The sequence below is a fragment of the Anarhichas minor genome, unplaced genomic scaffold (assembly GCF_050575085.1).
Source record: "Anarhichas minor isolate MPS153535 unplaced genomic scaffold, ASM5057508v1 ptg000027l, whole genome shotgun sequence".
In the NCBI taxonomy this organism is placed as follows: domain Eukaryota; kingdom Metazoa; phylum Chordata; class Actinopteri; order Perciformes; family Anarhichadidae; genus Anarhichas; species Anarhichas minor.
In genome coordinates this window covers 4,482,817-4,593,151 of record NW_027466473.1, presented here as the reverse complement: position 1 = coordinate 4,593,151, position 110,335 = coordinate 4,482,817, and the positions used below count along the sequence as shown (strand labels likewise).

Sequence of the window (110,335 nt, the reverse complement as noted above, 5' to 3'; positions counted from 1 at the left end):
CTAAATCAAACAGCAGGGAGATGCGACAAAATCAAGACACCAACAAGAAAAATTAAACAAAAATGCAGGAAGAACAGAAAACATTCACTTGATGAAGGTGGAGATGCATTAGTCTATGCTGAACTTTTTTTTCCAGGCAAACAGCCTTATTTTCCTCTTCCCTGGATCGTTTAGAGCACTAAATATGATATTTCCAATAAACATGAACGTTACCCCTTCCACCCCGGATGTTTTGCTTCATGACAACCGGAAGAATTGTTAAGAAATATCTCCAAGCCTTTGAATTTCTTTCATTAAAATACAACATAATTTATTATTGCTGATAAACGAGCGTTACATTAACACTTTTGTAGTGAGTGACTGTATTTTGAAAGGAAGGACCGGGAATTCCCTTTTCTCGTTCAAGCTAATTCAAATTTAACTTAAAAGGGGTTCAGCAGCCACAAAAAACAAACATGAACAATCTTAATTCTTGACATTTCTGATACAATTCTGGAGTTGAGTCCCGTCCTGCAGGATGCTTCGAGAGACGTATCCCTTCGCGGAGGACAGTTTCAGCCGCTTCCCGTCGCAGAGTAACATCTACGGACTGTGTCAGGCCGGGGAGCAGGAGCTGTTAGCGGCCACTCTCAAGGGGAAGGTGGTGTGTTTCAGGTACCAGGAGCTGCAGCACAAGATCCGACCTGTGGCTAAGGAGGTTCAGTTCACCTACATCCCAGGTGCCCGCCACTCGATCCTAGTTATTAATACTTCCTCTCCACATTTCACATGGACTTATTGTGCTTTTTACTGCGTTCATCTGACAGCCACAGCTACTTTGCTGTTTAGTATTTTACATACAGAACTTCTGATGAGCTTTTATACTTTTTTTGTTGCAGTATTATAGATTAAACTGCACAACAGTATGTTATATAGTTCAATACCCCCCCCCCCCCCCCCCTCAAGCCAACAGTAACATGTCAGTATTCAGTAATATAGTATATCATGGCATAACAGTGACAGGAGGCATTTCTCTAGATCGATTACTTTCATTTAAGATCATTTAAGTGCATGTTAAACTATTTTGGTCCATTTCATCATTTTCTATTTCTACGTTAACTTAAATAAAGGATCTGAATACTTCTTCCACCACTGCACATATATTGGCCTACATGGCAGACATACTTACTGTAACCATGTACAAATAAACACAAAAACTGGGTTAAAGAAAAAAGGTTATAGCCATTGTACTACTGTAACTAAAAGAAGCACAGCTAACTGATCAATTCAGCTGTTGTGTGATATAATATAATGATGATAAGAACCAGGTCTGACCTGTTTATTTTGTGTACAAAAATCAGGTTGTATCATCACAGAAGCTGTAAAGCAACGTAAAACTCCAGACCAGACCATCCATCAGACTGTTCATGTTCACTGTGCTTCCGCAGCAGTGGGGCTCCTTCCTCTGCTGCAGGAAGCACACATGATGTCATGTTTCCATGTCTTTTTCCAGATGTGCTGAACAGTGACATCTCTATTCCTCCTCTCGAGTCCTAAACTGTGTAAACAATTGTATTCCACATGACATGATGAAAAGTGAATGTAAAGCTCACAGATTCAAGGGTAGCCAATGTTTATTTTTTATAAAAAATAATCAAATGTTGGGCAAGACCTTAACGTTATGTTAGCTGTTTGCGTCTTCACAAATGCAGGATACCTTTATCCATTAGCTATTTTTTTCAACAGCGATTTGTATTCTTCAATACAGTATGAAACATAGCAAATTCAGATCAAATGTATTTTCTGCCTCAAACAACCTCAGTAAACCAACCGGCCATGGCCCCTCAGTAGTTGAAGATCAGATTTTCTTTTCGTGATGCAGTTTTTGTAACTAAGAATACTTTGATCCTGAAACTTGTGCTGCAGCTGAGTTGTCTTTGGTTCATGTTGGTTGGATGCTGTGTTCTTTATCTAGTTGATGCAGAGATTGTATCGATCGACACCTTCAACAAGTCTCCACCCAAAAGCGGCCTGGTGGTGGGCATCACATTCGTAAAGGTACGTTTTTTTTCTATATATCGATGTGTACGAGTCACAGCGTGTGCAGACTTTGCTATGAGGGTTGTCGATACTTTGCTACAATTCTAGAAGCATTGTTGATAACGACTGAACTCCTGCAGGACTCTGGTGACAAGGCCACGCCGTTCCTCAATATCTACTGCGACTACGAGCCCGGCTCAGAGTTCAACCTGGAGTCCATCGCACGTGAGTGAAGCAGTGTCCTGCATGGCATGCCATATGATTCAATGTTAGATAGTTAGATAGATGTGAATATGCCTGTGAAATAAAATAAAAAATATATAAATGTATTTATTTAGATATAAATAAGTAAATATTGTTCAATAAATACATTTTTTATTTTATTTATTTCAGTGGAATTTAGTTCCTAATGCCACATTTATTTGCCATCATTTTTTATTTGAAAAGCTTTTATTAGAATCATCATATACACACAGGTGCATACAGGACTATTTCATTCAACCCCTCCTAAACATTTATGAGCAGTGGGCTGCTGTGAAACACTACAACATGCGGATAGGAGGTGCCGGGGGTTCCAACCCGCTCTACTGCCGAGCTCTACTGCCCCCCCCCCCCCCCCTTTTTGTTGTTGTTGTTGTATTTTTACATTCAATATTCACATGAAAGGATTCAGACCAACGTAACTTGGCTGGGAGGAGGCCAACAGCAGCTACAGAGACGGCCATTCAGTTAGCGGAGGTGCGCTAGCTAGCTAATTGGTGTGCTGATGCGTTGGTCCGAAAGGTCAGAGAACCACCAGATGGAAATCCATGTGGCACTAGGTAATCAAAGTTCGCTGCACTAAATAGAATGTAGTTATTTAACCTCATTTAGTTATTTCAGGATTGATATCACAGCCATATGTATTAATTTCACAGGCACATGTATTTATGTATTTAGTCATTTGCTGCTGATTGAAATGGATTTCCCTAGTCCTGAAGTGTACAGTGCTTACTCTGCCAGATGTTTCACATGCTGACGTCAGTGCGTGTCTCTGAATAGAGAGCTGCCTGAATCTGGAGCTGCAGTTCACGCCGTTCCATCTCTACCACACAGAGTAAGTTCGCCGCTGCAGAGAGACGTACACTGTGAACCCCTAAATATGCAGAGTAATTTAACCGTTCAGCTCGGGGGGGGGGCTCATCCCGGCCTTTCAGTCTCACAAAGAGAGCTCCGGTTCACACCTCAGTTGGCATGGCAACTAACTACCACTGCAGGCCGAACCAGCAAGGAGCAGCTTTCCTTCACAACGGAGCAAAGCAGCTCACACACTTCGCTTTGCTCACACACTCTTCTACTGCAAGGATAGTAAATGTTCACAGTCCAATCAGTGTCCCACTGTGGTCAATAATGTGATTTAGTGTCACTGATAGATTTACAATTACATCTGTAGGAGGCGACTTTGTGAGTATAAAATGTTTTTGTAGACTCAATGATATGAATCAAAATAACTGTGTTTTCTTTCACACTTATTTCTACATCAGCAGCTCGTTGTGATTATTGATTATGCTCGATTTAAACAGGCCAACAACATTCCCATTAATATATGTATTCACACTCATATGAACATACGGCTTTTCATTTTTTATACATTATTAGTGCGTCAGTGAAACGGTGTACTTCTATTGCTACAGTGAATTGATTTCACAGCAGGAATCAATCATTTTACCGTGTCTCATTTAATATGCGGCTCCAAATCGGTTTTTATGGGTTTTAGTGTCGTCAAGGTCGTCACGTTGTCAGTCAGCAGCGTCTGTACGGACAGCGTCTGACAGAGTAACATGACGGGGTGCATCTGGATGGGGAATGTCAGCGGCCTTTTCTCTCTGACAGGGTGCAGTGTGACGAAGGAGGCCGAGAGACGGTGTTTCTGCTCAGTGGACACGACCAGAGGATCCACCTGTACAAGGAGGTCAGATCGTGTGTGTCTGTGTGTGTGTGGTGTGTGTGTGTGTAGGATAAGATTTTAATCAAAACATGAAAATGTAGATTAAATCTTTTCCTCTTATTTATGTAGAAATGTGTGTATGTAAATAATTGTGTGTTTATGTGAGTACACTGTGCACAATTATTAGGCAAGTTGTATTTTTGAGGATTCATTACAGTGCTCTCAGTCAATCCAAACTGTTTTCCTTCACCGTAAATCTCCCGTTTAAGAAGGGCCCACAAGTTCTCAGTAGGGTTTAGGTGAGGAAGGGGGCCATGTCAGTATCCTTTCATCTTTAAGGCCTTTGCTGGCCACGCAGTGGAGTACTTGGATGCATGCGATGGAGCATTGTCCTCATGGTCTTCTTTAATAAAGATGCAGACTTTTTCCTGGATCACTGCTTGAAGAAAGTGTCTTCTAAAAACTGCCAGTAGGTTTGGGAGTTGATTTTGAGTCCATCTTCAACCCGAAAAAGGTCCAACTAGCTGGTATTATTAAAGATGAGCTAGTTGGACCTTTTCAGGTTGAAGATGGACTCAAAATAAACTCCCAAAGCTAACTTGTGGGCCCTTCTTAAACGGGAGATTTACGGGGAAGGAAAACCGTCCACCTCTCTGAACAGTGTGTGGGAGGCTGTGGTTGATCGTCAACAGATCAAGAAAGTGACAGAATACATGAATGGAGGCTTATTACTGTTATTGAAAAGAAGGGGGGCTATGTTGGGCACTGATTTTATTTTTTGAAATATCAGAAATGTTTATTTGTAAATTTTGAGTTTTTTGTTTATTATTCTCACTTTAACGGATCAAAATAAACAAGTGAGATGGGAAAATGTTCAAGTTTTTCATTTAGTTGCATAATAATTGTGCACACATAGATATTCTCCTAAGAAAGCCAAAACCTCACTTTTACTTTCTTAAATATTCAGGTTTGAGGTTTATTAACAGTTTGGATTGACTGAGAGCACTGTAGTTGTAGTTGTGCACACAGTGTATATGTTCTCATGTGTGGGTATTATTACTTCTTATTTTTTGACACCTCTCTAAAGTAGATAATGTAGTTCATTTGTATAACTCGTTTTATTGTGTATATTTTTTTATCATTGCATTTTTTTTTGCCTTTTAATTAAATGTATTTGTCGAAGTATTTCTGAAAATTAAATTGTATTTGTCCTGTGGAGATGAGGAATGGAAATTGAAACAAAAAAATCGATAGAATATTATTATTTCGACATTTTGTTTCGTTATTTTTCAAGTAAATATACAAAAGACCACTACACGAGGGTTGTCTTCTCAATTAAAGTATAAAAGAGTAGAAAACACAAGAATCATTTGTCACAACATTCTGACTTAAACATGGAAGCCCTTCTGGTGCTTTCAGTCACATCACATGAACTCCTTCAATAGATGGATTCTGTAAATGTGGATGTTGAGTAGAAGTTGAGTTTCAAAGTTGGAAACAACATCAAGATTCATTGTTCTGTCAAAGAGACGACTCATGTTCTAAAAGGGATGAAAGCAACAGGAAGGCTGTTTTTCCTCAGCAAAAGAGATGAAACGAGATGGTAATGAGTTTTGCATATCTGTAGGAGACGTTTCACTTTGATTCATTGTGCCTGATTCTCCTATTCCCAACAGAACGCCTCCCTCCACCAGTTTGAAGAGCAGCCAGTGGAGAGACTCTTCCCTGAACTACAACAACTGCCCAGCAAGTTAGTCCCTCTGTGTCTGTAGATACCAGCAGCGACGCTGGTATTGTTTTCTGTCTGTGAGCCACCATGGCAAAATGGGGTCCTGGAGACACCGACTAGGCACAGGTATTTCTGTCTGTCTGATTGTGAGACCACAATAGCGTCACAACAACCGTGCAAGATGCAGGCACAAAACTATAGCAGTGTAGTGAAGATGACTCAAACACAGACAAGGTGAAAACAATACTAGCGTCGTTCTCACGGCTTGTGATAAAAGTATCAAAAGAGGACATCAGCAATATGACATTCAGCAGACAAAGAAAAGAGTAACGAGTTGAGATTATTCACAATGAGACAAAACACACAGAGAATGAAGACATCACCAGCATTTGTTCTGCATAAATATGTGAACACATTTGCTGAGCTAAATGTATGTGAGATCCATAACCGTGTGTGTGTGTATTGGTTGTGTCTCCCCTCCCTCCACACAGTGTGCTATGGTTGGACATGTTGAGTATCGCTGGTGGCCGGCGACTCTCAGCGTTTGGCTGTCAGAATGGCTGCGTTGGACTGGCTCTGGTCAACCAGACAGGACCAGGTGAGGGAGACCAGACACAGTATAATGGAGTTTCAGCTCTATCACATGACTTCTTTCCCTCTAAAGTGTGATTGAGGAATACAGTGAATCCCCCCCCCCCTTCCTTCCTTCGGGGGTGCTGAACACATCTGCACCTTTTGCATTATTGCATTATTCATGAGGCCAGTGTGGGTGCCGCTTAAAGGCACTGCGATCCCGCACAGGTGTTACTTATTGTGACTGATTAGACCTCTGTGGAGCTATGCTAGGAACTAAGTAGGGCCACTGGACTTCATCGCTTCGATGTGTCCCACCATAACAGGAGAGTTAGAGCGATGTCATTCAAGAGGAGGGCTGCTCCCACACTCATCTCATATCGCTCACACTGTCATTACAAGCAGCATAACTGGAAAAAATGTTCAGCCTCCTAGTTTTAATTCAATTAAGTTGGAGATATCAGGAGTTTCTGACAGCTACTATATCACCAACTTTGTGAAAAAGAACTAGAAAGGTGTCAACGAACCTGTGGCAAAATGGCTGCAAATCCTCCGTCGCTGTCAGTTACTAACTAAAACCCCAAATTAACACAGAACACACGTATGTGGTTTGACTTGTTGATGAACTGCTACAAATGCATTACGTAGCCAATTTATGCTATTTATACAATGCGACTACAAGGCTAGCAGTGGGGGCAACCATCTTGGACTAATGGGTGAACAGTCCAAAGTCGGAGTACCTCGCTCTACCTCGCACGCGCTACACCCTCAAACGGGCTTCGCTATTGGTTAACCCCATCGAGGCGGCCCCTTTCTTTCATTTGATTGGAGCCAGCGTCCTGCGGTGCCGCAGGGATGCCGACACAGGGGGCTCCGTCAAAACAACGCAGGGTCACGTGGCATGCTAGCATGCTTGCAATACCAGGACCCAGACAGCTATCAGAGTTCAGCCATCATTCATTTTATCATCAAAGTTATTATTGTAACCTGTGTCACAGTTGTACATTTTGTATCTGTGACATGTGATGCATTGCATTATAGGATTCCTAGCAGAAGCTAATGTACATGCTAAGAAAAGTGCATAGTAAATAGGGAATGATTTGTCACGGTAATTAAATGTGCCTGTGTTGTTGCATTGTGGGTGTGTAGGGACTTTTCAAATATGTAAATGCAAAGCAAAGATATATATTTTTTTGATTTAAGTGTGGAAACTGGTCCTAAATTCCTTTTTTGGGGGGATTTTCGACATATATACCTTTTTTTAAAATAAATTCCATCTTTGTTCTGTAATAAATGACTACGAGATGCAGTAATGCTGATAATACTGTAGGACTATTAGGTGTGTTTTAAGGATGTACAATCTTTTCTCTTTTTTTCCATCAGAGGTTTTGCAGAGCTGGCGCTTCCAGTTTGACAGTCCAATCTCTTCAGTGCTGCTGTTCCCTCTGAGCTGCCAAACTGAGCCCGACCAGCCCAGCGGAGAGAGAAGTATGTTACTGGTCTATTTTAGTTACACGTCTACAGCATCCCCGTCTGTCTCTTCTACAATTTGCTCCTTGGTCGTCACTGTGGATATTTAAGTCTGGTAGAAAATCAAGGACTTTGATGGTGTGTGTCTTTTGTTTTTTCCAGGTGTGGAAATGGAAAGCTACAATCTTCTGGTAACCAGTACCATAGAGATGGCAGTTGTCTACAGGTCAGAATACTTTCTAAAGATATCAGTGGAGCTATCGCTTGGTTTTGGGCATTTTCACTCAGACATTATTTTGGTTGAGAAAATGTCTCTGTCTTCAGATAAGTGTGTTATTTGTGTGTGTGTGTGTGTGTGTGTGTGTGTGTGTGTGTGTGTGTGTGTGTGTGTGTGTGTGTGTGTGTGTGTTTTCTCAGAGATGTCCAGGAGCGAGGCTTGTCTCACTCGGTGTGCCTCTCAGAGAGCGACCAGTGGGACGCAGTGATCTGCGCTCTGGTCATTGACCTGGATTTTGACGGGCAGAAGGAGGTGCTGTTGGGAACATATGGGCAGGTCAGAGCTCTTTTTTACTAATAGACTTTATTAATAGTACTTTAACAGAACTAACGGTGTGTACCTGAGGGGGAACTTCAGGGTGGGTGCTACGCCTCCATGACGACCATAAAGCTGGTCAAATTCCATATCTTTTTGTTGTCAATAAATCCCATGAAAAGATCAAAACCAACAAGGCCTTAGTCCTTCCCCTTGAACTTTCCAACTTCCCCAGCCTAACTGTGGCTCTCAGCTCCAACCACAGTAGGTGCAACTGAGGACATAAATCTTTTTAATAAAATAAATCTTTCAATCAATTTTTAGGAAGGCTCAGTAATTTCCTAAAACTGCTGGTCAATTACTCAAACGGGAGGAATCGGTGCATGTTGTCGGGGACTATTTCCAGCAGTGGATTAATACACATTTGGTGCTCTATTGAGTATTTGGGGCAGCAGGATGGTGTTTGTGGGATTGCGTTGAAATAAAACAGAGTGTGTGTGTTCATGCTGATGAAGTCAAATGTCACCCAGTGCTACAGTGTTTATCAGTGATGAGTTTTTAATAGTTTGTGGACAACAATGGAGCTGTATGGCACAGAGGAAGAATAACTATTAGGCTTTGGATACATACACAATATTTCTTTCAAAACATATATGATGTATATGTTATTTGACCAATATTGTAGGCGCATCATTAACGCCTTACCCTCCCCCAATAGGACAGCATTACATTGATTATAACAATGACTGTAAAATGACGTATTCAGCAATTGAATATAATGAAACATGAGATAATTTTGTTTGTCTTCACTTTCTCGGACATCTCATCAGTTTGACTGATTCATGTGACGAGATCTCGGTGATGACGATGTCGTCTGCCTTTTTTTGCCCGTGCAGGAACTTCTTTGTTACAAATTCCAGCCGGCAGAGAGAAGAAGTGACGGACAGTTTCAGCTGCAGTGGAGGCGGAGCTTCAAGAGTCCTCTGCTGTCCATCATCTACTTAGACTTGACCGGGGACGGTTTGAGAGAGCTGGCTGTCCTCACGCTGAAGGGGCTGCATATCTTACAGGTATGTAGAGTAAGCTGTGTTCCATCAGGGCCGGTGCCTCTCTGCTCTTCCCCCTGCTGTTGTTCTGCATATTACCCTAATAGATAGATCATCCGCTTACTAAGTCAAACACAGAAGCACGCTCTCGAACTGGAGAAAAGATGTTATTTCTAATGGCGAAGTGACTTGAAGCATCAAGTAGTTGCTGACCTCTACTGGCCACCAGAGGAAATTGCAGCAGGATTGATAGAACTGATTCGTTTTGTCTCCTCTGAGGAAGTAGTTGAACTGATGCAACACTAATGAAGACATGATGACCAAATACTCAAATAAAATGCTTTTTTTATTTGCTTTTGTCAATTAAAATGAGTGTTTTTCAGTGAAAGTGTGATGCAGCATTATTCTCCATCACTGAGCAGGTGAAGTTGGCATTAATAACGACCTAAACAATAAAAATCTCCAGCGTTTTCAGCTTAGTCACCCTCACACGTCAGCTCAACGCAGGCCCAGACGTTACTAAAGCAAAGCTTCAGCGGCGATATTCCTCCTGTGCAAATGAATTCAACAGACTTTCCTCAAATCTGTCTCGGAGTAATGTGTACCTCACTTCATGTTGTGTTGTTTCCTTCCCTCGTCTTTTCAGCACTCTCTCACCAGCACCGCCGATTTGGTCCTCAAGCGGCTCGCCCTCAGGGTGTCAGCACTCACGGCCGGCTCTGAGCCGGAGTCGGCCAAAGAGCAGGACGCCGAGGAGAAAGATGCTCCTGCTGAGAAAGAGGAGTGTACAGCTCAGACACCATCATCTTAAGAAAAACAGTGTGTTTTCAACATGTGAGTCCTGATGGATCAGACTGAAGTGTTTGCCACATTTACCGGTGGAACAGGAAGGATTTTCTCAGTATTCATCAACAGTTCTATTTACAGACGCTAACATCACATTAGCCACCCAAAAACAGTCACACTCTGCTCTGTGGTCAAAACAAGGATGTGCTGTAGAGTGTTTAGTCTTTTCCAGATAATAAATCACATTTGGGTCTGTACACTCTCACTGTTCTTGTTGTTTGTCGAGTATTTATTTACTGTGCACTTCCTTGAATGTTACTTTTTCACATGTCAGATGCCAATGGAGTGAGATTATTTCACTCCTTTCTAGTGCAAACTACCTTTTTTAGTTCATCTTTCTGAGACTCTGTGTCTCGGGACAGTGACAGAGAATTCCACTGAAAGAAGTGCAGCAATTCATTTTTATTTCTATATATAAAAATTGATTTGATGACAGATTTGAATTCTCGGTGCTCACATGATCATGAAGTTGTTAAATTTTGAGGTTCAGAAAAAGTAAAAAGACGAACCAACAAAAGCAATGCAAGAAACATTTACAACAGTGTTAAACTATGAAACAAACATTATTTTAGTGACGCAGTGGCTTCGGTCAATAGTTGCTCCACATCAGATGGGTGTTATTGGCCTCGTCTTTCGGCCGGTCAGTGGCACTGTGGTCCTCTCTGGAGCTCTCAAACTATATTCCTCCCCTCTTGCACTACAAAGGCAACAATAACAACAGCTGCACTTATCACACAGAGGACTCCACCGAGAAACATGACGCGGGGATGACTTAGAGAAAGCTTGTTCCACCACCTCGCCTCTGCGAAGCTGTTGCACTTGTTTTAATGGCCGGTCGCCCCTCGAGACTCTGTTTTTGTGCGTCTTTATTTTTCCAAGGCGCGGGGTTGTGTTTTGCGCGTCAACAATGAGGACCACGCTGACGGAGCGACGGTGAGCGCGTTAAACGAGCGCATTTTTACTCATTGGGATCTTTTATATTTAGACCGGTGAAGAGGGACGAGCGGGGCTGAAAGAGGAGACCACGATCCCGGTGTTGTCTGACATTTTGATCCCTTTGAGACCGCTCCGAGCACACCACCCCCCCAAAAAACTTGTCGTTCGTATCGCGATGCGCGTTTTGTGGTGGTGAGGGCGCCGTGTGTGTGAGGGGGGAGGAATAGCGCAAATTTATCTACAGCTCCGGTGGAGGAAACATAACAAAAAAGATGATGATGGCTGGTGGCAGCGGAGCGGCCGTGGACCACAACGGGATATACTCCAACCCTAACCTCCTCAGCCTGCAGCAGCCCCTTATGGAGGCTGATAACCCGGACTCCCGCAAACGACCCCTGGAAACTCCGGCGGAGGAGGCCGGCTGTACCAAGCGCACCAACACTGGAGGTAAGAGACTGCACAACAAGAAGCAGCTTATCCACATGGAGTCTGTTGTTGCAGGAGCCTTTGCATGCACTGCTGGAAGTGTGACAGTAAAACACAGCATGCATGCAGCACCAGCAGATTTTGGGGGGGCTCTTAACATGTAGCAACTGTGTTGCTGTTACTGGCTGTTACTTCGTACTCTGCATTATCTCAGCGCGGAGAGAACAGCAGGCAGCCCGACTGGCCGAGTGGACTCCTCGGGTCAGCTTTGAATGTGAACCCAATCACCTCGCTGCTGCTTCACATCTGGAGTTATGCTTCTATATGAAGTATTTCATTCAGCAGTGAAGTAATGTTTTAATGTTTGACGGTGTTTATTGTGTTTTTTGTGTGGTTGGGATCTAGTGTTTTTTTTTCTTGCGCAGGGGCCACAAGATAAATCTGCAATTGTTTCTCTAGGGGTGTAAAAACAGGTAGTTGTACTGGGGCACTTGGGTTGGGGAGGCCGCAGAGATGTGGTGGTGGTGGGGGGGGGGCCTCCAACATTGAAATTGGCAGAGAATGGACCCTTGAGTTTAGCTACTATGGAGCTATTAGTGGTATAAATCCTCGAAAAAGGCAAACCCACCTCCACCACTTCCATTTTTATTTCAATGGTAAACTCAGTAGCAATATACGACAAATGATACTATTATTCTCCATTAACTATAAAAGAAAATGATTCAATTAAATGAATACTTTCTTCTTATCTATGGTATTTTTGTTATGTACAGGTATGCAATAATGATTGGTAATATTAATGTTTTAGTCTCTATTTAGTCATGTGATGAAACAATAATTTAGTAGCTAGCGCTGATAGCTTTCTCTTTGGCCTCTCTACTTTCCCAACAAAATAGCCTCAGTAATTCCTTCCACTGTAAAATCCAACAAATTGTTTGTTGGTAAAATATTTATAATAATAATTTATAATAATAATAATAATAATAATAATAATTTAATAATAATATAATATAATAATAATATTATTAAATAATAATTTAATAATAATAATGATAATAATTTATAATAATATAATATAATTTGTTGGTGTGTGTGTGTGTGTGTGTGTGTGTGTGTGTGTATGCTCTTCATAGCCAGTAACTAGCGTGTACTGGGGCCCGTCTTAACTATACGCCACTGATTTGTCCTGAGCAACACTATGTGAGGAGGCCTTTTGTGACAGACAACAGGAGTAGAACATAAACGGCGTTGCAGTTCTAGTGCTGACAGAATCAGTAGTGAGGTCAAACCTCTTGCCTCGTGAGTACTGGATTCTATAGTTTGGGAACCACTCACCTATATGAGTCTTGGTAAAGTACAAATGCGTCACAATGCAACAGTATCGCTGAGCTTTATAATATCTTAAAAACCCTGGAGACAAGCTGACTGTTCAGCCTTAAAGGGAATGACCCTCTGATCCTGCACAGTCCAGTGTTGATTTGTGTGAACACCGACAAGATAAGGACAAGACGTAACAGAGCCGAAGTGTTCACTTGAGATGCACGATGGATTTTATAGATGTATTGTTTTATTGATTCTGCTTCAACATAACACTGTCAGGAGTGAAGTGTGCATTTTTTTAAGCACAAATGTTGCGAGCTAAGAAGGACAACCCGCCCAGTGAAAATCACACAACCGCGTAGAGATAGTAGGGTGCACTCATTACCACTTGTAGCCTAGATTCCTATCAAAGTCAGGTTATTTATAGGTCGTGGGGTGAGCCAAATCTCAGCATCTGTTTGGTATTTTTGTCTGAACTGTCATCACACTATTCAACGGTAAAATTACAATTCTGACACATATAAAGTCCCGCAACTAACGATTATTCCCATCGTCAAGCAATCTGTTTATTATTTTCTCGGTTAATTTGTCAGTTGTTTGTTCTATAGATGTCGGAAAGAAGGGAACATTTCAATCATCGTTTCTCTAAGCCCAAGACGGCATCCTCAATGTTCTAGTTTTGTTCAGTTTGCCGTCATAGAGGAGTAACATTCACATTTAAATAAGCTGGAATCAGAGAATTTAGACTTTTTTTTTTCTTAAAAAAAAATCCCTCTCAAATCGATTCATCGTTGCAGCGGGGAGTGGTGAGAATAGTGAGAGCTACTTGGTGGTTGTGGGAGTGTGTGTGTGTGTGTGTGTGGAGGGGGGGGGGGGGGGGGGGGGGCAGCAGAAAAACACTGCAGTGCCATTTTAACCATTGATCCTGATTTATTTTTCTGGAGGAGAAATGGTGGCGGCCAGTAAAGCATCAGCAAGAAGGGGAAGTGTGCACACACCTGCCTCATCAGTAAGATGTCGGAGCGCGGGAGTGAGGATGACGGCTGACTCAGTGTGCCAGCTACTGCGCATCTTATTTCAGGTTGTGATTGCTATGGTCTGCAGCTCGCAGGGACCGCTTATTCAAGAACTTTATGTTAATTAGACGTCCGCGGAGAACGGGCACCATATGTTACTGAAATTTGCTTTGTCTGTCTTTGTGTCCCATACACACCCCACCATGCGATGATAGCAGCATTATATATTTCTAACTAGCGCGTCTTTACTGCACCTCAGAAATGTCATTTCAGCAGGGCACATAAGGACCCTTTTGCCACTAGACAGTATTTTAAAGCACATTCAGCATCCCACATGTTCTCCATTTGCACCCCTAAAGCCACTCTAAGAACAGAGAAGTCACATGGTGTTCCTGCTTCTGGGAGAGTTGACACCATTAATTTGTAGCACGGAGACTCCACCGTGATCTTCCCCGTCCAATATCCAGGTGATGTGAACAGCTAAGCGGTGTGAAATTGCATTTGGCGGATCTTAATGAATACTAAAAATACATAATTCACTTGCTGCTGTGATTTCTGTAATGGTATCACACACCGTTTTACCGGCCTGACTATATTCATTCAAGGCGTCTCTGTGTCACAGCCCCGCCGGTGCTGCACTATTAATCGTGTCCTGATGATGGTCTGACTCTGAAAAGGCCGCCTTGTTTCCTCAGAGGCAACGGTGTTCCAGATGGCCCCCGAAACACGATCTTATCTGTGTAGAATAACCGATCACTTCGTCAAGGACGTCAACCAAACAATACCACTTGTGAGCATTCAATGTGTGACCGCCCTCAAAAGAGGTGGACACATGCAACGCATAATGTAGATTATAATGTGCTGTGCATTATACTTACTGTCACCACAACACCTTATGTTGATCATGTTAAAATAAGTGTTAACATTCAGGAACATTTACAAGTGTAACTGTTTTTTATGACCTTTAATAGCAGATTTATTGTAGCTGTTTAACATACATCTGATCATTTCTTACGGGAGATTTGAGTCCTAAAACCCAGATGTGAGTTAGCATTTTTGCACTTCCTGTTCCCTCGCTACAAAGACAATGTGTTTTTTGAATTTGGTTTTGTTTAGATACCTGAAATAAGGTCTGTCGTTAGCACAAGCTTAAGAGATATTAACGTTTTGTTCTATTATATAAAATACGTCAGTAAATACCCCTCTCCTGAATTCTCAAGCTTTTACATGTTTTAAGAAAGGTGGTTGCTAACAGGTGGCTAAATAAGACTACAAAACGCCATCACTACAACACTAGTACGCCTTTAGCTTAGCAGTGGTGACGCAAGGTCATGTGACCGTAGTGTAGCTCATTTATAGCTAACATTAGCTTTTTTCTTCTGATGGTTGTATCTCTGCTTTAAAAGTCATAAAAGTGATGTTCATTTGACGAAATGATCTCGCTGAACCAAACGCTGCAGCACCTAAATTCAATGGAAAACTTCCATTGGCTTTTTGTGGAGGGATCCAGCGCGATGGTAACTGAAAGTGTGGAAAAATTGATAAAACTGCAGCCTTACTTTCCCATAAAATCTCAGTTCAGTGATGGCAATACTAAAAAGCCTAACTGGATAAACTGATTTAAGATCAACTGGTCTATGTTCAGTAAAGATTCAGTCTACAGGCCCTTTTATCACTCTCCAGAATCCCTCTCAATGTATTTAAGATATTTGTAGTCCAAATAAATGACATTTAATGGTGCAAATTAGCGTAGCATTGTCTCTTAGGTGTTTGCATATGACGTAGCTCATAAAAATCTGATTTACAGGGGTGAAATGGCAGCCAATCTCCCGGTCATTCTGATAAGTATCTGATGCTAATTTGGTCCGCAGCAATGACCGAAGCTCTCTGTATATCTGCACATGAAATGCACATTTCGACCATTTGTGTTTTATTTGACGTGTTTCAGCATCGCCCCCCCATCTCATGTGATCTACATGTAACGTTGGAAACCCACGGCCTGTTTGACAATATTGGTAGACAGTCTGATAATCCTCAGCCGTCCCTGTAATCACCAGCCACTCGACTGCGTCTGATATTGATCATGCTTTTTTCCTACCGAACTGATCATTAACATGACTGGCAGTTGCAACAAAGAGAAGAAAGCCTGTGCGCTTTCAAAGCCGAGCCCCTTGTTGCGCTTTAAGAGCTGTGGACGCTGAATGGGGGAAATGACTCTCTCTTTTTATCAGCATTGCCCCTCTCTCCTCAGAATGAACATCTTTCATTCATTTCTGTCTCTAATTACCCATACTCTGAGCCCATGTTGCTGGCAAGCATGCGCCTCCCCAAAAGGTTGCGTGGCCAAGGGATTAGGTATGATCTCGTAATGTTACTAATGGAAAGGTTGGCACAGGAATGTGAGCTGGATTTAAAAAATTTTTTGGTGGGAAGGACACAGGTGCCCTTGCAGAGCGATGTGACGTGATTGGACTGTGAATTTGCCAGGTGGCAGTGAAAGAGAGAACGAGAGAGAGACAGAGAGAGCGATAGAAACGAAGACAGAGAAAAGGAGAGACAGATAGACGGTGAGAGGGAGTGGAGTCTACAGGGAGGCTGTGTCTATAGACCAGAGCATCTCTCAGTGAATGAGATTGGTAGAATATTCTGGAAGCCATTTCGGTCCAAAAAACCAAACGGGCCGCGGTGTTACGGGTTTGATTTGTGGATGAAACTAATCAGCAGCCAAGGAAAATAAATAAATAAAAGGAGTTCCCTTTTTTTTTACAGGTTCCCTAGAAAGCAGTATTAATTTAAGCTGAACCCCCCCCCCCCCCCCCAACCTCGTCCACACAGAGACACTCACACGCATGCACATTGCAGTTTTTACACACATTCAGTCACTTAAGATACCTCTCGGCATAAGATTTATAGGCGTAGTGATTGGTTTCATCACCCCCCTCCACCATTCTGCGGCACTGCCATTTGCAATGGTTGATGAGCCCCTCCGCCCTCCCAAACATGGCCGTCTAAGGGATTGGGGGTGGGGGAAAGGGAGGAAAGAAGGGTGGGTGGCGTAAGGCACGCTGCCTCAGATCACTCCTCCTCCACCCACCTCCTTCATCATCTGCTTGTGCTAGCCGTACACCTCTTCAGCCACTGTTGAAGGTCACTCCACATGCCTGCCCGCTTGCCGCCGAAGCCCGCTCCCCCAGCCACTTCACCTTTGTAACTTGCCACTAAAAAAAGTGAGTGAATGGACTGCCATACTTTATAGTGCTGCGTCAAAAGAGGCGGAGTGGAGAAGAAAATTAAATTTTTTGGGGACCGGCATCGGGGGGGGTGGGGACGTGACGTGCTGGAGGGAGGAGGCCACCCATTGGCCGAGAACGTTGTCAGTCCTGCGCGCTGCTGCAGACGGACAGGCCACTCGATGAATATGGATGAGAGCAGTGAAAAGGGTGATGCGGCAGGGAAGACCCCCCCCCCCTTCAAACCGATGCAGGCTTGAACAATGCGTGCCGTCTTTCACTGAAAACACTGAGAGCCTGCATTAGCATTTTCTCAGACAATTGAGGCTCTGGCCAGCTGCAGGCATGGCTTGGATGCTGCGGTGAAATCTCTTTTTCTGCGCCCACCGATAAATTAGAACGGCGGCGGAAAAGTCGACTGGCCGCATTCCTCAACACTACCATTGCACCTATGCCTAGGCTAACGTTCAGATCCTCTTCAGAGATTGTGCCCCGGCATTGATGGCGATCTGACAGAGGACTTGAGAAGCAGCAGATCTCAGAATGGGTAAGCCGCAAACTCGTTTTGTCTGACTTGTTGAATTTGTCCGTCGTGCTCGACTGCGTGCAATTTCATTCACCAAGGGCTCATTTGTCCATTATTGCTCGTTTTTTTTTTGTTCCGTCGCCCTTGCTGCCTGTCAGCAGCAGGTTATTCCATTGAAATGCAGAATGGGTACTTGGAGGGGTAGTGGGAAGGAGGGAGGACGGTCACAAGGCATTTCCTCCTGACCCACCCCCCTTGAGTGACTTAACTAAACACATTTGGCTCAGCGTCCGCGTCTCTCCTCCAAGCCATCCTTCCAGTATTGGAAGCAGGGGTTTGAACTAACACCCCACTGGCTCGGCTTCCCAAATGTGCCCCACTGCTCCCATTCCCTGGCGGATTGCAGCAACAGATTGCCATGTTTACTCTACCACATGACGCCATTAAAACCTGTTACTGTGATCTCAGTCACTAGGACAGAATTAATTATTGACTAATGACAGCAAATGTGGCTGCGAGGGCGACGGATGGAATCTCAGTGGCTTCCTCCCCTGCTGGGTTTACTCTGGTTGAAGATGAGTAGAAAGTTACGCAGTGGGTATTGCCTTGTCTGTCAACAACAGGTCTTTGGTTGTTTGCATCCTGCAATCAGCGCCACTCAAATTATATTCTTTGTGCGGCTACAGTATCAGATATCTCGGGATAGGATCGAGGGCTCAGAAGCTTTACGGAGACCGTGTCAGACATGCATGATCTTTATTTTCTCACCAAGGTCATTTTATTGTTATTCGTTGTGAGAAAAGCGAAGAGCTGACTGCAACATAGCAGGAAATGTCAGATCTCTGGCCATCTCAAAGATCAGATGGCCAGAGATGAACAAAGCTGCTTACGTGATGTCTATGTACAGGTTTATCTTTATTTCTTTTTTGAGGATGTTCTCAGAAAACTGACATACTGACCAGCACCTGATATATTTACTAGCTTCCGATGGTGGTGATGTCTGTGCTTTTAGGTAAATTTAGGATTTGTTCTGAGGTTGTCTCCACAACTGTGGCTAATTAATCTAAATCAAAAGTGAAATTCCATTAACAATCGTTTCACTGTCTGCATACTTGTCAGAGCCATTGATTATGTGCACAAAAACAAGCCTGTGTCTGAATGCAACATGAAGGGCATGTTAATGCAATAAGGAGAAGAGCTCCTTGTGGGCTGTGAAATGCCTTAATGTCACAGTGCCATGTTCATTCACATCTGAATCTAATGAGTGCATTACTGAGGCAACAGGTTGGTCTTAGTGCAAGGCGGTCCACCTCCTCCCCACCATGCCGGTCAAGCCCCCCTCCCCATTCCATACCCTCCACGAAAACACAAGATGCAGTGAAACGGTGACGAACCGTGTGGCTTCGGATCAAAAAATCCGTATCATGCTACACTCGAAAGCGTGTTCGAAATCTCATCCTGCAAAGATGGACAGTGCCTTTTTCACATCTCTGCCCGTTCGAGTGACGTCACCCTTGAGGCAACTGCAAAAAGGATCGAACATGACGTCATTGCATCGGAATCAGCATGCAGAGGAGATCATTTGTAACCAGTGCTGATAATGCACCTGTGCCAAGTGTTTACCATGATGTCATCAATGTGATATTCAGAATTCAGTGGGGAATCACGTCCGCTCCACACATCTCTAAATAAAACGGTTCTGATGTATTGTTAGCAGCTTCTTTAATCATATTGGGGTCCAAACTCAATATGTGGCTGATTGCTTTTTTCTAGATTAGCGCACTCAACGTGATCAGGGTTTTCTTGGAAGGGACGCTTTGCCCACTTTGGTGCTATTAGCATCGTAGGAGAGAGGAAGTTTCCCAAACTGAGTGGGAGAACCATGTTTGCCTCCAAATTCTGCACACTGACGGGCTGTCAGTCACCGACTGCTACAAACCACTGTAAGCCACAGAAGCCCCTTCCAAAATGGAGGAGATTTAGACCGTCCTGGCAGTATACCCTATGAACAAATCTGTGGGATTGGTTCCCATATGTTCTTCTCACGTCTGTTAATTACGAGGGATCACTCTGGATTGGCACCATTAGCAGCATTTGTAATGACTTCATGTGTTTGCATGTAGTCCTCTGTGTGTACCTGTATATTCTGTCTCAGAATACTGGCTACCTTTTGCAGACAGATTGGACTGTTAATTCTACACTCCTTCTGGTCACGCGTGGAGAACGATCCGTAACACTGGACCCTGGCTTTGTATTCAGTCAGAGGTTTTCTAAAACTCCTTGAAAACAGTTAAAATTAGACCTCTGCAAACTGGAAAGGAGGTCATCATTTACTCTACGAGGAAATCTGGGACAGGACACAGAACATGTCACCGTCTCTGATAAAATGTGAACGCACTGAAAGCTGCTCAAAGGGCTTCTTCCAGATACCTTCCCTATACCAGAGGAACACAGACACAAGATATATAATTGTCTTTCCCCATATAAGTCAAAGCTACGTGTTCCTATTGTGAAATATTTTTGCTTGTCCAGGGTATTGGGGGGGAGGGGGGCTGGGCACCACTATGTTTATATGATGATGTGCAGAGCTGCTTTACGAGACGTGACTCTTTCCCACTTTATGTGTGTCGTTCCCCCCCCCCGCCACAGAGGAGGGCGAGTACTTCCTGAAAGTGCTGATCCCCAGCTATGCAGCCGGCTCTATAATTGGCAAGGGCGGCCAGACCATCGTACAACTGCAGAAAGAGACGGGTGCCACCATTAAGCTGTCCAAATCCAAAGACTTCTACCCAGGTAAGAATGAATCCCTCAGTATTCAAAATCGATGAGCATATATTTATATATGTATATATTTATGAGAGGAGCGGTCTGACTCATTACACAGCTGAAGGAGTGACGCTTTGGTGCAAGAGAGCATTTGATATGTCCTCTTCATTTGGCAAGTAATTGCAATCCATTTTAATCATAGACCGTTCGTAAACACTTTGAACTTGAGTATCCTTATGTCCTTATGTCCTTGGGGGACCAAACATGTTAGAGCTGTCAGACGCAGCATTTAGGTGTGAAGGCCATTTTGAAGTTGCTTGGCTAGCATACCCGGTGGTAATCGGGCGGTGCCTCGGTGTAATGCAGATGTCTGCACAGACTCGATACGCAATGAAGGCCTCAAAGATTTCATGGACTCAAACCAAGACAATCAACTAGACTATACACGCTTTGCACACGCATCGCCAAGGCTAATATCTTTAACAATAGGAGCCACTTTAAATCTTGTGTTTGCCAGAGATGTTCTCGTAAGTTTCTTGGAAATAAGTCATTCAGCATGAAAAAAGCATAAGAAACGACTCGTCGACTAATGAAATCTCAGTCGACTGAGACTAAAACGGTCGATTAGTCAACTAAGAGGGGCAGTCCTACTTTTCCCCTTAAGCACAGCAGGTCACGGCAAAAATATTCCTTACCTTAAAAAAAATGGACCACAGAGGTCTGATGTCGAAGCAGAAAAAAAAGGCCTTACCAGAAACAACCGGGTGTTCAATGGCATTATAAGAGAGTGCATCACAACATTATTTTACTCTATTCATATTTGTGAATACTGCTGGACATAGTTTTTGTGACATTTTTCCAGAGACCAGCCAAAATGTAGCTGTTGAGGCTTTCAGGGAGTCTCAAGTGTCGCACACTGGATTGCGCCCTTCATTGCAGGTTTTGTTTATAGTATTCACGGTTTCATGTTGATGCATTCACTCTCTTTTCTGGGAAAATTGCACAGGGGTGCCATTCATTCCCCCCCAGAAAATGAGAACAAACTCTGTGACGCAGAGGACACGGCAGGCATCGAAGGCAAGAATTGTGCCGAGGAGAGTCTCGCTCAAAAAATGGCAACAGGGGAAGGGCGAAGCCGACCCATCTTATCCTCCGAACACAAACGCCTGAGCCGTACGGGAGTCTGGCCGTTTGTCCTTCATGCCTTAGAGGAGGCTCCGACCTGCTGAAAAATAACAGGTGCTGAGCGTCTCGCTGCATATTAGGTCCAGATGTTTTCTGTGACAACTGATGCAAGCAAATAATCCCTGTGTAGTGTTGTAGTTTTTACTGTAGTATAGACCTTATATATAATCACCTTGGAAAGGAAATAGTGAGCATTGCACATGACCTATGAAATATAAGTAGCACAACATATGTACAAGAGAAATAGTAATATAATATTTATAAATTATATTATACATTTTCTACTATAGGGTCTACAGTCAGTCCTCTTGCCTTAACCATTATACGTTTAAAACAGAAAGGTTGAACTGAATTTTCCATCATTATGGCTACCTTAATTATTGAATCTGTCCTGTGACCTCTGCAATTTTTGAGTCTTTGGATCATTTAGAGCGCAAAATATCACGCTACTTACAGGAAAAAATGCACAACATGGTTTGAATTTGACGTGTTCTGTAGGGAGTTACGTGTGATATATTGGACTGACAGAATCGTGGCAAAGAAGTAGCCGACGGAGCGCTGGGGGAGAGGAAAAGAAGGATGTGCGAGCAAATATTTCTCCTGTACTTCTCTCTTCAAACCATGTTTCTGCTAGCCACGTTGAAAGGCACAGAGGACACGGCCCTGAAATTCTCCACATACGAGGCCAGCTATGTTTGAGAAAAGGAAGCATGGCTACTCCATTGGTATGACAACAAATGAAAAGGAGCGATATGTATCCTTATTTCTCTCTTTTGGATTGTGGAGGTGTTCGTAGGCCACCACCTGCTCTGCCCATCCCCCTACTCATTATCGTGATGAGTGAGAAGAGGAGTTCAGGGAGAGGGTGCTGGCAACGATTTGATTGGGCGGTTGCTCGGGCCCACACAAGTAAAATGAAAGGAGTGCTACTGTACACTGCAAAATAGCTGGGAAGTCAGTAGAAGCTAAAGGTTTAAAAAACAACAACACTCTGGCTGTTTTAAGTACGGGCAACTTGGTAAAGTTTGAAACTGTAAGATATATAGAATTTTAGAGGCAAGCAATTCAGCATGTCAAAGTTCTCAGCTACATCCGTTGTATCTACCGTTCATTGGTGAATCAGCTGCAATGTGGGCTACTACAGCATGCTAATGCCATTACACACAGTTCACGCCCTCCACTCTCATCCTGCGGCAGTCTGAGCACACTCCAACCACAGCACAATCGCACACTAGAGAAATCAAGGGACAACAACCGATGCAGCCATTTTCCTCTGCAATCCTCTGTGACGGCTTGGTCTGAGACTCCCACCAAACTTGCGTCTTCCATCCGTTAGCGTAAACCGTGATGAGACCGTGAACACAAAGGTTCTTGATGGGGACTGTGCAACTGTGGCGGGCTGAGATGGACGAGCGGGGACGGTGAAGGGTTGTGTGGTTGAGCCATGATTGTGTGACAAGGGGGAGCAGGCCCAGAAATAGCCCGTTTCAATGTCTCTCTGTGGACATGACCCCTTCTCCCAGCTGTAGTCAAGCTGCTCCTCCTCCCTGCTCACTGTTCCTCTCACATTTTGGTTACTGGTAGTTGGGCGAGTTCAGGCCAGATAAGATGACATTATACTCCTCTTAAAATTCAGTTTGCATGCTCGCCTCCTGACGCATGGGCAGATACTGTTTTTGTTTTCACTATTTGGTTTGAACCCATCTCAACTGTTGCACGGCTGGATTTACTCAAGCCCCCATAAACGCAGCGCGCTATGCGTTCATCCACTTGTACCGCGCATTCAGCACACACACACCTACTCACACCTACTTACACACATCCGCATATTTAAGCAGCTGCAGAGAGAGCCGTGGGAGTTCACGATTCGCACACAAACTTAGAAACTAAACTTCAAGCCCTTCGCTTGGTTCAGCTGGCCTCCGGCCAAGTACGTGTATTGAGTAACGTTGAGCAGCACAAACAGATCAGGGTGTTGTGATGTCATAGAAACACTGGGTGTATGTTTTCCATTATGTGATCATTAAAATGATCACATAATATGTGACAATATGTGACCTCATACTGGCAAACACCACTGTTCCATTTTCCTTCCAAAAGTAGCTGACAGAGAAACTACAGCAAAGGCACAGTTTGCAGTTTTTCAGCTGTTTCTCCACGTTTTCTCTAACGCTCCCTATAGGACAGTATCACATCTGTCTGGGATGACATCATGGGCGGGGATTTCAAACTAATGGGAACTGCAGTCTTTCTCTCTCTGCAGATTCATGTCTGGCCTTTGGTGCACAACATTTCTTCCTGGTGGTCAACTTCCACCAGGAACAGTTGTTAGGCTGTAGTATTCTGAAGCACTGTTCTGCTTTATCCTGCTAATCTTCTCTGCAAGCACAATACCTGATCTTACACAAGGAGGTTAGTTTACTCATCACAAGGAGTAGTGCTCAGCCTGTGAATATAGATGATGATGCAATCAGGGTTATCTCTGCTTGGGGTCATACATGTTTAACTGTTTGCATGTTTTAAAATGTGGGCATTTAGCAGTCAAGAGAGCTCCACTGAAAGACACCCAGCAAACATTCCAACTATGAACAAAATGTTGAAACAACATCCTGCCTAGACCTAAACCTAACCTAGACGTCGTTAGAGGGTTGAAATATAACATGCAGTTTTCAACTTTTAAAAATGATTACATTTCTGTACGCTGGCATTTCTTTTCTTTTTCACCAAAATCCAGTGTAACCAAGCTTAGTTGCACTTCACTGTAACTGGCTGGTTCAAGCATCATGATGAGCTGGAGGCTTGACAGGTTACATATGAAAGTACTCTATAACACTGTTCGGGTATGAATTTATACTCAATAATATCTCAAATGTTTGTAAGTCAGCTTGTTCTGTGATTTAGGTGCAACATGCACGTCATTTTAACCAGTTTCACGCGATAGGTAGGATAGCACTTTGTAATCTCACTGCCGTTTACTTAGCTTGGCGTCGCCAGCTTTATCATTCTTTACTTGCCCAAAAACAGTTTCTAAGCTTTTAAAAAAGATGTCATCAAGTTTTTCAGGCGAGAAAATAACCAATTCGATTACCAATATGTGAGCATGTGTCGACAGCGTTTTTGTAATTACTCTCAATTCCAGAAGAGTAGACACAGTTCTGCAGTGGATGTTAACCATAGGGTATTAAAAAAGCTAGCCATCTTGCAGCTAGCAGAAGGACAGACAGACGGGTTGGTTTAATTCACTCTCTGTGCGGACCTTTGTCTACCCTTCTGGTAGTGAGAGTAATTACAAAAACACTGTTGACATGTTCATTTGTCTGCTGTCGGACCGGCAGGTGTACCGACATGTTTCGGTACTTTTGCAGATCCTCATAGCGGAGCTACTGTATATACATTAAGAGACACTACAAATTTACAAAAAATGTCCTCATATGTGAATTCAGGCCATTTTCATATGTCATCCTCCCTTTCGCTGACGGCTGATGGATGTGGTACTGTAAAACCATCTCATCTTACCCATACAGGGAAGCTACTGAATGTTCCCAAATATCATTAATTGTTTACAACGCTACTAGTTCTAAACCCAGGCGGATACTCCGGTTGTGCCAAGTGAAGCCGATGCGGAAGTGTCTTAAAACTTGTATTCTCTCTACTGACCAGCATGGGGCGACTCCTCCAGATTGCAAATAGAACTCTGGTTGTACAGAAGTCTATAAGAAAATGACCCTACTTCTCACTTGATTTATTACCTCAGTAAACATGGTAAACTTGAGTTTAAATCTTTGGAAAACTTTAGTCAATGTCAAATTTGTAAAGTTCACCGTTTGCGAGTAAAAACGTTTTTTATTTATTGTTTCTTTTTTTATTTGTTTCAAAAAAATACCCCAGAAGCCGTCACACCACCCTCCACAATTTGTATTAATTTTATTCGCTTTGTGTAGCTCCTCCTTTTACGTTGTACATCACGGTACATGGAGTCCACACTACAATCTAGCAATTTTAATCCACGAATGATTTCATTTGTTAGTTAGAATTAGCATGGGGTTAGACATGCTGAAAGGATTGCACAGTGACGGCAACAATTTGTTGTTGTTGACAAATCCTGTTTATAGACCCAAACCAACTGTGAGTGTATTCTACTAACAAGTATTGTGTGTGTGTATCAAAGCACCAATGAGCCACACTGTTGCACTGGGTGAGATGTTCGTTCATTACCATGAACACACACACCGCAGGTTATCCCGCAAACACCGACCTGCTGCCCCAGATACTCACTAGAGCACCAAATGTGTATTAATCCACCGCTGAAAATAGTCCCCAACAAATGCACATTTCCTGTTGTTTAACTTGTCGCTGCTAAAAACGACAGTGCCCAGCTGTTAAAGGAAATTACTGAGCTTTCGAAAAAAAAAAAAAGATACTATGTATTAGGGTATTAGACCAGTTTTTATAGATGTAGTAGAAGCCAACGGGCTTGGAGCTGAGAGCCACTGGCAGGCTGGGGAAAGTAGTGAGCAACAGACTAATGCGTTGTTGATATTGGTCTTTTCATGAGATTTGTTGACATATGTAGGATATTGCCAGTCTTACCCATTAAATTACCGTTTGACCAAAGATTATTTGTACCTTCAAACAATTGCAGTTTTTGAGCAAAGCATACCTTTAAGTCGTATCCTGCAAGACTGCACTTTGTGTCAGTATTTCCTCTAAAAGTAAAATCCCTGGTGTATTTTAATACGACACACACATCTGATCCTACTGCAGATTTCTGCATGCAGGTATCCTGTTTATCCCTACATTTGTAATTTATTGGTAAAAAGCATTGCTTGACTGTCCAGGTACCAGGTACGTGATAGTTTCTCTGCCCAGTAAAAAGTCTTTGATAAGCATGGTGTGTTTACTAGTCTTTTTCAAATACGGCAACAGTGATTGTTGGGAACTTCTTGTCAGACGGTTTCCGAGTTTGTTTCTGATTTAGTGGATATAAATAGCATGCTACAAAGGTTCCCCACATTCAAATCAGTGTTTACGTTTGAGAATAGCATGCCATATGGCAACAGCGTAACATGGATAGATACAGCACTCGGATATCCAGCAAAAACATTCCAGCTCAATTTGTAGTGTGAATAATTACTTTGAAAAATCTGCTGATGTGATGACAGTAATTACGGGTGATACTTTATGTGTGGCACACTAACAGTCTGAATAAATCCGACGAAAGATTTAAATGGGCTCAGGCAGAGGCAGGTTCTCATCGCAGGAAAGCTCAAGCGACAAGACAGAACTATTGAAACTTTCTTACTTGGGGATCGAGATAGAGTCATTGGTTTCTCGGGGGGAGAGCTGAAGGCTCTCGGGGGCGCTAACACCTTTTTCACTCCACTCCTGCAAAACAAGAGGATGAGCCAACTCCCAGCTTTTATTATGAAATCCGTAGCCCTTCAGGCAAAATAGGATGCAAGCAATTTAGGAAGTGAAAAGCGCTGAGAACAGATATGTAACATTCAGATTTAGTCTTCATGGTGTGTCAAGAGTTGTATTCATATATCATGGTCTCTGCCTTAGGATAAACTGACCTGGGATCAGCGCTGTCAATCCTTTCTATAGAAATGTTTAACTAGAGGTTGCCGTACCAAGCAAAGTAGAGGGACCTCCTCACCTAGCAACGAATGTTGGAAAAATTAAGAAAAAGCAATGATTGCTCAAAGCAATTTGTCTCCTTAGGATAAGTCTAAGGAAGAAAATCACCGTCTGAAAGCCCCACTTTTTATGTTCACCTCCAGCGTAGTTTTGCACACGTATTACTTCCAACCTCCTCATATTTTATATTTTGTATCCTGGCTGCATACACAAGAGCATTTCATAGACCATAAATAATGTCCATATACTATTACCTGCGGCATAGACACCAAAAATAGAAACAATATGGAATAACACTGTTTATCTTGTCTTTTTCATTGTCAAACAACTGACAGTGGATGTTGAACATGATCATACATGATCTTGTATGATGAATACATGTGCTGACACAAAAAAACAGGTCAAGGTTCAGTCTGTCAATAACTTGTTTGTCTTTCAGCAGGATTTATATTTTGGTTTAATTTGGTCACCCTTAATAAAAATAAGGGTGTAAAATGTGCAGGACACTGTATCTCCAACAGTTTTATTTCAATGTTCTTCGTGCATTGTGCAGTCCTTTATGTCTGTTCTCGAGAACGTAACCAATAAACTATGGCAGTATAGTTAATTGCAGGTCAGGTGCCTAATTCGAGATTCCTACTACTTTTCCTGATCTGCTTGAACTGACCCTATTGACTTTTTACATCCATTGTTAGAAATGTATATGGCATATAACCAATCAGGTTGGACTTTGACTAATTTCCCTAGATTCGTTTTGAGCATTTCCTGAGTTCTGATAAATGGCTAGGAGGGCCGATGACGATCTGTGTGTGTCACCCAATCTTGTAATTTTAGATTCAGTTGAATTAGAAATGGAAACGCCAACGATGAAGTAGAGCAGCGCCTCTCTGACGGCCTTATCAGCTGCTCTTCCCATTTGCAAATTTGACTCAATTATTGGAGACATTTTCTCAGTAAAATATATGCCTAATTGACATTTTACGCCGGGAGACATTTCCAATTGACTTCAACCGGAGAACAGTGAAACGCTAAAGAGGCAGGAAGGTTGATACAAAAGGGAGAGTGTTTTAAAAAAATCCTGCAAGCAAGCATAAAGGACTCGCTGTTGCATCACCTGTTTCCACGGCTCGGCCCCTTTACCATGGCAACGGAATGCCGGTTGGGTCGTCAATGTGGGTGTAGAAAGAAGCCTAGAGGAGGAACAAGTGTGTGTTTAGTCTATTAGAGCTTCAAGGCAAGGACGGACTCAGTAATACAGCCCTGAAAGAGTTACATCATTGAAGAGGAATCCTCCCCCCCCCTACCCCTTGTGGCACGCTAACCAAGCAGGGTTCTTTCTTTAAGCGGTTTCTCTGTTGATTGTGTAAATGAAGGAAGCGAGGAATAGCTTAGTAATTGCGTCTTTTTGTGAAATGTCAAGGAGCATTTGTCATTGCCATCACTTCTTCATATAAATGTAGATTTCCGTCCAACCCCTTGCAAATCCCTTAAATCTGCTCGCCAAGTACACACTCGGAGCACATTGCAGTAACTCATCGCTTGTGTTTGTCCTCTCCCTCCTTTTGTCATCTCAGGAACAACAGAACGCGTCTGTCTGATACAGGGTACAGTCGAGGCCCTCAATGGTGTCCACAACTTCATCGCGGAGAAAGTCCGCGAGATGCCCCAGAGCGCCCAGAAACCCGAGCCGGTCAGCATACTGCAGCCGCAGACCACCGTCAACCCAGACCGTGTCAAACAGGTGAGATACTGTACAGGCAGTGAGGATGTGTGGAAACTGTGTGGTGGGGACAGGTCACTTCCAGGACACCCTGTTTATTAGTCATCGGCCTTACTTGCTCTCGGGGCCATGACCCGCAGTCTGGTGGGGTCAGGAAAATGTGAGAGTATGTGGTTATTTTTACCTACAGTCTTTCATAGCAAGACAGAGCCATGTGGCAGCTACAGCCTAAACCCCTGGGATTAACAAATCGCTGAGTAAAGCAGGGGCTGGTACAGTACTCTGACTCAGTGAGAGACATCCCTCTTTCCGTCAACCATTTATGCTGTTAAACCTTTCCCCTGTTACCTTTTTATCGCTACTTCAATCTTTCTATTTCTCTACAGGCCAAATTGATCGTGCCCAATAGCACAGCTGGGCTGATCATTGGCAAGGGCGGAGCCACGGTCAAAGCGGTGATGGAGCAGTCAGGGGCCTGGGTGCAGCTCTCCCAGAAGCCAGAGGGCATCAACCTGCAGGAGCGGGTGGTGACCATCAGTGGGGAGCCTGAACAGAACCGCAAGGCCGTGGAGATTATAGTGCAGAAGATCCAGGAAGACCCTCAGAGCAGCAGCTGCCTCAACATCAGCTATTCCAACGTCTCGGGCCCAGTGGCCAACTCCAACCCCACCGGCTCCCCATACGCCAATACGGCCGAGGTGCTGCCCAATGCAGCCGCAGCAGCCGCCACCGCCTCCAGCCTTCTGGGCCAGGCCGGCTTGACAGGAATGGGCGCCTTCCCCGCCACCATGTCCAGCTTCTCTGGCAACGATCTGCTGGCCATCACCTCGGCCCTCAACACGCTGGCCAGCTACGGCTACAACACTAACACCCTAGGTCTGGGCCTCAACCCTGCAGCTGCCTCTGGGGTCCTCGCTGCAGTAGCAGCTAGTGCCAACCCGGCTGCTGCCGCCGCAGCCAACCTACTGGCCTCCTACGCTAGCGATGTCTCCGGAGGTGCTGGCCACCATGCTGCGAGCCTCGGGGGGTTCTCGCTGGGTTCTCTGGCAGCTGCTACAGGGGCTTCCAATGGTTACCTAAATGCTTCATCCCCACTGATGGCCTCCTCCCTATTGGCAACAGAGAAGCTGGGGGACGGGGCCAAGGACGTGGTTGAGATCGCTGTGCCCGAGAATCTGGTCGGTGCCATTTTGGGGAAAGGAGGGAAAACGCTGGTGGAGTACCAGGAGCTAACGGGAGCCCGCATCCAGATCTCCAAAAAGGGAGAGTTCATTCCTGGTACTCGGAACCGTAAAGTTACCATAACAGGGTCGCCAGCCGCTACGCAAGCAGCACAGTATCTGATCAGCCAACGGATCACTTACGAGCAAGGCGTGCGCGCTACCAACCCACAAAAGGTGGGCTAAAAGGAAAAAGAAGAGGAAAGAAGGAAAGGATGAAGACAGAGATAGAAGGGAATTGAGAGGGTCACGATGAATAGAAAAAAGAAACGTCCAAATATCTGTTCAATATTTCCGTATCAAATGAAAGAATCACAAAAGGAGGAGGTGGGGGAGACAACCAAGATAAGTGTGTGTGATATGTGAATGTGTTTTTAGGACTGACGTCCTGATGTTTTTTAAAAGTTTGTGTCGAGTCCTTTTGACGATGGTGATCAGAGTAAGCTGAACTGGTCCACTGCCAAGCTGCAGATTCAAGGGTGAGGCCGCAGGGTTTCACCCTCCTCCAAAACCTCATAGCTGTTTTATTTTGTTGTTTTGTTTGGGTTTTGCTGGTTTTAATTTCAGTTGCAAACCTCAGCTCCCGGTGAGTTGAGTGAGTTGGATGAAGCTCCAGCCAGCTGAAAGAGCTGTTTTACAAACCTTGCTCTTTGTGTACAATGCAGAAGGCGTTGTGAACAGGGGTGAGGTTTTATGACAAGCACCTGAGGTCATCTCCGTCTACGGGGAAGCAATCTGCGCATAATTTCTTTAAAGAAGTCATATCTATGTTGACGTCTGTCGAATTCTGGCTCATATCATAATTGAAGTTTCTAAATTTGGGTATTTTATATTTCCATCCTTTATTTATTGACATTGTCTCATTCAAACACAAATAGATAATTTAAACCTGTGAATGCAGGTTGATCTGAATGTAAAAACAATATTAGCCTATCGCTATTTTTTATTTACAGGGATCAAATATTGTGTTGCAGTGAAAGAAATGTATAACTTAAAAAAAAAAAAAACCCAGCCTGGACTTCACTGCTGCTGAGTATAGTTCAGGGGTTGAATAATCAATGTGAGAGGATAGAGGAGACACACAGGAATGTATGAATATATATTTTACACAAAACACATCCTCGATGATGCTCCCACAAAACACGGAAGTACATTTGCATATTCAGTCACAGCTACAAACATGGAAATATGTCGTTTAACCCTTTCTTGGTGCTATAGGATAGGTTTATATCTCCTTATACCATGAAATCAGAACCCCTCTGGCGGCTATTAAACTAAAAAAAACTGATGTGTCGTCCAGCTGTTAGCAGCCCATTGGATCTCACCCAGCCTCTCACCTAATAAAAAAGGATTGATTTCAGCCTGTCACAACGAAAAGCAATCCAGTCTTAATATCTCAAGTCCATCCTTGCTCCCAATGCAGGTTTTTTATTTTCTTAATCTTCTAAAAAATTGGCCATACTCTACATTTTCCCTGACAATACGTTTGCCTTAGCCACACATTTCCCAAGAATTAACTTAAAGCTCAGACTACCTTGAAGCAGTGTCTCACAGGTTCAGTCGGCACTACAAACGCGTTTTGATAAGAAAAGCTGTATGAACCAATATCTGTGAACAAAGAAACGAATGCCTTTACATTAAGGGTAACAAATAGTCATGACACACACACACACACACACTAATGAAAGGAAAGTAGAATGACAGTTGAAAAGAAGGGTTTGGCCTCACTTTTTTTTCTGGGAGCCATCCATCCCAATTTGCATCAAGAGAAAACAAAAAAAAGCTTCAGTTCATCCAGGCAGCCTGTTATTGTCCCCAAAAACACGTTAGCGCTCACTAACTGCGGGCGTATTCGAACGTTGCGCAGTGTTTGGGCATCGTTGTCTTTTTATGGGCAATTGTCGGTCTAATGCAGGGAGGGTAATTCTCCAGAGCATTTCCCCGAGCACTCGAAGATTACCTTGGCTTCCTTCTGTGCTGCTATTCATGGTGTTCATCCTGAGTACACTGGGTCTCTGAAGACTGCACTGTGAGACATTAAGAACACAATGTAAAGCGTGTCTGTCCCCCACTGGGACATGAGTATATTTCAATGTGCACATCTATGTCACGTAAACCAGACCCCACCAATACCCACAGACGGGATATATTATATTGTCCACAAGAGCATTTATACTCCAGCGTCTTGTGATGTTTCTGTTTACCAGTACCAATGCACTGCGCTTCAATTAGCGGGCCGTTGTGTTTTTTTCCCCGATCAGCGAATCACAAATTATTCCCACCGCACTTTCCTGTTACGTCCCCGCTCTAAAGACATCTTTCAATTGTCCCCATCAACCCAAGCTCTATGACCAGCTTCCTGAATTCACGGCTGTGAGGGTTAGTGCTGAGTAGTGTCCCAAGAAATTCAGAAGCTCTCTTGTTTGTGTTGTTTTTTTAGGGGGGAAATTTAACTCGTAGCCTTTTTCATTTTCATAATTCACGTTTGAAGGTAAATTGAACCTTTGTGTGCGAACATTGCAACAGTCAGCCTTTACCTACTACACTGAAACCTCTCCTTTCACCACGCGTCCTGGAAGACTTTCATAACTTTCATAACTACAATCTGGCCACTAGTGAAATCATAGCGTACGGATAACTTTTTACTGCCCAAGATATTTAGCATATAATAAGATACAAGCACAAAACAAGGGGATGTTTTATCAATGCAACTGGACTGCTTGACTGCAAGGGGGGCTCTCTGATCATGACATTGTGCCAAATGCTATTTCTCTTCGCCCTCACATTGACGTTCCTCTCTCTCTCGACATTCTTATTCCCCCCTGCATGTTGCTGTTTCTCGCCGATCCAAGACTCCGCCCACGTCCCGATCTGTCTGTGCTTCTTCCTACACTGTGCTTTCCCCCCCCCCAACGTCTTGTCTTCTCATGGGTGGCACGCTGGCGGTGGGAGTTATGCACTATAGGTCATAAGGGTATGAAAATATTTCCCCAAGCCGTAGAGTTCACAAGGCTAAAAATGCACAGAAAACACCTGCCTCCGAAACTGTGACGCCCACGAGACCAACCAGCAAACGTTAGCTCAAAGTATCAAATTCCCTCGATAGAAGAAGAACAAGCGTTTAGATCGTGAACTATGGCCTTTTAAGGGAAGAGAAAGTGTTGTTGTTTTTTCTCTTCCACAAGAAGGCAAATCTTGCTCAATTAGATATTCACACGTCGGCTGAACAAACTGACCTCCAGTTTCCAGCCTCTCTAAACAAAGCGCAGTAAGGAACGGAACGCATAAGATGGCGCGAGCAAGGCGGGAAACGCGTTTGTGACCTCAAGCCGAAAACAATGACATCCTTTATGCATATCCTCTTATCTGAAAAATGACTAGAATTCATTTCTGTGGAAATACAATATGTCATGTCATATGATCTATATGTACTTTATTGTAGCTATTCTAGTTTGTAGTCCAAATGCAGTCCAGCGTTGTCGATACAATGTGAACTATGTTATATTTGTGTGGATGATGAGAGTGCCAACTAAGCCTGATTAAGATTAGCTTTGCGATTTGTTTGTGCATTATGATGACTCATCATCAACCGGTGGTGTCCATATTTCTGTCATTGATGATTTAGTTTGACAGTAAGAAAATGTAAAGAATATTGGAAGCAATATAGTAGCATGTTGTCCTGTTTTGTGTTCTATGTCTGTTGTATGAACCTTTGAAATTACTAAGATTTTGAATGAATAGGTTTACATGTACTTTTTGTAAGTTATGAAAATGCTGCTATTTGATAAGTAAACTATACAAAAATATTTTAGTTGAAAAGATGTCTGGTCTGTTGATTAGAAACATGCTCTAAAAGGCTGGAGCATAAAACGAGGTGTATAGAATGCTATACAGTATTGGTAAGATAGTAAAAGTAATAATAGACTCCATAGTACAACCTGTGCCAAACTAGACCTCCGCAGCTTCTGAAAATTGTAGATGTGCGATCAAATGTTAGATATCAATAACTTGTTTAGAAGTGCTGATCAAGTGCCAATCAAACACCGTCTTTTAAGTTAAGAAAAAGATAATCAAATACATGACTTAAGAAAAACAAAGGACAAAGAACTTTTTTGTGCATTGTTTTATCCCATAGGTACATAGAGTAAGAGTTAAAGATTGTGATTTTTATGGATCCATGTTGTTTTACACTCCATGCATCCCTTGTGTGTTTGTTTGACCTGTGGCTTAAGTACTGCTGTCTCACAAAATGTCTCTATAGGCCAGCATGGACTAAAGCATAACATGTTATAAGCATTCATAACATACCATTAACAATCAAAAATGTGTTTGTGGAGTTAGGTGTTATCTTTTTGCACGTCTTCTATTGCATGGTATCAAAGTAAATTATGAGGAAAAAAAAAAAAGCTACAAAAATCTGCGAGGTGTCTCTCGCAAAACGTTCAAAGACATAACGCTGCATGCGGTCAAATGTAAAGCACTTAAGTTTACTCGCCTCATGTTAAAAAAAAAAAAAGAAAGAGTTGTTTTTTATGTTGTGAGTTGGGAGGGAGCTCATTATCGTCATGTTGGCCGGAAAAAAAAGACACACACATCTCAGATCAAATTCTAATCAATCCAGTTCATGTCTCTGCACATCATCAGAGAAGATATTTTTGATTTTCAGGTACAGTGAGGAGTATTAAAAATGTGAAACAAGCAAACGTGAAAATGTTATTCAGTGCATTGGCTCCTTGTGTTGTCTTTTTAGGATATCGGGCATGCATTTCTTTTTACAAACAGGTTGAACCTCATTGAACCTGTCCCATAATGTTTTTTGGATTCTTGTCACAGCTTGAAAGCCCAGATCTAATCTATGAATGTACCCATTTACTCTTTTTTTTCCTGTCGAATGTTATATCAGTCTTTAATGTAAATTCAGGGCAGGAATGTCAAATACATGTAGAGTTAATATCTATGTCAATAACAGATTTCAGCTATAGTCAGGTAGGCCTCACGCGGCCACAGTCATGATCCAGATATGTTTTTAACACAACTTCCGATTCGCTGTCAACATTATCTTGTTTGTTTGGTGTTGCATAAATGCACTTTACTGATCAGTGGGGTCATATTGGGTGTGAAATGAAGCAAACCATGTTGGCTTTCAACAGATTTTTTCTTCTTTATTGTCATTCTTTTTCGCTCTGATGTTACTTTTATTTATTAAGTCCCTTATACTGTATATGGTCTCATGAATGATGGAAAGGGCTGGAGTCTCAGACAATATAGAAAAGTAGCACCTGTTTTCTCACTCGAAGGCATCTCCTTCACATTCCCTTCAGCAGAGGTTTGTGTCAATCACTGAGTGCTTTGTTTTTAACCAACGTGTGAAACCAGGAGGGGGATCTGTACACTTTTGGCCCTTTTGTGTCCTCTTTTGCTTTAAATTACAAATTTAGAAAGATGGTTTTCATTTCTCCAGCAAATTGAGATTGGGCTGAAGGCACTGAGGGCAACCCTGTCTCCTACAAAGTTATGTTCCCATACAACTAAACTGCGCTCACAATCACGTTGAGAGAGAAACTCGTTTTCTCCAGGATTACGGTTGCCGTTTTAAATGGTTTGGAACACGTTTAAACATCGTAAATTGAAACATACCAAAAACAATGCGAACAGAGTTCGTTTGGTTTGGGCAACAAAAGTACTTGGTTTGGTTTCGTAAAAAAACATCACGGTTTGCCTTAAAATGACTACCAAACTGAAACAAAACCAAAAACTACTTGATTTGATTTAGTAAAAACATCATATTTGGGCTTGAAATGACTACGAAATTCACAACAAAAGTATGTAGTTCACATTTGACACAAAGAGCATTCTGGGTGAAAGTCAAGTGTTTGTCCCGTTCACCACCTACATTTCCCTCCGAGGACTTACGCCGACTCATTTGAAACTTATTTGTGATACGTCAAAAGCAATCGTGATCCACAACAATCTACGTATTTCACTCTGCAGTTTTGTTGTATGGAAGCGTACCTTTTAAGACAGGCCTGATGCACGCTCAAAGTCTGGCTGATGTTACAGTCGGATCTGAGAGACACCATCGGCACCAGCAAAATGCAGATTGCCTCTGCCACCTCGACGTGATACAAAGGGAACCTATTCGACTTTGAGTGGTAAAGGCCTGGTTAATGTCAATTGATGTTTCTCCTGTTATTTTGTGTCACAGACCCCTGTCGTTGCATTTACTGCTTCACATCTGAATGCTAATTGAACTACAGTATCATTCCAAAACTTGTTGTGTTTGTTTTTATTCTCACTCCAAATGTGTCCTGGACGTTCATCCGCCCCCACGGAGCCCTTTCACGAGAAGGCTAGGACTGGTTTTTAAAACACTTCAAACTGACTCGGACTGCTCGCTCCTCTCTTAAAAAGCCTCTTCTCCCTGAGTGTCACTCTCTCAGCCTACACGACGTCACGATTTGTGTTCCGTTACACCGAGCACCTGCTGCTGTGTCCACCCTTTAAAACGGATTAAGGTATTTCTGAGCCCTTTCGCCTGAGAAAATGCGGGATTCTTTGCCAACCTTACATGAGGCCATTTTTGTCTTTGACCCTCTGAACCTCCCATGAACTTAGTTGACCTTCTCCATCCACGAGAACTCATTCATGTATGTGTTGGATATTTGACACCATTTTATCTGTCAAACTCTGCGAGACTGTTCTTTTCCTTCCTTATCTGGACAATTCTGCAGGGGTTGAACGCTTGCTTCAGTGAAAACTGAAGGGAGCATGCCAATACCTTGCAACCATTTCCACGTCATTGTACATTTTTTTTCCGGGTTTTGTTTTTTTACTTCGTTTAACCTCTGTTCCTTCCATTTCAGAGAAGAAAAAAAATGGACTGACAGCATAAGATCAAATATTCCAACCTAAGAAAAAGTGATGTTTTCTTGTTGATTGGGTACATTTCTCTTGGATGTTAGCGACTACAGTTCTGTCTTTCGTTTGTGACGAGGAGAATCTGTGAAAGTCCACAGTGTTAACTACCTAAAGGGCTTTCTAGGACAGCATTTATATGTCTTTTAAAATGAAAGTATTCAGAGATGAGAGGAAAACGTCTTTTTGTGCCATTTTAGAAAAAAAAAAGAAAAAAAAAGTGTGACAGCTTTTTATGGCAAATATTTGTCAGCGAGAGTGCCAAATAATTCCATACTGAGCCAAAAGGCAGCCAGCCTACATAACTAAATGTTAGATCACTGGAATGGTTTCGTCCCATTTCCACTCCCCTTGAAAAACATCACCCTAATTGTACAACGTTTGAGCTCATGTACCATTATTGTTATGCTGCCAGTCTGTTTTCTGCTTTTGTCAGAGAAACATCTCAGAAGCAGTATATTTTCTAAATGACACAGTGTTGGTAAAAAAAAAAGAGACAACAGCTACTATGGTGAGGAAAATGAGCGGATTTTAAAAGTGTCATTGTTTTTATTATTAGTTTATTTGAACATTATTCATTAATAGATTTAACGGTAATGACTATTTAATGTAACTGTAGTACTGTGTTTGTAAAAGAAATTCAGTGAGTTGTGTTTTATGACTCGTGGACTACCAGTGAAGTCAGCATTTCAGTGTTAATAATTGAATTGTTTTTTAAAGATTATTTTTGCGACGGCAACAAAGAGTCATTATAAATGTTCATTTTAACATCACTTGTCTTCTGTTCCTTTTTTCCCCACCTGGTCCCTCTGCACTGTCTCACTTGAGTGAAAGGTCGAGTGTTTACACAATTGCAAACAACACATTCTACGAATAGATCGATTTTCGAGTGCTGAACCCGAGCATGTTCTGAACGTGTGTTTACGTGGACACGATGCTCATATAATGAGGAGTCAGATTGTGGTGCAACAGCTACGTATGTAGTGAAAAGTAGCATCATTTTCACACCTGGTTTACATGAAAATATTTGATAGTTGGGTTTGTTTCATAGAAATAGAATAGGAGCAGAACGGACGTTGAACTGTTGCCGTGGTAATAGAGTGCTAAAGGAATGGGTCCTTAAAAAACAGGAAATGAGTCAGCACGGTTACCTCGTCTCCAAGTCAACAGGTTTTTTCAATGTTAGATGTCTGAAATAATGTCTACATGTCTTAAAAAAGGCATTTGTCTAAATGAGACGACTAAACGCCCTCACTAAAACACTGGTCCGTCTTTAACTTAGTGGTGGTGATGTGAAGTTGTTTGACCGTGGGTAAAGTTTGTTTATAGCCTAACGTTAGCTTTTTACTTCTGGTGATGTATTTACTATAAAAATCATAGAAGTGGATTTTCCAGAAAATAAGCTATGTGTTTGCCACAGAGATTATTTGCTGCAATAATCCAAAATCCACATTGGCTTTCTGTCGAGGGAACCAATGTGTTTCTAACTTCTCGATTTGACTACAAAAATACATCTTCCCTGCAGCACTCTACCTGACTACAAAATACTAATAGAGCCGAATCGACATCTGTTAAGGCCAATTCATACTTTCTTTCTTACATACTTTGTAAAAGGTACAGCCGGTGTTGTGATGAATACTGTTTCCCCTGAATATGTGTTTCCCCCTACCTATACCTGAACCAACCGTTATCCCTAACCCTAACCACCATTTGGGCATTACTATTTTAACAGGAGGGAAATCTAATCAACAGAGGAACAGACTTTGACATAACACCTGCATGGCAGGACTATACACACACACACATACTAGACGCTGATGCTGTTGTTTTACACGTCACGCCACCAGAACTTGCCTCAAGTCGGTTTACTTGGAAGTTACTGTTGCAATGGCAACAGTACACGACGGTATACGTAAAAATGGCCGCCGCTCTGACCGCTATGTCTATTTGGATGTAAATGTCCATTCTTCTCATATTCTATTCTATTTCAGTGATCTGTTTACCGAGGTATGGGTGTTAGATAACGGACACTTCATTTAGTACCTCGTTACGCTAAAGATTGCTCTGTTTTTGTAGAGTGGCAGTGACTTTAGTCAGAGCCCATTTACAAACGTGAGCATTTGTTTTATTTAGTTAATGCAAGGGTTGGTATGGGTCATATTTTTTGGAATTCTCTTAACATCCAAACAGCAATCAAAAACTCTAGTATCAGTAGCTGTCGCAGGACTGTAATAAGCTTGTCCAATTCATTTCATTTGGCCTGAATGTAATGATTGGACAGTCTACCTGCTTGTCTGCCGGCGTAGATGATCACACTCTGTTCATGCACTCATTGTTCATCACCGCAGTCTTCCACAAGCTGCTAGTTTGGCAGCTGTGAGTACTAACAACAGCCATGTTGGTTGTTTTAAATTTACCATGATCATTTTGGGGGAGTCGCTTCAGAGGGCGGCCTGAATGTGCGGGCTGTTAGTGTTGCCGACTCGACGACGTTCTCGCTAGATTTACCGACTTTTTGGAGCTAGTGCTGCTAGCTACTCTCATTGGAAAGGAGTTTGCATCATGGGCTTGGATTTTAGTTTGGATACTTTTTGAATCAAGCGTACTCTTGCTGGTTTCTCAACATTACCAACCCTATAGCTTTAAGCCTCCAACAGGATAGCTGCAAATATGTATCTCCTCCGCGATCACGTTTTGAACACAGTTGGCCTCTGCAAAATAAATTGACAATGGGATTTTACAGGCGAATGCCAATCCACTATTTTCACACCTCAATGTCCAGCCCATTCTCACAGGTATTTTTGGGGGGAGCTATGGAATATTTGACCAAACAGGCTGATGAGGACGTAAGTTGGGAAATGTCAATCAAGCACAGTCTATACACACCTACACATCCAGAGAAGAGGTCTAATTAGGTAACATAAGTGAAAACACCTGTATGTGTGTGTGCATGTGCACCATAATATGTGAATAATATGACGAGCATCTGATATTCAATGCGAGCCAATAATGGTATAATATATCAATATAAGCCATGCATAGCACAAACAGGGATCATTCATATTCTGACGGAGCCAGTTGACAATGGATTGCACTGCACAACCTAATGAAAAGCACTCCTCAATCATTTACTATATTTTATATTATTGAAGACAATCTCGATATGAGCTCTGAGCACAGTTAGTAGGTACAAGTTTTGCAACATGTCAGACCCCCGAGACTTTTAAGCAACGACGTCCATGAGCCACCCAGGACACGGCCATTCCTCCTACGCTGTTTGACCTTGTTCATCATCCAGCGAATACATCCCTAATCTTCTGAGCTCAGTTACACAAGTCGAGGAAGGTGATATCAGACACACACACATACAGGGCCGTAGCTATACTGAGTGCCCACAGTATTTCTTCTGGGAATCTGTGATGTTCAATCAACTCCGAGCTGCAGTTTACATTCTAAAATGCTCGGGTGTTCAAACTACGGCCCGCTGATCATTTTAAATGGCCCCGCTTTTGTCCTTCTTCACACTGCAGCTTAGATACTTACTGTACTTTCTCTCTTTTTTCAAACTACTCTGAGTTTCCAGAACTCAGAGATAAACGTTTACTACTAATTTGATGTAGATACCTGAATTCTGTTCCTGGATGCTTGTGGACTTCAGTGAAAGAGACCCAAACAGCAGATGGACTTGCCTCGTGGAAAGCTTGCACGACGATCATCAGAATGACTAACTAACAAATACAGCCTGACACAAATACAGGCATTAGTAAGTCGTTGGGTATAGTAACCACCCGGAGGTCACTGGTGTTTGGGGAATTACATGGTGCCAATTAGAAAAATTTTTGAACTCGTCTTTGTCTCTGATCCCCTACAGTTAAAGCTTAAAATAGCTGCTACGTAGTTTAGTATATCTATGAAAAGCCACAGTATTCTCAGTCTAAATTATCTCATTTTGAGACCTGTATCTGCTTTAATCACACTGTCCAATTTGCTTTTTCAAACCAAACCAAAAGCACCTCCCTTTACATTGCAAAGGCAACAAAAGCCTCCCACACTGTCCTCTGGGCAGTGAAATCATAATGTAACATTTTCTGCACATCTCAACTCATCCGATGTCTCCTTTCCACCTAGAATCGAGGTGTAAAATCCTGCAGCAGTATACATTTAAGGCACATTTGATTCCTGCTGTGAGAGAGAGAGCAGCAATGGGCTTGAATGATAAAATTGCGTTGTCAAGGTAACAAGTTGTTCTGAAGACTGCAAATATGTCGCACCGGGGGATGCTCCTATACAATACTTCAACCTGCAGCCCCCGTAGCCCTGAACCACAACGGCTTCCGTGTTTCACTCCCTCAGCATCAAGCAGGTAACTGCAGATGTAATATGGTTTGCATTCATAATTCAGAGATATTTAATAGCCGGTCTATCTTCATCGATGTTATCAAAATTATTCGCCTGCAAATCTCATTTGCAAAACCAAACCATTACAGCTGTCGGAAACCTTGAGGTGGCACCGTGGTTTTCTTTCAAATGATGAATGAGGGAAAAAAGGTGGGGACTGCTGGAGAATAGAGATACACTGACTGAGGCACCCTTTAACATGGTTCCTGATGTAACCATGGATACCTCTATTTCATGGATGGAGTAATTTTAGCTGGAGTGGGATCTGAAGGACAGTTATCACTGTTTCTGCTCTGGAACATTATATATTATCAAATCTTAAATAGCAGGTTACACTCTAGATATCTTGAAACGTTGTAGTAAACAGCAGTTTAAAGCCTTTATGGTTTGGCAGACTATATGCCAGCAGGTGAAGAACATTGAATTTGAGAAAAAATTGCAGAGTCGAGGTCAGGGGGAAAAACTGAATCATAATCACGATCACCATCATAGCTGTGACTGTCCTGAGAAATGTTTACAGATTCTTCATCCCCGTGAGGTTTTGAGGCGCAGAAAGGTGTTTTGAAATTGATTATGATTTGTTGTTCGTGGACACGCTGCCATTATGAATCCTGTTTCTGAGTGGAGGATAGTGGTAGTGAGACTTATCAGTTGGGGAGAGAACAGGGGAAGTGTCTGCACTGTCACAGCGACCATGATAGTGCTGGCCACGAGGGATTAAGAGGAGATGTAGCTATACGATAAAAACAGAGCAGCACTGAGGCGCCCTCAGACACTGTCTTAAAGTCAAAGAACAAGAGACTCAATTGTCAAAGTGTCAGAACACTCTTCTGCGAAATAAATTCACTTCTTTGGAGGGGGGGCAATTGTTGTCATATTTTTATGGAGAAATCAGCGAAAATACACGGTGATGAATGGTGCCGGGATACTTTCTTTCTGCAATGTTAGCAGGTGTTCAGATTCCAAAATATCTGCTTGATGTCATTATATCAGGTTGTTTTTGAGTGGTGTGTGTGGAGGATATGTGGGGGAAGAAATGAATGTAATCCATCAAGAACCTTGTCATGACTAAATCTAGATACCAAAAAAAACAACAACTACAGACATAAAGCTTTATAGGCCTGATTTAAATGCAGCAGTGCAGACAGAGTGGTTCACGTCAGCAAAGGAAAACAGTGACATCAGCCATGGCTACGCTGAGCTAATGGTAGACAGAGATAGATTTATGTAAATGACCTGGATCTATGTTTTTGCCTGCTGAATGCAGAATATACAGTAATGTGTGTGCTATATTTCAGCTCTGTCAAATGCTCTCTGACTCCACCTGCTGGTATTATCCAGCCCTTACATTCACAGACACTGTCAAATTAAAAATCTGCACGTACAAAGACGGCAACTGCCATTTTTTTTTGTGTGAAGCCTCTTTGGAGGCAGCTATAGTGAGCAGACAGTTCTCTCCCTCAGCTCTTCTTGTGTTCTGTGTTCAGTCCCATGTTGAGCCAGTTAAACCTGAGGGGCGGAAGCAGATGATTGAAGTCAAAACTTGGTCTTTGTGCCAATATTCAAATTCTTCATCTTCGCCCATTTTCACGCCAGTTGGCCCAAGAATTTCGGTGAAGTACAGCTTGCTTGATATGTCACCCTGTGAAGATTACAAGGCGATCAAACTGATTGATCTTCCTGTGGACTGAAACTTGGTAGAATGATTACACTGTAGGATTTTGTGGCTTCTTTTTGAGTATTTTTGGGGGGAATTTTTGTGCTTCTGTTGTTGGGTCGACATTGAGAGACGACAGAGAGATGGGGAAGGACACGCAACAAAGGACCCCAGTAAAACCCAATAGGGCTGTCCATTTGTAAGAATCTGTCGATCTGCCCTTTGCACGCAAAAAGTAAATAATTAAGTTGTTTTACATTACATTACATTACAGTCGTTTAGCAGATGCTTTTATCCAAAGCGACTTACAATAAGTGTATTCAACATCAGTATTCAAGAGAACTACTAGTCACCAGAAGTCATAAGTGCATCTCCTTTTTTAAACAAGCATCTAAGAGCATAAATCAGAGCAAACGTACAGTGCAGAAACAAACTAATACGAATACAATAAGTGCTAAGTGGAAGGCTCAGGGTAGTCCTTGAAGAGGTGAGTTTTCAGCCTGCACCGAAAGATGGGCTGCGACTCTGCTGTCCTCACGTCAGTGGGGAGTTCATTCCACCACTGTGGGGCCAGGACAGATCTTTTTTTTGCATTTGATAATATCATGTAACAATGTATATATTAATAAGTCCAGGGGTGCATAACAATTGTAAACAGAAGGATTCATTCAATTCCACTTATTTGCAATGCATTTCTTACGACGCACTTCACATTATCATCCTGCTACTTATAGTCCACTGAGCCATTGTGCTTTCAGTTAACATTGATAGTCATCTGTCGGTCTCCTTCGGTCCTTTCTGAAGGTTATAAAGATTACATTACAGATAGACAGAGAGACAGTCAATAAGATTACTTAGGCCCTCAAACAACCAATAAACATTTGGATGTGCTTTATCTTGACTACCATACAAGTTTAAGAACATAACAAAAAAAATACTTTAACCAAGGTAACTAAAATATGTAAACCAGGCCAGTAGCTAACCTTTCATATGAGAATCAGAATAATTTTGATTGGCCAAGTACGTGTACACATGCAAGGAATTTGACTAATATTTTTGCATTGCTCTCATGTACTTACACAGATATAAAAGCTAGGAAGAATGACAACAAAGGTGATACTGCTCGACCTCAGCGCAGCCTTCGACACCATCAGCCACTCCATCCTCCTTTCCCGTCTCGAGTCCTCCCTCCACATCACTGGCACAGCCCTCTCCTGGTTTAAATTATACCTCTCTGACCGTGAACAGTTCATCAGCATCAACAAATTCAAGTCTGACACAGCCCCAGTCTCTCAAGGTGTCCCCCAAGGTTCAGTACTCGGTCCCCTCCTCTTCATCCTCTACCTGCTCCCCCTTGGCGACATCATACGCCACCATGGTCTCCAGTTCCACTGCTACGCTGATGACACCCAGCTCTACATCTCCACCAAGTCCATCACCCCAACCATCCACTCCACCATCACCAACTGCCTAACAGATATAAAAACCTGGATGCAAGCAAACTTCCTCAAACTCAACACCGACAAATCTGAAGACCTCATCATCGGCCCCAAATCATTAAACAAATCCCTCCACAACTTCTCCCTCTGCATCAATGGCACCACTATTCCTGCCTCCACACATGTCCATAACCTTGGGATCATTTTCGATCAAACTCTCTCCTATGAACGACACATCAATCACATCAGAAAAACCGCCTTCTTCCATCTCAAAAACATCACCCGTCTCCGCCCCTCCCTCTCCTCCGCAGCCGCTGAAACACTCATCCACGCCTTCATCACCTCTCGACTGGATTACTGCAACAGCATCCTGTACGGCTCACCCACCAAAATCATCAATAAACTACAATACATCCAAAACTCAGCTGCCCGTCTGCTCTCCCACTCCAGCACCAGAGACCACATCACCCCAGTTCTTCAAAACCTCCACTGGCTCCCCATACAGCAAAGAATCCAGTTCAAGATTCTCCTCATCACCTACAAAGCCCTCCACAACCTCGCCCCTTCATACCTTTCAGACCTCCTGCACCGTCACACTCCCAACCGCAACCTCAGATCCGCCGACGCCAACCTCCTTACCCCCCCTACTCTGTCCAAGCATCGGACCTGGGGGGACAGGGCCTTCTCCGTTGCTGCCCCCTCCCTCTGGAACTCCCTGCCTCAACACCTCAGACATTCTCCGTCACTCGCCACCTTCAAAACTGCACTTAAAACTCACCTATTTAAATCTGCTTTTCACCTCTAAAGTCAGTCATGTATGTTTTCTTTCTCTTCGTGTTTATTTTTTTTCTTACTGTTATGTTGTAGATTTTGTTTTTATTATAAATGCTTTTATTGTTTCTGTTTTTAACATGTAAAGTGTCTTTGAGTGCCTTTTAAAGTGCTATATAAATAAAATGTATTATTATTATTATTAAAAGCTAAAGAACAGACAGAACTATTATGTTCACAAATATACAAAACAATTAAAAGAAATAAATACTGAATGGACATGGACTGAATGATTTGTAGCCTACAGTATGTGTATGTCTACATGTCATGACAGAGATAGATGATATGCAAGCTACATTATTAAAAATGGTGCATTAAAAACAGTAACATTATGATCTATAATGGAAGTGGATGTTTTGGTGTTACAGGGTCACACCTGATTTAACGAGTGACGGTATTTGAGAATTTAACTTGTTTCAACATCATACTGATTTAACTACATACACACGTCGGTGTGTGCTATATAACTATTGTAAATGAATGCATCCATCGACTACTCATTACCAAAAAGTCGCGTAAAGCGCATTCATATTGACCGCCAAGGACTTCCTGGAACTGTGTGAGGTCTCAGTGAATCACGTGACTGTCAAGCACTTTAAACTTCCGTTGGTGGTCGGCTCTGCTCAGGAGCATAGACCTCGAATATTTAACAGAATATTTTTTTACTACAAGAAGCTCATACAATGCACTCAGCAATGCCGATAGTTGCGCAAGTCTGCTTCGGCCTGACTCATCTCATTCAAGTGTTTCGCGTCAAATCAAGCCAATCGTTTCCTGTACTGAAACCCGAAGCAAAGACGGAAACGACTGTGAGATATTATCTCGCATCCCAGTTACTCTCTGTAGCGTCAGTTGGGGCGTGTTGACGGACCATCCTGTAAGCGGAGTTTAAAGTAACTCACGAACTCAGCCAGTTATCCTGCTCAACTCGACAGAGTGCTGTCGCCTCACGGTAACGTGTAATATAAACGTCAAGTTTTAGATAACCAAAGTATTGTTTACCTTAAAAGATAACAATATAGGATTAGATATTTGATAATAACAGTAATTCCAAGTTTTATGACCGATGGTTAGCTTGATGTTAGCTTAGCTAAAACATAAGTTAGCTAGCTAGCGTTCGCATATTTACAGGCTACCGTCACTACATTCCATTTAAAATCCATACTGTTAGGAAGAGACTGCACGGTGTCGACAATACTTCAATGGTTTTAGGCTGCCGTAATTGATTGGGTAAATAACAGAAGATAACCTGACATAATGCTGTTATTCGAGCGTAATGTTACGACATAATGTAAAGTTAGAACACGTTAACTTGCCCAATCTTAGCAATAACGTTACGTTGACCCCGAAGTGGGACATTTAGTTAACCTGTAATGCAAGTTTTAAAGTTCAAATAAACTTATGATTCATCAAGATAACCTTTTAAAACGGATCTGCTTTTCGCAATCTGGGTGCGGCATTACATTTTTTGCCATAGCAGGAAAACATTTTAAGGGGGGTGTGCCACTAATTGGGCTGTGCAATCGAAAAAAACGCAAGACATTGATAACAAGCTCAATCAGTACTGCTGCAAACACCCGTGCATTTTTGTAGCGGGTGACATTCACATTGAATTGTCTGTTTGTTTGTTATTTGTGAACCATTTACTTATGCTTTGTGATTCTAATTTATAGTATTTGCATTGTTATATTTTCGCTAAAAACTAAATTCGGGTTTTGCTTGGGATTCCTGAGCTACAGACCTCTTCACAGCACCAGACAGGAGAAACCTCAGCACTTTGTAATTTAGCCTAGCTCTAGTAAATTGCTACAGTGACTTTTTACCTGTATTACTCTAACCACAAGTGATCACTGCTGCCATTCATTTCGAATTATTTTTATTCTACTTATGGCATGTAGATGCATGTAAAAACAAAACATGATCCTCTGGTGCTGAAGTCATGAATCAGCGGTGTAAATCTTTCCCCTAATTCTTGTTGCATTTTGCCTTCACAGTTAAAGGAAGATGTTTCTTGCAAAGTCCTTTCTCAGTGGCATCATCGATGTTGTCAGGTGAGAATCTGCATCTTCCCTGTCCAAGCCAAAAATAATTGTGGTTTGTGACTTAACCTCTCTCTTTATTTTTAATCCTTTCTTAGTAACAACATCGACCAGTTTGTTCCTTCTGACCCTGTGAGTAATTTGACATTACATTACCAGCTCGGTTTGATCATCGCTCTCATTCTAACTCCGGATTGTAATGTTTGCTGTGACTCTCTCCCGCAGCCTCCACCACGCAGGCCAGTTGTATATGCCGAGCAGCATGAGAGCGATGAGGAGAAACAGTTCCGCAGGGTCTTCCAGCAGCTCGCTGGAGAGGTGAGTGCTATATCTACATGTACCTCTCTTTGAAGCTCTGTTGGTTTCTGCAGTAATCGCATAATCTATATAAATATTCAACTTCGTTAATCCTAGAAAATCAAAGGCTAAAGGGTATTTTAACTGTTCAAATAACATTTCTACAGCATTCATTTTGTTACACCATACAGTTGAGAATCTGTACTGGTTTCTGCTGACTTTGTAAAATATTTGTCTTATAGGACATGGAAGTGAGCCCGAAAGAGCTGATGGATATCCTCAACAAAATCATTTCAAAGCGTAAGACGTATGCTATATTTAGAGTCTAAAGGCCTTTAAACACCGGGGGCGTGATGAATATCCACGAAAATGCATAATACTGACCTGCAAATATTTTTTGTCTAAGGCTTTTATTGTGAAAGTTTGTCTAGGGCTTTTATTGTGTAAGGTAAGAACAGAGCAAAAGCTTAGAGAAATCCACCTTGTATCGGAAAAAAATGACGTCGCTTTTCCGCCGTGTAATAATTATGTTTTATGTCAAAGTATTCACAACAAAAACAACAGTTCAAAAACATGTATATTGACGTGCAAATTAATTTCACAAAAGATATCGCCCCCTATGTTCAAAGGCCTTATCTCTTATAAATGCCTGCATGCATTTCTTGTAGTTCTGTGTGGTCTACCACACTCTGTATTGGTTTAGTCCGTTGCAATATTTATACACATTTTTATGTGTCTTTGAAAAGAGGTGTACAACATGGTAACATGGTTTCTTGCATTTCAGGTGGAGACCTGCAGACAGATGGTTTCAGCATTGAGTCTTGTAGGAGCATGGTGGCAGTCATGGATGTATCCTTTCTATTATTACTGGGCTTTATGTGTCGTGTGATCCAGTATGAAGCCAACTGTAAAAATGCACACACACAACTGGCTATAAAAAGAGATGTGTTGGCTCACCAGACTCCGTCCCACCCACAGCTCAATGAAACACTGTGGACTATTACAGCCACGATTTGGACATCGGGGAAACTATCAAAGGAGCTCCGACCAAGTCAGAGAAAAAAAGTTGACACTCATTCCCTACTGGGAATTTACTTTACTTTACCACACGAATGAGGAAGTCACGTAAAATCGCACCTTTGGCAAATACAGCGTGTCCACAAGTAAGTCAACTGTTTGTTTAAGATGGAGCCAAAGAAGACATTGTCTGTTGTCCTTAATGCTGTTTACAGAGTGACAGCACTGGAAGACTCGGCTTTCATGAATTCAAACAGCTCTGGAACAATATAAAGAAATGGCAGGTGAGTACAGAGCGCCCATTTCATTTGTCCCTCACATCTGTTTTCTGAATGTACAGTGTGCCACACTTATTTGATTGACTACCATGTTTTACATAGACATAAATTGGTATACTGTGTTTTACTGAAGGACACATTATTAATGTGGAGCAGATTATTTAATTTCCTGTCAAATGAATCGTAGTTATAACCTGTTATACCTGAGGTATGTTGATACTCTCGTCCTTGGATCAATATTGAAAGAAAGAAACAACCAGTGAGCTAGCTTCCACTGTTTCAACTGAACTGAACTGCTAGGCAACAACTTGGGTCTACTGTGAAATGGTCTACAACTTTACATTTTGTTTTTCAAAAAGATGAGAATATCTCCATTTCCTGGGAAGAGGGTAGACCTCTCTGTGCTAACTGGGATATTACTATTGTGCCTGTCTAGCTTCCACTCTGCTGCTTCTGTCAGCACCTGCACCAGGTGTGTCTGTGACTCTCCCAGAGGGGGCGTGTCTGCAGCACCTGTCTGTGTGACTCTCACAGAGGGGGCGTGTCTGCAGCACCTGTCTGTGTGACTCTCACAGAGGGGGCGTGTCTGCAGCACCTGTCTGTGTGACTCTCACAGAGGGGGTGTGTCTGCAGCACCTGTCTGTCTTTCTCTTTAAACAACGCCTACATACCGTAACGGTTTTGTCCACCACCCTCATCCCGTCATAAGTTACAGGGAAGACAAAATGCTCCCCAACTTGTGACTTAAATGACGCCGGGGGCTTCTCAAGTTCCTCCGCTCACCATGACTTTCACCGTTAAATGCTTTTAGCCTGCTCCGTTCACGTGAACACACTACTGCTTTATATCTGTTCACTGACACTCTGCATTGATATTCTGGGACTTGTTACTTGAAAAGGAACAGCAGCAGTAAACCTTTATTACACACTATGATGATTAAACTGTAAAAAAAAAACTCAATTAATCCGCGGTTCACAAGTGTGCGAACCATGAGGTGTGATCCGTGATCCGTGACACCACTATGACACATGGTATTGGTGCTTGTTGAATTAAGCCTACCAGACATTCCCTCATTACTTTTGAATTCTAAAATAAATAAAAGAATGCAATTATATTCATTTTTAAAGGAGTTTCTCATATGGTTGGTACACCCATATTGACAGGTTGTTAGAAAGGACTCAGTTTACCATGACATTTTCTTGGCATAAATGCTTTAATTGCTTTTTATTGTTATTGTTTAGGGAGTGTACAAAAGTCATGACTGCGATGGCTCCGGTCTCATCGGTGCAGATGAGCTGCCCACCGCGTTCAGAGCCGCTGGTGAGTGTTTTGTTTTATGTTCAAATGTTTGCACATCTGCTGAAAGGATGCAGTCAAAATGAAACTTTTTTTCATGCCAGTAATACAGTTATGTACAATTGCCAAGACACAAAAAATAAGCACATTTTCTGCTTTACACTAAGTTTAAAAATTCTAAAACACACTTTTTGCAAATATCTACACACAGTTATCTACGTTAGACTTATCATTCAAAACTAAAAGCCTGTGTGTCGTTGGCTAAACACTGCCGTTGAAATAACACTCGATTATAAATCACCTTTACCCAGAATGCTCCTGTGAAAACACCTGTAACCAATGAGATCACTTAGAAATCAGGATTCAGGTTTGCTCTTTGGTGTGAACAAGATGTAGAGAGAGTTAGAGGACTGTAATTACAACATGCTGTATTCAGTTTACAGTACAATATAGTAACACAATCACGTCATCATCAGTTAAAGTCATTGTGTCTGATACTATTATGAGTATTGAAACATTGCATTTCTGTCATAGTCTATATTGACAGCATGCTACAAATGCAAATGATAAGTGTTTTATACTCAAAGCATCAGTGTGCAGTCGGCATGTGGCGAGAGCTGTTGACTTGGTGTTTGTGTGTGAAATTCTGATGCAAAAATATATTTTTTTAAAGTTGATACAGTTTTGAACCAAGATATTTGTGTTTGTTTTTAGTTTTAGTGTGTAGAGCTTTGAGAAAGAGGGCACTAGTTTCAGAAAGTGTTTTAGCTTATGCAAAAACCTGTTACAGCCACAGGTAAAGCAACGGTTGTGGGTGGAGCCAGAACTTACAACAGGGCTGTTAAATTAACCGTCAACAGTCATGTGGCTGTGCATGTTTGAACAAAAAATAATGCTTTTTTTGGAAAGTGGTTTCATAAGACAGAAGCCTACAGAGAAATAAGAAATAATAATCAATTCACCATTATTCATTGAAAACAGGTTAGATTTGGCTTCGCCTCTGCTGGCATTAATGTTATTATCTTGTCAAGGCGAGTGAACACTAGCTACATAGACACACCTGTTTCTGAACTCTGCTGAATGCCTCCTCTTTGAGCTGCTGTTCATGATTTGAATATCACACCAGTGTTTTGGATATATTTGTTATCATCTATTCCCCAGGCTTCCCCCTCAATGACCAGCTGTTCAACATGATAATCCGCAGATACAGCGATGACGGCGGCAACATGGATTTTGACAACTACATTGGCTGCCTTGTGAGGCTGGATGCCATGTGCCGTAAGTTTGAAAGTCCAGTGCTGAAATAAATGGATTAAATGTATTTCTTTAACGGCTGTGTGATAAGAATGATTGACTCATTAACTGAAGGTGTAGGCTTAAGATAAGATAGAACTTTATTCATTCACAAGGATATTCCATGAAAATATTACAACAGAAAAAAAAAAAATAAATATATATATATATATATATGAACAATAGAAAAACATTTATTCAGTGTAAAAGAATTACACCATTGCTAAATAGATTACAATAGCAATAGAAGTAAGGTAAATAAAGTTTTTAAAAAATCAACTTCAATAGAAAAAGTAAAATACAACAACTAATGTTAAATACAAAGCGTATAAGAAGTGATGCTTACACCAATGCTGAACTGAAATGGAAAAATAATATTAAGAGATATTGTCGATATTGAAAAAGTAGTAGAAAGTTATATTGCACATATACTAATGAAAATAATATTGCACATGAAATTTAAATATTACACAATGTTGTGGTTATTGTTATTGTATAAGTTTGATGATAACATCTGTTCTGATTCAGGTTCCTTCAAAACCCTGGACAAGGATAACAATGGGACTATCAAAGTTAATGTTCAGGAGGTAAGCAGATCTCAGCTAACTGAAATCTCAGTGCGGTTTGACTGATTCAGAGTTCTGAAGTCATCCTCTTCTCTTTGTGTCTTTTCAGTGGCTTCAGCTGACCATGTACTCTTGAGTCCAGACAACGTCGTCCCCCCTCCTGCTTGGAACCACTTTGTTTGTTAGCACAAAATATTTTCTCAACCATCCCTACAACTCTGTTATTCAGCAAATCCATTGTGTGTGCAGGCTTCTTTTTTAAATTCAATGCAGGCGTAGTGTTCCATTATACTTGCGAGACAGAAATTACTGTATTGGCAACCCAGAAAAGCAAAATCCTGCACTCACAATAGTACCCATCATGGGCATAAAGACGACAGGGTGCTGAACTGGTCATTTGGTGCGCTTGTTTGACATTTCCTTTCTATCTTTCTCGTGCCTGAGAGGAGGTATACGCCAACATCATGTTTTATACGCAGTGGCATTTTTGAAAAACTTTATGTGAAAGCAGGAAGCTCCCGTTCGTATGCGGCTGGTCTCACAAAGATTGTATGTTAAGAGGGATCTGTGGAGGTAGGCCAATCATAGTTTTGCTCTGAGACTGTTTAACCGCCAAAATGTGGACATTGGACAAAAATGTCCAGTTTTCTGCTGGAGTGAACAGAAGTTAACAATGCGAAGCTGTAGCTTGGTTAACCATGTTTGCCATTTGAACGGCCACTCACAGTTGTTTCCACTTCTTTTGCCTAATTATATCCTTCTCAGAACTATGTGGGCGTGTACAGATGATTGAGTGACATCTCCGTATCTGCTGTTATTTTTTCCGTTACACCTTTAGCGTTCGTATTAGCACAGGGAGTTAAGTGGCCATGCAAATTCTCAGAAAAGCTCCACCCAACTTCAACCCGAGCAGAGTGACTGTAACTGGTAAAACCTGTGAGGATGTGCAGGAGCCTTTAAGAGAGAGTTAATGTACCCACACAGCAAATCGGTCTGTAATGTTTAAAGGCTCAGCACCCAGCATGTTTTCAGGTGTTCTAGCTGAGTAGACCTCTGGACAGGTTAAAGTGGGGTGGAGCAATACTGAGAATTACTCGAGCTCATCTAAATCCATTCACTCATGAGAATCACAATGGTGTAAGTTGCCCCTAGCAGGTGCAACAACACTACCAAGAGTGTCAGTCAGGGTGTACACACCTGTGCAGCCCAGAGAAGAGGTCTAAATTTGGGTAAACGGGTATGGGTGGACCTTTTCTTTGCAGAGACTTTCAGATAGACAAAAACTAGAGCTTTATAAAGTTATACATGTATCTAAAGTTTCACTATTTTAGTGTGACTCGACATTCTCCTCTTCTGCTGTCTGTGCTATCTATTTTGCAAGGGCACCGTAGCTGCGTCTTCTGCTTAAAACTTCCCAATACGATTGTGATTGGTTTAAAGAAATACAAACTAGCCCGTGTTTTTTTTTTTCTTTCCCCCTTTAGCTGAATGGAATGTGTGGAGCCAGTGTACTATTTGTTAGAACACAGTCATATTCATTATCCTTGTGAAACCAGCCCCAAGCCTCACTGACGAGAGATTATTGTTCACCAAAACAACAATGCGGGACAGCTTGCCATTTTTTATTTTTTTTTAAAGAAAACTAAGGTAGATGTGTGAATGATGGTGCATTTGCACCGCAGCCTATTGCAAGCAGATCATGGTTTAATGATTTGTATCAGAGTTGCACTGTCACTGTATATGCATAGCGGTGAGGACCGCCAGTGCGTTCTCCTTATACTGACATACATTAACATCCCTAGAGGCATTGCTTTGTTTGGGCATGCTAATATTTTGCCATTTCAATGCCGTTCATTCAATGCTGGTAATGCACCTTGGCCATAGCACCCTCTATGTTTCGGCTCACCAACCACTTTACTCTTCTCTGTGCACTTGTTCAAAATGCCTGCACCGGATAATGCCAGCACAATGTGTAAATTGATAATATATAACCTGTGTATGCCACTAATGCATGCAGCCAAAAGTAGAGATGGCATTATTAAGTGTTCTTAACTATGTAGTTATAGCCACAGCCATTCAACTTTTGCTGAAAAATGCTTGGGGAAATAAATACCTGTGCCATATTTGAAATAAAAGGGTATGTTAAATGTGTCTTATTCTTGATTCACTACGAACAGTTGTTGCAGGCTACTTGTAGTCATTGTCCAATGACTAATGGAATCTCCTTTAGGCTCAACTCGGATCTGTTTCTGGACCATTTAGATTGACAATGGCTATTCAATTTAAAATAGAACCCAAGCCAATTTATTTTTCTTTGATCAAATAAGGAGTTCTAGCCAAGCTTCTGCAAATAAATGCATCCAACCTTAATGTTTATGTATGCAACCAAATCCATAGATAAATTCATAGATACTTCATTATATTATTATGTACCGTACCTATCGCATAAATTGCTGTTACAGAGCTACACATTTGCCCCGTGTGTGTGTGTGTGTGCGTGTGTCGAATCAAGTTAGCCTACGACACCAGAGAATGCGCGTGCTCCTTCAAAATAAATGCACATTTTTACAACGGGGAAAGTATAGAAATAACACGAAGCAACGTAATCAGCGAAATCACAAGATGAATCGTGGTTATCGTTTTACGTTACATGTGGAAGCAATACTTAAAGGCCCTGTACTATAGCTATACTAATGTTATGTCCGTCAATAATTATTTAGCCAGCTGCTTTAACTTAGTTAGCTAACGCAAGCCAACGAACGTTAACCGGACATCTTTCGTGTAGCGTTAGCTTCGTGCTGACTAGCTTGACAGTAGCTATCTTGTCGATAAGGAAGTTTATCATTACGTTTCTGGACCAAATCCCAACTTCTTAGACTTGGGGGTATGTTCACCATCTCATTAACTATTTTTTGCCGTTATGGTATTCCTCGTGAAGTGAGGTTACGTGAACCAAGTGCTTCATTAGCCATTTCTGACTAAAGTAGCGTTAGCTAACGTTGTCTTGCTGCAAAGAGAGCTAACGGCTAACCTAGTGTGTGCTGTTGTGTAACATTAGACCAAAGCTAGTGGACTCAATGCACGTTACATCATATGAGGAAATTAAATAGCTTTTACTCGTAAAAATACAAGTGCAAAGTGGTTATCGAGGTATAGTTAATTTGAGTATAACTACGAGTGGGCTCTACATATAGCTAACTAGCTAAACAGGATGTCGTGTGTGTAAAGCGACTATAGCTTCGTCCATTGTCCACTCACTCTCTCACGGCTAGCACTGACATTGTTATCATCACGCGAAACCTGCTCCATGTCCCTGCTTATGAGAACGGTATGAGAACAGTTCGACCTATGCATGTTACTATGTTACAGTTCAAATGTTGATAATATTCATTCATTATTTATTCAGCCATCACAGGCTAACGTTATTCCTGCTCCACACGGTCATTGCCCAGCTGTTGAGCCTGAACGAGTGCTATCACTGCATTAATACTAACGTTACTTACCTTATCTTTCGCCAAGTCAACCTTTTGTGTCTAGCCTTCAATCTCAGTCTCAAATATGAATTGATACAGCAGTGACACTTGTGAGTAGATTCATCATTAACGCCCCAATGCTCTTTTAACTTTGTTGTTAGCACAACACCGGCTGACAGACAGCTGGAGAAGCTGAAGCTCAGCAGAGACTACAAAGTAGCTGGAAACCAATTGACTCTGTGGGGAGGATGTCTTCACCAGTATACTACAACCAAGACAGTATTACTCGCTTCAAGAAAAGAAAAGCTCGCTTCTCTTTCAGTGAAGTCCACATACTGTTGGATGAAGTGAGGAAGCATCGGATGGTTGTTGTGGGTATGTGATTTTAAGTGCTGATCCCATCAGAGTGAAGATGATTGCACTTTAGGATTTGTGCCTGGGTACCCAGGAAGTGAGTGATTGCATAGTAGCTAGTTAATCAAAAATATGAAATAAATAAAGCTAGCACAGGAAATATAATAATAATATGGTATAACCATAATATGGTTTGGGCATGCACAAGTATATTAGACATTAGTAAATCTGTGAATATTATAAAATGTTGAATGTGGTCTGATCACTGACAAAAGGCATTGAAAAATAAGTGCTTAAAGACATTTTGTCGTGTCCCCCCCCCCAAAGGCAAATTCAATCGTGGTGTGCAAACAGACGTGAAGAAGCGCACGTGGGCAGAGATCACTGCACGTGTCAATGAGATCGGGGAGTGCCAACGGGAGGTCATCGAGGTCATCAAGAAATGGTCTGATCTGAAGTGTGACACCAAGCGGAAAGTGGCTGCCATGCGGTCAGGGACGGTGCCCAACAGGGGCCTCAACTCTCGTCTCTCTCGAGACCTTAATCAGACTGAGAAAATAGTGCTGCAGATTCTGGAGATGAACCAGGAAGACCAGAGCTCGGCTGACTTTGGCCCGCTGGGAGATGATGACGATGTGCCAGATGAGGAAGAAGAAATGGATGAGGAGGATATGATTGGAATGCAGAGTTCTCCTAATGGTGCGTTGGATGTGGCTATGCCCCCAGCAACTTCCTACAGCACAAGTAAGTGCCAAAAACGTCTTAATCCCAGTCTGAACATCAGTGAAGTTCAAATTTCTACATAACACACATTACATATTAATAAACAAATCATTGTCCCCCTTCTCTGAGTATTTTGTGCAACTATTGGCTCACATTTTGCCCTTTCATGTTTTTGTTTTAAACAATTTTAAATGCTTTGAATATTGCAGGGGACACTTCACAATCTGCCTTTGATGTGCAGTACGAGGTACCTGCAACAGAAGGTGAGTTTTCAAGATTAAGAAGAATTTTCGCAACATGTTTGAGTCATAAGAAAACACCGATGTGCCTTTTTTTTTCTTTGACTCAAGATGCTGAAGCCGCATTCGGAGACTCGGACGATGACCAAAGGGATGACGCGCCTCCTTCCACCTGGACTGCAAAACCAACAGAGGATCACCAAGGGAACAACGGCATCCAGAAACAAGGACAGCCACAGACGTCCTCCGCGCCGTCGACAGCCGCGCTTCCAACGCCGGGTCAGCCCTCGCAGAGCACTAGGGACAGCGTTCTACACAGTGCATCGTTGAGCCTTCAAGAACAGCACGCCACCAACATCCTGTTGGAGACGGTTTCGCGCTCCCTAGAGCTTCTGTCTGAGTCGGTGCAGCAGCTGGCAGAGACCCAGCAGGAGTTTGTGCGTGAGTCGCTGCAGCTCCAGCGGGAGACGGTGCAGGTTCTCAGAGACTTCACGGGCGGAGCCATCGCACTCATGCACGACAAACTGAACGGGCGTCCGGCGTTATAGCGCCAGACGGGGATGCCCAGTTGTACCACTGACTGCATACATGGCCTTCAGGTGCAGGAACCTTTAACTTCCGTCGGACTCCACCGCTGGTTACTGTACTTTTTGATAGGAACCAACAGATTTTCTGTTGTTCTATTTTAAAACTGTATTCGTAGACACGTTGCATCGATGGATTTACTGTCTGTGAGGTTACAGGAAAATGGGTTGAGAAAGTTATGTTAGCCATGAGGAAAGGACATGTGGAGGTTTTGCTGTTTTTTGCTACTGAAAGTGAGTCTCCTACCACTTATGCTGTAAAGTTTTTTTTTTTTTTTTTAATTAAGCATACACCACATTTATAGCCTTTCCATTCGTTTAACGTTGACATGCAAAGACTGCACCTTTGATTTTGAAAAAGTCCGGTCAAATCCGTTGGTATGTCCTGGTATGAGTTGTAGTTGCATCAGTGTCTGGAGATTATCACATGTACTGTAATGGTGAGTGGATTTCTGCACCTGGCCATTATATGGTCTATTTGTCTGAAAGCTAAACAAGGTAATATGATATTTTTTTAAATACCTGTAACTGAATAAGTTGTGTTTTTTTTTTTTTTTACATTGCAAACATGAACACTTGAATATGAACGTTTCAATAATTTCTTTTGAATATGAAATAAACCCCTCATGTATTTAAACAGAACAGATGTAACTTTACTAGCTGTGATTCTGCAAAGTGCTCTCGTGGACACTCAGAAAGCCAGTGATCAGAATGTGCAAGTCCATATGGATCTTTCTCATCTACTGAAAATATGAACTGCTTCATACTCAGATTATGCAAATAGACTGTTAGAAACCCAAAAGCAGCAGTAATGGTTTAAAAAAAAAGTGTTTTCCCGTTGTCAACAAATCCAACAATGAATTGATCCTAACGAGTATTACCTGTGTATCCAGATGTTGATGTTTGAGTAACCTACAGTGCCCAGCTGATTTAGGAAATTACTTCCCTTTTTTTCAAATGAAAATATATGTGTGTAATTCATTTTAAAGATGTATATCTGAAGTGGGAGGGGTATTTACAATCTGAACAAAGTAGAATGACACTAGACCAGAGATGGTAGACTTGTCCTTTGAGCATAGTCTTTCAGGAAGTGTAAAGTATGAATCTTTGGTTGTCCTTTACTCAAACACATCTTGACACCAACGTCTGATGGAGACAAAGGTCCAACAGCCACAGACATCCAGACAGTTTTGCAGCTTCATATAAATTGCAGCAGGGGGCTCTGCAGCACGGTGTCTTGAGAGGCCAGACTGCTGAGGAGACACAAGATGAAGCCATGTCCAGAGATTGCTCTTCTCAACAATGGACAATGTACCAGGCTATATACAATTGAAATAGTCTTTTAAGGGCGCTGAGGAATATATTTACAACTCAAACTACTTAAATCACAATATATGGGTTATGTGGTAACAATTCATTTGCAGTAATATACCTATTCACAAGATCAAGTTACAGATTGTTGAAGCTGCTTGTTGGCATATTAATGGGGATGTTGCCCCATCAGTGAAAGTCAGTTGTATTGTGACTTGTAGTGTAAAATATTCCCTTACAATCCAACATCTCTTACTGGTTATGCAGTGGATGCTCCACCAAACTGCTGGAGAGAATGAGAAGGACACTGGATGCATTCTTGAGGAGGATTTGCAACAAGGTGCATCACTAAAGTTGCAGCCAATAGTGATTTCTAGTTCTATTGTTGGGCCTGGCCATGTGTTTCCTTCCTGTTGACTCTCAACAATACAAGTAAGGAGCATTATTTCTTTTGGGTTTATTGCACTGCCTGTTGAGTCTTTAGCATGCTGATTGGATTTCAATCCAACTGTTGTAGTCCAGATTGAAGTGCTCCATTCGTATAGTAGCATTGCTTTAGACACACGCAGAGTCAGAACCAGAACCATTATTACCGTCACAGATGGGGAGTTTCTTTTTAGCTCCATTTATGTTGGTAGCTTTATTGCCTAACACTCCCAGGGCAATTGGGTAATCTCTAAAGCAATGTCGCAGTATTTAATCAGCATAGAATGATACTGTCAAATTCAATTCTATATGAAATGCATTTTTTAGCCATCTAACGGGGGGACGTCTTTCGAATTCAGGGTTTTAAAGTGATGCTGAGCTGCAAATGTGCATCATAAAATGTGAGACTTTGACACAGATTGATTGCTTTGGATTTTCAGATTACTAGAAGATGTTGGAGTTGACCACAAAAATGGTAAAAACAACAACAACAAAGATTTAAATCAATACTTTACTCTGCTTAACCCTTGTGTTGTCCTGGGGTCATTTTTGACCCCAGGACAACACAAAATGTTCTAAATAAATGAGACATCATATTTTTGGTTTAATATTGAATGACTTTTCCTAATTTAATGGGGACAACTGGGTAAACACAAACTCAACATGTTGATATGTAAAGTGATATGTAAAGCCATTAAAACACCCAAAAAATATCTCTTTCCAATTTTAGGTCAATCAGTGAGATTTTATGGTGATCTGCATATTTCTCCATAGTCCCGTAACAGGGATTCTGGATGTATACGGGTTTGGGTGTCGGGGGGGGGGGGTTATTTAAAGGGCTATTTAGGTAGTCAACAAAAAACTAAGTACCTGACACATAAACTTTGGTAGCAATTTGAATTACAATAATGTTCTGCAGGTTCAAATTGCTATAATTGGATAACAGGTGTTAGTAAATTTGAAGGTAGCATTAAATGTTGCAGAAATGAATGTTGACATGTTTTATATGTCAGGTAATGACTTGGAATAAAGTTGACTAAGGAGTTGAAACACAGAGGTGGGTGATAATTTATACTGTATGCTTTATAAACAGTCAAACCTGACGGGGTCATTTTTGACCCCAGAGGACAACAGGTGTGATTATGTGCTGCCATTAGAAAAATTCAAATGATTCAAGAACAGCATCCTCACTAAACTTTGATATGTACCTCTCTGTGATAAGTCAAATAGTAAAAAATAATATAAAGTCAAAATAATTCATTGTTTCATTGTATTTTCACTCAAAAACAGGTCTATTGGCCCTAAATTCCAAAATTAAGGGAAACATTTGTTGTAATGTGTTGGACTGAAGTAAGACTAAAGGTGTAAAACAGAATTGATTGACAATTTATACTATATGCTTTAAAAACAGTCAAACCAGGTGGGGTCATTTTTGACCCCAGAGGACAACAGGTGTATGGCAGTCGGGAGGACAACACAAGGGTTTACTCTCCTTACATGCTTATAATTTACAAATGTATGTGAATAAAACAAGACTCTTCTTTCCATTGACAAAGTTTGTTCAGGCCTAGCTGAAGTTCGAAGTTAACATTTGAACGTTTCCACCTTTTACCATAAAGATGCGTCTGTAAGGATGTTATGGGATTAGATTTTAGGATGGGGGGGTTGCCTGATTTGCAGAGTTCCATTCTTAATTACTCATGAAAAACACTGTCACGAGCGCACGCAAGCACACACACACACACACACACACACATAAAGAGGGAGAGTTAATTCACATTGCATTGTTCCCCTGCTGCAGCCCCTTCTGCTCTCAGTTGGCTAAACAGCTGCCGGGGGCCGGTCCTGCGTGCCGCAGCAGGGAGGGAGGAGGGCGGAATGCAGCAGTCCGCTGGGGGCTTCCCTCCATATAGCTGGAAGGCAGGGGGCAGCATTAGTGTCTGGCTTGGGGGGGGGAGTGCTGGCGTCCTGAATAGGCAGCTGTATTCACATTGTGCTCTGGTCTTTTACCTTCAGTTCTTTACGGAGCCCTTAAACCTGAGACTCAAGCCTCTCTGAAAGGGCATTATTCACTTTGAGTACAATAAAACTCTATTCTGCCCCGTCTCCTTTCTTTAGAATAAAATACGCTCTATTCTTACTTGGAAAGTGAATATTTACACTAAACCTGTGCCTGATTAAATTCAAATATTGAATTCCTGCATCAACTGCTCCGTACTATTACTCAACAGGCGTTGCATTCATGTGGTTGAATCTCATGCTGCATCAGCAGAAACACAGATACAGATCAGCAGATACAAGGTATATACTATATAATATATACAGCTAATTTAAACTATAGTGGTATATAATATATACAGCTAATTTAAACTATAGTGGTAGTACATATAAACATATTGCATATAAAAGAGGAGTTTGACTGGACAAATATTGTCCAGAAATGTCAGTAGAGCCATTATATGTTGCTTTATTCTTCATCTTTCTCCAAGCATTATCATGTAGACATTTACTCACGTTTCTACAGAGTTGGTGGACATCTGGCCAAAAGAGGCATGGACTTAGAGAGGCACAATGTAAAGGGGAAAATAAAATCTATCCATCGATCTCTCCCTCTGCCAGTGTATATGTAGGTTTCCTCCCCCTTTCTATTGCCCCAGTTGACCCTGGTGCCCTTTTCCTTTTCTTCAGTTTTCCCCCCCACCTGTTTTCATTCCCTCGTTCCTCCCAGCTCCCTCTTTCATCTGCCATCTGCCACCGGAGGACCGAAGGTAGGAAGGACTGGAGGAAAGGCAGCTCCGTCGCTGCGCCTGGACAGGATTAAATAATTGTCGTGCCTCCTTTTGTGCCCCGACAAAAGGGTAATCACATCTGCTGCTCAGCCAAACAGTTGGGTTTTATTTACCTCATCGGATCTGTTGACTTGGGGGGGAGTTTTGACGTGATCAGTGATTCACAGAGACAGATTTGTTTGGTCCATACGTTGAGGCAATAATCTGATTGTATATTAGAAAACTGTCATATAAGATGTTTGTCAATGTACCTTTTGATAACACCCATGTCTATAATGCATTATAAACATATTTATAAACTGTAATAATCTGTTTATAGCACTGCAACACATTGTTATAAGCACCAAGACAAATGTCATAATGCTTTATAACAATAATGATAACACATAACGCATTTTACAATGACTTATAAGGTTACTTATTACTTATGATGTGTAATACATCATATATATGGTCACTCAGTGTATTATAATTCCTATAGTTCTAATACATTATAATCTTTTTATAATGTATCATAATCCCTATTATAATGCATTATAATAGAGTTATGCAGGAATGAACCTAGACATGAGTCAGCACTTTTATTTAATGTGTTGTTGGTTCGATGTCTGATTTAAGGTCTGTGGTTAACACAAGCTGAAGAGATTTTAAAGTTTTCTCCTACGATATAAAACACGTCAGTGTTCACCCCTCTGGTGATTTTTTTTTACTTTTTCGTGTTTTAGAGAAGGAGGAGAACCAGTGTGATGTTATCATTCTGGTTTACCTAAAATACATCATGCCTGCAGGGCTTTAATCAATAGTTACTCTAAGTGCTCATTGTTTGCTTTAAGTAAAGTAAAAAATAATAAAATCTATGCAAGAACAACACACAAATCAACTTTTCTCCTTCATGACCACAATGAGTAACTTATTATCACATTATAATGAATCATACATTATAAAAAAGATCATTTTGATTATTTACTAGTCGGGGGCGACTGTGGCTCAGTGGTAGAGCAGCTCTACACTGTTACAAACAGTGTAGAGCTTGCAAGCTGTTCACGAATAATGGGCAAGAAAACAGGAATGAGACACCTGAGCCCAACTCTTTGTCTCCAATACCCAACATACCGACATCATAGATCTCATTATGGACAATGTTAGAGAGCCACCCTGCAGCAAAGGAGAGAAGAAGAGGCACTGATTTGAAGTTTATGGAATAGTGACAATGATGGAGATCAAGTTGATGGATTATTAGTGATGAATGGCACATTATGGTATGGATGCAATGGAATAATGGTAAAATAACATCAATATTAATGATTATGAAGGAAATGTCATGTTTAATGTTGCCACTTTAAAAAAACTTTACAGTTTTTGCTAAAACCCTATTTCTGAAACTTTTGGCCTCTTTACCGAACCTCTGCACACAAAAGCTATTGACGTACACACAAAATATTGTATGTGTTTGCAAAAGCAAACACTTTTTTATTCAAAACTATATGAACTCTTCTAAAAAAATTATTTTTGCATCACAAACACCAAATAAACATCTCTCTCCACATGCTGACTGCTGCTCTGATAACACGTCATCTTTTTGATTAGCATGATGTAAATATATACTATGAACACAAATATTTTTTTTCTCAATACTTATAATAGTATCCGACACAATGACTTGAACTGAAGATGAAATGAACATATTACTGTATTATACTGAAAACTAAATACAGTATAATTGTAGTTACAGTCCTCTAACCTTCTCTTTGAATGTTGTTCACCAAAGAGAAAACCTGAATCCTATTTATAGCTTTGATTCCTGATCTAATTGGTTTCAGGTGTTTTCATAGGTGCATTCTGGGTAAAGGTGATGATAATTTAACGTGGTATTTCAATGGCAGAATTTCAAGCTTAGTTTAAAGCAGACAGTGTTCTTATGGTGCCTGGTTTGTTTTGTATAATGTATTTTAATTATCTAAATGTATTTCTACATTTTAAAGTCTCTCTGTAAAGCACTTTGGTCAACATTTGGGTTATTTTTCTAAATGCTCCCTGTGAATGAAGGTTTTGTATGTGAAGGTTTTGCACGTGTATGAGGGCTAAGGGAAAAGTAGATTGACTAAGTAGCCATGGCCCAAGGGAACAACAACGGCCTAAAATGTCTCCCAACACAAAGGAAGTGTCAAGAGATACAGTATAATATTTCTGTCCAGCCAGTGATTTGCCTAATAATGCTCCTCCAGAAGCCTCACGCCCCTCTGACTCAACCATAAATTAGCACAATGGGGGATGTGGCATGTTTAGGTACCCAACAACACTTCAGCATCCAGCATCTTAATGAGATCAGACAATCAGCCGAATGACATGCATATATTTTAGACTATGTACGCACACCTCCTATTGTCCCACAGTCAGACAGCAGGCTGGGGCTGCAGAAGTGTCCACAACAGGTCGACTTCTCCCCCGAGAGCCTGTGGGGGTCAGATTTGCAGCAGCCCACCCTCTCTCTCTCCTCAAGTGTCCTCGGGGAGAAGGATCTCCAAGCTGCTGTGGGCTGTAGATGAGGCAGATGCCGGCCACTCAAACTAGTGGGAGGTCGGCCTGGGGGGGGGGGGGGGGTATGACATGACTCCTCTTTGGTTCCCATGCCCTGTGGCACACTCGTGTCACACTCCTGCAAGTAATACAGATGACAACAGAGCAGAGAGCGGGCGCACTGTCCATCTGCTCTCCTGACACAAAGACACCCGCGTCCTCCTCCGCCGCTGTAGATGGACATACGTTTCAAATAAGCGTTTCTGTCCCTCGTGAAGAAATACAAGCTAATGTTTGGGTTGTGGGATGTAAGAGATGTGGTATGATGGATAGGAAGATGTGCTACACACACACACACACACACACACACACACATACACACACCAGGGTTCATAGACACAAGTGTCAAAAAGTGTTAGCCATAGATGAAGAATTTTTAAATTATGACATTTGGAAACAGGTGATCACGCTGTATGTTTTTTGCTTAAATAATATGATTTATTTTTCATGTAGAGCAGGGGCGGGGCTTTTTTCTCTTTACATCCTTCCATTCTTTTGTAAGAATTGTTTTAAAGAAATTAGATTTTATTTGGAATCCAGGGTAAAATACCTCAATCCTCAAGACCAAGAGCAGCCACAGAGGTGGTGCCATTATGTGCTTATGTTCTCTTATTCACTGGCTGTAATAACCATCTATTTACCAGTTTTCCTCTGAGATCATACAGTGTGTGCTATTTTAAAATATTAGGGGGAGGGAGAGCTTCTTTTTAGCTACAACTTTTGTCCCATCTTTGTGAGACTGAAACTCAACCCAACTCAACTGATAAATCTGACATGATCATCATCGGTCCCAAAACCCTCACTATAACCAGTCACAACTTCTGCCTCACCATCGACAACTCCACTCTGTCTCCCTCCCCACACATCCGCAACCTCGGAGTCATGTTCGACAGCAACCTCTCCTTTGAACACCACGTTAACCAAATCACCAGAACTGCCTTTTTCCACTTAAAAAACATAGCCCGTCTCCGCCCATCACTCTCCTCATCTGCTGCTGAAACTCGACTACTAGAATCGACTACTGCAACAGTATTCTTCATGGCACATCATCCAAAATCCTAAATAAACTCCAGTACATCCAGAACTCTGCTGCTCATCACACCTGTTCTCCAGAATCTCCACTGGAGATCCAATACAAAGTCCTTCTCCTCCCTCACAAAGCCCTCCATAATCAGGCCCCCTCCTAGCTCACCGACCTGCTCCACCACCACACTCCATCCCGTCGGCTCCGCTCCTCTGATGCCAACCTCCTGTCTCTTCCACTCAGGACCAAGCACCGGACATGGGGTGACAGAGCCTTCTCCATAGCTGCCCCCTCCCTCTGGAACTCTCTCCCCAAACACAACCGAGACTGCACCGATATTTCCATATTCAAATCACAAATCAAAACTTACAGAACTGCTTTTAATGTGTGACGAATGTGTGTTCTAGGTTTTTAGTGTTTAGCTTTTTTATGATGATTTTAATGCTGACACATCAAACTAACGCAGTCAGCAGAGCACATTTTAAAAAAGTAAGAGTTGGAAATACACTGTTAATTGTAAAAATTGTAATTACAGTCATTTTTATCTTTTTTTGGATGACCTACAGAAATTGCAGTAAAATCTAAATTGTCCAAATTTTGTAAGGGACACCCCTAGAATTCGTTGGAGATCCTTGATCCCGCTTATTAGAATCACTGTTCTGGACTCGAGTTTGACCTAAAAGCCTTTTTTTACTCCTCTGCTTACTTTACATACAACTGTTTGTTCCTTTCCTCCGCCGTTTGTCCTGTTGTCCTGCAGGGAAGCGTGCCAGGATATACAGGGTGCCTCCTCAGGCACGCGTCCTCTTTGCTCGTTATAATATCAATAGGACCCCCCCCCCCCCCACACTCACCCACCTACTATCACCATACACAGACACGTAACGTTTGCAGTGTGGGATTAATAAACAGGGCAGACATTTTATGCGGATGCCACGTTGAAATCTTTTACTTTTGTTCTAATGTTTTGTCCACTGTCTGAACTCGCTATTTTATATCAATAAAGTGATTGTTTATGTGAAGATGGATCACATCTATATGCCAATGAACGTCACTGTTGGGATACAGAAGTAGTTAAACTCACCTGCATGCAACGACCAAAATAACCAAACACAAATCGATATTTACTTTTTTTAAAAGCCTTTAACATCCATCCTGTTTTTGCTGAGTTATATTAAATGAGTCATGCAGGTTTCTATGAGTGCAGGAGGTTGGCTCTGTTCTTTGTGTGCATAACACAAAGTTTAGGTGTGTTTAGCCTCTAACCACGTCCTTGCTAGCGACAGGTGCTGGAACCGACAGAGTCTTTCCTAAAATCAATACGGGGTTAGTGTGCGCGCGCGCCACTGTGTGTGTGTGTGTGGGGGAGGGGGGAGGGGACGCTTTTGGAAGACAATAGCCGGGTTCTGAGCCCCCACACGGTCGACCATGTGCCGTTGATTACCATACAGCTGTTCGCATGAGCTCCAGACAAAAGCAACATGATAGTCCAAACTCTGCAGGACCCCCCTCCCGCCTCACTTACACACACACACACACACACACACACACACACACACACACACACACACACACACACACACACACACGCGTGAGCACCCCTTTCTTTCCTCTTCCCCGCACCCTCCTCCAGACGCAGGAGCGCGACAGAAGAGGCCTATAGACGCACACGATAACTCCTTATCCGGGGCCCTGCCCACTCTTTGTCAACCCCACACGCGCCAGAGCAATTATAATGTTGGATGTAAAGAAAGAAGAAGCTATACGCCATTCTTCACCGCTTCCTTCTGATCTTTGTTTAGTGTGAAGCTCCAAAAAGAAAAGAAAAACACTTTTCAAACAATGATCTATAAATTGGTGTTAAAGTTAACTGCTGATGTTTGATGAAATGTAGGAGGTCTTCATTAGATTCATTGTTTGACAAAGTCCCCAAAATCTGAATGAAAGTATATTGACTTGGATGACGTGTTTCATATTGGGTCTATAGTCGTCCGTTTTCCAGTCATTCACTTATGAAACAAATATATGAAATGTTCTTCATCACTAAAAGTTGCGTAGTTTGCGGTTTTTTTAGGCCTTTTAGTTGAACCAACGTTTTAATGGCGTCTCACTTCCATCCCCACACATTATCTCACACTCCTCATGCGGTTAGGATTCATGCAAACACATATCTGCCCCGCGCCAGCTTCTTATGCATATTCCTATAAAGGACCCCGTCCAGGTGTTATGTGGGTCGTCTAAATCCCCAGCCGATCCCCCCACCGCCCGTGTCCCTCGAGGTCTGCTCCGGCTCCACCTCTTTGCCCGTGACGCGCAGCAGCAGAAGATATAAAAACCAGTCAGCGCCTTTTACGCACCAGAACCAAACCCAAAACAAGAGGAGTGCGTAAAAAACAGGACGCAGGAGAAGACTATCATCAGGAGACACGGATTTAAGAGAAACCGACGGGATCGCAGAGTTCAAAGTGATGACAGCTTTTTGAGTTTTGCTTTGACATATTTTGAGGAATATTATTGCACAAGACGAATGCGGACATATACTTAGAAGTGAAAAGCAGAACTCTGAGAGGAAATGGCACATCTACACCTGAGATACCTCCTGGCGCTGGCTTTAGTGCAAGTGGTAAGTTGGCTTCTGTTGGTGGTTAAAACAAATGACTCACTCAAAATGTCTTTTACGCGTGTGTGTGTCTGATGTGTGTTTTTTTTTCTTGCCAATGCAGGTTTTGTCCTCCGGTGTGTTTGAGCTTAAAATCAACTCGTTCCACACGGCGCAGCGCATCTGCAGGAGACACCGGGACTGTCACATATTTTTCAGGATTTGCCTAAAACACCCAGAGGACGTGATCTCCGCGGAGCCGCCATGCACCTTCGGCACCGGACACACCAACGTCATTAGGGCCGATCACACCTCCATCTCCAGCAGCGCTCCCATCAGGGTGCCCTTCCACTTCAAGTGGCCGGTAAATAGAACATCACAAAGTTGATCTACTAATTGCATATGTTCAATATGAGATATGCATCACGGTCATTGCACTAAACGCGCTTTTCCCCTCTGTTTTAGGGAACATTTTCGTTGATCATTGAAGCCTGGAACGCGGAATCTCCTACTGAATACACAGGTAAGGGTTACTTATTCACTGGAACTTTAACCGAGATACATCACACGCGCTGTTGTGAATAGTCTTTCCATCCGAGCATCATCGCAGCATGTGTTTTAAAGATGTCCCATCCCTCTCCACAGACAACCAAAACAACCTCGTGAGCCGCCTGGCGACTAGGAGGAGGCTGGCCATCGGCGAGGACTGGTCCCAGGACGTGCACTTCGGCGAGCAGAGCGAGCTGCGCTACTCCTACCACGTCTTCTGCGACGAGTACTACTTCGGGGACGGCTGCGCCGAGTACTGCCGGCCGAGGGACGACACGCTGGGCCACTACACCTGCGACGAGGAGGGCAACCGCATCTGCCTGGAGGGCTGGAAGGGGAACTATTGCTCTGAGTGTAAGTGTATGCTAATAAGTACCCAAGAGCCCTCGAGCAAGGCACTTAAACAATGTCGTTTTCTGGGCGGAAAAACACTATTCAACCTCACATTCCCTAAAATACATTGATTTTAACCTGTTAATTTGTAGTCTTTTTTAATATCACAAAAATCACATTTCTTTAGCGAATAAGTAATTTATAATTGGGACAAAAGCCTATTTAGATCTACTTTGTTTATATAGCACCTTTCAAAACAAAGTTACAAACTATTTTACACAATTCTAAACTAAATGTAAACACTTTAGCTCTGCAATTAGATATAATAAGGCAAATAAAAGTACAAATTGGGGTAAAATGGGTAAAAAGGATAAAAGCAGTATAAACTCATTCAGTAAACAGCATTCTTCTGAAAACAGTTACTCAAATGGAGGAGGGCTTCACACGAGTTTCCAATCCCTGACTCTCCAAACACAAACAAAACAAAACAACATATTAACATCTGAGCAAGTGAAGAAATTGAGAGTTGAGACAACCAAACCGTTTGTACACAAATCGCTGAGGGACTAAATATTTGCAAGGAAAGACCACCCAAACCTTTACTCCCCCCTAGACTTAAAAAATAAGACTCACGTTTTGTTAAGGTGGGGATGAAAAGTGTTTTCATCATTCTCTTCAGGTTGATTCTTGATGTCTTACAAAGACAGGAATCTTTTCAGAGGGTTTCCTTTATCTGACTGACGTCCCGCAGTGTTGTGTGTTACTCTTTTGCAAGACGGTCTGTGGTGTTCCATCTGCCTTTTGTTCTCTGTTACAATGAGAGAAAGAGCCATTGGCCCCCAATACACACACATTTTTCAAGGTGATCTGGTTGTGTGTGTGTGTGTGTGTGTGTGTGCGCGCGTGTGTGTGTGTGTGTTTGGGAGATAAAAGAAAGCGTTTTTCTCGGCAGTGTGCCTACCAGCTGCTTGGCTTGATACTTAACAAACAGTGAAGTCTTGTGCAGGGCTGGGGTCAGACAGGGGGCCCTGTACGTGTGTGTGTGTGTGTGTGTGTGTGTGTGTGTGTGTGTGTGTGTGTGTGTGTGTGATGTATGAGAAGGCGTGCCCATTGTAATCACACACCCTCCCTTTTCTCCTTTTCTCTCTCTCCAGCCATCTGCTCGGCGGACTGTAGCGAGAAGCACGGCTACTGCGAGGCCCCTGGGGGCTGTACTTGCCGCATGGGCTGGCAGGGCCCCTCCTGCAAGGAGTGCGTCCGCTACCCGGGCTGCCTCCACGGGACGTGCAGCCAGCCGTGGCAGTGCAACTGTCAGGAGGGCTGGGGGGGGCTCTTCTGCGACCAGGACCTTAACTACTGCACCAACCACAAGCCCTGCGCCAACGGAGCCACCTGCACCAACACGGGCCAGGGCAGCTACACCTGCACCTGCCGGCCCGGCTATGGAGGCACCAATTGCGAGCTGGAAACCAACGAGTGCGACAGCAACCCCTGCAAGAACGGAGGCAGCTGCAACGTGAGTGTACGATGGGATTAAGTCTGTTCGGTTTGAAGGTGCACTCATACTAATGTTGCATTACAGAAACGCAGATAAGATGAGATAAACGGTGTGGATAACATGCAGGGAAGTTCAAGTGTCGCAGCAGTAGAAGTATAAGAACAGTAACTTTATGCTACTGTTACATTATGAACATCTACTATATAAAAACAAAGAACAAAATGAAAATAAAAGTGTTTAATACTAAACACACCAGCATAAATAGTATTTTAATGTATTGAGATAGGTGAGGTGAGGAGACAAGGAATTTGCAATAGCAGAATAATATTGCACTTGAGGGAATGCAATCTGGTGGTGTCTGCAGACAGCAGAGTCAGCATCTCAAATACAGCTGTTGCACTAGTAGCAGGGGACCCAAAGTGTGTCTTCTAATGCGAGCGCAGTGGTGCAAAAGCTTACATTTTGGCAATGACTTATAACGCATTAGTTGTTGCTGCTGAAGCTAGATACGTTTCCCTAGATCTCATATTGAATGCATACTGAAAATGAACAGCTGCCCTTCAAAACAAATGGAACACCCCCAGCACCAGACTTCCCCCCTTAACGTGAATGCATTTCCCCTCCCTCCGTCCGCAGGACCTGGAGAACGACTACTCGTGCACCTGCCCGCAGGGCTTCTACGGCAAGAACTGCGAGATCATCGCCATGACGTGCGCCGACGGGCCCTGCTTCAACGGCGGCACCTGTGTGGAGGCGACGACCGGCGGCTACACCTGCCGCTGCCCCCCCAGCTACACCGGCTCCAACTGCGAGAAGAAGCTGGACCGCTGCAGCAACAGGCCCTGTCTGAACGGTGAGTGGCGACACCTTGTGGCTGAAGTGTAAACTGTCGCTGTCAACACTCCTGCATCAATACTGCACTAGTTCATGCAGAGACTGTAACATGTAACACTTCTCTTTTCGTCTGCTGCAGGTGGTGAGTGTCTGGACCTTGGCCAGAGCGTCCTGTGCCGCTGTCAGGCAGGCTTCACTGGTGCCAACTGCCAGGTGAACGTCGACGACTGCGCCTCGACCCCGTGCCAGAACGCCGGCACCTGCCAGGACGGTGTGAACGATTACACCTGCTCATGCACCCTGGGGTACACGGGCAAGAACTGCAGCGTGCGCTCCGACGCCTGTGGCGCCCGCCCGTGCCAGAACGGCGGCACCTGCTTTACCCACTTTACCGGGCCCGTGTGCCAGTGCCCCAAGGGCTTCATGGGTCCGAGTTGTGAGTTCACGCTGCAGCCCAGTTTCAAGCCGGCTTTGCGCCAGACCTCCCAGCCCTCTTCCGCCACCCTCACCGTCTCCTGCGTCCTGGCCGTCCTGGTGCTGGTCCTGGCAGTGGGGATCGTCCTCCTGAGGAGGAGGAGGAGGGGGCTGCAGGGTAGGAAGCAGCTGAGCGACAGCGCGGTGTACAACGACTTGGATACGGTCAACAACCTGGGAGGGAGCGAACGAGAGGCCTTTCTCGGCCCCAACGGCCTGTTCAAGATCAGCAACGGCACGGCTCGCCTCAGCCTCTCCCTCTGCCCGGACGGAAGATCCGGCTACAGGCAGAACACTGTGGAGAGCAGCCTGGTCAGAGGCGAGCGCCAGGACTTTATGTGGAGGGACGAGGCCGGCCTGGGCTCCGGTGCAGGGCTGAGATGAAACCCCAGAGAGAAAAAATACATGTTCACACCGGGGTAAAGGAATATTAGCACTTGCTCCTCGCTCTTCACGTCCAGTGAAGAAAAGGAGCGAATTCACAAGGTGAAAACCACTCTGCTCATGCAGAAGATAATGTACCATTCAAAATGTAAGCGTAAGAAGCTAAATATTGACAAATGAACTATTCTGATGAAGATGATTTACAAAGATTATTGAAAAGTATATGGGGCAAAGCTCTTTCATGTTCAAGACCCAAAGAAACAAATAATATGATCCACTCTTCATAGGACCTACAACTCAAACCAAATACAGGAAGTCACCACACTCTTTGGAAAACCTGCCCAAAAAAAAAAAATGTTTTATTGGGTTATTGTTTTTAATGTTTGCTTGTTTCTCATTTGTTTTTTAAAACACTACATTTTTTTGTTTTGCTTTTCAATCTTCCTTTGGACATTTTTTCCTTATTGTGCGTACCATCATTTTGTATTCTTTATATTATTTATTTATTTGAAAAGTTATGTTTAAGGCTTCACTTTGATTGTCACAGATGTAGAAATATATATTTATATGATGCCGAATGAAGACCGACGCTTGATGCCGTACCTGGATGTTTCATGGGGCTGTGAGGGCCGTGTGAAATATCCCAAAGATATTTAGAGCAGAGGGGTGTAAGAAAGAAAAGTGCTTTGTCACGCAAAGTCAGCCATTACTGTAATTTATATTTATATAGCTTATATACTACTGATCACATTGCTCCTTCATGTGCCATTTTGTGTTCATACCAAAGTTTGTGTTATGTTACATGTTTTCATTCACATTATTTAATTTCATCATGTGGTTGTAATGTGGAATAAAAGATTTGCTTTGATGCGACTCTGAATTGAAGTCTCTCTTGTGATTGTTTTCTCAATTAGTTGGCTGCTTTTTTTGTTTAAAAAAAGCTACGTTACCTGTTTTATTCAAAACCCAATGATGCTCAATTTACAGCTAGCAGCAAATCCTCACATTTGAGAAGAGAATACTTCTTATTATGTGTTTCTGCTGTGCTATCTGAGCATACAGATGTGCATGTACAGTAGACCTCTTTGTCACGCTGCTGGCTTTTGGCTCAGTTTGGTTGAGACACTGCAACATGTAACATGTGAAACATAAGCTACAAACACAGCTAGCAGACTTAAGTCATATTTACTCAGATGGTAGACTCAGTAATATCCTTCCAGCCTTTGTAATGCACAAACAGATATAACATCAAACCAGAAACCTGTAGTATCAGACAATACAACACTTTATGGGCTGTATTTGAATGAAATGTAATCATGGTTTACTTGGCTGTTTGTATAGAAATCCTATAAATAAACACCTCAGGAGGGAAAAAAGGCCTCTGCTCAGCAGTCTGTGCCGTCGTCTCCTCCCAGTCCAGTCCAGTGCTCTCTCTCTCTCTCTCTCTCTCTCTCTCTCTCTCTCTCTCTCTCTCTCTCTCTCTCTCTCTCTCTCTCTCTCTCTCTCTCTCTCTCTCTCTCTCTCTCTCCTCCTGTGTTTGAAAAGGGGGGACGTGAAACCAGTCGGACCAGTCCAGAGCAGCCATGGCAGCCGATGGGACTTGGCCGACGCTCAAGGAAACGGATGAACTCCATTCATCAGATCCGGGGTTGTATCAGGATCACGGCGGTCCCATCCCGAAGAGGCACGCCCGGGTTACCGTGAAGTACAACCGGAAGGAGCTGCAGAGGCGGCTGGACTTGGAGAAGTGGATCGATGAGAGCCTGGTCCGGCTGTACTCGGGTCAGGTGGGTGGATGAGCAGCGAGCAGACCAGATAGGGATCTGCTTAGGCTGCTCTGCTTTTTTAGAATATTTCCCACTGTGTTATATAATAAGACAATTTTTTGTAGGTGTAAGTCCCTACAGTAAAACATGGCAAAAACCTTTAAATATAAAGTAATTATACTTGAACAAGAGTGTGACATGAAGGCACATTGGGATGACACAGTCCTGAGACTCAGCTGCAGGCCTCCATGTGGGTGATCTACGAGGTGGACCTGTGGACAGGAGAGGTGGGGCAGCCTGGTTCTCCTTACAAGGTCATAAGCATCCTGTAGATGTGAGGTCCACATCTGTCCCCTTCTCGGAGATCTATATCTTTCTCGGGGCTGGCCTTACATGGGCAGTGTGGAACGGAGAGAAGGATGAACGATTTGGAAAAAGGGAAAGGTTACGGAGGAAGGAAGGCGTTGTATAAAAGGGTCCCAGGAGGAGGTAAACACTGCACATCTGGCTGCTGAGGCACCCAGCGGGAGCAATTCGTGGTCTCTAATGAGGGGGACATGGAGAGGGGACATGCATTTTTTGGACATTAGAATGCGGGGTTCGTGTTGTAAGCGCCAAATATGTTGATAGCGAGAAAAATAGAATTCAGGAGATCATCTCAACGATAAGGCAGCTCTGTGAAGCAAAAAGGACCAAACAGGGACCAGCTTTCAAAGAGAGCCGATGGAGTATTCACATAAAGCGCCTATTAAAACCGTTGATTATGTATAAAATAAAGGAGCAAATAGTTCTGAATATGATTTAAAGGGGAAATATCATGCTCATTTTCAGGTTCAGTCGTGTGTTTTGGGCTTCTACTAGAACATGTTTACATTGTTAATTGTTAAAAAAACCCACTTTATTAAATATGGCGCACCTTTGTAGTTGTCAAGCTGCCGTGGGTGGAGATACTCTGACTGGGGTCGGTATATTCTAATGAGCATGCATGTGACATAGGAAGAGGAGCCTAATCTGATTGGGTCGTTGACTTACATGTTTTCTGATTCAAGCAGCCCAATAAGCAGCCGGGTCAGCTTAGATCACAGTTTGTGGGGTTGATGGGCACTACAGAATGTATTTGCACAAGCACTGAAGAAGTTACTTTTTCATGATGTGTCTCCTTTTTAAATATTTTAAATCTGTTTTGTTCTTCATATGCCCAATTATGATAGCATAACTAACAGACAATTATCTTTTTTGTACAGATGAAGGTGGCTGGCTGTAGAGCTTGAGTCAGTGCAGTGATGTGGACGGTTGCATGGGACTGTCCCTTTTTGCCCTGCTCAGCTGGAACAATGGCCGTTTGTTCAAACAGAGCGAGCCACTGTTCCAGTATTACATGAACATTGTTGCTGTTCAGCTCCCCAGAGCCTAAACATGCAAATGATGGATATGCAACGCGTTCAGGCTTTGGATGTTACACTCGATTCAAGTTTCAAACAATCTCAGATGTGTTTGGATGAATTACAGGACAACACGTATGACACACAGAACATCTCGAATTTTCCATTTTAAGTAGAGATGCAGCTATAAAAGAATAACTGTGTGGGTTTGAATATTACACTTACTAGAAGTGTGATGTACTGTAAGTCTCGATGAAGCATTGGAATAAATGGTACTATATGGGGCAACTCTATCGGTTATATTTGAAGACATGAGGGAGGTGGGGAAGAGCAAGGTTCAATCAGTTGAACCAGATGATAGATGTGTGTGACATTGTGTATGGTGACTCATGAAGATTTTGTGTGTCCATGTGTTTGCATCAGGAAGGTGATATGCCAGACGAGGTGAACATAGATGACTTGATTGACCTGCCTAATGACGAGGAGCGAGTCAAAAGGTTACAGGTAACGTAACCTGCGTGTGTATAATACTGCATAACCTTCTACAGCATTGCTAATGGTTTCATTCAACTTCACCATCAGAAGGTTTCTGCACCGAGATCAACGGATTCTGTTCAGAAAGTCACTCAAATAGACATGTTTTGAAAGAGTTAATATCATTATGCAGTTTTATGGGAAACACTGTAGTGTTTATGGTAGAATATTGAAAATTTACATATGATTATGTGGCTGCTTTGTTACAACATTATCCCCCTTTTGTTGACAGGAGCTTCTCCGAAGGTGCAGTAGCAACACAGAGGTACGTTTTAACTCGGTAATGACATTTATTAAATTACATATTTAGTCATGATGCATTACATAATGCAATACAGTGTACCTGCATACACACACACTGTGTCACACGCACTTAAAGTGAAACTACAGCTTCCGACACCGCGACCCACAGTCACTCCGCATCCCTCAACAATGGCTTTCTGTGCCCTCTCAGCCTTTCACTCTCCGTTTTAAGCCTGAAACTATTGAGTCTTTCTGGACTAAAGCGTTGGCCTCGCCGCGGCCTGGTGGTCAGAGATGCAAACTCAGTGCAAAAGAGCAGGGAGAGTCAGTGTAGCTGCTGCTTTTCTTACTACGACTTCTTTTATTGGACTCTGATGTGGAGCATCGTTATAACATATGTTTATATTCGAGTGTCTTAAACCAGCACTTAGTGTCCATATGTATATTGAAACAAGGTTTTGGTTGCTCTGATCATTCCTCCTGTTTAAACTGAACAGTGTGTGGCATCGAGGGCTGGCTGTCTCTAACTTCCATTGCTTGTGTGATGAGATTTCGACACTTTGTTATTGTAAAGTAGCCTCAAAATGACCAGCCAAGACTAGAATCAACTTTATTACTGCTGATTAATGTCCATAGAAAGAAAACAGAAATGAATCCGTAGTCAAACCAATGTTTACAGTCAGTATTAATTAAAGACCGGGGCTGCTTGTTTTGGCCACCTCTACTTGTGCTGTTGCCATAACACACCATATCTGGATACATCAGACTATAAACTCACCATTATACAAAGTAAGCAGTAGAAGAGGTGACCTCAAAGAAGTGTAGTTGTCTGGCATGTGCATTGACATCACAGTCTGGTGACTTATTTTCAGTGTTAAAAAGTAACTCCTGAGCAACACATTTACACCACAACTCAGAACAGTAGACAGAGTTGGACCTGCATTGTCAGTGGCCTTCGGCTCATCCTCCCAAGACTCTGCTGCTCTCGCAGGCCCTTTTCCATCTATGGACATATGACACACTCAAAACACACTCAAAAAATGGTGTAAATGACTAAACGCTACATATATTTCCCACTATTTTTGGTGCTTCACTTCTAATTGCTGGGTTAATACTCTGGTAAAGGCTGTATTGTTTATCATTTAATGTTGGTCTTGGAACAAAATGGTGGACTGCTTATCCAGCTAATTGGCTTTTACTGTAATAGTGGTTTCATTAATGGTGCACCCCAACTGGGATTTCCACCCTAAAAATGATCACACACTTCCTCTGTAACAGCTATGCTTTACAAAAGCTCTTCATTTCTTTTCTAAAAAGGCCAAAGTTCTGCAGGCATTGCCCATAATATGTGGAAAATATACTTTTATGTATAGTATAGATTATAACAGTTTAACATCTTTTGAAACATGCTCCCATCTTACACACACCTCCTATTGACAGTCAGTGTTTGACAATGTTTATGAATGAATATGCCAGTTGTATATTTCGAGTGCTACGTCCATATAGAGTGTCTTAGTTGAAATCAAGGATGTTTCAAGTGAAACAAGTGCTGGAGAGATGAATGAAGTTACAGTAATTAAAAAGTTCAAGGAAAAAGTTTTGTGATATCCTTTATTTTTCCGAATGCCAATAAATCCCTTGAAAAGACCAAAAGCAACAATGTGTTCGACCGGCTCTCAGTGCTCTTCAACTTCCTGTCTGTAGCTCTCAGTGCTCTTCAACTTCCTGTCTGTAGCTCTCAGTGCTCTTCAACGTCCTGTCTGTAGCTCTCAGTGCTCTTCAACTTCCTGTCTGTAGCTCTCAGTGCTCTTCAACTTCCTGTCTGTAGCTCTCAGTGCTCTTCAACGTCCTGTCTGTAGCTCTCAGTGCTCTTCAACGTCCTGTCTGTAGCTCTCAGTGCTCTTCAACTTCCTGTCTGTAGCTCTCAGTGCTCTTCAACGTCCTGTCTGTAGCTCTCAGTGCTCTTCAACGTCCTGTCTGTAGCTCTCAGTGCTCTTCAACTTCCTGTCTGTAGCTCTGAGCCTCAAGCCCAACGGCTACATTTGTCTGTGTGCTCTCATAAAGTTTTTACCAAATGTTGTACAAACATGAGAAAATAATTGATTTGCTGTGTTCGTGCCAAATGTCAACTTCAACATTGATATTAGATGAGCTATTGTGGGAATTGGGACTCGCATTGAAAATAAACCCGGATGACAAAAAAATACTTACTTACATTGTCGAATAACGGATTGTGCTCACACTGACAAATGTAATAGACCTACTGAACCACTCACTAGCTCCATGTGACCCCTGCTCCTCCTCAGACCTTCATCAGAGAGCTGGTGGCGAAGCTGGAGGGAGTTCACAAGCAGGAAGAGCTGCAGAGCGAGGGCATCGAGCATCCGGTCATCTGCCACAGCCACTACCGCCACGAGCCCTACCACTTTAATAACCCACAGCACTCCCACCACAGAACCAGGGCCAGAACCAGGCCCTCTGACGACCCCCCTCCCCTCCTCAACCATGACACAGTGCACACGCTGCCATGACACCACAACAAAAAACACCAGTCTTGTTGGACCGTGCAAGGTAAAGAAGGAAAAAGTGATGATGAGGCTCCAGGAAGTCACTGCTCCTGACCAACAAAACACAACCACAACATTTGTTTTTATATTTCCCATAATGTCAAACCATTCCTTTAACACTTAAAATAATAGAGTGCTGCAGGAATGAGTCCTAAACCTCCTGAAGAGGTTAGCGTAGATGCTAATAGCGTCAGTTATATCAGAACTGGAGAGTATCTCCCTTGAAAAAAGAGAAAAGAACAACACTGAAGGCTTTTCTCGATAGAGAAGAGATTTACGCTGTTCTCCCGAGTTGCTTCATTTGATTGACAGATGTTACCAGCCAGGTATTTTGGTGCCTACCCTTTTCCAGACAGTCTCCAATGACAGCTATTTTGTATTCGGTCAGAGCAAGTGACGTGGTCTAAAACAAACTCTTTGATCCAGGAGATCTCTCTCACATTGAATTTACCATTGATACGTAGCGTTGTTATGCTTGTAACGCAACATAACCTAAGAAATTCTAGTTGTTCTTTTACACTAATTACGTTGTAACGGTTGTTACGTTGTGTTATTTGAACACAAACCATGATCTTTTTCTAAGCTTAACCAAGTAGTTGTGTTGCGTAAACCGAACAAATCGTTCCACAATGTTAACCATGTGTAAGTGTGCGTTGAGGTTGATATGAAACCTCATATCACTAGGGCGGCGTTCACTTCCTGGTTGGCCTACAAAAATACATCATCTCTGCAGCACTCTATTGCTAGGATAAGGATAAGACGTGAAATATAAATAAACTCTATAGATAGTCTAAGAGCAAGAACGTTACTCTCCAGATGCCATTCATCACAAATAGTCAGTAGTCATACAGGAAGAAATGCGCCATAGAAATATTCATTTTTCCACTCACAGTATTCCAAAAGACATTTTATTCTCAGCACCAAAACGTGTAATTCTCACTTTTACTCGACTAGAACAATTAATTATCTTACTCTTTATTAATGCACATATATGACTTATTTAACATCTGTTAGATTATGACGGGAAGGAATGATATTTATTATCATGATTACAGGACAGACCCAACATACCAGTATGATGCGACACTGTTTGCATTGCATACACACTGTAGCTTTGCCATATTTCACTATCATTCATCTCTTCTGTTTTAGAGATGTGTCGTTACATTTACTACATTTTCATTCTGTAAAGAGACACTGGTCCTTTGCAGGAATTGCTAATAAAACAATTTCTCTCACTGTGGGTGCCTGTTTAATGTACTATGTTGTGCTTTGGCATGGAATGTGTGGATCAGCTGAACAGCTTGAAAAGGCAGTACCAGTTTCATAAGTGCTGTACAGGTTCATGTCATACAATATCATAGCAAAGATCCTGTCTTTGTAGCTTCCAATGTTCAGTTTGCTGACACTGTAGAGATCATAATCTGAGTCATTGGTTATTGGACTGTGTCTTCTTGAAAGGTGTTTCTTTATTTTGTATCTTAAGCAGAGTGGTACATGAGTTATTAGCATATCTCTTTCTGGTCAGGATGATCTCATCAAGCATTTGTAGCTATGACTACGATAAATAGTGCATCAAAAATTGTAGATATTCTACAAAATGATTTTATCTGTCATCCATCACCTAATCTTGTACATAACTTGCATACTTCAGTAACGGCACTTATGTAGTTATTTCAACCCAAACTACAATATTTTCCTTAACCTAACCAAGTAGTTTTGTTGCCTAAACCTAACTAAGTTGTTTCCTGTGAAGACGGAAGTTATTTTTTAAAAGACACAACCTGTGCAGGAGAGACGCAAGAGCACAAATCAATACATGCAGACAAAAGGCATACATTTAGTACATGGCAATTGGAAGGGAAAGAATAATACGAAGCAAGATCCCAAGTAGGTGATTACATGTAACATCTGGGCCTCTAAAAAAATGATGACGGCCCTACACTTTTACATACAAGTAAAAGAAAATCTTAGTAAAAACAAGTAAAAACAACACTTTTATCAAAAGTGTAATTCTTCTGCTGACCACAGTGACTCCTCAGTGTTGATAAAATATGGACTTCAATCACGTCTCCCCCACGATGCACTCCCTCAATGACTCCTAAGATGACCCATCATGGCTGCCTCACATCAGTCATCACAGCTTAATGCTTCACTGTGGACCTTGTCATGAATACGATTTTCCCAGATCGCCCTGGTAGCTGACTGGCTAAAACACACGCCACGTAATCCAACATCCTTGGTTGGATTACGGCATCTTTTTGCATGTCTGTATTAATACCAGTAAAATACTCCACGTGCCAGGAACAAGCTTGAGTCTAGCAAGTCGCCTATAGTGGGCCTTTACAGACCCCAGCTCTGCACTTCACTTTGGCTGCTGAAGGCTGTATAAAGCGTTAGAGCCTGGACTCTTCTTCTCTTCCCTGGAGTCAACATGAGTGGAAAGCCAACTGGAATCCAACCAGAGTGAATTTCCCTGGTGTGACCGTGAGTAAGCCGTGACTCTGGTGCATCCCCCCAGTGAGTAAGACTTTATTTGCCCACTGTGACATTTCATCCTAACTTGTAACACTAACAAAGTTACCGCCAGGAAAATCACCTCGCTAATCTGATCCGTGCTATACTTTATAACCGCAGAGGTTATGTCAAATGTTCAATAGAATATGATATTAGTATAACGTATATTAATGCATTATATTTGAATTGTTATATTTTGTGAAACAAATCTGAATTTGCAAACATAACCACTAACATTTCAAGGACACGGGAAGTACGGTTGAGTGCTTTGGGGCCTTTTGTGGGTTATTTCGAGGTACAATGAGTCGGAGTATAGTCACATGATTCAGTTTGGCTGTTTGGCACTGCACTAGTCTAGTAAAATGCAGGTTAAGAAGCATGAAGATTGTGTTTGATTTGCTCAGTTAGCATTCTCTGTAGTTGTAAATTTCTCCCCACATGTTTTTTAAAATTTAATTTGTAGCTATTTATTTATTATTATTATTATTATTATTATTATTATTATCATTATTTTGTCTTTGTCAATAATATATGTGATTATGCTGGGACAACATCCAAAGTCTTTGTTGTTTTATTTGATTTGAATGTTGATTTGTTCTGTTTTGTAATTTAAAAATAAAATAAAAAAGTGGGTAAAACAAGAAGCGTGAAGAACCGGCAGCTAAAGGTCATGTTGGACTACAAGTTTGGCTGCTGAGGACTTTACCTTTGTCAAACCTTTGAATGAGACACAACACATGAGGAGACAGATTGGTTAGATAGTCGGGTTGCTCACTGGAGTGGGATGCCGCCTGTTGTCCTACACCAGACTGTACACTAGGTGGCAGTGGGGAGCCACGGTGAGGAGCATACAGGTCTGTTTGGACCCCAGATAGGGTATCTCTTAAGTTTTTGCTTTGCTTGGTTATTTTGTTTTTAATCGCACAACTCTGGGCCATTTGCACACACATCTCATATATCCTTCAACTGTTAATGTTCTGTTCTCTGTGTGACCTTGACACTTTGCAGTAAAGCAGCAGCACCACCAGTGTTGACCGTCTCTTTAACTCGTATCAGTCCACTTAAAGTCTTCCGCTGAGGAAGATGACACTGCCGATGAGGTATGAATGGAATTTTGGACTCAAGGCCACTGAATCTCATTACCTACAGAAATTAGTCACGATGAACACACACACACACACACACACACACACACACACACACACACACACACACACACACACACACACACACACACGCAGGCATGCAAACACAGACAGGGTGTGTGTGTAGCTGATAAACACATAAAACAACTGCAGGGGAATGTGCTGTCCTCTCCTCTACTGTATGCAGTTAGTGTAATTAGAAGGGTCCCCAGGGTACAGAGGGGGTGGAGGGTCAGTGGCATAGGGAAGAGGGGGGGGGAGGACGGGACGGGACGGGACGGGACGGGACGGGCCTTTCCTCAGGAAAACATATCACCTTCCACCACAATAGAGCCCGTCAGGAAACCACAGGCAGCCACATTGCTCTCTTGAGTCACCGAGTACTCGTCGGACACGCTCTCACACTCATCGGTCGCACACACGCATGCAACACACTCCACAGACCTGGCAGCCCGCACAGCCCAGCACACTCCAGGATGACACTGTGCTGAAAACACTGCAAGTTCAATCTCACTGGGTAAGTGTCGATGTTCAAATGACTATGTTTCTCTGTGGAAGTTAGTGTGTTTGGACATTTTCTTTAACACACACAGATGGGGTCCCTGGACATTATGTTGTGTTCCCTTTAAATAGGTTGGAAACAGTGGATAGAATTAGGGAAACGTGTTGTCTGAGGGAGATTCTGGTTTAATTAGCTTTGAGGATGTTTTGAACTTAATGAGCGCTGAATTGTTTCAACGGTTCTATAAAGACGGAGAGCCCTTAAGGATGTCTCCTCTTATCATGCCACCTTTTGTTGGTCATAAACACCTTTACAGTGTTTCCCTGAGATGTCTGTTAAACAGTATGAAGAGGAGTTATCGAGTGGTTTCAGCACCACACACAATGGTGGAAGGCTGTGTTCAATCATAGAAATAAAGATTAGAAAAGTTACACACGCATGCCACAGAGTCCAACTGCACAACAGCTGAGAAAACCATGGAAAGCACATCCGTATATGTGCTTCCTTTTATCTTTTGGAAAGTTTGCCCTCATCCATACTACAAAATAAATTGGGTATGAACAAAGATGTTTATAATCAGAAAGTATCACCAAGCCAGAAATCTGTGGACATGAATTCTATTTGTCATGGATGTATTTCTATGACTAAATTATGTAAATGCCAGGACGTTAATTCTCCCCTTGATTTGAGTATATAGAGGTCAGCTTGTTAGCACAAAGTCATTATTTTGAATTCAATCTCCCACTAAAAGCAGACGGTTGTCCCCACTATGGAGCTGCTCAGTGGGCAGCAGCAGAGGACTGTGTTTAGACAAAGAACCCTCCAGGTCTGTACATTCAGAACTACATTGCTGCTGAGGACAAAGAACATGGATGTGGATTTTCCAAATTTAATATCAGGAAGGTGGCCATTAATTCAGAATGTTAGATGTGCTTCACCCGAGAGTGATTTAAATCCAAATATGTACATTTACGTCCAAGCTCCCTAATTCTTTTAAGTTTTAAGTTCACATATTGGATAAGATTATTTATTGAGGTGATATTATTGAATTTATGTGAAAATGTTTAAAAGTGAAGCTACAGTAGAAATTCTCTTTGGATAGATTTAAGAGTTTAAAATGCTGTAATTCTACATTGGGTGATGACTAAGATCAGAAATGTCAAACACACCAATGTTAAATTAAAGGTTCATATTATATATATATATATACATATATGTAAAAAAAACATTTTAAGTTATATTTGAAGCAGTTTGAGTTATCCATCATCCAAAGTCTTTGTTGTGCAAAAGTCAGGCTTTTTGTTTCCTCACATATTCATAGAAAAGAGAAAAGAAGACCATTTGATCTCTATTAATCAGACTTATATTCGCTTTAGATGGAATGCATTTTTGCACAATGATGATTCTTTACAAAAAACTGTTTTACTGTACATATGACATGTGTGTTGTTTTAGGATGGACTTTACCAAATGTGAAGTGATCCTTTACATTGTGTGGCAGACTCAACTATTTAACTTTAAACAAAGATGTCTCTTGGGATACACTACATCCATAAAAAGAAAGACCAAAATGGACATGTCTCTGGCATTTCAATCTAGGAAGATCTCAAGTCTTGGCAACAAATGTTATTTAAAAAATCTTTAACATTTCACTCTAAATTGGGCCTTTTCAAATAAAATACATATTCCCCGAATCAACAGGTGAATGAAAAGCATTCTTATTTATTATTATTATATAAACTATTTCTTTCTGAATAATGTAATATTTTTATAAGACGTAAGGTCAGCATGTGTAAACGCAGCAATATTTTAAATACATATTTCCTATTTGCTAAGGGAAGTGCATTGCATAACCAGGCAGGTGACCGGATGTTTTTGCTCCAAGTTATATAAACTGTCTAATGGCTGATTTAGCAACAGAAAAACGTTTTCCACATTTCATAAGTTCAATTCCCTATGCACTGAAAGGATGGAGTCATGTCTCGATATCCTGCTTATTTATGCAAGCAATATTGCAATATGGGGTTGCTATAGTTTTGTGTACCCGCTACTGGGGGAAAAAATCATTCATTTGATAATCAGTTGCTCGTATATTTGATCTTTTTGTAACTGAACATTAGGACAAATTCTGACATTGTCCTTGTTTTGCAGTTTGGTAAAATCTCAAGTGCAACCATGCCCATTCTGAAAAAGCTCCCGGGAAGGTCCAAGAGCTGCCAGGAGTTCCCCAGAGTGAACGGTGAACTGATCCTGCCCCGGCTGGACTTAAATGATCTGAATGACCTGAAGGACCTGAACAGGAACTTAAACCCCTTCGAGGACGTGGACCTGTACGACGACGAGAAGCACGGCGGCGACATGGGCCTCATCATGGGGGAGGTCAGAGGCAACCTCCAGCTCAGATCCTGCCGCGACGGAGAAGAGGAGGAGAACGAGGTGAACGCAGAGAGGCACGGGGCCGGGAACCCCAAAGGGAAACCCCTCAGGGGGACACTGGAGCGCATCTGTGGAGTGTCGCCCCTCAAAACCCTTGGAAAGTTGGGAAAGGGGCTGCGCATATCAGGACGCAGCGTATGGGGCAACAACTCTCCCCACTACACCCCCGGAAACTCAAACAGTCTCCCACCAGAGAGGGAGAAAAGGAAAGGACTACGCAGGGGCTCCGAAGGAATTATGACCCTGCTCCGGTGAGGAGGGGTTGGGGAGGAGGAAGAGTTAGAACCTGAGAAGATTCTAGCTGTAGTGTCATTGAATTGTGGATTTATGGTATAAAATAGTAAAAAGTGCTTTAGCTACTGTGGATGACATGTCTAGTGGAGTGCACACAAAAAAAGTAAAATGCTGCCTTTGATTAAGATATACTTTACTATATTACTATATAATATATATATATATATATATACACTATACTGAATAAACCCAAAGAACCACGAGATTAAAAAGGAAAACAAAAAGATGGAGCTGTAGAAAACCCTTTGTTAAGGGCTAAAAAAAACAAAAAACTGTAAAGTAATAATCCAATTCAATTTATTTGTATAGCCCAATATCCCAAATTTGCCTCAGAGGGCTTTACAATCGGTACAACATACTACACTCTGTTCCTCTGTGGAAAACTCCACAAAAAAATTATAATAAGAGAGCCCTTTTGAATAGCTCTAACAGTGTGAAGAATTAGCCTCCGAGTCCCAGAGGAGAAGTTAGCGTTGCTGCTGGTCAGTGATAATAGCATATAGTGTGCTTATTTCCTGAGGCGTTATGTAATATGCAACTTGTTGATCTACGGAACCTCTTTTGTGTTTCAGCGACTTGTTGATTGCGATTATTATTAACCGAGGCAGTCATGCTCACAGTTTTGTGTTGAGTATGTGCCATTCCAAACATAGCTGCTACTGGGCCAGACTGTCGAGTAATTACAAACCTCAAGTCTCTTTACTGTTCATACGTTCCTGTATATGCAAAAATCACGCGGTCTGATAGTGTGCCTTGTTTTCTCTACGGGAAATCATTCATTTTCTCCATTGCTGCTGTGGAAACTGTGCAGGATTACAGGTCGACGCAAGGAGGAGCGCAGAGAAAGCCTGCCCTGCGGGACCCTGAGCACAGATGGCGAGGCGGAGGCCTCCAGACGGCCCTCCTTCCTCAGGATGGTCAGTCTGGGCAAGCTGAAGAGGGAGTCCATGTCAGACAAGGCGTCCCAAGAGGCCGAAGAGGAAACAGAGGAGGAAGAGCCGGCGGTCAAAACCAGAGAGCCCCTCTCAGGTAACAATCAAGGAGGCATCAGGTGTAAAAGGTCCAGGTCAAAAGTTTTAAAACCATGACCCAGAAGAATCTGTCTTTTGCAAGGAGTTCCCCTTAGAACTTTGCTCTTCCTGGTTAAGCTTCGGCAGTACTTCCTCCAAATCCTAGACAACTCTCTGATGAGGCTGAGAGGTCCCCAGATCCCTGAGACACTGGGTTCAATCACCACCAGACTGTGAAATCAGGAAATGACCGCACTTCCTGCCACCCCAGGTTCCTCTAGATAGAGGTTCGATCAGGCTACTTTTCACAGGCTCCACAGGGACCCTCGCTAGGAGTAGAAGAGAATCAGCAACAAATAAGCCAGTCAAGCACACGCACAGCTCCTCAATAACCATAAAACAGATCTCTCAGTTTGCTGGTCAACCCTCCGTTTTGTTGCAAATAAACACAGCTGCCTTTTTTTCTCTTCTTCTCCCACCAGTGCTGGAGATCCTACAGTTGGTCAACAACAGGGACCTTCTCCTGGCTGACACACACATTCAGGAGCTGGAACGAGAGTGCGAGCTGCTGTCTCTCCTTCCGACTGCGGCTGCTTCGACCCTCACTCCTACCCTTAGTCCCAGCACCCCTCCCAGTATGACCCCCTTATCATCCTCACTTTTCGATGACTCCCTCAGCTCCAACGCATCATTGGACTCAGGCCGGCGGAAGGCCAAGGACGTGGAGCTCCTGTACGAGGCCCTGCAGAGGGAGATGTGGGACGTAGTGCGGGAGTCTCTCCGCCAGCCCAGTGCTGGGCCCAACCTCGGGCTGGTGGTGCTGGTGATCCAGCAGGAGGAGCATGCCGATGCGACCTGGGCCCTGAGAGAGGAGACTAAGCCAGAGCAAAAGGCCCCCCAGATCCAGCCCGGCCAGCGTCCCCGACGACTCAAGATGAAGTGGAGGCAGGCCGTGATGGAGGCGGCGGACTGGAGCCTGCCGCACCAGGCGGACACCCAGGCGGGCCAGCTGGCCTCGTACCTGGAGCGCCTGAGGAGTCGGATGGTGGACGACCTGGATGCAGCGAGGAGGAATGCCGTGTCCATTTACCCGGAGGAGTTTGCTGCCTTCCAGGTGTACGTGGACAGTTACCATCGAGCCGTGGCCAAACGTCTCCGGACCATCACCAGGGGGCCTCTGCAGATCACAGATGTCTACTCTTTACTGGACTGGTTCTACAACATCTACAATAGGTAGGGTGCCTTATCAGACAGTGCACCTCTCATGCAATAAGGTAAGGATGATACTACAAACCTGGAAACTGGACTTAATTAGTAACGAGTTCTCACTTTTGACCAGGGATGTCCTAGGAACCATTGGCACAACCGCACCCATAAACTATGCTCCACTGGAGCCCATCCTGCCCCAAGACACAGTGGAGCGTCTGGAACAAGACTGCATCAGTATCGTCAGGGTGAGAAATGCTCTTTTCACAAAGTTGTTGTTCTAGAATCTAGATAGTAGACAGGTTTTAAATTCACACTGTGATTTTTCAGGAGAAGGTGACCATAGAGCTGATTCAGGTTCTGGATGAAGAGGAGAGGCGATGGGCCCAGACCCTGCACATAGAGGAGTATCAGTCCCACCTAGCACGCTCAGTCATCCAGGTAAGTTGTCATTTTCACTGTGAAATGTCCATTTAGCCTAAAATGCAGCTGTCTTATCGCTCGTGCCTTTCTCAATTCCAGAGGTTGAAGGTGGACTTGGACAGATCTACATCTGTCAACCAGTTTCTAGGGGCAAGAGTGGCTCGTTGTAGTCTCGTTGGACTGGCTGACTTTCTCTACAAGTGAGTATATGCAATCAGTGAGGCATAAATCAGTCAGGAACTGTTTGCTGAACTGATTTAAGGATATCTTGAATACAGAGCAGGGGGGGGGGCAAACCCCAGTGTTTTTATAGGATTGGACATGATTGCTCAATTCTAGACTATATTTGCATTCAGTAGGTTTTCATAAAAGCTCTGTGTCCAGTTTCCAGAGGAAGGCGGAGATGTTTCATGAGACCCAGGCAGAATTTGGAGACAGAGGGGACGGATATGTCTCCAGGACCATAGCTTTGGTGAACTGCTGCCCTCCTCTCAGGTAGATTCATTATTCAACTGAAACAAATTTCCATTTCCTGCAGCAATTTGTCCAGCTTCCTTTCCTCCTGTGTTTCCTTAAGATCCCTAGTGGAGCGCTGCAGGCAGTGTGACCCACAGGGCAGCGAGGAGACGGCGCAGAGAGCCAACTCCTCCCTGGACAGGATCATCAACCAGTCAGTAAGGGTGCTGACCGACAGGCTGTTTGAGCACATCAGGGTGTGTAAGCCTCATCGCAGTCCTTAAAGCGGAACTATGCCCATTTTAGAAAATTCAGTCATGTTGGTCCTACGGTAAAAGAAAACTCCCAAATCCAAAAGCACAAGCTTATTACAACCCTGCTACAGCCTCAAATGGTGGATTTCTATTTTTGTCAGAGCAATTGATTTATTGATTGCTGTCAGGATGTGAAGAGAATTACAACAAATACAACAGAAAATGTTTTTGAAGCAGCTAGCCATCAGAAGAGTACTTGAGTAAATGTCTTCTGTTAAATCAGAGATTGGTCTGTTGTCGTTCCAGCCTTTCTTTGACAAACTGATGAAGAGAAAATGGCTGAACAACACCGAGGCCTTTGAGGCCATTGAAGCCACCATTAAACAACACTTCAAGAAGTTCAGAAGGATGGACTCTCCGCCTTATCAGGTAACACCTGTTCAATGGATCAGGGGTGATGTTTAACACTTAACAGCATTTGCTTGAGGGTCATATGTAACAAGTCAGTGATTGGTTGTTTTAACTGACTGACTGACAGACCCTGGTGGGAGAGGTGCACCGGCGGGTCCTGGTGGAGTATGTCCGAGCCATCATGCGGGGACGGGTCATCTGTACATCTTCCAAGATGAGAAAGAGAATGGCTTTCCGCCTCCAAGATGAGGCCAAACAGCTGAAAGGACTCTTTAAGGATCTGGTAAGTCATGTCATTAAAGCCTGGATACCCAATGAGCAATGAACTACTCTGCAGTACAGTCAAGACCTCTAGAAGGAGAATTAAAACCCAATGCATTCAAAACAGAGCTAATGATTGCTTTTCAGGAAGCCCTGAGTATCATAAACAATTCCAACTTGCTGATTCTTAAAAACACGGAGCAGAGCTGGCGCAGGGAACACAGAGTCTGACCCTTGAGCTTCCTAGGTCAGAAATAACTCAGACAGTGTTGATACAGCAGCGAGCTCTGAAAAATGGCTGCCGTCAGTTAGATGGAGATGGATGGACCGGGCTTACGTTAGCACTTGCCAGAGGGGGGAAGTTAGTGTAAAACAACTGGGCCTGACAGCGTGGCATTTGCCCCCTTTCTGTGCGCGAGTTCAAACAAGTGTCCGTCACCTCAGCTGACAACAGGAAGCTGCTGTGTTCAGGAGGAACTTCCTGTTCCTGTCAGCTAGCCGGCTTTGATGTGGCGCTAGGATGGCCTTGATGGCCTCTTTTGCCATGGAGTGTCCGTGGAAAACGGAGGGGGTTGAGTTTTTAATGGCTGTCTAAAAAAGACTTCGTTATTTTTAGTGGATGCCAAGCCAGAGAATTCTGCTTTCTTTTTTCTGAATGTTTGAAGGAAAAACACGACCTAGAAAAACAGAGGTGGAGCTTTGTTATTCACTCAGTAAATCAGCTAAATGTTTGGCCTCTGGCCTTTAAAGGCATTAATCTGCGTTTCCTCTGAAGGCTTCTTAAAAGCACACAATTAATCGGGTGAAGAGGTCATTTGGACCTGTTTTTATGGCAATAAATACTTGTTGTGGTCCGCTAATGAAAAATTGTCGTTGCGTTCTTTGTTCCTCTCTGCTTCAGGAATCAAGTTCCTCCTGGTTAGACAGCATCATCTGCCACCTAGCTGATATCATTCTCCTGGAGGACACTCCATCCATCCAGATGGAGGTGGCTGTCCTGGTGAAAGAGTTTCCAGATATACGGTGAGCAGTTTAGCAAATTAACAGTGCTGGGACATTTCTGTTGGAACCAGGAAACAGATCCTCTCTCTACTGTACCCCCGAAGGTCCTATATTCTTTTATGCTTATTGCTACACATTTGCGGTGCTGTTTTTGGCACTCTGCCAAAGCATGGAAAAAGTAAGACTGTATGTTTTTTTTCTTTTTTCACAATGGATCAAAACAAGGAAAAGGAGTGCGGAAACATATCTAAATTAACGGTGCTATTTTTGGAGAGACTAGCGGGTCTGTTTTGAGAATGGATGAGGCCTCGAGGGGATGGAGAGAGAGGGGGGGGGGGCCCAAAGAGGGCTGTTTGTGCAAAAACTCAGGTGACGGTTGGCAACTTACGACCGCGCGTGACGCACAACTCTCAGCAGAGCAGACAGGAAGCTGACGCCGAGTACTTCCTGTTCCTGCCACCCTGCAGGAGACAGACTGGTGCCACACTTGGACTCAAAGAGGGAGAGGTGTGGAAGAGGAGGACAAAACATAGTAGTTCAGACCTGGAGACATGCTAACTCACCGCTTGACTCACCCCTTTTGTTTACCGCATGGCATCCCCTGCTGGTATTTTAGGGGATCAAAGGCTGCCACCCTTTCTTGAGTTTTTCTGGGTGCTTCGTTAAACTGCAGCGGAGTCCGTTCGTGCACACTTTGCTGTGCCTACACATGGGCATACAAGTCAGCGCTTCAAACACAGACCCTCTTTTTTCAAACGTGTACTTTAAATGCCAACTGCTAACTCGATTGCTTCGTAGATCAGACACAAGCCGTTGAGAAGCACAGCTTTTGGGTCCCAGTATCTTGACACTTCATATGACACTTGCTTTCGTTTCAGCGAACACTTCATCACTTCAACACAAATTCATCAAAAACAAGTGGAGATTTGATGGTTTGTTGTCGAACCCAGTGAGACTACAAAATGTCATCACTAGAGCACTAGTCCTCTAGCTTAGTGATGGCGACCTGAAGTCATGTGACCCTGGTGTAGTTCGTTTATAGCCTAACGTTAGCATTTTTACTTCTGGTGATTTCATTCACTCTTCAAAAATCATAAAAAGTGGTGTTTATCGTTAGCCACATCACGGGGCAGTAGTAATTGACCTATTTGAAGTTATACGTAACGTATTCAACTTAGGTCATGCATGTAACATAGCTAATTTACGCTCGTAACCCAGGCTACATAACAAACATTATTTAAACCAACCATGATCCTTTGCTTAACCGAACCAAGTTTTGTTTCAATTCACAACGTTAACCACATGCTTGAATCTGCGTGCACAGCTGGTACTCTCCAGCGGTCATGCATTTCGTTTTGGGATTCATTTTTCACAACCTGGATAAACAAGGATTGCAACGTAGCAAGTACTATGCGTAGTTAAATGCAATGGGGCATGATGCTAAAGTTGTTTTTAGAAACCTGCAAAAAAAGAGACACAAGCAAAGAGAAAGAATTATAAATAGATATTTAAAATATGTACAAACACAAGTTGTTCTTATTATTGGCTTACATCCAATAAATAAAGCATAAGTAATGATTTATCAACATAAAGACCCTTATGAAATGTGCCCCTGTAGAAAGTGGAACCAAATGTTCTGTTCCTTCCCAAGAACAGAACATTTGGTTCCACTTTCTACAAAGGCTCTGACTCAGACAGATGCGACGGCCTTTGACGACACCAAGCAGACCCAATTTCCATTAACACCCGTCTCACCCCCTTTCCTCCCTGTATCCTTCCTCCCAACAGGAAGAAGCACGTCTCCACCCTGCTGAATATAAGAGGGATGATGCGGCAAGCCGAGCGCCAGGAGATCCTCAACATCGTCAAAGACTTTGAGTGCCGCAGTGGACTGGTGTGCCGGGACCGTGCCCTCTTCTCCGACATTCCCATCACCTCAGAGGTGCACTGCATCAGCCTGGGCCTCCTCCGCCTCGCCATGACCGTCTCCAACTGGTTCTCAGAGCACCGTCCCAGGCGGAGCCGCGGGACGAGGGGCAGAGGCACGACGCCTAAACCTGTCGAGGGCCAGAACATGGAAGACGTGAATAAACACCACAGAGAGGACTAGCGGCTGGCGTTCGTGTTAAGAGAGCGTTCACAGGCACACACTGTGAAGATAGCGATGAGATGTACATGCACCTTGACCAGAAACTGATTGCACCAAATATTATTGCCAGAAACTTGAGCTCAGGTACTGCTCGTACTGTACACACTCACTGACATTTCTTCATCACCACATGTGCATTTTTTTAATGTGAAACAGACTGCGCATCGTAATAATCACAATGATTTCTTATGCTGATCTACAGAAGCAAACAAGTGGTATCAAATATCCTGAAAATGTAACTTCTTCAGTCTTTTTTAGCTTTTTTAAAAAGCCCCACATCATTGCAAAAAACAACTGCTATCAGATGCAATATGATTTAGGCTGTTGTTTAACATGTATTTACCCAACCATATATACCCACTCTGGTATATAGACCACATGTATGCAAGGATATAGTGTATGGACATGGAAATGTGTTGAACTCTCACTGTGAATGAAATGGATCTGTTGCTGGAAACATAATAAAAACCCATTGACTGGGTAGACTAAACAGACCCATCTGCTCCGTCATTGTGTCCTGCATATCGGTTTGTCAACTGTTGTACAATTAATTGTCTTATTCTGCCTACTTCTAACTTTAGGTGCCTCTGAACGTGGGAGCGTCAGACACTAAGTCTACAGTTACGTTAAACAAAAGCACTTCAACAAACAGACGATGGTGTGACGCAGACCTACATGTACACTTCATGCCTTCATTGTTTATGTCGAGGATTTGGCCGCTTTGTTCTGAGATCTTGAAATATATGGCTCCGCCGCGGCTGCTATGTGACGCTCTAACCGCCGCACAGCGAGCATGGGGGTCACGCACCCCGAGGCCAAGAACGGGATGTTTTTAGATAAACAAAGATTTCCTGTTGTCCACCGAGGTGCCAACGGATGCTTTTATTTGAACCAAGTTTACGTTATGCGCTAGGAGGGAACTTCCTCTCTGCTGTTCAGTGTGCAGTGCAAAAGCAGCCACGGAGCCTTTTCATGTCCGAAGCTGCTCGTCGGCTTCTCAAAACAAAAGTCGGCCGTCCTCAGCAGGGGTCATTCTGCACAGTGACCTCTCTGGTTTTGCTGCTATTTTCAAGGTGTTGGATTGTACGGCTGGTGGTCAAACAAATTGGCATATCATGGTAAAACCTGGTCATGTGTTTGAGCATCTCATCGTCACCGCTCAGCAGTGAGGTCAGTGTGGTAAAGTTTAGTCGCAGGTCATCCAGGGGACATGATGGTCCTCAGTTGATCTTGTTGATCCTATATACTCGATATGTTGCACCAACAGCTGGTACATCTGTTTAAGTTTGGAAATAATTTAGTAATAAATGTATCGTTTTTTTAGTTTTTTAGAAATCTAAATCCCAGCACAATCAGATCATTAAGAGAAAAGTGTTAAATCCTGTCTTTTTTCTTCGATCTATTTAAGTGTACCACCTAGTGATGAAAGCAGAAAATATCACTTAAATGCTATTATATAAATCATTTTAAAAACTAAATTATTATTATTGTCCTGAAGAGGTTTTCTTCTTTAAAAAGTTAATTTACCCAAATCTTACATCTCCTCCTTCTCCCTCATGGAAATATCCAGAATCTATAAGTTTGCAAATATTGTTCATGTCAAGTTTCCAAATCACATTTGTGTAAGTTGAATACTGGACCACGATTGGCTCCCAAGCAAGCTGTGACATCATAAATCCTACATTACTTATTCTGCAGAGTGAAGCTCGAACATCAGTGAAGTAACTAACAGCGGAACACAGTTTTGAGTGGAGGGAGTCTTTATATTTTAGTTTGTCTGTTGAGAGTTACCTCTGGAATGCATGCTTTAGGGTTCGGCTTTCCATCCATTAATATAGTAAGTATCATGTGATTCATGTCAGAGGTGAAATGCAGTTTAAAGGGCAGTTGATTAGTTGCAGCATTTGTTTGAAGTTACAAATTAGCTTGGAAGTAGTGCATTATAATCATATTAAGATGCATGATCAAGATAAAAAAAAGTAAACCTGGACAGCAGTAGGAAGTTGAAAACCTGCACAATGAAGGACAAGATATGTATTAAATGTACTTTACTTATGTTTGTCTTTATGATTACATTGCAATCATATTTTTAAGAAAATCATACCTGTGCTTTTAAGTTCATCTTCTTTGAATGCGTCATACCAGACGGTGCAAGATTAAAACGGCATTTACTCAGACCTGAGTTATTCTTACTTGTGTTCTTGTTTCGTGACTTTAAGAACAATGCTTCTCACTTCTTTGTTGCGTTCACACGTTAAATGTCTCTGACTGTCCATCTTGCAATGCATCCAGTCCTGCAGCCACTTCCTCCTATTGACATGTGTTTGATTTACGGCTAAATATAACCAGCGTGCAAACTTGTGAATGCGACACAAGGGAAAAACTCATATATGTATGTTATAAGTTTCAAACATCCTCAACTGTTTCTTCAAGCTGTTTACCTGCTACCGAAAATAGATCTCAGATAGCTCTGACCCTGGAATCCACTGCGCGCATGTTTTTATTTCGAATAAGTTCCCAGAATTTGTGGGACAGAACAGGAAGAACATTAGGTTAAGTTGGCATGGACCGAATGTTAAGTTTGGCAGCGTGGCTTCTGAGTAATATCTGAGAGCATTATCAGACATCCTTTCGTATAGTAGACTGAAGGCGGATGTTGAATCGTTGTTTTTCAGGTATCCCAGACGGGGATTACCATCTCGGACTGAGGAGGGCTGGTAGGACCGAGGGCCAAACTCTTGGAGGTTTCCCTCGCTCAGGCCGCTGGAGGTGGAGCGGCCCTCACTATCACAATGCAATCCCTGGGAAGCACTCCCCTGCTTCCTCTCATTAACGCAGCTCTGCAATGGAAAACCCATCTGGCTGTATTCTGGCTGTTTGTTTTCGGAAGCAAGCCGTGCCCTGTCTTTGTTCACACTGTCATGCACTTTCGGTGGTTCCACTCTTTTCTGTTTGTTTGCTTCTCCTGCAGCATAAATAATATTCAATTAATTAGACTGCTGTGGATGAAAGGGGCACTTGTCTCAGGTCAGTTTTGAGCACTGGGGCTTGTTTAGTCTAGATGGGGTTGCTGAGCGCCGGGCCTCATATGGCAGCTCAATGAAATATTGGGCTGATATTGACCATTTTAAATAGATATCAGGCAATTAACCCGGTCCACTTCCAAAAGATGGCGCATTAGTGCCAATGAAAAGTAGTGAAAACCGTTTCTCCTAGATTCTTTTATTAAAGGATCCCTTTTGGTACTGCCCACAACCTCCATACTATAAGATTCTAGATTTATTTCTAAATTTAAAGAAAGCCAAAATCAACTTTATCGAAACGGATAGTTTGCTGTAGATAGGTCAGTATTCACACTGAACAATTTCCTTCACTTATTGTACTCACTTGCAGATACATTGTCACTTGCAGATACAAAATGTTCCTGTTCTCAACTTTATTGACTCATGACAATGCTGGCCTAACTTTGAGTGCAAAAGCTAGTCGATTTACCGTTCACTGTTATGTGTCTCAACCAAGTTGAAGTACCTGCAACTTGCTAGCACAGTAGCAAATGACTGCATGCTGAAATGAATGGAAACCAACTGCTGCTTGGAAGGTAGGAAGTTAAGAAAAGCTTTGGAACGTGGCTGTCAGTAAAACAATTCACATGCAATTTGTGGTTAGTGGGTTTCATACAAACCACAACATGTAATGCCAATACTTTTTTCTTTAAAGCAGTAGTTTGACAATTTGGGAAATATGCCTGCAGCCACAGCCAGGAGATGGTTAGCTTAGCATAAAAACTGTGTTGTGTTACCATCATTGTCCATCATGCAGATCCTTACTGAACTGTACAGTATAGGTGTCCCGTCTCAGAGTAAGTGTGATTGGGTTTTTAGAGCTTTTGGGGTGAGTTTTTAAGGTGTTTTTAGGAATGTTTGCTGAGATGTAACTACTGTAACTAAGCAATTGAGAGTCTGACTTTTGTATCCATCTGTACCGATAAGCGATAAAGTGGAAAATGACAAGAAAATGTAGTCGAGGTTGAAAATGGCCAAATGTGTCAACCACCTGGTAACCTACAGAACACATTCTCATTCTGATGCTGTCCCTTAGCAGTCCCAGTAAAATGGAAGTTAGAGCGTCTTTATATATACATTATTTGAGCGTAGTACAGTTACAAGAAGGATTTAAAGCAAATCTTTCGCATGTGTGTAGCAGAGGACTGTGGCTCCATACCACACTTCCTTTGTGCGATATTTTGAATCCTATAGCGAATGGATTAGCCTCACCCTCTGCCTCTGATTGACTTATTCTTACCCTAACCCTAACTAATCTCACTCCTCATGCCGATACATAACAAACCCAACCAACAAAGGCAGTAGCACGTGCCAATCAGAGGCAAGGAATGGCGAGTCATTCCTTCGCTGAAGAAGGATTTGTTGTTTAGCCTCCCTTGTCACTAAAAGTTGCAGATTGATTGATGAATGGATATCATATTATTGGTTGATGTCGGTCGGTTCCAGCGTGCGTTAGCGCACGTCATATTTAGTTTTACAGAAAGAGAAAATGATTCGTTGTTGATATGAAAATATATGATATATTTTGTATATGTTTTTTTGTACATATTGGTAAATAGGTGCACAGTATGACTGAGGATGTGATCTAAAAGTGTTAGAAAGGCATTCTTCATTTCATCGCGATTTTAAAGGAGGTTATTTCATCACATTATCAAAGTCTCCATCGGCCGTCTAGTACGATCACTTAGCCTAGGTGGTTTTGGTCGAGGTGTGGCCCTGTCAGTCATCAGGAACAGGTCATTCATTTGTGGTTATATAAGCACTTAGGAATGACCTGTTGTGACATGACCCGTCAGGGCAGGATTCAATAGAGAGAACCTCCTGTCCTCTCCCATGTCCAGTCTACACCGTCTGTCAGGATGGCTGCCCACTTGAACCAAAACAATGGTGCACGCCGTCACTCCTGATGGGATATCCTGATTTATGTTATCTCAGCGGATCCATCAAGTGGATCTTTATTTAGCAACGAGCAGATGCACGGCCCTGCCTGCCGGTGCCCACTCAACTCCAGATCGAACAGACACGCCAACCTGTTTGTTTCGTTATCAGCTGTCACACTGAATCATCGTCCCCGAGCCTCAGACGCAGACGGAGCGGAGGAAGTTCAGCTTTGTTCAAAACAGGGACCACAATCTAAAATAGACTTTGACACTATCTTTAAATAATTTCTCATTCGCAAAAATGTATCAGCAAAACAAGCCTTTTATTTTTTCCAAATGTTGATACGCTTGATTTGTGCTAAAAGTCATCCTAGGTGGATGCAGTGATATAAATATTTTTGCTCAGGTCTCCGCTGGCCTGATGCCACTTACACTGTAAACATCCTAACCTGTGGGGTTATTTGTTTTCCTTTGTTTAAACTATTTTGACGTCTATATAATAGTGAGAAAAAAACAGGGGGAGGCGTTGTCCTGAATGTCTGTAGCCTATTTATGCGAGCACATCCCCTGGCCTCACAGACCCGGCCAACGCCAATCAACCAGTGATACAGCGATAAACAAGATGATGGAAAACCTCCAACCTCCAGGGGGCGATCATCATGAAAGAAGCAAACCAAGTGAATTAGGATCTTAGAAATCCATCAGTTTGCTTTTTTAGCCATGCGTGGCTCTCGGGAGGGCAGCTAGTCAGTCAGTCTGTCTGCCAGTCTGTTGCCTGGTTGATGATATAGATGGTGGATGGTTTACCACAACATTTTGTGATATTCCTGATCACCAAGCGACTTAGGTCCGATTGTATAGAAGTATCTAAGAAAATGACCCTACTTCTCACTTGATTTATTACCTCAGTAAACATGTTAAACTTGAATTGATGGTCTCAAGTCTTCTTCAATACAGCATGATGTTCATTTAGTAAATTATGGTCCATTTAGAGTCAAATAGACCGTATAGCGGAGTATGCTTTAGGGCGGGGCTACTGTGATTGACAGGTCTCTAACAAGGTGTTGTCTGGGAGTTGTCCATAATTCCTTCTTAAAACTTTAACCCTTTCACAGTGTGTTTTCAGTCCATGAAAGTTAATTGTTGCATTGGCATTTAGTTCCACCCTATTGTGTCACTTCTGGTTGCAAAAAAAAAAAAATAAGATGTCAACAGCCAAAATGCAGAGCTCAATGGTTTCAAAATGGAAGACAAGAAACCAATGGTTGACGTCACGGTGACTACATCCACTTCTTATAGTCTATGCTCTCTCCACCTACACCAACTGCGCTAAACATACATAGTGTAGTGAACATGATACATATTATATCTGTTTAGCATTGTCATTGTGCACATATTAACATGCTGATGTTATTATTAAGCTTAAAGCACCATTGTGTCTAAGTGTAGTTTAACAGTGCTGCTAACATGACTCTAGAGTCTTGGTCTTGTTTACAACAGGCGGCAAATCTCCAGTTCTGCCGAGTGAAGCCAACGTGGAAGTGTCTTGCATTCTCTCTACTGACCAGCAGGGGGTGACTACTCCAGTTGCAAAAATAAGTCTGATTGTATAGAACTCTATGAGAAAATGACTCTACTTCTCACTGGATTTATTCCCTCTGTAACCATTGCAAACATGAGTTAATGGACTCAATCTCTCGTTTCAAGTCTTTTTCTATACAGCATGATGTTCATTTAGTAAGTAATGGTCAATTTAGAGTCAAAAAGACCGTAAAGCAGAATATGCTTTAGGGCGGGCTTACTGTGATTGACAGGTCACTGCCACTACCACAGCCGTTTACGGCCTCTCTACGTCACCTCTCTGCATTCCAAATATGGTACATTTTGTTTATTGGTTGCAAAAAAGCAAGATGGCGATGGCGAAATCACCCAACTCAAGACTTTATAATGGCAGTCCACAAACCAATGGGTGACGTCACAATGACTACGTCCACTTCTTATATACAATCTATGGTTTACACAAGTTATTTTGTATGTAATACTTACAATGATATTAACTCTACAATTTACCACAAAAAGATTCCTATTTGCCCAGAAAAGGTTGTTAGGTTGCTTTGTTATGCTGCCCACCAGTACATGGAGGTAAAAATAGATGAGAGGCAAAAGACAAGAGGAGAGAGTGGCGATGACAGTGAGCGAATGTTGTCAGATCTTTTCACGGAAAACAGGGTGGACATGCGGACATCCTCAAAGGCTGTGTACTTGTGAGCGAAGTCTATCCTAGAGGCCTCACCTTTGCTCTCTGGGAGGAATTTCTGCACAAACACGGTGATAGTAGGTTGTGACAGAAAAAAAATGGCACAAGCTAATGTTTTGTTATGCTCAGCCTTGGCTTGAGTTATCAGATTTCAAAAATAGAAAACTTTTTAATTTTTATAAAGGTCTGTCTGGTTGCGCTATCACAACTCATTCAATCAAGAACTTCTTGTTGCTTACAATTTGAAATGTCTCTGAATATTTTCCTAATGATGACATTATTTTGTCTGCCAGTGTTTCTGTCAGTGAACAAAGATAAAGAAGCCTCCCCATGTTGTATTGTTGTGGTCTCCCCTACCTGCCAGCAAGTTGTCTGTTCCTGCCGCTAGCAGCAAATTTATTGGCCCAGGCCATTTGCAGGAACGGAAACTACTTTGCATGGCAAGGAATAAGTCTGGGAGCTAAACAATGGCTGCTCTTGTGAAATATAGCAACAGGGTCTCACCTTTGGCTCCTTGTGCCTTCTCCCCTGCCTTGTTTGCGTAAGCAGGTTGTGTTCTACACCCCATCAGGAAGAGGTGTTGCAGGAAACCCAAATCTGAGGTAGGATTTTAGAGTAAACTTACAACGTTTGGACCCCAAAAGAGAGCTTATCTTATCTCTCGAGGAGGTGAAAGAAAGGGTAGAACAGGAGTGTGACCTGTGGCCCAGAACCCGCAGGGAGCCAAAGATGCACACCACTGGATCTCTGATTGGAGGCCGTGTTGTTGCCACATTGCTAGGAGGTTATGCTGACCTACTGCGTAACCTATTGTCTATTGTGTTCAATTCCAGTGATACCAATTATAATTATATTAAGACATGATAAACATCTTAAAGATTAAATATCTGTATTAGAGGAAGTCATTGACACACTGTTGATGTTGTGTGTATACTGTAGGTGTAAGGTGGAAAAGATTCACATAGTGGTGGAAATTTTGCTAAAGAGCCACAAGAAGAACCTTACAAGCTGAATAACAACAAAATTATTTTATAGCATATTATAGGCTATTTTGGCTGTAATTACTTGAGCTTGGCTCAGTCTGTGTTGTGTTTTCCTCATAGACCCCAACAGCAATGAAATGATTTCTTACCTGGGCATGCAATCAATTTGCCTCCTTTTTTACTGACAAAATTCAGAAAATTAGACAAGCAGTCAGTGCCTCCACACCAACCACAGGATATGTGTTGTCCCCTTCTCTGGATAACAACCATTCAAATATCATGACACAATTTCATTCAATCGACCTTAGAAGCCTAGAAGACATTATACAACATCTGAAGTCATCCTCCTGCTGCTTGGTTTTCAACGACATCCACTTAAACACAGACAATGGCAGAATTTCAGTCTATTACTGGATCTCAGTGCTGCATTCGACACGGTCGACCATGACATACTACTAGAAAGACAAAAAATCTGGCTGGGACTCTCTGGCACAGCACTTAACTGGTTTGAATCCTACTTGAAGGACCGAGAATACTTTGTGTCTGTAGCTAATTACACATCAGAGCTGACTAAAATGACATGTGGTGTTCCCCAAGGTTCAATACTGGGGCCTCTTCTGTTCAACATCTACATGCTTCCACTAGCTCAGATTATGGAAAACAACAAAGTGTGTTATCATAATTATGCAGACGACACCAAATCTACTTAACTATATCACCAGGGGACTATAATCCCATACAAGGGCTGGGTAACTGCATTGAACCAATCAACAACTGGATGTGCCAGAATGTCCTTCAATTAAACAAAGATAAAACAGAAGTAATTGTTTTTGGTACCAAGGACGAACGCGTGAAAGTCAGCGCTCAGCTTCAATCACTGATGTTAAAAACCACAAACCAAGCCAGAACTCTAGGTGTAGTTATGGATTAAGACTTCAACCTGAACAGCCATATCAAGACAATTACAAAATCAGCCTCCTATCACCTGAAGAATATATCAAGGATTAGAGGACTTATGTCTCTACAGGATTTGGAAAAACTTGTCCATGCATTTATCTTCAGTAGACTGGACTACTGTAACGGTGTGTTTACAGGTCTCTGTAAAAAGTCAGTCAGAAAGCTGCAGCTCGAGTCCTCACTAAGACCAAGAAAGTGGATCACATCCCTCCAGTTCTGAGGTCTTTGCACTGGCTTCCTGTCCAACAAAGAATTGACTTTAAAGTCCTGCTCTTGGTTTATAAAGCACTGAATGGTTTAGGGCCAAAATACATCTCTGATCTGCTGCTACCTTATGAACCATCCCGACCCCTTAGGTCGTCTGGGACCGGTCTACTTTCTGTTCCCAGAGTCAGAACTAAACATGGAGAAGCAGCGTTCAGTGTTTCTGCTCCACATATCTGGAACAAAGTCCCAGAAAGCTGCAGGTCTGCTGAGACCCTCAGCTCCTTTAAATCAAGACTGAAGACTTTTCTGTTTGCTGCTGCCTTTAATCTAACCAGATTCAAGGATATTAATCAATTACCTGCATTTCTGCATTGTACTACTGTATTTTATTTCTTACACTGTTTTTAGTGTTTTAATGAATGTTCTTAATTGTTTTTAAATCTCCTTTTCTTTTGCCTTATGTTTTGATGCTTTTAATGGTTTTATAATAAAAATAATAATAATAATAATAATAATAATACATTTTATTTATTGAGAGCTTTTTGTGATTCTCAAAGACACTTTACATTAAAACCATCATATAAAAGAAAGCTATACACTAACATTTTAAAACACATAATATCGGTCACACATTAAAGCAGTTCTGAATAGGTGGGTTTTGATTTGTGATTTGAATATGGAAAGGTCAGTGCAGTCTCGGATGTGTTTGGGGAGGGAGTTCCAGAGGAAGGGGGCAGCTATGGAGAAGGCTCTGTCACCCCATGTCCGGTGCTTGGTCCTGAGTGGAAGGGACAGGAGGTTGGCATCAGAGGAGCATGTGAAGCACTTTGAATTACCTTGTTGTTGAAATGTGCTATACAAACTTGCCTTGCCTAAGTTGTCGGTGGTCATCAGTATGTAAGGTAATTCTAAGAAGTTGGATAACTCCGTGCCAAGATACTCACAAAAACGTGATTCTCAAACAGACAATTTTTAAAAACATGTTAAAAAACATTAAATGGAGATCGTAAAAATGATTTCTTGTGGCTGCCTTTCATTCAGCTCAAGTGGACTCTTATATAAGGAGTATATTAGAATATAGCATGCTGCAGGAAAGAGCCCTTGAACCGAGAAATTAATCAGCATTTTTGCACTTACAGTGGACTGTATAAGTGTGAGGCTTTTGAACTCAAAAAACGTAATATTCATAACCAGACAAAACTTTTCTTCCTAGTTCATTTTCATCTGGCTCAGAAGACATAATAGGGAATAGTTATCACAAATCTATGGAAACACCAGCACTCTTCTTGCCGTCCAGATGAGTTCAAACAGTTTGACAGCTCTAAACACCATAGACCATAATGAGTCGTGAATGCATCACGTAGTTCCAGAAGCATTTCTCACCCCTTCATGACCCTCAGCCATTATTCATTAGCAGAGGGTTAAAGTTTGAGCCTCATGACTCCACATCCTCTCTGCCCTCTTGCTGACTGTGCGACACACACTTGCCCTCACATTTGCCCTCGCACACTTCACAATTTTGTCCATTTGACCTTTGACACTTGAACCTACTCATCTATTTTAACATCCATCAGTGCATCTGTGCTGGCAGTCCATGCATTCTCCTGTCTGTGTTAAAAGACAGGTCATAAGCATTGACTGATGTGGATCCTGAAGCCAGCTGAGGGGCAGTGGGGAGGAGTTCCTGACTCAACCTAACCTAGGAGGTATTTAGTGTCAAATGAAAGCTCACTAGGGACACCTACAGGCTAGCAGAGGTGTTGCATAACAAGGTAGAAACAACATACTGTGCCACGCTATGCTACTTGTATTTGTTAGAAACATCTAAATAAAACATAAATCAAAGGGCCACTGATGTGGTATACGCAGGCAAAGCAGTCCATTGTCCATACAAAATGTTATTTATCAGAAAACAAGCAATCAAGCCAAAGAACAAAGAAATCATACCTCTCCTGCTCTGGTAAAAAAAAAAAAACAGTCCCAACAGAAAACAGAATTAAATATACTAAACAACAAAATAATCACACTAAACAAATAACGAACAAAAGAAAAATCGATCAAAAATCTAATCTGAATAAAGCAAACATCTAGAATAATTATACAATACTACTTCTGAGTAAAACAGCTAAATACAAACAAATGAATAGCTCCTTCACTACCAATGAGCCAAAGTAACCGACTTGATTAATGCAGAGCATATTTTCAAATGTTTTAGGCATGTATGACTTTTTCTTTTTGTGATTTTTTGTTTTTTCATCTTGAATCCAGACAATAGTGGTTATCTGTGTGATCATCAGTTACACATTGCCATCCTCGACTTCCGTGTGACATTACAAGACCAAACCCAAGGCCTTCATCAAACTGGAAAGGCAAGTTTATTTGGAAAGCACCGTTCAAACTGAGGTACTAATGTGCTGAGTAAGGCTAAAACATACATTAGAACAACATTCAAAAATAAAAAAATTGTAGTTTTGAGTGAAATGTCTTGACAGCTATTGGATTGTCATGAATTCTGATATTCGTGTTCCCCCAGGTTGATAACTTATTGATCCCCTAACTTTTCTTTTCATTTAAACCATCATCAGGTCCAAATTTCTTTTTTTTTTCCTGTAGTGAAAAAAGGACATTAGCCATCAGCCTCGGTACTCTGTGTTAAGTGCTACGTGCAAATGTTCACATGCTAACATGTTAAGCTAAGCCGGTGAACATGGCAAACATTAAATATCCCCGTGTTGACGGTGTCACCGTGGGCATATTAGCATGTTGACATTAGCAGTTAGTTTAAAGCACGACTGTGCTTAAGTGCAGCCTTACAGAGTTGCTAGCATCGTATTGTTCAAGTATCTAAATCAATGCCGTAGCCAAAAACAGACATTTGCATTACCAGAAAATGTACTGCGTCATCAATATTGTGATTTGAAATTGCATATAAAGTGATGGCAGATTTTATCCATATGTCCTACCCTAGCGAAAAGGCAGTCAAAGTGATGGCCCAAAGAATAAATGTAGGATGACACTTTGGATAAAGTAAAGTAGTAACAACAAATACTCACAGGCTTCCGGCAAAGATTCATAATTAGGGTCTAAATGTATGTGCAATTAACTAGTCTGAGGGCACCAATCCACAAATTTAACTTTGCTCTGTATAGACTAGCAAGACTTACTGAATTGATGAACACACCACCTCCTATAGGCTTTTTCGTTCCCTTCAACAAAAGGCCTAAAAAATAAGAATGACCAGTCCAGTCATGTGGAGCCCAGTAGGTAATTTGGCAGCAGACAGAAACTCAGAGAGGCAGCTGTGGGAGGGTTCACACACCTCTACAATGATGCAATAACATATCAGGGTCAGAGGAAGCAGGGGAAGCAGAAAAACCCCTCTCTGCCTCACAGGTCCGGTGAAGCTGGAATGTGGCTACCACAAAGTGGAGCCACTGAGAGACACATTACAAGATCCCAAAACTTACTGGATTTCATACCACATTAGACCGTTGCCAAACCAGAACCACATGGACATCCTGTGTTGAAACAGTGTTCGGTTCCTGTTGAAGTTCAACAGCTATAACAAAACATGTTTTTAAAAGAAATGACCTACCAACACACCCCGGTCAAGAAAAATAGTTTTTTTTACATACACTGGTCAATTTAGAGATTTTGGTCTATTTCGCTTTCTTCGCATCTGTAGAGTTCTACTAAATTCACCAAAGGTTACCATTAGATAACGTCTCATTTACACATTTAAACGTACCATTTCAGAAAACTTGTAGTACCAAACTGAATAGTTTTAACTTGAGTAAACAACATGGGAAGTTTCACAGTGAGATCTAGCTACATTTTTTAACCCTATTCATCTGGGGAGTATCTCGTTTATTTAAACTGTGGGATGTATTTTTTTCAACGAATGAAGACTGTAGATTTTATCTCCCATCACTTGCATACATTGAAATCACCTTAAAGGACCAAGGGATCTCTGGAAGGCCAATAGGAACAGAAAGAATGAATACAACAAGCGAAATGGGCACCCGACTATTGTTTTGAGACAGATTTGAAAATGTCTTTAAGATTGTTGATGTCACAGTGCTAAGCACCGACCTGTTTTGCACATGCCCAGACATGTCCAACAGGTAGGGACTCAATGAACGGACAGGGCATCAACCATAATGCCTCGGCACAAACCTCCAGACATGGAACGCATAATACACATACGTGGCGGTGGGACTGTGATATGCCATCACAAAAACCAATGGGGGACCAGTTCCTTACAACCACTCCATCAGAGGAGCACACACGCCAACGGATGTGTTATCGGCACGTCTCTTCTCTCTGCCAACCCCAGAGATGACCCTCTGGAAGTCAACAGGGGCCGTTAGTGGACATGGACAGAGCGAAGACAAAGGTATCCATGGAAATGTCATCATTTCCGGGGCCACAGGAAGGGTGGATACAGCTCCTGTGTTTGGCACCTCTAAAGGCCCATCAGCTGGTTGTGTGTACATTTCACTTCAATTCAATTTATTTGGATAGTGTCACGATCAGGCTTTGCCTTGTGTGTTCTGTGTCTTTGTTTAGCTTCAGCCTAACTCCCTTCACCTGCCGCTAATCAAGCACTCTACCTGTCAGCCACTCCCTCAGCACAAGTCTAACTCAGCCACTCCCTCAGCACCAGTCCAACTCCCTTCACCTGTCCCTGATCAGTAATCAAGCTCTCCCTCATCAGCACTACTCTCCTCACCTGTTCAAGTCACCCTATAAACCCCTGTCTCTCAGTCACTCACTGCCAGGTCATTGTTTGTGTTGTACCCGCCTGTTTGTCTTGTCCTGCTCCCGGTTTCCCACGTCTGCCTGCCCTGCCTCGTCCTGCTGGATTTGCCTCCTCGTCTCGTCCTTGGATTCCCTGTGTGTGTTCGTATTTCATTAAAACCCTTTTTCTCACTGCATCTGGCTGTCTGCGCTTGAGTCCTCACCATGCCCCGTGACATATAGCCCAAAATCACAAATTTGCCTCAGAGGGTTTTACAAACATACGACATCCTCTGTCCCAGGACCCTCACATCGGAACAGGAAAAACTCTACTTTAGGGGGAAAAAGGGAAGATATCTTAGGGAGATCAACAGAGGAGGGATCCCTCTATCAGGATGGATAGAAGTGCAATAGATGTCATGTGTACAGAATGAACAGCATAACAGAGCATACATAGTACAACACACCCAATGCATATGACATCAATTATTCAAATAATGAGAGTAATAAGCAGAATAATAATGGAAAAATGACAACTAATAATAACAGGAGCAGTGGATATAATAGAATAATAATGATAATAAAACCATTAACGGTATCAGTAATATAATTGTCACTAATAATAATAATAATATAGGAGTGGGTGTCAGACAGGACCACAGCAGAAGGCAGGACCACAGCAGAAGGCAAGACCACAGTCCAGATGTAACCACAGTCGATGGAAACCTGCGAGGCGAGAAAGCACAGAGACTCCAGGGAAAAAGCAAATACAGTAATGTGCGTTAACATGGGACATGGATGTATACAGATGAAAAGGAGCTCAGTGTATCCAAGGAAGTCCCCCGGCAGTCTAGGCCTATAGCAGCATATCTAGTGGGTAGTCCGAGGCAAACCCGAGCCAGCCCTAACTATAAACCTGAGTCAGCCCTAACTATAAACCTGAGCCAGCCCTAACTATAAACCTGAGTCAGCCCTAACTATAAACCTGAGCCAGCCCTAACTATAACCCTGAGTCAGCCCTAACTATAAACCTGAGCCAGCCCTAACTATAAACCTGAACCAGCCCTAACTATAAACCTGAGCCAGCCCTAACTATAAACCTGAGCCAGCCCTAACTATAAACCTGAGCCAGTCCTAACTATAAACCCGAGCCAGCCCCAACTATAAACCTGAGCCAGCCCCAACTATAAACCTGAGCCAGCCCTAACTATAAACCTGAGCCAGCCCCAACTATAAACCTGAGCCAGCCCTAACTATAAACCGGAGCCAGCCCCAACTATAAACCTAAGTCAGCCCTAACTATAAACCTGAGCCAGCCCTAACTATAAACCCGAGCCAGCCCTAACTATAAACCCGAACCAGCCCTAACTATAAACCCGAGCCAGCCCCAACTATAAACCTGAGCCAGCCCCAACTATAAACCTGATCCAGCCCTAACTATAAACCTGATCCAGCCCTAACTATAAACCTGATCCAGCCCTAACTATAAACCTGAGCCAGCCCTAACTATAAACCTGAGCCAGCCCCAACTATAAACCTGAGCCAGCCCTAACTATAAACCTGAGCCAGCCCCAACTATAAACCTGAGCCAGCCCTAACTATAAACCGGAGCCAGCCCCAACTATAAACCTAAGTCAGCCCTAACTATAAACCTGAGCCAGCCCTAACTATAAACCCGAGCCAGCCCTAACTATAAACCCGAACCAGCCCTAACTATAAACCCGAGCCAGCCCCAACTATAAACCTGAGCCAGCCCCAACTATAAACCTGATCCAGCCCTAACTATAAACCTGATCCAGCCCTAACTATAAACCTGATCCAGCCCTAACTATAAACCTGAGCCAGCCCTAACTATAAACCTGAGCCAGCCCCAACTATAAACCTGAGCCAGCCCTAACTATAAACCTGAGCCAGCCCCAACTATAAACCTGAGCCAGCCCTAACTATAAACCGGAGCCAGCCCCAACTATAAACCTAAGTCAGCCCTAACTATAAACCTGAGCCAGCCCTAACTATAAACCCGAGCCAGCCCTAACTATAAACCCGAACCAGCCCTAACTATAAACCCGAGCCAGCCCCAACTATAAACCTGAGCCAGCCCCAACTATAAACCTGATCCAGCCCTAACTATAAACCTGATCCAGCCCTAACTATAAACCTGAACCAGCCCTAACTATAAACCTGAGCCAGCCCTAACTATAAACCTGAGCCAGCCCTAACTATAAACCTGAGCCAGTCCTAACTATAAACCCGAGCCAGCCCCAACTATAAACCTGAGCCAGCCCCAACTATAAACCTGAGCCAGCCCTAACTATAAACCTGAGCCAGCCCCAACTATAAACCTGAGCCAGCCCTAACTATAAACCGGAGCCAGCCCCAACTATAAACCTAAGTCAGCCCTAACTATAAACCTGAGCCAGCCCTAACTATAAACCCGAGCCAGCCCTAACTATAAACCCGAACCAGCCCTAACTATAAACCCGAGCCAGCCCCAACTATAAACCTGAGCCAGCCCCAACTATAAACCTGATCCAGCCCTAACTATAAACCTGATCCAGCCCTAACTATAAACCTGATCCAGCCCTAACTATAAGCACTATCAAAAAGGAAAGTTTGACAGTCTACATGCAGTTTCCGGTGTGCTGAGAAGTGGATAGGGTTAGCATGAAGCCAATGCAATCTTTCTGTTATTTTGATCGCATTACAGACACAGGGTTTAATTTCAAATTATTCCTCTGTCTTTTTAAAGGATTTGCTTTATCTGAGAGAAGATCCCTTGGCACCCAAGTGTTCCTCTCTCTGTGCAGACCACTGCATGCAAATACAACCCGTCATTAAACACCAGATCGTATAAAAGCAGAAAACACTAAAATGAATCAAAAGGTTTTTAGATGAAGAGGTTCTGTACTTCGGCCATCTTTGGCGAGTTTTCTGCTGATTTACGCACAAATCTACGTTGGTAACACCGGCGGTGCGTTGTGTTGTGTGCTGGACCTGTGAGCATCTCCGATGTGGCGCATCTCAGCTGTGGTTAGAAAAATCAGACCGGAAGTGAAGAGAAGGTGGTTTTCAAAATAAAATTGTAACCGCTTTAAAGAACTGGGGCATCCATCCTCCCATCATCCACACGTGTAAGAATACAAGAGGGAATATTAAATGTAAGCAAAAAATAATACAACAAAGATAAATATGATTTCCCATGTTTTATAAGTAAACAGATGAATAAATATACACGTGAACACACCAGCACTCTGGTGTGTTCAATTGTTACTTCAATCTAGCGTTTATGTAATGATTGTTTAGGTCTGTGATGTTTTTATTGATGAAGTTTTTGTTTATATACAACAAGAAATTACATATTTATATAC

The 110,335-nt window shown here is 42.5% G+C and overlaps 7 protein-coding genes across 8 annotated transcripts; all 7 read left to right on the top strand.

Moving 5' to 3' along the window:
• The first annotated feature begins 218 nt into the window (after positions 1-218).
• On the top strand, positions 219-10,352 carry kptn (kaptin (actin binding protein)). Its single transcript, XM_076102204.1, has 12 exons — positions 219-719; positions 1,955-2,037; positions 2,160-2,244; positions 3,061-3,115; positions 3,892-3,970; positions 5,623-5,696; positions 6,167-6,273; positions 7,632-7,736; positions 7,881-7,944; positions 8,136-8,271; positions 9,147-9,320; positions 9,943-10,352. Exons 1-12 carry the CDS (start codon positions 518-520, stop codon positions 10,105-10,107), a joined length of 1,329 nt encoding a protein of 442 aa, XP_075958319.1. The 5' UTR covers positions 219-517; the 3' UTR covers positions 10,108-10,352.
• Positions 10,353-11,422: 1,070 nt separating this feature from the next.
• nova1 (NOVA alternative splicing regulator 1) lies at positions 11,423-30,366 on the top strand. Its single transcript, XM_076102647.1, has 4 exons — positions 11,423-11,525; positions 20,246-20,389; positions 28,762-28,928; positions 29,294-30,366. Exons 1-4 carry the CDS (start codon positions 11,438-11,440, stop codon positions 30,311-30,313), a joined length of 1,419 nt encoding a protein of 472 aa, XP_075958762.1. The 5' UTR covers positions 11,423-11,437; the 3' UTR covers positions 30,314-30,366.
• A 15,804-nt stretch (positions 30,367-46,170) lies between these two features.
• LOC142959948 (calpain small subunit 1-like) lies at positions 46,171-54,300 on the top strand. The gene is made up of 11 exons (XM_076101470.1): positions 46,171-46,319; positions 47,362-47,418; positions 47,505-47,538; positions 47,632-47,724; positions 47,946-48,003; positions 48,488-48,552; positions 48,936-49,004; positions 50,240-50,318; positions 51,456-51,572; positions 52,116-52,174; positions 52,263-54,300. The coding sequence occupies exons 2-11, from the start codon at positions 47,372-47,374 to the stop codon at positions 52,287-52,289; spliced, it is 648 nt and encodes a 215-aa protein (XP_075957585.1). The 5' UTR covers positions 46,171-46,319; positions 47,362-47,371; the 3' UTR covers positions 52,290-54,300.
• A 451-nt stretch (positions 54,301-54,751) lies between these two features.
• On the top strand, positions 54,752-58,168 carry LOC142959947 (uncharacterized). 2 transcript variants are annotated; one of them, XM_076101468.1, is made up of 5 exons: positions 54,752-55,037; positions 55,788-56,001; positions 56,308-56,724; positions 56,913-56,966; positions 57,054-58,168. In XM_076101468.1, the coding sequence occupies exons 2-5, from the start codon at positions 55,875-55,877 to the stop codon at positions 57,488-57,490; spliced, it is 1,035 nt and encodes a 344-aa protein (XP_075957583.1). In that variant the 5' UTR covers positions 54,752-55,037; positions 55,788-55,874; the 3' UTR covers positions 57,491-58,168. The 2 variants fall into 2 exon arrangements, with proteins under 2 accessions (XP_075957583.1, XP_075957584.1); XM_076101469.1 differs by having other exon boundaries at positions 54,752-55,481.
• A 10,057-nt stretch (positions 58,169-68,225) lies between these two features.
• On the top strand, positions 68,226-72,324 carry dlb (deltaB). The gene is made up of 7 exons (XM_076102351.1): positions 68,226-68,276; positions 68,377-68,616; positions 68,718-68,775; positions 68,898-69,155; positions 70,289-70,650; positions 71,269-71,485; positions 71,606-72,324. Exons 1-7 carry the CDS (start codon positions 68,226-68,228, stop codon positions 72,322-72,324), a joined length of 1,905 nt encoding a protein of 634 aa, XP_075958466.1.
• Positions 72,325-73,907: 1,583 nt separating this feature from the next.
• ppp1r14aa (protein phosphatase 1, regulatory (inhibitor) subunit 14Aa) lies at positions 73,908-78,731 on the top strand. The gene is given in 5 exon segments (XM_076101115.1): positions 73,908-74,111; positions 75,896-75,976; positions 76,239-76,271; positions 78,556-78,699; positions 78,702-78,731. Coding segments are annotated over 5 exon segments (492 nt in total).
• Positions 78,732-85,154: 6,423 nt separating this feature from the next.
• exoc3l2a (exocyst complex component 3-like 2a) lies at positions 85,155-92,842 on the top strand. Its single transcript, XM_076101350.1, has 13 exons — positions 85,155-85,666; positions 86,521-86,738; positions 87,202-87,283; positions 87,338-87,952; positions 88,059-88,173; positions 88,256-88,366; positions 88,448-88,548; positions 88,733-88,843; positions 88,926-89,061; positions 89,365-89,487; positions 89,597-89,752; positions 90,632-90,753; positions 92,521-92,842. The coding sequence occupies exons 1-13, from the start codon at positions 85,155-85,157 to the stop codon at positions 92,840-92,842; spliced, it is 2,724 nt and encodes a 907-aa protein (XP_075957465.1).
• The last annotated feature ends 17,493 nt before the right edge of the window (positions 92,843-110,335 follow it).

Bases quoted from the DNA above. Each gene is read 5' to 3' on its own strand.
- kptn (XM_076102204.1), top strand. From the start codon at position 518: ATGCTTCGAGAGACGTATCCCTTCGCGGAGGACAGTTTCAGCCGCTTC. The intron at 7,737-7,880 runs GTATGTTACTGG...TGTTTTTTCCAG, and splicing joins CCAGCCCAGCGGAGAGAGAA to GTGTGGAAATGGAAAGCTAC. The intron at 7,945-8,135 runs GTCAGAATACTT...GTGTTTTCTCAG, and splicing joins GAGATGGCAGTTGTCTACAG to AGATGTCCAGGAGCGAGGCT.
- nova1 (XM_076102647.1), top strand. From the start codon at position 11,438: ATGGAGGCTGATAACCCGGACTCCCGCAAACGACCCCTGGAAACTCCG. The intron at 20,390-28,761 runs GTAAGAATGAAT...TTGTCATCTCAG, and splicing joins ATCCAAAGACTTCTACCCAG to GAACAACAGAACGCGTCTGT. The intron at 28,929-29,293 runs GTGAGATACTGT...ATTTCTCTACAG, and splicing joins ACCCAGACCGTGTCAAACAG to GCCAAATTGATCGTGCCCAA.
- LOC142959948 (XM_076101470.1), top strand. From the start codon at position 47,372: ATGTTTCTTGCAAAGTCCTTTCTCAGTGGCATCATCGATGTTGTCAG. The intron at 50,319-51,455 runs GTGAGTGTTTTG...TCTATTCCCCAG, and splicing joins CACCGCGTTCAGAGCCGCTG to GCTTCCCCCTCAATGACCAG. The intron at 51,573-52,115 runs GTAAGTTTGAAA...GTTCTGATTCAG, and splicing joins GAGGCTGGATGCCATGTGCC to GTTCCTTCAAAACCCTGGAC.
- LOC142959947 (XM_076101468.1), top strand. From the start codon at position 55,875: ATGTCTTCACCAGTATACTACAACCAAGACAGTATTACTCGCTTCAAG. The intron at 56,002-56,307 runs GTATGTGATTTT...CCCCCCCCAAAG, and splicing joins GCATCGGATGGTTGTTGTGG to GCAAATTCAATCGTGGTGTG. The intron at 56,967-57,053 runs GTGAGTTTTCAA...CTTTGACTCAAG, and splicing joins CGAGGTACCTGCAACAGAAG to ATGCTGAAGCCGCATTCGGA.
- dlb (XM_076102351.1), top strand. From the start codon at position 68,226: ATGGCACATCTACACCTGAGATACCTCCTGGCGCTGGCTTTAGTGCAA. The intron at 68,277-68,376 runs GTAAGTTGGCTT...TTGCCAATGCAG, and splicing joins CGCTGGCTTTAGTGCAAGTG to GTTTTGTCCTCCGGTGTGTT. The intron at 71,486-71,605 runs GTGAGTGGCGAC...CGTCTGCTGCAG, and splicing joins CAACAGGCCCTGTCTGAACG to GTGGTGAGTGTCTGGACCTT.
- exoc3l2a (XM_076101350.1), top strand. From the start codon at position 85,155: ATGCCCATTCTGAAAAAGCTCCCGGGAAGGTCCAAGAGCTGCCAGGAG. The intron at 86,739-87,201 runs GTAACAATCAAG...TTCTCCCACCAG, and splicing joins AACCAGAGAGCCCCTCTCAG to TGCTGGAGATCCTACAGTTG. The intron at 87,953-88,058 runs GTAGGGTGCCTT...ACTTTTGACCAG, and splicing joins TTCTACAACATCTACAATAG to GGATGTCCTAGGAACCATTG.